This window comes from Mustela nivalis (genome assembly GCF_964662115.1).
Source record: "Mustela nivalis genome assembly, chromosome: 11".
NCBI lineage: Eukaryota > Metazoa > Chordata > Mammalia > Carnivora > Mustelidae > Mustela > Mustela nivalis.
Genome location: NC_139030.1, coordinates 60,262,259 through 60,406,437, shown reverse-complemented (window position 1 = coordinate 60,406,437; position 144,179 = coordinate 60,262,259). Strand labels below are relative to the sequence as shown.

The window sequence follows — 144,179 nt, the reverse complement described above, 5'->3', positions numbered from 1 at the left end:
CAGTTGGGAATCACAGAATCTTCAGCTATATATTGATTCTCTAACATGTGCCAGTACCCTGCTAACAGTCTGTATGACGACTAAGACTAGATCAAGGAACTGTACTTCTCTCCGTAGTTTATATATGCTAAGCCTTTTTACCACGCTATATTGTCTCCTCTAATTCCTTCCCAATCCAGTCCCTTCTCCCCATCACCATGACAACACATATCTTGTAAAGAGCGCCTTTATCAATAGTCATAAGGTGAGACCTTTGATGTTACTCTTCAGGGATCTCATCTACATCCATACTCTCTGTGGGCTGCTGATATTTCAATGTCTGAAATACTTGAATCCTATATAACTAATAAGAAAGGGAAAATAACCCCTCTACATTCTAATCACAAAGGAAGTTGCTCAAAGTCCTAAGCCAAAAAGAAATGTAAAATGTTTCCAGAACCTCATCATGGAAGATATTTAAATATTCATGAGAAGCATTATTTTTCATTAGAATATCTAAAAGGAAATCCAAAAGCTGCAGAAGAAGGCCAGTCAGAGGTAGATTTAAAATCCTCTGCCCATGAAGCCAGGTTAGTAGGTTCATACCACTTCCAATTGATTAGCTGCTTCTTTAAGCCTATATAATCCTCTCAACTAGTACTTGTTTTTCCTTTATTTCTGACTCTTGGTCTTAAGGCCCTTAATAAGAAAGTGACAGAGATGACTGCCAAAATAACATAATTGGCTAGAAGTCAAAATTCTGACATTTGTCTGGCATGCTAGATTGTTCATGGAGCCTCAGTTTCTGAATCCTCTGAACACTGGGCTGGCTGACTGCTCGCTGATAGCAAGCTTTCTAGCAGTCTCCATCTGCCCTCAAGTAGGAATCTGGTTTAACTACTTTGTGAAAGACCAAGCACCATTTTGCTTTTAAACAATTTCTCCCATCATCCTCCCAACAACCTAGTGAGGTAGTGTTGCTGGCTGCTTTATATGGAGTAAGAAACCTGAGCTTAGAAAGTTAAGTAAGTTATTCAAGGTTATGGAACTTGTGAAGGGCAGAGCAAGGTTAAAATCCAGGTCTGTCTGAATGCAAAATCCATTCTCTTTCTATTACACCAGCTAGCACCATAATAGTGTTATTCATAATGTCAATCTTAAGAATGTCTTAGAATATTAAAAGGAGTATTTCAATTGACTTGCATCCAATATTAGCTTATCATTTGCCTTGAAAAGCAACTATTCTTCTTCATCTGCCCAATCAGGAATTTAACTCTCAAAAGATATTTAGTATCCTCTCTGGCAACTTTTGATGGTGAAACAGCTCCTCTGTTAAAATGCTATTATTGTTAGTTCATATATACGTAGCTAAAATTAAAGATGGTTACTATGCTCTTGTCCCCTCTGCAGAAAACAGAAAATAAATGGACTTCCAAGTCTTACTAATGCTTACAACTGGACCATCATTCAGATTCCCAAGCTGCTTCTGTTCAAGTTCTATTATTCTACTTACCTGCTGTGTGGGCGTGTATTTGTGTTTACCATGAATAACTTTTGACCGCTTCTTTTTTGTCAAGATCAAGAAAGTCATACCTCTGGAGCTCATTGTCAGCATTTCTTTTTTTTTCTTTTTTTTTTTTTTTTAAGATTTTATTTATTTATCAGAGAGAGAGAGGGGGAGAGAGCGAGCACAGGCAGGCAGAATGGCAGGCAGAAGCAGAGGGAGAAGCAGGCTCCCTGCCGAGCAAGGAGCCCGATGTGGGACTCGATCCCAGGATGCTGAGATCATGACCTGAGCCGAAGGCAGCTGCTCAACCAACTGAGCCACCCAGGCGTCCCTCATTGTCAGCATTTCTAACACACCAATATCAGCACTTAGAATGAGCAGACTGCAAGTAATATTCCTCCTATGAATGTATATGAAGCCTTGGGAAATATTCTATACTCCCTTCAGCTTTCTCAAAGAAGACAAGATTTCAGCTAGAGAAGAACAAACTTGGGACAATTGGCTGTCTTCTGAAAGCTTCCATATATAAGTCTGTGACTCACAAATTCTGACCAGGAATGCAAGTTAGCACCTGTTTATTGCATATAGAGACAGCATGGAATATAGGGATTTTATATTTATATATATTTCTTCATGTTCCTAAATAGTGTTTTCTTCCTTTACCATATCCTTGGATCAAAACTCTATTTACTCTCTAAAACATACCCTCCTTCTACATTTAGGGTACCCTTCTCTGAATTCTTCTAAAAATACAATTGTTAAGTGAAACCCCAACATGACCTCTACACCAACAATGTTCTTATGAAGTTCTAGAAGTCCTTGGACTACAGTTTCCGGAAAGCCCACTATTACTATTTATTGGAACAGCTTATTATCACCACTCTTCAGTTCCCCATAAGAACAAACTGCCACATCTCTCTGAAGAGAAAACAATGTGTCCTAAGTCATAGGGAGCCTGCTATGTTCCCCACAGTGGTTTCTATTGTCTTGGTAAGACCCTGACTGATGCAGTGATGTAATTTAATAAGAAATGAGATTGAGAACTTAGGTTATCTGACTCTGAGTTCCATGTTGTTTCTACCAAGAAATAAATGGTATCCTTGTGGAATTAAGAAAATTTCCATCTCCTTGGGTACAAACTAAAGTTCAGCTTACAACTGGATAGCACCTAAGAGTCATTCTTATAGATGAAAAAAACGAAGGCCCAGAATTATTAAGAGACTTGCCAGAATCACCCAGATAGAAAGTGGCACAGTGATAACATGAACATAAGTCTTTCGAGTGACATAAAAGGAAACATATTGATTGACTCGTTAACTTCCGTGTCACCACACAGGAAGAAAAAGTCCTGTGACTAGAGACTAGATACAAGAGGGGGACAGATTGGGGTCTTGCTAAGAAAGGGAAGACAAATCAGGATGAGCCTTCACTTTACAGAGGAAATTAGGAATAGAAAGGTGTTAAAGATTAGCTGTCTTCTCCAAATGTTGCTCACATACTTCACACACACACACACACACACACACACACACACACACACACAATCCACTTATGTGTATGTATGGAAATGAAACTATGGTTCTAACACAGCTGCCTTCTGTAGGATTAAAGAAGAAAGTCTGCCCTGAAATAGTAAAGGAAACTGTGAGGTATGAAAAGGTAGGGATACTGATTTCCCATCTGTGCTTGAGAGGACCCAGATCCCCTGCATCCACTACCTGGCAGGTGAAGGGCTGAAGGGTAACGTGCATATATAAAATTCTCCAGAGCAGTGACACCCAGCCTGGAGACTACAGATTTCCGAAGAAAAGGAAAGGGTAGACTCAGAATAATTTCAAGAGTTCTGCCCAGGGTCGCCTCGGTAGCTCAGTCAGTTAAGCATCTGCCTTCAGCTCAGGTCATGATTCCAAGGTCCTGGGATGGAATCCCACATCAGCCTTCTTGCTCAGTGAAAAACCTGCTTCTCCCCCCTCCCTGCTGCTCCCCCTGCTTGTGCTCTCTCTCTTTCTCTGTTAAATAATAAAATCTTTTTTAAAAAGAGCTCTGGCCATACACATAGTTTCCTAACATAAAATTTTCTGTGGACAAATTATTACCAGAGGGAGGCAATGAGAATGTAAAGTAGAATGGGTTCTAATATTCCAAATGACAATGAAGACAATGAGTTGTATTTTAAAGCAAATATGCTAACTCAGCCACATCTTCTCCCTGCTCTGGCTTCCTTCCCTTCACTACCTCACTCTTTTCTGGTCTGCACACCACAGCTGAACGAGCAGCTGGGGCTTTTTCTCTGTGACTGCCCCAGACACCTGGGTGGGGAAATACAAGGGAAGCACTGTTACTTCTATATAAAGAGAGGATCCACCAAAACAGAGAAGTTGCAAATATGGTCCTAATCCTTGTCCGACTTTCATGTATTTCTTTCAATTTCTACCACAGGATAAACAGAAAGAGAAAAAAATCACAACAAAACAAAACCTGAAAAGTCTTTGCAAATATTGGCCAAGATCACATTGAGATTGGGTTCTTAATTAAAATAACTACTTTATTGCAACCAGTTATTCATCTCAATAAGCAAGAGCTGTGTGTCTGATTTAGAAGTTGGGTTGAGATAGTCAAAGAAAGTCTGCAAGTCCCTAGACCCAATGTGAACCCACTCTAGGAAGTGAGAAAGAGATGGAGAGGCACATGAGGACTCCACAAGGCACAGCAAAGAAGACCAGGTCAATATGCTTGGCAAGCATTGTCAGGAAACAGCTGTTGAATTGAACTGAAACAAAACTGCTAACAAAGTGGAATTTCAACTCGATATTTGAACACAAGATGAAAATAACTCTAGGTAAAAATGAATACTGTGAAGAATAGAGAAAGGATCATAGAGGAGTCTGGCAATTCCATTGGAAAACTGAAAACAAATGTCAACGTTTTTGTGGAATTATGTGACTAAATATAACAATATATGAAGAAAAATCATAGAGAGTGAGCTAAAAATCTTAGCAAAAGAATAAAAGAAGAGAAAATCTTGAACTCTCTATGGATCAAATACATCACTTTCTTTATATTCATAATAAACCTAGAAGATGAATATTATTATTTCTACTTTATGTATTAGGAGGTCATGATTCTAGAAGGCTCATAACATGCCTGAGGTCACAGAGATACTCATGTTCCTGCAAAAGTTGGTAAGTATTCTACAAAATGAGTTCCATGGTAAATAATTTTTTTTTAAAGATTTTATTTATTTATTTGACAGACAGAGATCCCAAGTAGGCAGAGAGGCAGGCAGAGAGAGGAGGAAGCAGGCTCCCTGCTGAGCAGAGAGCCTGATATGGGGCTCAATCCTAGGACCCTGGGATCATGACCTGAGCTGAAGGCAGAGGCTTTAACCCACTGAGCCACCCAGGTGCCCATAAATAATTTTTTTTGAAAAACAGCTCCCACTGTTTCTCTCTTCTAGAGATTAGGCTCTAAGAAGTCATGTAGAGCTCAATCTGTTTAACCTTTTTAATATCTCTTTAATGCAGAACTTTTCAAACTTATAACATGATGGGAAATGTGTTTGTGTGTCTGTATGTGTCTGTGTGCCTGTGTACTTAATCCCTTTGTGAGCACATGATTGTTTCACTGGAAGCATTTTGGAAAAGGCAGCCAAAGGCTATAAAAGAACTAAACCAATAAGACTAAATTTAATGCAGATAAATTTAAACTAGATATTAGATATTTTATAAGTCCAATGACAAACAAAACAAAACAAAACAACAACAACAACAAAATTCAGGCCAACAGTGCATTTTAAAATGTCCAGGAGAAGTGCTATTGTAAGTCTAAAGATGATGACAAAGCTAAAAGTCAATGGAATCCATCAGAATCCTAGAGGAGAACATAGGCAGTAACCTCTTCAATATCAGCCACAGCAACTTCTTTCAAGATATGTCTCCAAAGGCAAAGGAAACAAAAACGAAAATGAACTTTTGGGACTTCATCAAGATCAAAAGCTTCTGCATAGCAAAGGAAACAGTCAACAAAACAAAGAGGCAACCCATGGACTGGCAGAAGATATTTGCAAATGACAGTACAGACAAAAGGTTGATATCCAGGATCTATAAAGAACTTCTCAAACTCAACACACACAAAACAGATAATCATGTCAAAAAATGGGCAGAAGACATGAACAGACACTTCTCCAAAGAAGACATACAAATGGCTATCAGACACATGAAAAAATGTTCTTCATCTCTAGCCATCAGGGAGATTCAAATTAAAACCACATTGAGATGCCACCTTACACCAGTTAGAATGGCCAAAATTAGCAAGACAGGAAACAACATGTGTTGGAGAAGATGTGGAGAAAGGGGAACCCTCTTACACTGTTGGTGGGAATGCAAGTTGGTGCAGCCACTTTGGAGAACAGTGTGGAGAGATTCCTTAAGAAATTAAAAATAGAGCTTCCCTATGACCCTGCAATTGCACTACTGGGTATTTACCCCAAAGATACAGATGTAGTGAAAAGAAGGGCTATCTGTACCCCAATGTTTATAGCAGCAATGACCACAGTCGCCAAACTGTGGAGAGGACCAAGATGCCCTTCAACGGACAAATGGATAAGGAAGATGTGGTCCATATACACTATGGAGTATTGTGCCTCCATCAGAAAGGATGAATACCCAACTTTTGTATCAACATGGATGGTACTGGAAGAGATTATGCTGAGTGAAATAAGTCAAGGAGAGAGAGTCAATTATCATATGGTTTCACTTATTTGTGGAGCATAACAAATAACATGGAGGACATGGGGAGATAGAGAGGAGAAGGGAGTTGGGGGAAATGGAAGGGGAAATGAACCATGAGAGACTATGGACTCTGAAAAACAACCTGAGGGTTTTGAAGGGGCAGGGGGTGGGAGGTTGGGGGAGCCAGGTGGTGGGTATCATGGAGGGCACGTATTGCATGGAGCACTGGGTGCGGTGCATAAACAATGAATTCTGTTACACTGAAGAGAAAAAAAAGTCAATGAAATCTTAGACTACATTAATAAGAGTATGCTGTCTATGTCAAGGGAGATTAGGTGTGTATATCTAGCTCAAAATGAAATCTTACAATAGAATGTTGACAATTTAAAAGAAAATCAGACGTTGAGAGTGAAGTTGAAAGTTCTGGGAACTATATCACATGACTTTATTGGGGACTCTGGGAATATTTTAATTGATGTAAATTCTTGACTAGAGATATGAGGTTGCTAAGATGTGATAGTTCACATTCTTCCCATAGTTAAGACTGTGATAAGGATAGTAGTATAGACTTATTTGGTGTTTTCTTAAGAGTCCTGAACTAGGAGTAACAATTTATAGTTATAAGGGATTAAGTTGAGGTGTTATATAACAAAATGATTTAATAAGCTGTCTCAGAAGAAAACGGACTGTTGCAGGATTAGGCTTGTTAGATAATTTCTTGAAAGTCACCAAGGATCAGAGGTATTTTTCCAGTTACTTCACTTAATAGCAGTACATTCTGAAAATTCAGTAGTAGTGAAAAAGGAAATCTCAGAAATGCCATAGCCATGTTTAAAAAAGGAATAAAATTTGATTTACTGGTGGCCAGAATTGAATAACCCCCTTTGATTATCAAAGAACTGTTTTTGTTGGCCCAATGGTGACTTTAGTCATTGACAATGTTTGTAACAGTGCTTCTTCTCTTTGCTGCTCTAATTGCATTGACCTACCCCACAACCCACTGTCTTTCCCTCTGTGGCTTTCCATACTTCAAGGCAGGACTTGCCTCATGGCTTCTCCTCACTAGCTTCTCTGTTATTTGGTTTCTGACATCTGTTCTGAGGATTTTCTCTCCAACTTAATCTTAAAACCTCCTAGAAGATTATTTTATTGGATTGGCCTGTTAACATTCAGTAGAGTGCAGCACTGTTAGATTTCTCTTACCATGATCTTACAGATGGCATGCTCTAGTCAGCTGCCTTTGAGACAGCCATCCAGCCATGGTCTACTCAGCATGACCAGGGTGATGTGATCACAGGATAGCAAACACTGTAACCTATATGACTGATGTTCTCAGGAGGGGATTTAAATGGCAGACATTCTAAATGATCCATTTAATACCACCATTTCATAGGAATGCTCTAGAAAGTACTTCTGTTTTGTATGAGGGATTAAGTAATATCTCTTGTATAGTCCCTTCTGATACCAATATTCTATTATATACTCTAACCCATTAATTTGTTCATATTGGTAAACTAAATCTTTGGTCTTAAAGAAATAATGGATTACTGGTACTATATTTAATACAAAACACAACTGAACATAATATTACTTCTTCCAATAAAAGACTCTAATCCAGACCATTTATTAATGAGGGAGACAAAAGAGAAATGAGAGTAAAATGTGAATATACATGGACAAAAGAATCTATTTTCCATGTTCCACCTTGGCTCTTACTTGCTGAATTTAAGCAGATCTCAATATGTCCAAGATGTGGTTTCCTCATTTGAAAATAGAGAGACTCTGACCTGACTTTCAGGGTGTGAGAATCACATTTTATAACATAATTACGATGATTCCTTCATAATTTGGACAAATTTCTGTAATGCCTTAACCAATAATCCAGAAACAATTCACATCACGGGATCTTGTTTCCCTCGGTATCCAGTTAGCAAAATAAAGTCTTTCGGGCAACTGCAGTGTGCCTGTTTGATGCTCAGAAGAAAACTAGACATCTGCAATTTTCAAAGGAACTTGAGGCATCCTTCTAGATGATGAATTTACTATGCCAGCAGCTCTACCTTGATACTTACCTTTCTCTTCATGGTCTACCCTTTGCTTTTCCTCAATGATTCATAAGTATAGAACCACCAATTATTTTATATTTCATATTAATCTCTGCAAACCAAACTGCATTCCAATTTAGACAATAAATCCTAGAGGAAATACACAAGAGACTGTCATAACACATTTCTCTTTCAAAGAGAAGAAAATGGGTAACAATAAGGAGAAGCAACAGCGATGGGGATGAGGAAGAACATCTTCAGATGGGGTGATTATGGCGGGCCCTAAGAGGTGAGGAGCTGAGAAGCCTGCGGCCTGAACACTGGAGCACAAACTAGTCAAAGCACAGGGAACTACAGTGGCATGGCACATTTGGGGAAGAAAGGCCAGCACTGCTCATCACAGAAATAAGAATGAGGTTGGAGACGTGGTCAGCATGACAGACAACAGCCAGATTCTGCATAGGCATGTGCATGGTGATGAGGAGTTTGTACTGAATCTGAATTCAATGGGAAGCAATTAGAGTCTAAGCTATGAAGCAATGAGATCTAATTTACATTTTTAAGAGTTTACTCTGGTTATTTGGGGGAGAATGGAATTGGGGAAATCACTTCAGCTTTTGAAACATTTAGTAGCACAGACCAAAAACAAGCTAATGGCTTAGGCAGGTGGGGAGAAATGGTTATGGTGAGACATGGTCAGATTTAGGACACATCATAGAGACAAAGCCCATGTTTGCTTGTTTGTTTGTTTGTTTTTATTTTTTTTTTTTTAGTGTTCCAAAATTCATTGTTTATGCACCACATCCAGTGCTCCATGCAATATGAGCCCTCCCTAATACCCACCACCAAGGCCAATGGATTTTTTAATTGATGTGACATGTGAAGCCAAAATGAGGGATGAAGGCAGAAATTTCTGAACCTTGTCCCTCAGTTTATTTTATACTAGTCTGTGCATTGCATAGTCTTCTGTGATCACTGTAGGAAGACCAGAGATTCTGAATTTTCTTCTTCCTTCCTATGCAATAACAGATGAGTATACTTTGTCTTTGCATTTTACACAAGACTGTACCTTTTGCATGATGTTGCATTAAGCCCACAGCCTTATTACCTAACTTCAATGAAATTTTGTCAGCACAGACATGGATGATGAAAAGAGAACTCAAAATAAAAGTGAAAAAAATATTTAAAGGTGAAGAGGATGAAAGAAATATAGGGGAGAAGCCTGAAACATGTCTGGGGAATACAAAGAAAGTTCATTTCTGATCAGCTCCTGTGTATTTTGAACTTAGGAAGTTTTGAACTGAGCAAGTTCAAAAAGTGGCCAAGACAGATAAAGTGTCTTCGTTAATGAAAAAGTTTAAAACCGAATCTATTCAAGAGAAGAGATCAAGCAGTTCTCTACTGAATTTCCCAGTGGCAAAAAATAAAATAAAAATAAATAAATTTAAAAGTAAATAAAAATTAAAATCTGAACCTAATCTTTTAAGTTCAATATGTTAGTTTTCTTAGTGAAAGAGGAGTCTAATGAACCAACTTTCATGAAAAGCTGAAAGGGAAATGCTGCAGAAAATTAGGGCTGCAAACCATTGCATTTTAAGCCTTTCCCCTCTATGTTTCTTTTTTATCCTCTTTGTTGGCTCATCTAGGAACCATGGGTCAGGGCGCCAGGTCATGCAAAGGTCTGAACTCTTTGTAATGGGAGTTGGCAATAATCACATTATGTCTGTCAAAGCTTTGTATTTCTGGAGGTAAACTAACGATCAAGAGAAAAAGTCGGCAATCTGTATTGGTATTACAGAGATAATGACCAGGACCTGTTGTACTTAGTGGAAGAATAATGTGGGATCGCAAGCTAAGTCCTTGAGGTACAAATATGATTGCAAAGGCTTCCAAGAGAAAGCTTCTTCTTTGATCTTCATGGTTCTTGGTACTTGGTAAATCTAGTTTCATAGCCTTATAAGTCATGCAGGAGGAATTTCAATATGAATGTTATGAAAGTAGACCTGGGTTGTAGAAAATTTTATAAAGCTTTACTTCTGTAAGTCTTGAGGTAATTGTAAATATCTAACTTTTATCAGTTCATTACATTTGGGAAATAAGTAAGCTGCTTTTAGCCATGGAATAAAGAGCAGAAGAAATTTAAATAGTGAGAGCTCTAAACTCTTTTAACTCATTTTTTACACAGTTACAGAAAATATTTTGTCAACATGAATAAGTAAAACCAAGTGTGACTTGAGTTAAAATTGGAAGTATTGCTTCACTAAATAAGTATATAGAATTATTAGCAGTAAAATGGCCAAGGTAAATTGGATAATGGGGCTGGAGGTAGGGACTATTATTTTTGGTGACATAATAGTAGAGAACAAGTTTTCCTTTTTTTTTTTTTTTTTTTTTTTTTTTAGTTCCTGTGTGCTCCTCTAGAAGCAATATATTCCATCAATGGAGGGAAAAGAACTAGTATGTAGGAATAGTAAAAGAAAAATCTGTGAAAAAAATGTCAAAAACAAATGCTTAAGCAAGATTTTAGATTAAGATATGTATGTGGGCTACTTTATAGGAAGGCCATATGGTATTGCCAAAAAAAAAAAAAAAAGGGCAGAGTATCTAGTAAGAAGGACATGTTTGCATCCATACCCCAACATTTACCAGCCAGGTGATCTAGGTCCAGTTACTTCACCTTTCTGAGCCTCAATGTCCTTAACTGCAAAATTAATTAAAGTTCAAAAATTAATCTCATAGAGCTTTTGGAAGACATAAATGAAACATAACCTTAAAAACGCCTCATCCTTGGTATATAATACCTAAAACATATTCACATCTAATCCAGTGTCTTCACTAGTATAGGTAGCAAAATTAGATCAATTTGTATTTAAAGGAAATCTGCATTATTCAAGAAATAAGAAAACTAAAAGAATTCCATGTTTTCATTTCTCTTTAAAATATTGCATCCTCCACTGTAGTTATACTGAGGGATTTTATTAGTGGCAATGAATTAACTAACTCTTCACACAAGTATACTTCTTTCTGCTACCTTCGAGTCTCAATATAAAAGATAATGGGAAACTTGCCCTTTTTTACAGGCTTAGGGATCAAGGAAATAAGTTAAAGTAAGAGGCTAAAAAGATAGGCAATTTCTTCTCTTTCAATGGTATTTTTAGAAAGGGGATCAGAGCTTCTAGAGAAGAGCATCAAATGTGGAATTATTTAAGGTGAGTTTTATTAGTTGGAAAGTAATGACGTAAGTTATGGGTACTCAAGTAGGATTATCCAAAAATAAAGAGAAATTCTAGAACCAATGGAAAAACTTATCAATTTCACCTTTTTAAAAGAGTTGGGAAGATCGATACCAAAGCGTGGCAATTTTTAAGCATAATTAACATTTACTGAATCTTTTTTGTGGACCAGGCACTGTATTGAGAGCTTCTATTAACAATCACATTTAATTACCCAACAGTGTTGTGAAGTATGTAATATTTTGACATACATTTTAAAATTAACAAAAGAAGCCAAGATCATACAAGTTTTAGACAGAGGATACCAGCCTCTGATTCCAAAGTCCTAGCTCTCAACTACCCCACTGCACCATTTGGCAGTCCTGGAAAATGTCATGAGCCTCTGTTCAAACATTTCCATTTACACAGTCTCCTGGTATTTAGCCATGCTTTTGGGGATTGAATTCTTTAAACAGAGCAGTACGATATGAGATACAGTCTAACAATTTGTTGTTGTCATTTTCTTTAAGAGCCTGTGAAATTCTCCATATTGGGCTTCCTATTTTTAGTGAATTTATAAACACAGTGAGCCATTTTCTTTTCCTCTTGTAAGTGGCACTCAGTCCGAATCTCAGTAAACTCCCATTGTCAGATTGATATGCAGGAATTCCCTCCTGTGGTGTAATCTCTTGTTTTCAATGGAGGTAAGAGTTATTTATTGTTTCTGTAGCTAGCATTTATTGAGAGCTTAGTATGTGCTAGACATTGTGCTAAGCTCTCTGTATAACTTATCTCGTTTGATTTTCACAGCTTTCTCCAGTTAGATGCTGCTATTGTCTCCATGGTATGGCTAAGGAAATAGGCCTGGAAAAAATAAGTCATTGTCCTGCCCAACATTACAAAGCTAGCAAAAAGTAGTGGCAAGATTTTTTTATTCCAGAGCTATCTGATTACAAATCTGAACTCTTAATAATTGTAAAATTCATTTAAAGTCATATTTTACTAAGTGTATGTACCTTGGGCAAGACATATTGATGAGGGAACAGAAGGCTGGCTGAGGGCAAAGCAAAGGCTGGCTGAGGAAAAAGCAACCTTGCAACCTTCCCCCACTCCCACACCTGGGTAGGACATACTGCGACGTTCTTTAGGAATCTCCCAACTATCTTAATGTTAATACCTTGATAGAGGGGAAAACCTTGACAATGACAAGACTTCAAGGCATATGGTATCTTATAGGTCCTCTTCAGCGTTTGAAAGTTCTATTGAAGCCTCCCTTTTTCCTTACCTCCCCCAACCCCATCATACAAAACCTGCCACCCCTCACATCCCAGGACAGGGGCTCTCTCTGCCCACAGTTCCTGTCCTGTGCTTTAATAAACCACTATTTTGCATCAAAGATGTCTCAAGAATTCTTTCTTGGTCATGGGCTCCAGACTTGCCCCACTGAACCTCACCTATATTCTAAAACTTCATCATTATAACCTCAATGAGCCCCAATCTCCTCCTGTGAAAAATAGGAATAATAATATAACTGATGAAGTCCCAGAACCTAAGTAAGGTTCAGTGGGGTGAGGTTCGGAGCCGATGACTAAAGAAAGAATTCTTAAGACATCGTTGATGCAAAAGGTGATTTATTAGAGCACGGGGACAGGACCCGTGGGCAGACGGAGATGCGGCTGCCCCAGGTTGTGAGGGTAGGCAAGTTATATACCCTGCAGTTGGGGGAAGGTGAGGGGAAGGGATGGAAGGTTTCAACAGAGTTTTCACATGTTAAGGAGAGCCTTCAAGGTGCCAGGGGGAGGCCTTGCCCTTATGGCTTGATCAATGTCGTCTTTAGGTCAGGCATTAACATCAAAATAATTGGGAGATTCTTGGTGGGGTATTATGATCTGGCTATCATTTATATTCCCTTCTACCTCAGTCTCCTCTAGTTTATGGTGGGAGGGAGACATTAGGGCTTCAGGAACCGAGAGTTATTTGCCTCTGGAAATTTGTGCTATTGATAAGGTAACCTCCCTGTTTAGGTTTCTAGGACATCTGTAGAGCAAGGGAGATTCCTGTTCTGCAGGATTGTGATCCCTGCAAGTGAACTATTTATCGTTTTATGGCAGTCAGGGGTGCCTGAGGAATGCTACACATATGGAGGGGAGCGGGTGAAGAGGGGGTGCAAGGCACCAGCTTTTGCTTTGTCCTCAGCCAGCCTCCTGCTCCCTCATCATAACTAGCTCATAGAGTAAGATGAATAGATATGATATAACATACAGGTAAGAGTTTAGAGAGTGCTGGAGCATATAAGTACTAAGTAATAACTAAAATTTTAATTCTACCCAACAGTGTTTTTTTTTAATAGAATGCTAAACTCCATACAAATACCTTTGGGTATTTCTTGAGATCCTTGAAGCATCTGGTTGCAATAATAAGAGTGAGATTTCCTAGAAAGACCTCGACACAATCACATATTGCAGTTGCTTGTTGATGGTTACTTACTTGAACTTGTCTTTTGCATCCAACCCCACTCTTCACGTGAATTAGTGTCCAATTCCTATGAAAACGGGAGGCCATAAGTGAAAGCCCCCATACTATTTCTGTCATCCAAAATATTATAAGACTCTGGTGTAGAAACAGAAATGCAAGTTGCCACTTCTTTATGATCAAAGTAATATGGAGCAAAAAGATTCTCTTAAAAATGTTTTTCCAGGAAGAAGTTAATAGTGTATGCATTCTTTTGCTTTGTTGTTCAGGTTGGCCACCTTAGATGGCATCTCATAGTATACCACATGAAATGGTTACCCCCCAGGCTTACATTGAGAAAGAAACGGGTCTTGTATCTAGCCCTATCTTTCTAAAATTGTTTGATTTGGAGTTTCAGGGAAATAATGCAGATTAAAGACATTTTTCTGTATTTTTCATTGGAATCTACTAAAAGTTCCAAAAAAGTTTTAAAATGGGAAGAATATTGTAAGTTCAGAAAAGAGCTATACAGGGCACCTGGGTGGCTCAGTCAGTTAAGGGTCTGCCTTTGGCTTGGGTCATGATCCCAGTATACTGGGATCAAGGCTCACATTGGGTTCCCTGCTCATAGGGAGCCTACTTCTTGTTCTTCTTTTGTCGCTCCCCCTGCTTGTGCTCACTTGCTCCCTCTCCTTCTCTCTCTGTCAAATAAATAAAATCTTTAAAAAAGATAGAGAGAGAGAGAGCTATAAAACAGACAAACATAGAAAAAAAATTAATGGGAACATACTCACATCTAACAATTTCTGTAAAATATGAGCCAAAGTGAAGGAGAAAGCTATAAACTTAATACCTCTTAAAGTAAGTAAAAGGATTGTTAAAGACTTTCCCAATGGCATTTTATATAAAAGAAGAATAAAACAAGGGCATGGTAGTCCACAAAAGAGTTAGAAAATTGCCCTAAGAAAGTCAAAGTCAACACTATGCAAAGAGCATAGGAGAACCTGACACTAAGGCTGGGATATTTGACTTCAAAAAATCATCCGGAGGTAACATGAGGAGAAGAATAAAAAGAGATCAAAGATCAGAATTGTAGTAAAGATGAATGCGACTGAGCAGAAATAAATCCAGAATGATCACCTTTAAAACCATAGTAAGCCAAGAGGTTGTGCTGAAACCCAAGATGATCTTGGACAAGTTCACCTGCTCACCCTTAAAAGAAACGTGCTACAAGGTCAGTAAACAATGTTGAGTTGATGAGGATTAGTGAGGCAACCCTCCTGATCTGAAGACGTCCATGGCCCCAGCTCAGGCCACTGGTGCTTTTCCACATTGCTCTGAATCTAAGTGCCAGTAACATTAATTTAGTCATTCAAGAAGAATAAAAAAACATGAAGATTCCAGCACAAAACCCTCTACCAGAAGCTACAAAAAACCTTTTATTTAAAATGAAAAAAAAAAAGGACAAGCAAATAAAATTATACACTAAGAAGACAAGCTATCATGTTCTATGCTCTTATAAAATCAAAGAGATTATGAATTTTGAAAAAGGAGTCAATGAATAGCTACAGTGATCAAGAACACACTGTGAAGCAAGTAACCCTCAGCAAGAGTCACGAGAAGCAATAGATTGTATCATTATGGTCTTCAGGTATTGAAGCTATCAGATACAGAATATAAAATAACAGTGTGCTAGATATTTTTACAAATAAAAGAGTGACTTCTCTTTTAATGTACAAGGAATGAAAGAGTAATAAAATTTGAAAAAGAATCAGGTAGAACATTTAGAGTATAGAAGCATTGAACTTGAATATTTAGTGGATGGATTAAACAAGAGATAAGCACAGATGAAAGTACCATCTGAAAAAAAGATGTCAAGAATTAGGTGTCTTTGAAGAAAGCAAGATGAAACTTGGAAATGGAATATGCAAAAAAGACGTACAAACGCAGAATGGATTCTGTAGCATACATCTAATTTAATACAAGGAGGGGAAGAATAGAGAGAATGAAGGAGAGGTGATATTCAAGAGATATGGCTGAAAAATCCCAGATCTGATGAGAGCTAAGATGCCTTAGATACAGAAAATGATACAAATGGCATTCAGGATAAACCAAAGAATTGAACAGCTAAGCCCATTTCAAAAAATGTGAAATTTTTTATATTAAAAAATGGGAGTTTTTCATTAGACTTTCACTAAAAAAAATCAGTATTGGGAAGAAGGAAAATGATGTCAGAAGGACTGCCTAAGATATAAGAAGAAAAGGTAAGGAATTAATAAAGATAAGAGTAATAAAAGTTTACAAAATAATCTTTATTATTTAATTTGTATGGGTAGAAGATAGAACTGAAATCCTGAGAAACAATAGCATACAAGTCAAGAAAAGTGTGATCACAGTTAGTAGGTAATATCCTTGCTTTCTTCAAATGAGGAGGTTAACTCTGTGTGTTAACCTCAGACTTTGCTAGGTTATTAAGTACACATGGTACAAGTTCAAATGTGTCCATTGAAAGAACAAACTAGAAATGCATAACATTAAATCTAACCTAATAGAGTAGAAAACAAAAACAAAACCCATTCATTTAAAAAGTATTTTTATTTATTTTACTTAATTTTATGAATTTATTTATTAAAAGATTTTATTAGAGAGAGTGAGAGCATGAGCAGGGGGAGGGGCAAAGGGAGAAGCCAGGAGCTCCACATGGGACTCTATTCCAGGACCCCCAGATCATGACCTGAATTGAAGGCAGATGCTTTACCAATTGAGCCAACCAGGCATCCCTGTATTTATTTTTTTTAAAGGATAATTTTTAAAAGCATAGAAAAAGAAAATCAATAGTACAATATAAGATAGTGGGACACATACTAATAAAATAATTAATCAAAACAAATAAAACTAAATATTACAAACAAAAGATAGACTTTTTAAGGATGGACTTTTAAGAATCCAGCTATGTTCTATTTATAAGAGACACATGGGAAAAATAAAGATCTAACTATGTTGAAATTGTGGCAAAGGATCTGACAAATAAATAACAGCTATAAAAAAGTTCCATAATAGCTATTCTATATTAGAAATATGGATTTTATTCCAAAAAACATTAGAGACAAAGATATCTCTGCACAGTGATAGAAGTTTCCAGTAGTCAGAAAAATGTAATAGTTCTAGATACTTATATATCTATAAAATAACTTCAAAATATGTAAAGCAAAACTTTTTTAAACATGAGAAATTGACAAACCTAACACAAAGTGAAAAACTTCTAAGTATTTGCCTCCATTTAACAACCAAGCATAAAAAATTGAATTACAGGTAATTCTGCATCCAGAAATTAGAAATTACGCATCTGCTCAAATGCATATGGAGCAACAACAAAAAGGCAACCATGTAACAAGTTAAAAACAAATCACAGCTATTCCTAAATAGTAAGTATCATGAAAACTATATTATTTGCATTGTAATTAAAGGATGAAATAACACAAAAAAATAAAGTATCCCATGCATTTGGAAATATAAAACACAACTCTGTATAGCTCATTCACAAAATAAGTAATCATAATGCAAACTTAAGATGTTTAGAACTGAACAATAATAAAAATAATACATATCAAATATTTGTCAAAATCCATGGGATGCATCCAAACTAAGAATTAGAAAGACATCTGTAGCCTTAAATGATTACTTTATTCTTTTTAAGATTTTATTTATTTATTTGACAGACAAAGATCACAAGTAGGCAGAGAGGCAAGCAGAGAGAGTGGAGGAAGCTGGCTTCCTGCTGAGCAGAGAGCCCAATGTGGGGCTTGATCCCAGGGCCCTGGGATCATGACCTGAGCTGAAGGCAGAGGCTTTAACCCACTGGGCCACCCAGGCGCCCCTAAATGATTACTTTAAAAAACACAAGTCCATCCTAACAAATTGGAAATATATAAGTAGACTAAATTAAAAGTAAGTCGCAAAAAGGAGAACATTTTTTAAAAAGCAGAAATCCAGGGGAGCTTGGTGGAGCAGTCAGTTAAAAGTCTGTCTTATGCTCAGGTCATGATCCCAGAGGTCTGGGATTGAGTCCCATACTGGGCTCCTTGCTCAGCAGGGAACTTGCCTCCCCTCTCCCTATGCCCCTCCTCCTGCTTGTGCTTTTGTTCTCTCTCTGTGTCAATTAAATAAAAATAAAGCCTTAAAAAAAGCAAATTCAATAAAATAAAAGACAAAGTACAGTAAATACAACAAAGATAAAATGTGTACTTTAAAGACTACTGAAATAGGTAAACTTCATCCAAAATTGAAGGGGGAAATGAGAAGAGACAAATAAATATTAGGATAAAGATAACCAAATATTTAACAGAGATTAAAAAGCAAATAAAGTCAAACTGTGAAAACTATTATACTTAAAAGCTTTGGAAATTTATATGACATGAGCAGAGTCCCAGACGTATGTAAATTATTAAAAACATCTCAAGAAAAAACATAATTTTTTTAAAAATTAACATATAATGTGTTATTAGCCCCAGGGGTACAGGTCTGTGATTACCAGGTTTACACACTTCACAGCACTCATCATAGCACATACCCTCCCCAATGTCCATAACGCAACCACCCTCTCCCTCTCCTGCTCCCCCCCAACCCTCAGTTTGTTTTGTGAGATTAAGAGTCTCTTGTGGTTAGTCTCCCTCCTGATTCCATCTTGTTTCATCTATTCTTTTTCTACCCCCCTAGCCCCTCATGTTACTTCTCAACTTTTTCATATCGGGGAGATCATATGATAATTGCCTTGCTCCAATTGACTTATTTCACTAAGCATAATACCCTCCAGTTCCATCCATGTCATCACAAATGGCAAGATTTCATTTCTTTTGATGGCTCCATAGTATTCCATTGTATATATATATACCACCTCTTCTTTATCCATTCATCTGTTGATGGACATCTAGGTTCTTTCCATAGTTTGGCTACTGTGGACATTGCTGCTATAAACATTCGGGTGCACATACCTCTCTGGGTCACTACATTTGTATCTTAGGGTAAATACCCAATAGTGCAATTGATGGGTCATAGGGTAGCTCTATTTTCAACTTTTTAAGGAACCTCCATGCTGTTTTCCAGAGTGGTTGCACCAGCTTGCATTCCCACCAACAGTGTAGGAGGGTTCCCTTTTCTTTGCATCCTCACCAGCATCTGTCATTTCCTGACTTGTTAATTTTAGCCATTTTGACTGGTGTGAGGTGATATCTCATTGTGGTTTTGATTTGTATTTCCCTGATGCCAAGTGATGTGGTGCACTTTTCCATGTGTCTCTTGGCCATCTGGATGTCTTCTTTGCAGAAATGTCTGTTCATGTCCTCTGCCCATTTCTTGATTGGATTATTTTCTCTTTGGGTGTTGAATTTTATAAGTTCTTTATAGATTTTAGATACTAGCCCTTTATCTGATATGTCATTTGCAAATATCTTCTCCCATTCTGTCAGTTGTCTTTTGGTTTTATTAACTATTTCCTTTGCTGTACAAAAGCTTTTGATCTTGAAGAAGTCCCAATAGTTCATTTTTGCCCTTGCTTCCCTTGCCTTTGGCAATGTTTCTAGGAAGAAGTTGCTGCAGGTGAGGTTGAAGAGATCCCTGCCTGTGTTCTCCTCAAGGATTTTGATGGATTCCTTTGTCACATTGAGGTCCTTCATCCATTTTGAGTCTATTTTCCTGTGTGGTGTAAGGAAATGGACCAGTTTAACTTTTCTGCATGTGGCTGTCCAATTTTCCCAACACCATTTATTTATTTTTTTTTTAAATATGTGGGAAGAGCGAGATCATTTATTTTTTAAGATTTTTATTTATTTATTTGACAGACAGATCACAAGTAGGCAGAGAGGCAGGCAGAGAGAGAGGAGTAAGCAGGGCCCCCACTGAGCAGAGAGCCCAATGCGGGGCTTGATCCCAGGACCCTGGGATCATGACTTGAGCCAAAGGCAGAGGCTTTAACCCACTGAGCCACCCAGGTTCCCCTCCCAACACCATTTATTAAAGAAACTACTATATTTATTCTGTTGGACATTCTTTCCTGCTTTGTCAAAGATTAATTGACCATGAAGTTGAGCGTCTGTTTCTGGGCTCTCTATTCTGTTCCATTGGTCTATGTGTCTGTTTTTGTGCCAGTACCATACTGTCTTGATGATGAGAGCTTTGTAATAGAGCTTGAAGTCTGGAATTGTGATGCCACCAACTTTGGCTTTCTTTTTCAATATTCCTCTGGCTATTCAAGGTCTTTACTTGTTCCAAACAAATTTTAGGATTCTTTGTTCCATTTCTTTGAAAAAAAAAAAATGGATGGGACTTTGATAGAGATTGCATTAAATGTGTAGATTGCTTTAGGTAGCATAGACATTTTCACAATATTTGTTCTTCCAATCATAAGCTTGGAACATTTTTCCATTTCTTTGTGTCTTCCTCAATTTTTCATGAGTACGTCATAGTTTTCTGAGTACAGATTCTTTGCCTCTTTGGTTAGGTTTATTCCTGGGTATCTTATGGTTTGGGGTGTAATTGTAAATTGGATTGACTTCTTAATTTCTCTTTCTTCTGTCTTGTTGTTGGGGTATAGAAATGCAACTGATTTCTGTGCATTGATTTTATATCCTGACACTTTACTGGATTCCTGTATGAGTTCTAGCAGATCAGGAGTGGTGTCTTTTGGGTTTTCCACATATAGTATCATATCATCTGCAAAAAGTGATAGCTTGACTTCTTCTTTGCCAATTTGGATGCCTTTAGTTTCTTTTTGTTGTCTGATTGCTGAGGCTAGGACTTCTAGTACTATGTTGAATAGCAGTGATGATAACGGACATCCCTGCTGTGATTCCTGACTTTAGCGGAAAACCTCTCAGTTTTTCTCCATTGAGAATATTTGAAGTGGGTTTTTCATAGATGGCTTTGATGATATGATGATATCTATCCCTACACTTTGCAGAGTTTTGATCAGGAAAGTATGTTGTATTTTGTCAAATGCTTTTTCAGCATCTATTGAGAGTATCATATGGTTCTTGTTCTTTTATTAATGTATTGTATCACATTGATTGATTTGTGGATGTTGAGCCAAACTTGAAGCCCTGGAATAAATCCCACTTGATTGTGGTGAATAATCCTTTGAATGTACTGTTGGATCCTATTGGCTAGTATTTTGGTGAGAATTTTCACATCTGTGTTCATCAAGGATATTGGTCTCTAATTCTCTTTCTTGATGGGATCCTTGTCTGGTTTTGCGATCAAGGTAATGCTGGCCTCATAAAATGAGTTTGGAAGTTTTCTTTCCATTTCTATTTTTTGGGACAGTTTCAGAAGAATAGGAATTAATTCTTCTTTAAATGTTTGGTAGAATTCCCCTGGGAAGCTGTGTGGCCCTGGGCTCTTGTTAGTTGAGAGATTTTGATGACTGCTTCAATCTCCTTACTGGTTATGGGTCTGTTCAGGTTTTCTATTTCTTCCTGGTTCGGTTGTGGTAATTTATATGACTCTAGGAATGCATCCATTTCTTGCAGATTGTCAAATTTGCTGGTGTAGAGTTGTTCATAATATGTTCTTATAATTGTTTGTATTTCTTTGGTGTTGATTGTGATCTCTTCTCTTTCATTCATGATTTTATTTATTTGGGTCCTTTCTCTTTTCTTTTTGACAAGTCTGGCCAGGGGTTTATCAATCTTACTAATTCTTTCAAAGAACCTGCCCCTAGTTTTGTTGATTTGTTCTATTGTTTTTTTTTTTTTTCTATTTCATTGATTTCTATTCTGATTTTTATTATTTCTCTTCTCCTGCTGGGTTTAGGGTTTCTTGTTCTTTCTCCAGCTCCTTTAGGTGTAGGATTAGGTTGTGTATTTGAGACCTTTCTTGTTTCTTGTGAAAGGCTTGTACTACTATATATTTTCCTCTCATGACTGTCTTCACTGTGTCCCACAGATTTTGAGCTCTTGTGTTTTCATTATCATTTATTTCCATTAATTTTTTCAATTCTTCTTTAATTTCCTGGTTGACCCATTCATTCTTTAGAAGGATGTTGTTTAGTCTACATGTATTTGGGTTCTTTCCAAACTTCCTCTTGTCATTGAGTTCTAGCTTCAGAGCATTGTGGTCTGAAAATATGCAGGGAATGATTCCAATCTTTTGATACCGGTTGAGACCTGATTTATGACCCAGGATGTGATCTATTTTGGAGACTGTTCCATGTGCGCTAGAGAAGAATGTGTATTCTGTTGCTTTGGGATGGAATGTTCTGTATATATCTGTGATGTCCATCTGGCCCAGTGTGTTATTTAAGGCCTTTATTTTCCTGTTGATCTTTTGCTTGGATGATCTGTCCATTTCAGTGAGGGGAGTGTTAAAGTCCCCTATTATTATTGTATTATTGTCTGTGTGTTTCTTTGATTTTGTTGTTAATTGGTTTATGTAGTTGGCTGCTCCCATATTAGGGGCATAGATATTTAAAATTATTAGATCTTCTTGTCGGACAGACCCTTTGAGTATGATATAGTGTCTTTCCTCATCTCTTATTATAGTATTTAGCTTAAAATCTAATTAATCTGATATAAGGATTGCCACTCCAGCTTTCTTTTGATGTCCATTGGCATGGTAAATTGTTTTCCATCCCCTCACTTTAAATCTGGTGGTGTCTTTGGTCTAAAAAGAGTTTCTTATAGACAGCATATTGATGGGTTTTGGTTTTTTTAATCCATTCTAATACCCTGTGGTATTTTGATTGGGGCATTTAGCCCATTTACATTCAGGGTAACTATTGAGAGATATGAATTTAGTGACTTTTATTGCCTGTAAGGTAACTGTTACTGTATATTGTCTCTGTTCCATTCTGATCTACTACTTTTAAGCTCTCTCTTTGCTTAGAGGACCCCTTTCAATATTTCCTGTAGAGCTGGTTTGGTGTTTACAAATTCTTTTAGCTTTTGTTTGTCCTGGAAGTTTTTTTATCTCCCCTTCTATTTTCAATGATAGCCTAGCTGGCTATATTATTCTTGGCTGCATGTTTTTCTTGCTTAGTGCTCTGAATATATCATGCCAGTTCTTTCTGGCCTGCCAGGTCTCTGGATAAGTCTGTTGCCAATCAAATATTTTTATCATTGTATGTTACAGACTTCTTGTCCCTGGCTGCTTTAAGGATTTTCTCTTTGTTGCTAAGACTTGTAAATTTTACTATTAGATGACGGGATATGGACCTAGTCTTATTAATTTTGAGGGGGGTTCTCTGTGCCTCCTGGATTTTGATGCTTGTTCCCTTTGCCTTATTAGGGAAATTCTCTACAATAATTCTCTCCAATATACCTTCTACTCCCCTCTCTCTTTCTTCTTCTTCTGGAATCCCAATTATTCTGATGTTGTTTCATCTTATGGTATCACTTATTTCTCAGCTTTTCACCTCATGGTCCAGTAGTTGTTTGTCTCTCTTTTTCTCAGCTTCTTTATTCTCTATCATTTGGTCTTCCATATCACTAATTCTCTCTTCTGACTCATTTATCCTAGCAGTAAGAGCCTTCATTTTTTTATTGCACCTCATTAATAGCTTTTTTTATTTCAACTTGATTAGATTTTAGTTCTTTTATTTTTCCAGAAAGGGCTTTTATTTCTCCAGACAAGGTTTTTCTAATGTCTTCCATGCCTTTTTCGAGCCTGGCTAGAACCTTGAGAATCGTCATTCTGAACTCTAGACCTGACATGTTACCAATGCCCGTATTGATTAGGTCCATGGCCTTCGGTAACACCTCTTGTTCATTCGTTCTTTCTTTCTTTCTTTTTGTGATGAGTTTTTCTGCCTTGTCATTTTATCCAGATAAAAATATATGAAGGAGTGAATAAAATACTAAAAAGGTGGCAAAGACCCCAGTAAAATGTGCTTTAACCAAATCAGAAGAGATCCTAAATTGTGGAGGGAATAAAGAAAAAGAAAATAGAAAAAGAAAAACAAGTTCAGAAAAAAAAAGAAAAAAATTAAAAAGAGAAAAAAAATAAAGAAAAACTATAAAAAGAAATATATATATATTAGACTGGTGACTATAACAGGTTCAACCACTAAATTGGAGTATTTTGGTCTCCTAGAGGAAACTATCTTTCAAAATTTTAAACAATGAAAAACATATATAAAGGTAAACATGATGAAGGGATGGAATATGACTATAAAGATGAAAAAAAAATTTTTTTAATTCCTAAAAAAGGAGTTGATTAGATAAGTTGTTTGGAAGAATAAAGAAAAAGAAAGTGGGGAGAATTTGTTCAGGCTGGAGACTAGAACAAAGCCCTGTGCTAGATTTAGGGTATATTTTGATCTATTAGAAGAAGTTGTATCCCAAATTTTTTTAGAAAAAAAATACCCTATGTGTATACAAAAATATAAATTTAGATACAATGAAGGATAAAAGCTGACTATAATAATGAAGGTTCAAAAACTTTTTTTTTAAAGGTATTGTTAAGATATACTAGATTAAAAAACGTTAAAAGAAGAATGGGTAAAAGTTAAAAAAATAAAATAAAATAAAAATTAATTCACTTTGCAAGACTAAAGAATAATGGGGAGAAAGCCATGAGTTCCATGCTTTGCTTTCTCCTCCTCTGGAATTCCACTGTTCTCCTTGGTAAGTCAACTTGGTCATGGCTGGATTTCTTGCTGATCTTCTTGAGGAGAGGCCTGTTGTAATGATTCTCAAGTGTCTTTGCCCAAGGCGGAATTGCACCGCCCTTACCAGGGGCCAGGCTAAGTAATCCACTTGGGTTTGCTTTCGGGAGCTTTTGTTCCCTGAACGCTTTCCACTTTCCATAGAGTTCGGAGGACGGGATTGAAAATGGTGGCCTCGGGGCGCCTGGGTGGCTCAGTGGGTTAAGCCGCTGCCTTCGGCTCAGGTCATGATCTCAGGGTCCTGGGATCGAGTCCCGCATCGGGCTCTCTGCTCAGCAGGGAGCCTGCTTCCCTCTCTCTCTCTCTCTGCCTGCCTCTCTGCCTCCTTGTGATCTCTGCCTGTCAGATAAATAGATAAAATCTTAAAAAAAAAAAAAAAAAAAAAAAATGGTGGCCTCCCAATCTCCAGCCTGGAGCCTGGAGGAGCCGAGAGCTCTGGGCCCTACTCCTCAGTGCGTCCTCAGAGAAAAGCATTAAGTCACTCCCATCTCCCTGGCCTCAGGCTGCGCTCCAAGCTCACCCTACCTGTGACCAAGTGTCTTTGTCTCTGGCACACAGAGTCTTCAAACCCCACAGATCCCAGAGCTCTTGCAGGGGAGTCTCCCAGGTCTTGTGGGGCTCCTGCTCACAGAGCATTGACCTGTGCCATGGATCACGATAAGGTAACCCTGAGTTGAGAGCTCACCCCTCAGCTCTGTCTCTGTAGCCAGCTTCCCTGCTCTAATACCTGTGAGCTCTGTGACACTCAGACATCCCCGATCCTTCTGTGACCCCACAGGACCTGAGACCACGCTGTTCCCTTGTGGATTTCATCCCTGTTTAGCCTCTGGAGCAATGTCCCACAGTGGAGCAGACTTTTAAAAGTTATGATTTTGTGCTCCATTGCTCTGCCGCTTTGCCAGAAGCCGGCCCCTACCCCCATGGTCTATCTTCCCATTGCTTTGGATTCACTTCTCCACAGGTCCTACTTTTCATAAAGTGGTCAATTTTCTGTTTCTAGAATTGCTACTCTTCTTTTCTTTGATCCCCTGTTGGATTTGTAGGTGTTTGGAAAGGTTTGATAAGCTATCTAGCTGATCTCCTACTACCTGATGTCTCAGCCTGCTACTTCTCTGCCATCTTGACTCCTCCCAAATTTTTTTTTTAAGATTTTATTTTTTCAAGTAATCTCCCCCCAGTTCTGGGCTCAAACCCACAACCCCGAGACCAAGAGCTACATGCTCTACTGACTGAGCCAGCCAGGCAGCTCAAGAAGAAAGAGAATTCTTTTTTTTTTTTTAAATAGAATTTATTTATTCATTTGACAGACAGAGATCACAAGGAAGCAGAGAGGCAGGCGGAGTGGGGGGGGAACAGGCTCCCTGCTGAGCAGAGAGCCCAATGCGGGGCTCGATCCCAGGACCCTGGGATCATGACCTGAGCTGAAGACAGAGGCCTTAACCCACTGAGCCACCCAGGCACCCCAAGAAAGAGAATTCTTGAATAGTCCTATAATTAGAGGAAAAAATAAAATAAAAATTTAAAGATTTTTCAGAAAAGTAAATAGACCCAGATGACTTTATAGTTGAGTACTACCAAGCTTTCAAGGAATAGATCATGCCAATCTTTCAGAAAATCCTCAGGGGAAGAGAAAAAGAGGGAACACTCCTTAATTTAGTCATTACACTAGCATTATCTTGATAGTCCCCAAGGCTATCTTTCTCCAACAAAAATGAAGATGACTCAGAGAATAATTCATGGCAGATTCCAGGAAATTTAGGATAATCTTAAACCTCAGATGGGATGGGAAGGATGTGTGTGATTGAATATATGCAACATAGACAAGGAATAAGAAAATCAGGAATCATCAGCATGTGCAGGGATGATCACAGTGAACAAGACCTTTTATTAAGATCCAATTAATATACTAATTAGAATAGAATCTTTAGAAAAGTAATTAGTAATTAGTAAAAAGTAAAAGTAAATTGAATTTTAAAGGGTTCTAGATATTAAGAACTTGATTCTTAGTTTTACAAAAATAAGTCAATGTACCAAAAGGAAAAGTAAACTTTGATTTATGAAGAAACACCAACATAAATAAAGAAAAATGAAGAAAAACGATATCAATCCAGAGGGAAAAAAAGAAAAAAGACTTGGAGAACAGAATAATCAGATTTTTAAACTATAAAAAGTGGTAATTCAAGAAAAAGAGAAAATATAAACCAGAGCCAATAGACACAGAACAAAATAGGAGTAAACTATCAGTGAAGTGAAAAAGAAGATGAATTTTTTAGGTCAAAAGATCAATCTAAACAAGTTTAATACATACACACACACCACTCACGCTCCTTAGTCTGATTCATAGGTAAAATTTTTCCAGGAAAGTTTTCCAAGAATAAATATCCAAGAATTCCAAGAATAAGTATTACAAAATATACTTTGTAGGAGGGAAAAAAAAAAAAAGCTGGCTTTGATGAGAAAACAAAGGAACAACAATTTTCATTACCATCCTGAGAAAGGGCTGCCATCCTAAAGCATTATCCCACTAACAGAGCATGTGAGAAAGCAAACCAGAGACATTTTGGTGTATCAAAGGTTCAGAAAACATGCATCTGGTGAAATTCAAAAATAAAGTTGCAGAACATTATAATTGGTAAAATTCAGTTTATGTGACTATATTTAAATGTTTTATGGTTTTTAGATATTAAAAACTGCAATTTAACATATAAATTATAAATATTTCTAAGTGCCATTTAATTTGTAAATGTCCAAAGGTCTTTAGTGAGGAAAACTCACTAAAACATTAACAACAATACTTCTGAGGATGTGAGTTGAAGTTACCTGGAAACATTTTTAATTTGATTTAATAAAAGCATAAAAATTATTTGGTCACAGCCAAGCAACTATATTCGTGGACATTCTCATTGGAGGATGGTTTGATAATCCATGCTTGACTCCCGGTAAGTAAAACATGCTTGTTCTTTTCTTCTGACACCGCACAGGGGATTTTGCTCTTACAAACCTGATGTTTTGAATTCTTTTTTGTTTCTAAAATAAGCCCAAAGGGCACACATGTTTCTATTGCTTTCTAAATGACTGCCAAATCTTCATGTGTCCCATGTTTAGTGATGCATACACAACATTTAAAAATTTTTTTGCTTTTAAGGCAAAAATGCCAATAAATATCATTTGGATCATTTTGTGTATTAAAATTTTCCCTTAAAATAGCAACAATCAAAGCCTTTGAATTACACAAAGGTAAAGCATATGGATTTTTTTTTATAATCCCGCAAAGGGTCAAGTCATCCTAGATACTGCAAACATGATCGATCACACACTAAATCCAAAGATTTGGCTAAAAGCAATGAACTCAGCATTGGTCTGACAACATACTGTTTCTAATTTCAGTGTATCTTTTTACAAGAGGCTGGTTCATCTGTCATTACCAATGACAGAGGAAGGGGGAGACACTCATTTGTTATAACTGGCCTGCAAATTCTGAGAAAGATTCTAAGTCTCTTGAGTATTCAAATATAATCCATTCAAAACCTTCTGATTAACAATAGGTTTGAGCACCTATCTGAGGCCCAGATGAGACTTCCAGTCAGCATTATTTGATCCCAGTAAGATAGAGGTTTGAGGCACAAGAAACCAATATTTTCTACATGCATAGACAATGCTAGGTACTGTGGTAAACATGAAAATGAATAAGTAAACAAATCTACCTTTAAAAAAGATGGCATTTTTAGGGGCATAAGAACATGTATGGCTATATATTATACATTGTCATATATAACAAAGAAAAAAAAATTAGTGCTTTTAGGAAAATGAAGTGTAAAGACCAAGGAAAGCTAAAGGATGGAGAACTCACATCAGGGAGGAGAAATCAAAGGGAAAATTGTAGGTGTGTGTATGGATGTGTGTATATGTGTGTATTTGCACATCTGTAAGGTGGTGGGGAAGGTGGCATCTGAGGCCATTTGTAAACAATTTGCTGAATTTGAGAAAATTAGAAATGAAGAGAGGGGGTCCAATAGACTATTGGAACAGCATCAATAAGACAACAATGTCAAGAAAGCTTGGGGTAAAAGGAGAGTATAAAATACCACATTTAACCCAAGAGAATTTGACATCCATTTCATCAATCTACAAAGTTTGCTAAAGTAGGTAATCATAGGAACCTCAAGATTTTATCTAAAATACACAAGTGTTGATTCAGTCACCAACATTTTGACCTAAAACCAAGTTCTCTCCTTTGAGTATGGATTCACTAATTGAATGCCAACAGTATCATTCTCGTATAACGTATTATCCAGAATATCCAGCCCCAGTTTCTTTAAAGTGAGAGGAAAATTAAAAGACCCTCATGAAACAATCTAAGTGCAGAATTTTGGATTTTTACTCCTTTCTCCTTATGTTTTATATTGTTCTGTCCAATTTCAGCAAAAATTTTTAAATGACAAGTACAGTTGGGAGCACAACCAAACTTTGGAAAGTGTACACCCCCTCAACAAGAGAAAGCAGAAATCATATGAACACACCAAGTGTGAATTAACGTGGACGTAGAGAGCTTGTATTGGTCTGATGAGACACTTATGCAGAGATCTGTTTAAAAAGCCTCTACTTCACTCCAGATCCATGAGATGCATGTAGGGAAGCAGGGGGAAATAAAATTGTGATTATGTTGAAGGGGGCATTCTGATGTTTTGAGGTTTTGTGGTTAATCTGCTGGGCAGTGGAATATTCTACTTGGGAAATGACATGTTCTGCAGTTCACTTTAGCCTTGGAAAGATTAATCTAGCAATTGAGTAGGGTGAGCAGGAGTAGGCAGAGAATGCAGTAGGAGTGTGGATTGCATAAGGAGTTTCTTCAACAATCTAGATTTAGGTCAGAAATTGCAAACTGGTTTCCAGGAGGCTAAATACAGCTAACAAATATATTTTCTTTGGCTTACACCATGTTTTCTAAAATTCAGAACTGAGTTGTCAATGTTTAGAAACCATGTACAGCTAAGTTAAAAACAGAAAACCTGGAAAACAATTCAATGGAGCTGAGTAGCAACTGACCTTCTAGCCAGAAGCCCTGCTGTCCCCATCTCTCTCTGTTGTCCTGACACTGAGGCTGATTTGTCTTTTTCCTGCCCACACCACTCACTCATGTATTGTATTCACCCTAATCTTTGTAGTTACAGAAAAGTTTGTCCATTTGATATAATTGAAAAGATATCTAGGAGAGAGAAGGAGTCATGGGGTCAGATAGTTAGATTAGAAGCAAGGAATTTGGGGCACCTGGACAGTTCAGTCAGTTAAGTGTCTGCCTTTGGCTCATGTCATGATCCCTGGGTCCTGGGATCAATCCTTGCATTTGGCTCTCTGCTCAGTGGAAAGCGTGCTTCTCCTTCTCCCTCTGCATCTCTTCCTGCTTGTACTCTCTCTTTCTCTCTCTCTCTTTTGCTCACTCTTTCTCTCAAATTAAAAAAAAAAATCTTAAAAAAAAAATAGGAGCAAGGAATTCTGGCCTAGGAAAATGACTGAGGAATACAAGTGATATTTCACACTATGACAGAAGATGAGAACCCCAAAGAAAAGAACAGAGAGAAGGAACAGCAGAGAGCAGAGGATACAACCTAAGGACTGACTCTATTTAGATCTCTGAAAGAGGAATTAGAAAAGGAATAATCAAGAAGGGAGGAGTACAGCATTTTATAATGGAGAGAGTCTGATTGCAGACAGCAAATATTACTAAGAGATTGAGAAAGACCTAGATTAATTAAAAAAAAAATCTTAACATTGTTCTTTAGAAGGCAATCAGTGACAAGAATGAGTGATGACATTGAGCTGGACAGAAACTAGATCACAAAGGATGAGCCAACAGGTAACAGGGTTAGAAGGGTGTGAAGACAGTTAAGATGGGTTATGTTAAAGAAGGAAGAAGATACAGTAACAGATTCAAGTGGAAATCAGCCAAGAGAGGATTCTCATATACAGATATATACATATACATGCCTTTATGTGTATTTTTATTTACATACATCTCTAGATATACACACATATTTAAAACATATAAAATTATGACAGAATTCCCTAAGCCTAGGAGTGGAGACAAGTTATCTTCAACTATGATTTTGTTATTAAGGGAAGCTACGACAGTGGCTCTTTAATTACTAAATGTAACCTAATGTCCTAGATGTAAAGAAATAATAGGACTTTTTATCAGCTAACAACAGCTGTTCCTGATATGCAAAGTTGGATAATGTTGTTGTTGAGTCAAGAAATCGGGAAAGAATCACTGATCCCTTTCTTTAGGCTCTAAAATTAGTGATTTAAGAACTCTGATACAAGATTATCCTTAATGAGATCCACTCACAGGAAAATTATCCAAAGGTGATTTCACACAAGGAAAGGAGTAGTCTCAACAGATGGTCTTTGCTCAACACCAGAACCCTGGTAGGCTTTCAAAAAGGGTTGCTCCAGTATGAAAATTCAAGACCATAACTCCTTCAAATTCAGCCATTTTATCATGAAATAGGTCTTGAGGACAAAAGACCAAGCATACAAATTTAAGCTTAAAAGAACTGCCACCTTGGAAGCGCCAAGCTGAATTAAACACCAGATGACCTAAACTGGCCTCTTTCCAAAAAATCCCAAGATATTGAAGCCTTGGGATCAGAAATAATATTAGTGCCTTGAATTCTGGAAGGGAAGATGTCAGTAACAACATTTTGTGACACCAGAAGAAGCAACAGTAACTGAACCTGGGCTGCCTACTAACTTTTTACACTCTCCATTTCTCTTTTCAGGAAGTTTGGAAGCACGACCAACTAAGGCCCCAACATTCTCAGAGAATTTGGGGAAAAAGATGGAATAGGATCCATGAATGATAGTTTCCTTTTGCTAGGCTGAGAAAATTAGAGGCTCACAAAATGAATTACAATGTTAAGACATATGACCTTCTTTTTACTCTATGCTGGAAAAGCAGATTAAATTCAAACAAAGAAAAATGGCAAACATTTATAGGCCTATTGGAAGGAAACTGTGGGTAAGTAAAAAAATATGAAATGTGGGGGAAACATGGATTCACATCAATCAGTACATTTTTTCAGAAACAAGGGCAGAGGGAAAGGGAGACAGAAATCATAGGAAATAAAAGAATTGAGGGCATTCCTTTCAGATGCCTTCCATCTCAGTGAAGAAGGAGTCAGAATCACTCCTTGTTGAAAATTGAGGGGAAAATTGAGATTGGAAAGAGTAAAGGTTTCACACAACCATGTTGGGAAATCCAATAGGAAACTACTATTGGAGGGTAGTTGTGTTCTAAAGACATTTAATTTTTGACATTTTTCATAAATTTTTTATACTTTTTTCCTTTTTCACTCAGAGTCCAAAACTTATCAATAACAGAGCTGGCAGAGAATAATAAGCTTCTAGAGCAATGTTTCTCAAAGAATGGTTTCTTGGCTATCTGTGTTTAAAAAGAAGATTCCTAGACCCCACCCAGAACTATCTGATGGAATTTCTGGGCTCTAATGTCTCAGAATCTGCATTTTACAAATTTACCAGGTGGTTCTTATGCAACAAGGCAGTACTTGTCTGAAGACTGTTGTTTTAGAACCACTCTTGGTTCATGTCTAGTCCAGCATGTCTTATGCATGACTACTCACCCACATCCTGTTTTGAATCAGTGGCTGTCTATAGTTTTAAAACTAAAATAAACAGAGTCACACACTGTGGTGAGGAAATGACAACTGTGTCTTCAAGCTAGTTAGGATCAGACTCCTACCCATTATCATCTTCTGCGTTTTACCTATTTATTTAATAAAAACAGAGTAGAGAGCCTGCATATGGACTTAAAATTCTATGGTCAAATAATCTTTGACAAAGCAGGAAAATATATCCAGTGGAAAAGAGACAATCTCTTCAATAAATGGTGCTGGGAAAATTGGACATGTATAGAAGAATGAAACTCAACCATTCTCTTACACCATACATAAAGATAAACTCAAAATGGATGAAAGACCTCGACTTGAGACAGGAATCCATCAAAATCCTAGAGGAGAACATAGGCAGTAACCTCTTCAACACTGATCATAGCAACTTCTTTCAAGACATGTCTCCAAAGGCAAAGAAAGCAAAAGTGAAAATGAACTTTTGAGACTTCATCAAGATCAAAAGCTTCTGCACAGCAAAGGAATCAGTCAACAAAACAAAGAGGCAACCCACGGAATGGGAGATGATATTTGCAGATGACACTACAGACAAAGGGCTGATGTCCAAGATCTATAAAGAACTTCTCAAACTCAACACCCAAAAAACAGATAATCAGGTCAAAAAATGGGCAGAAGACATGAACAGATGCTTCTACAATGAAGACATACAAATGGCTAACAGACACATGAAAAAATGTTCATCATCATTAGCCATCAGGGAAACTCAAATAAAAACACTTTTAAAAAATTGACTAGACATCATCTACTGATGGTCAAGAATGACAGTTATCATAATTAAGCATAATTATGTAATTTGATAGCATTAAACTGCATTGTCTAGTCAATTAGTTTATTGTTCTCCAATCTTTTTTTTTTTAAGATTTTATTTATTTATTTGACAGACAGAGATTACAAGTAGGCAGAGAGGCAGGCAGAGAGAACAGGGGAAGCAGGCTTCCGGCTGAGCAGAGAGCCCGCTGTGGAATTTGATCCCAGGACTCTGGGACCATGACCTGAGCCGAAGGCAGAGGCTTTAACCCACTGAGCCACCCAGGCACCCCTTGTTCTCCACTCTTTAGTTGAGATAGTGTTGAGGTTGAAAGATACAATATCTCAATTCTGAACATTTGAGGAAAAAGCAATTAGATAATTCCACTCTCCAAACAGCATAAATACCGTTCATCTCATTTTCTTGCTGGCACTATAGGTTCATTAGCATTTGGAGATTCGGGTTATAAACAATTGTAGCAAGAATGGAAGACACTGTCTTCAAACATCCACGGAAAAGAGCAGTGGGTAATAGGCAGTATATTGTACTTTCATCACTTTGAGCATGGACATCAGTAAAGAATTTGTAATCCAGCCAGAATGTTCCCAAGTTATAACCATCAAACTGACACTATTGTAAAGTAAAGGGAAAGCTTACTTTAAATCCAGGTTATTTACTTGGATGAACAATTTTTTTAATTTTTATTTTTTATTAATATATATTGTATTATTAGCCCCAGGGGTAGGTCTGTGAATCCCCAGGTTTACACACTTCATAGCACATACCTCCCCTCCCCACCCCCACAACCCTCAGTTTGTTTTGTGAGATTAAGTTTCTTATGGTTTGTCTCCCTCCTGATCACATCTTGTTTCATTTATTCTTTTCCTATTCCCCAAATTCCCCACATTACATCTCACTTCCTCATATCAGGGAGATCATATGATAATTGTCTTTTTCTGATTGACTTATTTCAGACAGCATAATACCCTCTAGTTCCATTGGATGAACAATTTTATAATTTCCCTTATGATATATCTGACTTGATGTCATAGTTTAAGTGAAGTTCTTTGCACTCCTTTCTTAACTGATTAATGCACAAAAATGATCACATTTATAACTTCAAACTGAGTTAGGTGGCCCTTGAAAAGACTATTAAAATATATTATGTATCTTCTTTACTTTAGAATTTATCATACTCTAATATGTGTCTTCTGACACAACTCTAAGTATTGAAGTTAGAGACTTTCATTTTGAGTTTCTAACACAGTTCCCACTAATTAAAATTGGTCCATTGTTCATTGACTTCTTGACTGATTGAAGAAACAAAAGAAAATTGAACATAAACACTCTTGCTGGTCAAAATTCTTGTCCCTTTAATAAATGTTTCTTTAGCTAAGGGCTACTGAATTATAAGAAGGAAAATTGTACATGCCACCAAAGGTGAATTAAGTTGTGCACCTACAAAAGTCTAGCAGACAGCCTCATGAAAGATGTCACAAAGTGGCATTCTTTATCATGGGGGATTTAGTTAGTAGCTGGTATCCTTACTGCTGGAGATTTAGAAACTTGATTCTGCCAGGATCGTTATTGTTCCTTGTCATCTGCCTTTTCTCTTTGGTAGTTTTAAAGATTTTCTCATTGACTTAAGTGCTCCGTGGTTCCACTATAATGTGTGAGTGTGGGTTTATTTTATTTACCCTGTTCATCAAAATGCAGTCTTTCTCACTCTCATAATTCATGGTTTGTTTGTTTTTAATGGATTCTGTTAAATTTTCATCCATCAGCTTTTAAAATACAGCATCGCTCTCATTTCTCTGTTTCATTCAATGTATATTAGATGTTTACATTCTCTCTTTCTGGGGAGCCTGGGTGGCTCAGTGGGTTAAAGCTTCTGCCTTTGGCTCAGGTCATGATCCCAGGGTCCTGGGATTGAGCCCTGCATCGGGATCTTTGCTCAGCAAAGACTTAAATACTTCCTTAAATTCTGGCACTGTAAAATAATCCAGGTTCTTATATATTTCCTGCCCCAGTCCTAGAATCAATAATTTACCCAAGGAATCTTGGTTTCTTTTATTGGAAACAGTGTTAGATATCAAGATGTACTATGTGCTAGTTAACTGAACACAATTTAAAAAAAAAAAAAAAAAAAAAGAAGGAACCAAGATCTTGATAGTAAGTTCGCTCATTCCTTCTATGTTTTTTCTGCTGACAGCAAATTAGTATGTATATTAACCCTTGTATATAACATATCTATAAATATTTTTCTATGTAACCATCTGTATCTATATTAAGCTAATATTGAGTCATATTGATGTTCCTATCTCTAATAACCCAATTCTGCATGGATTATCCTAGCCTCTTCCCTTACTTACCTGTAAACTACTGTTCCAACAGAAAATACCCTGGCTTCTATCATCAGTCAGTCATTTATCAGTTGTTCAATTCCAATATATATGCACAGCGGTATCGATGGTTAACAGCCACCTCCATGGGAAACAATATTCTCAACTGGATGAAAATGTTTATGTATGGTTTCTTTTGCCTTTAAGTTAGAGACTCAAATCATTTCCAAAGTCCTTCTATTATCTTAAGTAGGTTTTTTCATACATTAGTTGTACATTCAGAGTGTCTTGTCCCATTCTGCTTTCAATCCAGGCGTAAACAGTAGTTTTCTAACAGTTCTGAAGGCTGCTTCCAGATCTAGTACAAGATTAAGGTTCCATGGTGTTTGGTTTCTGAGGAGATCTCTTTTCTGGCTTGCAGATGGCTGCTTTGTCCTCAAATGGCCATTCCTACCTGCCCCCTGCATGGTTCTCTCACAGTTCTCCAGAACTGTGAGAAAATAAATTTCTCTTATTTAATCTGCTCAGTGTGTAGTATTTTATCTCAGTAGACTAAGTAGACTTAAGCAACTCTATAAAACTCACCAGGGTTCCATCTATTCAACTTTCTCCATCCTACCCTATCCTACCCCCAGACCCCAGGAAACCACTGATTTATTTACTATTAAGTATGACCTCTTCCAGAATGTCATGTAAATGGAATCATATAATAATAAACCTTTCCAAATAGTTTCTTTAACTTACCAACATGCATTTAAGATTTATCATGTCTTTTCCTGTCTTGATAGATCATTTTTTTTAGACCTGATCATATTCCATTATATGGACATACCACAGTTTATCCATTAACCTATTGGAGGATATGTCAGTTGCTTCCAATTTTGGGTGATTATGAATAAAGCTGCTACAAACATCTGTGTGTGGGTTTTTGTGTGAACATAAGTTTTCAATCAGTTGGGTTAATACCTAGGAGCACAATTGCTGAACCATATGGTAAAGCTATCTTCAGATCTTCAGCTTTGTAAAAAAAAAAAAAAAAAGGAAGAAAGAAAGAAAAAATGCCAAACTCTCTTCCAAAGTAGCTATACTATTTTGCATTCCTACCAGCAATGCAAAAGCATTTCTGTTGCTCCACGTCCTTGCTAATGAATTGGCATTGTTAGTTTTTTGGATTTCAGTCATTCTAACAGCCATATAATGGTATCTCATTGTTGTTTTAATTTTCAAATCCCAAATGACAAATGATACTGTATTCTTTCAATGCATTTATTTGTCATCTATGTATTATCTTTGGAGATGTGTCTGTTCAGATGTTTGAACATGTTTTAATTACATTGCTTGTGTTCCTAGTTTTGAATTTTAAAAGTTCTTTTTATATTTTGCATACAAGTCCTTTTTCAAATATGTTTTTTGCAAACATTTTCTCTCAGTCTATGTCTTTTCTTTTGGTTTTCCTTACAGTATCTTTCCCAAAGCAGAAGTTTTTTGATTTTAATAAAGTACAATATATCAACATTTTCTTTCATAAATCATCCTTTTATTGTACCTAAAATTCATCACAAAACCCAATATTCAATAACCAAACTGATTTTGATTTTCCCTATGTTATCTTGTAGAAGTTTTTTACTTTTATGTTTTATATATAGGTCTATAATTTATGAAATGTATGAAATGTGTAAGGTCTTGCATATGGATGTCCAATTATTCAAGAGCCATTTGTTGAAAACTATTCTTTCTCCATTTAACTGCCTTTACTCCTTTGTCTAAGGTCAGTGGTTATATATGTATGGGTCAATTTCTGGGCACTCTATTCTGTTCTGCTGATCTATATGTTATTCTTTTGCCAATACCATGCTGTTTTAATTATTGCAGATTTATAGAAAGTCTAGAAGTTGAGTATTGTAATTCCTCCAACTTTCTCCTCCTCCTCTTTTTCTTACTCCTCCTCATTTTCCTTCTTCTTCCTCACTTTGGCTATTCTAAGTCTTTTGCCTTTCCATATAAACTTTAGAATCAGTTTGTCAAGTCCTATGAAACAGTTTACTAGAATGTTGATTGGGATTCATTAAATCTATAGATTAAGTTAAGAAGAAGTCACATCTTAACACTATTAAGTCTTCTAATCCATGAACACAGAATATCTCTCTACTTATTTATATTTTCTTAGACAGAGTTTTTGAGTTTTTCACACACAAATACTATATGTATTTTGTCAGGTTTATATTTAAGTATTTCATTTAGGAGATACTATTAGAAAGTTACTGTTTGTTTATTTTCAAACACCAGTTCTTTATTGCCTGTGTAGTAACTTGTATTCTGTGACCTTGCTATACTCACTTATTACTTCCAGGATTTTTTATTTGTTTATTATTCATCATTTTCCAGATAGACAATCGTTTCATCAGCAAACAAAAGTTTAGTTTCTTCCTTCTCACTTTGTATGCCTTTTGTTTCCTTTCCTTGAGTTAGTACACTGGCTAAAACTTTCAGCACCATGGGAAATAAAAGTGGTAAGAGGATATCCTGGGTTTGTACTCAATCTCAGGGGAAAAACAGCCAGTTTCTCACCATTATGATATTTACATATGTTCTTTATTGAATTGCATATGTTCTTTGCTTATGTTCTTTATTTGTCCTCTATTCCTAGGAAATATATGTCTATATTCTTTCAAACTTTATTTTCAAAGCTTTACTTTTTCTAGTTCTGATAATTCTGGTATTTGCATTACCTCCTGATTTTTTGTTCATGGTTGATTATTTCCTTTTGTGCTTTGTAGTTTTGATTATGAGAATTTCGTTTTTCCATAGAATTCCTGTCCTGTGCTCATAAAGATGTACCCGTATAGAGGCGATAAATTTCATCATGCCAATCACTGATTCACTTAAATACACTCAAATTCCCTGAGAAGAATTTTAAGACAAGTAACTAGCTCACACGTTAATATTCTTTTAAAATTTCCTATCATTTCATGCACATGAGGGACAAAGTCAGGAGATCAGACCTGACTTTGGGTTCAGTTTCCTACTCAGCATTTTGGCTAATTATACAATCTTGGCCAGGTTCTTTAATTTCAGAGATCTTACTACTTTTCTATTAAAAATTATAACATTTTTATATTTGCTTTATATTTGCTCAAAGGAGTTTAGAAAAGACTAAATATATTAAGTTTGTAAGCTCCTTGAATTATGTTGTGAACAGATCCTAAGTTACCTCCTTGATCCCTACCTCTTCATGTTCATGTCTTGCATAATCCCTGCTCCTTGAATGTGCTCAGATCCTATGACTTGTGTTTAACGAACATAACATGACATGGTTGGTAGGATGGTACTTATGTAAATATATTCTGCTATACGACAAAGTTGAGAAGATGTCACCCTGTGGTTACATTGCATTATTTAAGACTATCTTGTCTGCAGTTTCTCTTTCCACTGCTGGCTTTTACTAAACAAGCTGCCATGAATCCTATGGCACAAGGAAATGATTCTGACAACCTGAGAGAGCTCCGTAGTGTATCATTCCCCAGGCAAGCCTCTAGGAGACCCTGAGCAGACTGAGCTAAAATTTGCCCAGACACATGATCCACAAAGAAACTTTGAGGTAATAAATGTGTTTTAAACCTCTAAGTATGTAGCAATTTGTTAAACATCGGAAAGTTAATACAAATGCAAACCCTCAATTAAGTAGGTCATGCCTTTTAAAAACCTCAAAGAGGTAAGTATGAAGACATTGTCCTAGATTTTTTAAAAATCTGCCTTGAAAACAATCATCTCATTTATGGTAGGTAAGTAAAGAGATAGAGACTGAGATAGAGAGATGGGGCAAGGGACAGAAAGGGAGAGAAGAATGTTCTGACACTGAAAAATAGTATTCTTTATTTCAGGAAGGTATTGACATTTTTCACTGCCCATATTTCTGTAAGGAAATGTATGAAAAGTACCAATAATTTTGTGATCTGAAGGGTTCAATACAGTTTTTATGTATTATTTACTATGCTTAGATTATACACATCTATAAATACTTATACTATATGATCAGCACACACAAACTGTGCCCGTTTGATTTCTTTAGTTCAAAGTTGATTTTTAACACTGTTTACATGCAACTAAGATATAAAAGTACTATAAAATGGAAAGTGATAAATTAAAGTTCATTTTAAAAAATAGAGTACCAACCTGTTTGACATGGGGAGTGATGTGATGTTCCTTTAGCCACAGGACAGAGTAATTCTCAATATGTTTGATTCGAATTTAGTTTATCAATGCCATACTACAAAAATGCATTTTCATGACCAATTGTCAATTAATGAAATCCACCAATACCACATATTTAACAATTTCAGGTAAGCAAAACCCAAACACTTCACTTTTCAATTCTTTTCCCAGTAAGTTACATCAAAGTGAGTCATTGTGCACCAGAAGATTAGAGAAATGAAATCTTCTAAAGTCCCGCCAAGGTCAGATAGTCTGAAAAGCTATGCTGTGAGAAATTTACCCACATTTCCACTAAAAAATAGCTAGCTTTCTTATAACTTGTGAACACACAAAGCATGACATACCCTTCCTTCCTGTACTTTGGTTAAAAACTGCTTTTCTTTTTTTTCCAGAACATCTCAAACTCTTGACTCTAGTTCTTCTTAGTTCTAGTTCTAGTTCTTTGCTCTGTCCCTTCCCTGAACCTTTTTGGGTTTGGTATTTACCGTAAGGAGGAAGAATTACACTATATTTAACACTTAAAACCATGAGGAAAGCAAATAACCCATAATCTGCTTTCCCAGATACTTGTGCAAGTTCTCAAAACACTGATGTGTTGTGCAAGTATTTAAAGTCATCTTTCCCCAAATAAACAAGATTCTTTCTTTCCCCTGGATTTGGCAAAACGGGATTAACAAGATATGCTACATTCATGGAAGCAGATCTTTAACATGATAATTCTAGTCTACAGTGGGAAACAAGCAGTATCAGTCCAACCACAACTTGGACTTGCAAGACTTTGTTGCAATACATAAATGTATTGTTAACCATGAAGTTATTAATGAGACTTTATTTGAAAACTTGCTTGTGGAGGCCAAGGGAAAGAGTCATTCTAAAAGTCTGTTTGTTCTCTTATTTACCAAAGACAATCTTTATCCATGCAGTATCTACAATTGTATGCTCTAAGTATTCCATGAGGGGCAGGGGCTGGGAGGAAGTCCTGTGGAGATGACCACACAGAACCAGTAAAAGAGTAAACAGTATCTAGATAGACTGAGACTAGACCAGAGCCCAAAAGAACTGGCTTTCAATTTCAGTCCTGCCACTGGCCATGGGAACTTCTCTGAATTCCTCCTCCTTATCTGTATGGCTAACACCTGTCTAACAGAGTTGTTTCAGGGATCACATGGAAATCGTCTTTAACTTACTAGGTATTCAGTAAATTGTGGACAGCATTGTTATTTTTCCTGCAAAACAATGCACCCTGCTTTTCATATGAATGATTCCCTAGCTGAGCCCCCTGGATAACTCAGAGTTCAAATAATTAATAGAAAGTAGGGTCTTTTTTTTTTTTTTTTTAAGATTTTATTTATTTATTTAACAGAGAGATGGATCACAAGTAGGCAGAGAGGCAGGCAGAGAGAGGGGGGAAGCAGGCTTCCCACTGAGCAGAGAGCCCGATGTGGGGCTCGTTCCCAGGACCCTGAGTCAAAGGCAGAGGCTTACCCCACTGAGCCACCCAGGCGCCCCTAGAAAGTAGGTTCCAATTAGAAATCTTTTTATATTTTATTTAATATTCATTTCTTACCCTACAAGCTTCCTTACTTTCCCATTTCTTTCTTAAAATGACTCATTCTTTACTCAATTTATTTAAGTATGGTTACATTCAAAGTCACTTATCAAATGTCTCTATTTCTCCCAAACACACACACACACACACACACACACACACACACACAGCTTTAAATCAATAAGGACAATTTATTACATTGTTGGCATTATCTACTATAGAATATAGAGTAGTCATGAATATGGCCAGAATGTAGAGCAGTCACGAGCTGCTGTATTACCAGAACAGAGAAATCATGGACTTGAATGGGTCCTGAATAAAAATGTGATTGAAAGCCTGAAGTGATACCAACATAACCAATGGACAAAAGCATGCCAAGGCAATAACTGTTTGGAATATATAATATAAGGTGAGGAATAATGTGAAAAAATCTACAGGAGGAAAATCCATTTCCTGGCTCTAATTTTTCAAACTACAGACATTTATTAAAAAAAAAAAAAATACAAAGCTATATGCAGGATCTTGAGAATTCTAGACTCCCCATGAACGTTTAGGCAGAACAAAAATTAAATCGAGTAAGAATGACATTCTTACCCATTTTGTCTAGGCTGTCTATCTAAAAGCCCTTATCATAATCTGCTCAGCACCCATCTTAGACAACACGTTCCCATGGATCCCAAACCTTCATATTGAATCTTACACTTCCTGCTCTTTTTGTATCTTATACCTCCTGCTTTATTGTTGCTGTGGATGTGAAAAAAAGCTAATGATCCTCTGGTTTATGATCCTTCACAGATGTAAACAGAAACATTCAAAATGACCTATTGTTAAGCCTCCCTGGAGGCTACTGATCTTAAAGAAAGTTTTATGACCTACAATGAACGTATGGAAGGTAATCCAAATAATTATATTCCTTCACTCTTTTATTTACACTTGACTCTGAAAAGTTCTCAATTTTCCACATAATCTGGAAAATAAATATTTACCCTTGCCTTCCCAGGCAACATTAGAATGAGCAGGAATGTCCATTAATTTGTTATATTTTCCAATTTATTACTCAATTCCCTTACTTTCTGTTTATAACCTGAGATTTTCTGGTTAAAAAAAAAAAAAAGATTTAAGAAACAAAACTTATGGTACAAAAATTTAAATAAAGGTCACATCATCCTAGTATGGTGTTTCAGTTTTGCAATCCATCTGCAATTTTCCACCAGGCTGAGTGGATTTAGTCTAAACAAGTCTAAAGATATTTACGAAATAAGCTACTATGAAAGGTCAAGACAAGCCATCAAAAGCGACTCTCTTCCTCTTCCACTGCACGGTGAAGGCCAGGGATGAATTTTAAGAGTTGTTTCCGGACACTTCCCCTTCTGTTTTTCCGGGGCAGGGTCCCAAACATGTTTGAGAAGTTGCCCTCCCACAAGGGTGACATGGACCCACTGCTGGCAGAACTAAAACTTCGGTCCCTCCTGGAAACAGACCTCTTCAGGAAATCGTCCCCATCCTTGGGGACAAAGCACTCATCATCTGTGCTTGTCTGTCGACTGAAGCCTCCCTTGCTTGAATCCTCAGACACACACGTCTGGTAGCCGTCCTCGCTGTCCACTGTCATGGAGCTCAGACAGCTGCTCTCACTGGATAGTCGATTCCGATCCAGGAGGGTTGAGCCTGACCCCGGCAGCATTCCAAACAAAACCGACTCATCTATGTCTGTGTTTTCAAAACTTGGGCAGTTACCTGTGTCACCTAGAATGCAGAAAACAAAAGACTTCTGTGGAATGGATAGGAGAATCACTCCCTACCAGCAAATACACCAATATTTCTCTTGAAAGGGTGCAAGAAAGAGTAAAGGTGAAAAATATTTTTCACTGAGCTTCACCTGAATGAGTAAGTGACTCTTTATGAGGCCACTCGATGAACCTTAGAGTGGGGTTTCCCAAACCATTGTTCATGGACTAGCTTTCATGTAAAAGGGTTCCACAGTCACAGAATCAGTCATGCTGAATTAAATAAATGTAAATAGATTCTTCACATAAGAATAGTCATCTCCTCTGATAGTGTGCCAGTGAGACTTGTCAACCTCCAAAAGTATCATTTCTTAAATGGAAGTGATCCTGCAACCTTTCACTAAAGTCCTCACAGAAATGGCATTCTAAAGACTGTACTGGGAAAAATATAAAAAAATATAATATACTGAAGGGAATGCCATCTTATAAACTTCCTCCATTAAGTTCTTCTGATTTTCAGTTACTGAAATTTTTAAATAATTATATAATTATCATAACATCACTTGAAGTATATGGGAAACACAGTTATAAAACCTGCACCTGTATGCTGATTTATAGAGAACTCAAAGGTGTTTACAATAGAGAGGATATCTTCCAGTCTCAATATTCCATGCTTCTTCCTAGAATACTTTAATACTGAAATGCTCTGGAATGGTTCAGTACTCAGAAAACAGCCCTGTCTTCAAATAAGTAACAATTTATCTATAGAAGTTGACTTTTATCTGCTTAGCTGAATTTTTTTTTTTTTTTTTTTTTTTTTGGTCCAATCAACCTTTCATAACCTGTATCTGGGCTCTCCAAACTCAAATTTTAATTGCACCACCAACATCCTGTCCCTACCCCCACTTGCTTGGGCACTATCTGAGCTGGCTGGTTTGCTACTTAAAGGAAGTGGATTATTTGTTATACCACCCTGAGAACAACATAGTTAGAAGGTAACTCTACTTCAGGAAAAGTAATAGAACATTGCAAACTCAGAAATGGTTATACTTTGTGCTGATTATTTCTCTACTGTTGCTCTCCTTTGTCCTTGATTAACAATACGAAAAGAGACTGATTTTCCACTTAATCTGCAAGGTTGAATACAGCCAGCTCTGCACTGACTGGCCAGAATGCTTTTCTTTTTTACTAATAAAACCTACCTTACTTCAATGGGTAATGAGTTGATGAATTGCTTTTGATCAGAAAGCAATTGAGAATCTCAAGCCCTGTATATTTATTCTAGAAAAAGTAAACTACAGAAATCCTTCAATTTCTCAAAAAAAAAAATGTATACAACAATGGCTTTAATGAGGAGTCATTCCCCTTAATCTTGAACTAAAGACCTTCTCTATACAAGCTATTCCCATAGAACCCCAGGACTGCCTATACATATTAGGCCAAACCCCATCGCCACTCCAGAATGTTCCAGAAGTGGGGGCAAAGTTTTCCCAAACACCCTCAAGTCTACAAAAATCCAGGAGTAGCTGGATTTTATACCTCTATCCTGCTAGGAAGTTTCAGATTCCTCCCAAAAATCTACTAAGAATTTTTTAGCATATTAATTTTAAAACATACCAAAGAGAAGTAACTTACATAGAAGTTTCATTTAAAAAACAAAATTTCTACACAAACCTCTAAGCCATACATTAGTGCCTAATTATGAATTAAATGTATCTTTTTTTTCCTGTAAATAAATTATTACTTGAAACAAACATTCTAGGTTATAAATAAAGACTTTAGCTCAGTGGTATCTTGAGAAGGTAGAACCTACATTTCACACCCACATAGCTAGTGGTTTCAGTGAATTATTTGTACAAAAAAGTTCATTCCTCAGGTAACACCAGTCACATAGCAAATGTCAGATCAACAAAATTTTATTTTATTTTTTTAAGCAGGCTCCATTCCCAGTATGAGCCTGATGCAGGGCTCCAGCTTACGACCCTGAGATCAAGACCAGAGCCGAGATCAGGAGTCCAACACTCAACCGACTGACTGACCCAGATGCTCCCAAATCAACAACATCTGAATTCAACCTTTCCCTTCAGAATTCACACAGTGGCAAGAGCCATGCCTTTACTGTGAGAATGATCATTGGTATTTCTGATGGGTTTACAGGCCAAGAAGAAGCATTTCTCTGCATTCACATAACTTGTATAATATGAACAAATGATAGGAGCTCTACCCAAGAAGCATGCTACCATTCCAGCCTCAATAATTTCTGAGAACTACACAAGCCACACACATTCTCAGAAATTTAATTCATCTACAGCAGTAGTAGGAAAACCAGGCTATCATTCCTACCGCTCTTCTAAAATCCCAGGTACCTCTTGCACATATGTGCATATATACAAGTGTGTGCAAGTTTTTGTGTGCATATGTGTTATATGTATGGAGGAGAGGATGTGACTTGACCTACTCATCCTCCAAAAACATAGGTCACTCCAAAGGTCAGGCCAAAAAACACAGTCTAGATCCATTCTTGATCCATGCTAGACAATTTTTTCCTATAATCATGATAATCTTGCAATAACTTAGAGGCAGAAATACCAAAAAGATGAATGTTAGTGTGGTTTCTGAACAGGAAATTACATTTACCATGAAGCAGACGCTGTTCCTGTAACTGCAGAGATCTGAACTCCACCCATTTTTTCTTCAAGGTTTGCTGATAAAAAAGAAAAAAAAAAAAAGTGTTAATAACTGGGAATTCCCATTGAAGATAACAATTTACTTCTAGATGATGAGATTTATCATAATTTTTTTCCCTTTCTTTCTAACACTAATAACTCCTCCCATTCATTGGAAGATTATTTTCTACATAAAAGGGAGATACTGGGAATACTGCTTTCTCAGGAAATAATCTAGTAGCATCAAGTTAAAATACTAACATTGTTTCAATAGAAACAACAGACAAGAGAAACCATGACATTTATTTATTTGTATATTTTAAAAAATATTAGAGAACCAGATTGTTTGGATTTGTGTCCATTTACTAACTGTTGAGGCAAGGATCTACTCTCCAGGCTTCCCTCCCTCCTCCATATATAAGATGAAAGCAATAACAGAGCCGAAACCCTGGGACTGTCCTGAGAATTCGGAGAGTTAGTAGATGTAAATGTTCAGAACAGTGACTAGAGCTTAGTAAATTGTTCAGCAAATATCATCATACTGTAAGCCTGGGGCATTAAAGCTCTGTTTATTGCTACACACCTATGTATTTTTCACAGCAAAGAGGGGAAGCCAGCCTGTCTGAAAGGCTTCCTTAGTAGGCTAAACTTAGAACACTGATAAGCATTGTGACTTCTTAACTGCTTCCTTCCTCCGCTGCCCAGCACATGCGAGCAGTGGCCCAGGATGGTAATGAAGGGGCTGCTGTCACGGTCCAGACTGCTCACAAGGCCTGGCCCGGCCCATCAAAGGGGCTGAGTTGATGAGAGACAAAGCAACCAGGCAGAGGCCATCTGTCAAGGACACCTAGAGGCTCATTCTCCCTCCCACCTTTTGGCTTTTGCCCGGCCCCTTCCTTGCCAACTCAGATCCCCACAGCAAGCCCAGCAGGCAGGCACAGCTCAGCTTTGCCTATGGACACTTCATCACATGGAAAGATAGCCCATTGGGAACAAGTACTCCTTTGTAAAAAGCAGTCTGGGAAAGGTAGATGCAGGCTAAAAAGGAAAAGGGGGGAAAAGTATATTTGGAAAGGGAAGACCGAAAGAAAAGCAAATCATACAATTTTAAGAATGTCATCAAATGCTTAAGGGAAGAATGGCTGGTTCCTCAGTTCCAGAGGCTGAACAATCACAAGGCAGGATTCTCCAAGCCTTGATCACAGTAACATCTAGCATCAATCTTTACGGTTACCTATATAATCTGCAAGCACTAAATCAAAGCTGTAAGATGCCTGGCTTAGTTAATTGCTTGTTCTTTCTTCACTATAGCATAGTCAGTATGGCTATGAGACTGTTGGGCTCTCTGAGTCACAGCTCCTTTAATCTGTGCCAACTGTGGTCCTATGAAGGTCAGAGTTAAGGACCACAGAGAACAAACAGAACTAGCAAGGATCTAACCCCTTCCTTCTCTCTTAAAGGGGTCTTTCTCCTACAAGAGAATAGAGTCCAGGAGAAGAGCATAAAGATTGGTTGACAGTCAAAACTAAATATGGAGAAAGGAGGAAATTGTATTTTTGCACTAGCTATTCAGAAATACAAAGTCAGGCTTTGCCAGATAGCTATTTTTTTGTGAAAATAAAGGTTTTTAAATATCTAATCTGTTGACTTGGCCCAGTCATCTAAGTACGTCATCACTTAAACCAAGAAAACACCAGTGTAAAGAGCAGATGTGCCAAAGTGACTAAGAGTTTTTAGTCTCTATCTCAGCTTCCCCATTTTCCTCACAATCTGTTTCTGCTTGTTATTAACATTACATTTGTTATTTGGACAAATGAGACCTTTGACCATTAGAAGAAAAATTAAAGCATGTGGGAGATCTAATCATACCAGGCCCTATCACCTCATTATACTTAGCTCAGAGCTCAGAGCCTGGTATATAGCAACTGCTCAGTAAATATTGGTTGAATGAATATATCAAAGAATGGCTTCCTGAAATAAAACTCAACTATCACAGATGGATATTTTGAGTTGGATATATTTCCAATGTTTTCAATATACATGAGACATATAGCTACACATTTCCATCTTTATTACTTTTACACTGCTTTCGTGGATAACATGCTGTTTAATTTTCCTATCAGTCCTACAAAGTTCCAGATTAGAAAATAAAGGTGCGATGTAGGGCTATAAACTCAGTGAAAAGCAGAGCTAAATTGAAAAACAGCTCCTCTAGCTAGCACAGTGGATGTGCTGTTTTCATGTTAAACAACTGAATCATAGGATATAAGAAAGGGAATCCCTGAAAACATAGCTCAGAATGGACCCCCATTTCTAAAGAAGAGCTTGTGACCTCTGGAGTCTTTAAAAGATGAATTCATAATTACACAGGACACACAAACTAAATGTCATCTTGTGAAGGAGAAGCCAACTTGACCCTGGTTGCAGGTCAGATCCAGACATTTATGGTTCATGAGGTAAACTGGAAATCACATAATTTCAAGAATAGAAAAGGAAAAGAAATGCAAGAAGATAGGCAAGGATGAACCCAAAGATCTGCCAGACCTGGAGAAACAAAAACAGGTAACTAAGAATTTGGATCCTGCAGCAATCTATAATTTAAATGCACTTATTTATCAGGGCACAGGACAGAGACAAGTTTCCTGTTTGAACCTTGGCTAAGCTCTACTACCATGAAGGTGGGGTGAGAAAAACTGCTGCTGGTGGCCATGGCTCATGTAGAGCTCGTGTTTGGAAAGGCAGGAGTACATAAATGCAGCCTATGACTTGAGCCAAACAACACACGAATCCTCTAGAAAGACAGGCTAGCTGCCAGATCTGGCTCTGGGTTGGGAGCCTTGAAAATGCAGGGTAGAGGCAACCCAAGTACAATATGGAGTAGAAGGCAAAGACCACGATGCATGGGAAATAAGCAATATGAATTCCAAATTGTATGAAAGACAACAAAGTTGATAGTCAGTACATAGATTACCGCAAAAAAAGAAAGAAAGAAAGAAAGAAAGAAAGAAAGAAAACAGAACAGTGCCCAAAGAAGAGTTTAAAACAAAAATATTAATCCTTTGAGGAAGAAATGAGATTAATGTCAATCAGAACAAGAAACCTGAAACAAAGAAATAAAGCAAGAACAGATAGACATGAAAAAAGAATGATCTGAAGTTAAAAAATGAATTAACTCTTAAAATTCATGGGAACAACTCATTCTATACAGAATAAAGACATTACTGAAGAACTCAACAAGAACATAAGAAAAAAGATAAAGTCATACAAAATATGAAAAAATGGTGAGGAAACAAAGAAAATAAATCAAAAGACTCTAAAAATATGCCTAACAAGAATTCCAGAAGATAATTCAAGGAATGGTGAGGAATATATATTCAAAGAGATCAAGCTGATAGTTTTCCAAAGCTGAAGAAATTCACAAGTCCTTGGATTGAAAAGGTACTGTAATTTCTAAGCAGTATAAATTTAGAAGTGAATCTAGACCTAATCACATTTCAGTGTATTTTTTAGATCAGTAAGACAAAAGAACATCTTAAAAGTAACCAGAAACAGGCAAAAGAATGCCACAAATTGAAATACCAGTTTTTGAAAAGATTCAAAAATAGAAAATCCTCTAGTTGGACTTAACCAAGGGGGGAAAAGAAGAGAGAGATAGAAGGCATAAAAAAAAAAACACAAGAATAGAATTTTTTTTTATTAACACATAAAATAAATTTGAAAATTTTTAAAAATTTAACAAAAATATTAATTCAATAAAACTGGCCCAAATAAAACAAAACAAACAAAACAGAAAGCCTGAGATAGCTTATAATTAATAAAGAAACTGAAACAGTTTAGTATTCCCACCAAAAAAGAACCCTAACCCCAGATGATTCCAATAGTTACAAGAATTCTACCAGAGAAGAAAAAGGGGAAGATTCTCTCCAGCTCATGTTAAGAGTCCAGTAACCATGATACATCCAAAACTAAAGAAAGATAGTTTGAGAAAAGAAAATTGCAGGCCATTCTACGTATAAAATAAAGTTACCTTCAAAAATCCAAAAGAAAAGGGCGGAGTCAAGATGGCGGAGAAGTAGCAGGCTGAGACTACTTCAGCTAGCGGGAGATCAGCTAGATAGCTTATCTAAAGATTGCAAACACCTGAAAATCCATCGGCAGATCGAAAAGAAGAACAGCAATTCTGGAAATAGGAAAACAACCACTTTCTGAAAGGTAGGACCGGCGGAGAAGTGAATCCAAAGCCACGGGAAGATAGACCCCGGGGGGAGGGGCCGGCTCCCGGCAAGCGGCGGAGCAACGGTGCACAAAATCAGGACTTTTAAAAGTCTGTTCCGCTGAGGGACATCGCTCCAGAGGCTAAACCGGGGCGAAGCCCACGCAGGGTCAGCGTGGCCTCAGGTCCCGCAGGGTCACAGAAGGATCGGGAGTGTCTAAGTGTTGCAGAGCTTGCGGGTATTGGAACGGGAAAGCCGGCTACAGAGACAGAGCCGACAGTAAGCTCACAGCTCGATGTTACCTTGAACTGGGCGCAGGCTCCGTGAGCTCGGAGCGCGGCCGGAGGTCAGGCAGACGGGAGTAACGGGGCGCTGTTTCTGGGGGCGCTGTTTCTGAGGGCGCACTGAGGAGCGGGGCCCCAGGCTCTCGGCTCCTCCCCCGGAGACCAGGAGGCCGCCATTTGTATTCCCGTCCTCGGGAACTCTATGGAAAGCGCTCAGGGAACAAAAGCTCCTGAAAGAAACCCCGGCCCCTCTTAAGGGCGGTGCAATTCCGCCTGGGGCAAAGACACTAGAGAATCACTACAACAGGCCCCTCCCCCAGAAAATCAACAAGAAATCCAGCCCAGACCAAGTTCACCTACGAAGGAGTGCGGTTTCAATACCAAGGAGAGCAGCATAATTCCAGAGGAGGAGAAAGCAAAGCACGGAACTCATGGCTTTCTCCCTGTGATTTTTTTTAGTCTTGCAGTTAATTTGATTTTTTTCTTTTTCATTTTTTGTTTTTTTTTTTTTCTCGCCTTCTGGTAAATTTTTTTTTAACTTTTACCTTTTTCTTTTTTAACGTTTTTTAACTAGTTTATCCAATATATATTTTTTTTCTTTTTTATATTTTTCTTATTTGTTTTCTTTTTTTTAATTCTTTTCTTTTCTTTTTTTTTTTCTTTTTTTCTTTTTTTTTTCTTTCTTCCTTTTTGAACCTCTTTTTATCCCCTTTCTCCCCCCTCACGATTTGGGATCTCTTCTAATTTGGTTAAAGCATATTTTCCTGGGGTTGTTGCCACCCTTTTAGTATTTTACTTGCTCCTTCATATATCTTATCTGGACAAAATGACAAGACGGAAAAATTCAACACAAAAAAAAGAACAAGAGGCAGTACCGAAGGCTAGGGACCTAATCAATACAGACATTGGTAATATGTCAGATCTAGAGTTCAGAATGACAATTCTCAAGGTTCTAGCCGGGCTCGAAAAAGGCATGGAAGATATTAGAGAAACCCTCTCGAGAGATATAAAAGCCCTTTCTGGAGAAATAAAAGAACTAAAATCTAACCAAGTTGAAATCAAAAAAGCTATTAATGAGGTGCAATCAAAAATGGAGGCTCTCACTGCTAGGATAAATGAAGCAGAAGAAAGAATTAGTGATATAGAAGACCAAATGACAGAGAATAAAGAAGCTGAGCAAAAGAGAAACAAACAGCTACTGGACCACGAGGGGAGAATTCGAGAGATAAGTGACACCATAAGACGAAACAACATTAGAATAATTGGGATTCCAGAAGAAGAAGAAAGAGAGAGGGGAGCAGAAGGTATACTGGAGAGAATTATTGGGGAGAATTTCCCCAATATGGCAAAGGGAACGAGCATCAAAATTCAGGAGGTTCAGAGAATGCCCCTCAAAATCAATAAGAATAGGCCCACACCCCGTCACCTAATAGTAAAATTTACAAGTCTCAGTGACAAAGAGAAAATCCTGAAAGCAACCCGGGAAAAGAAGTCTGTAACATACAATGGTAAAAATATTAGATTGGCAGCTGACTTATCCACAGAGTCCTGGCAGGCCAGAAAGAGCTGGCATGATATTTTCAGAGCACTAAACGAGAAAAACATGCAGCCAAGAATACTATATCCAGCTAGGCTATCATTGAAAATAGAAGGAGAGATTAAAAGCTTCCAGGACAAACAAAAACTGAAAGAATTTGCAAACACCAAACCAGCTCTACAGGAAATATTGAAAGGGGTCCTCTAAGCAAAGAGAGAGCCTACAAGTGGTAGAACAGAAAGGAACAGAGACCATATACAGTAACAGTCACCTTACAGGCAATACAATGCACTAAATTCATATCTCTCAATAGTTACCCTGAATGTTAAGGGGCTAAATGCCCCTGTCAAAAGACACAGGGTATCAGAATGGATAAAAAAACAAAACCCATCTATATGTTGCCTCCAAGAAACTCATTTTAAGCCCGAAGATATGTCCAGATTTAAAGTGAGGGGGTGGAAAAGAATTTACCATGCTAATGGACATTAGAAGAAAGCAGGAGTGGCAATCCTTATATCAGATCAATTAGATTTTAAGCCAAAGACTACAATAAGAGATGAGGAAGGACACTATATCATACTCCAAGGGTCTGTCCAACAAGAAGATCTAACAATTTTAAATATCTATGCCCCCAACGTGGGAGCAGCCAACTATATAAACCAATTAATAACAAAATCAAAGAAACACATCAACAATAATACAATAATAATAGGGGACTTTAACACTCCCCTCACTGAAATGGACAGATCATCCAAGCAAAAGATCAGCAAGGAAATAAAGGCCTTAAACGACACACTGGACTAGATGGACATCACAGATATATTCAGAACATTTCATCCCAAAGCAACAGAATACACATCCTTCTCTAGTGCACATGGAACATTCTCCAGAATAGATCACATCCTCGGTCCTAAATCAGGACTCAACCGGTATCAAAAGATTGGGATCATTCCCTGCATATTTTCAGACAACAATGCTCTAAAGCTAGAACTCAACCACAAAAGGAAGTTTGAAAAGAACCCAAATACATGGAGACTAAACAGCATCCTTCTAAAGAATGAATGGGTCAACCGGGAAATTAAAGAAGAATTGAAAAAAATCATGGAAACAAATGATAATGAAAATACAACGGTTCAAAATCTGTGGGACACAACAAAGGCAGTCCTGAGAGGAAAATATATAGCAGTACAAACCTTTCTCAAGAAACAAGAAAGGTCTCAGGTACACAACCTAACCCTACACCTAAAGGAGCTGGAGAAAGAACAAGAAAGAAACCCTAAGCCCAGAAGTAGAAGAGAAATCATAAAGATCAGAGCAGAAATCAATGAAATAGAAACCAAAAAGACAATAGAGAAAATCAACGAAACTAGGAGCTGGTTCTTTGAAAGAATTAATAAAATTGATAAACCCCTGGCCAGACTTATCAAAAAGAAAAGAAAAAGGACCCAAATAAATAAAATCATGAATGAAAGAGGAGAGATCACAACTAACACCAAAGAAATAAAAACTATTATAAGAACATACTATGAGCAACTCTACGCCAACAAATTTGAAATCTGGAAGAAATGGATGCATTCCTAGAAACATATAAACTACCACAAGTGAACCAGGAAGAAGAAGAAAGCCTGAACAGACCCATAACCAGTAAGGAGATTGAAACAGTCATTAAAAATCTCCAAACAAACAAAAGCCCAGGGCCAGATGGCTTCCCAGAGGAATTCTACCAAACATTTAAAGAAGAACTAATTCCTATTCTCCTGAAACTGTTCCAAAAAATAGAAATGGAAAGAAAACTTCCAAACTCATTTTATGAGGCCAGCATCACCTTGATCCCAAAACCAGACAAGGATCCCATCAAAAAAGAGAGCTATAGACCAATATCCTTGATGAACACAGATGCGAAAATACTCAACAAAATACTAGCCAATAGGATTCAACAGTACATTAAAAGGATTATTCACCACGACCAAGTGGGATTTATTCCAGGGCTGCAAGGTTGGTTCAACATCCGCAAATCAGTCAATGTGATACAACACATCAATAAAAGAAAGAACAAGAACCATATGATACTCTCAATAGATGCTGAAAAAGCATTTGACAAAGTACAGCATCCCTTCCTGATCAAAACTCTTCAAAGTGTAGGAATAGAGGGCACATACCTAAATATCATCAAAGCCATCTATGAAAAACCCACCGCAAATATCATTCTCAATGGAGAAAAACTGAAAGCTTTTCTGCTAAGGTCAGGAACACGGCAGGGATGTCCATTATCACCACTGCTATTCAACATAGTACTAGAGGTCCTAGCCTCAGCAATCAGACAACAAAAGGAAATTAAAGGCATCCAAATAGGGAAAGAAGAAGTCAAATTATCACTCTTCGTAGATGATATGATACTATATGTGGAAAACCCAAAAGACTCCACTCCAAAACTGCTAGAACTTATACAGGAATTCAGTAAAGTGTCAGGATATATAATCAATGCACAGAAATCAGTTGCATTTCTCTACACCAACAACAAGACAGAAGAAAGAGAAATTAAGGAGTCAATCCCATTTACAATTGCACCCAAAACCATAAGATACCTAGGAATAAACCTAACCAAAGAGGCACAGAATCTATACTCAGAAAACTATTAAGTACTCATGAAAGAAATTGAGGAAGACACAGAGAAATGGAAAAATGTTCCATGCTCCTGGATTGGAAGAATAAATATTGTGAAAAATGTCTATGCTACCTAAAGCAATCTACACATTTAATGCAATTCCTATCAAAGTACCATCCATCTTTTTCAAAGAAATGGAACAAATAATGCTAAAATTTATATGGAACCAGAAAAGACCTCGAATAGCCAAAGGGATATTGAAAAAGAAAGCCAAAGTTGGTGGCATCACAATTCCGGACTTTAAGCTCTATTACAAAGCTGTCATCATCAAGACAGCATGGTACTGGCACAAAAACAGACACATAGATCAATGGAACAGAATAGAGAGCCCAGAAATAGACCCTCAACTCTACGGTCAACTAATCTTCGACAAAGCAGGAAAGAATGTCCAATGGAAAAAAGACAGCCTCTTCAATAAATGGTGCTGGGAAAATTGGACAGCCACATGCAGAAAAATGAAATTGGACCATTTCCTTACACCACACACAAAAATAGACTCAAAATGGATGAAGGACCTCAATGTGCGAAAGGAATCCATCAAAATCCTTGAGGAGAACACAGGCAGCAGTCTCTTCGACCTCAGCCGCAGCAACATCTTCTTAGGAACAACACCAAAGGCAAGGGAAGCAAGGGCAAAAATGAACTATTGGGATTTCATCAAGATCAAAAGCTTTTGCACAGCAAAGGAAACAGTTAACAAAATCAAAAGACAACTGACAGAATGGGAGAAGATATTTGCAAACGACATATCAGATAAAGGACTAGTGTCCAGAATCTATAAAGAACTTAGCAAACTCAACACCCAAAGAACAAATAATCCAATCAAGAAATAGGCAGAGGACATGAACAGACATTTCTGCAAAGAAGACATCCAGATGGCCAACAGACACATGAAAAAGTGCTCCATATCACTCGGCATCAGGGAAATACAAATCAAAACCACAATGAGATATCACCTCACACCAGTCAGAATGGCTAAAATCAACAAGTCAGGAAATGACAGATGCTGGCGAGGATGTGGAGAAAGGGGAACCCTCCTACACTGTTGGTGGGAATGCAAGCTGGTGCAGCCACTCTGGAAAACAGCATGGAGGTTCCTCAGAATGTTGAAAATAGAACTGCCCTATGACCCAGCAATTGCACTATTGGGTATTTACCCTAAAGATACAAATGTAGTGATCCAAAGGGGCACATGCACCCGAATGTTTATAGCAGCAATGTCCACAATAGCCAAACTATGGAAAGAACCTAGATGTCCATCCACAGATGAATGGATCAAGAAGATGTGGTATATATACACAATGGAATACTATGCAGCCATCAAAAGAAATGAAATCTTGCCATTTGCGACAACATGGATGGAACTAGAGCGTATCATGCTTAGCGAAATAAGTCAAGCAGCGAAAGACAACTATCATATGATCTCCCTGATATGAGGAAGTGGTGATGCAACATGGAGGCTTAAGTGGGTAGGAGAAGAATAAATGAAACAAGATGGGATTGGGAGGGAGACAAACCATAAGTGACTCTTAATCTCACAAAACAAACTGAGGGTTGCTGGGGGGAGGGGGTTTGGGAGAAGGGGGTGGGATTATGGACATTGGGGAGGGTATGTGCTTTGGTGAGTGCTGTGAAGTGTGTAAACTTGGTGATTCACAGACCTGTACCCCTGGGGATAAAAATATATGTTTATAAAAAATAAAAAGTTAAAAAAAAAAAAAAAGATCAAAAGCTTTTGCACAGCAAAGGAAACAGTTAACAAAATCAAAAGACAACTGACAGAATGGGAGAAGATATTTGCAAACGACATATCAGATAAAGGACTAGTGTCCAGAATCTATAAAGAACTTAGCAAACTCAACACCCAAAGAACAAATAATCCAATCAAGAAATAGGCAGAGGACATGAACAGACATTTCTGCAAAGAAGACATCCAGATGGCCAACAGACACATGAAAAAGTGCTCCATATCACTCGGCATCAGGGAAATACAAATCAAAACCACAATGAGATATCACCTCACACCAGTCAGAATGGCTAAAATAAACAAGTCAGAAAATGACAGATGCTGGCGAGGATGCGGAGAAAGGGGAACCCTCCTACACTGTTGGTGGGAATGCAAGCTGGTGCAGCCACTCTGGAAAACAGCATGGAGGTTCCTCAGAATGTTGAAAATAGAACTGCCCTATGACCCAGCAATTGCACTATTGGGTATTTACCCTAAAGATACAAACGTAATGATCCAAAGGTGCACATGCACCCGAATGTTTATAGCAGCAATGTCCACAATAGCCAAACTATGGAAAGAACCTAGATGTCCATCAACAGATGAATGGATCAAGAAGATGTGGTATATATACACAATGGAATACTATGTAGCCATCAAAAGAAATGAAATCTTGCCATTTGCGACAACATGGATGGAACTAGAACATATCATGCTTAGCGAAATAAGTCAAGCAGAGAAAGACAACTATCATATGATCTCCCTGATATGAGGAAGTGGTGATGCAACATGGAGGCTTAAGTGGGTAGGAGAAGAATCAATGAAACAAGATGGGATTGGGAGGGAGACAAACCATAAGTGACTCTTAATCTCACAAAACAAACTGAGGGTTGCTGGGGAGAGGGGGTTTGGGAGAAGGGTTGCAATTATGGACATTGGGGAGGGTATGTGCTTTGGTGAGTGCTGTGAAGTGTGTAAACCTGGTGATTCACAGACCTGTACCCCTGGGGATAAAAATATATGTTTATAAAAAATAAAAAAAATAAATAAAAATTCCAAAAGAAAATATTAGCAAATCAAATCTATAATTATATAAAAACAAGTATAAATTATGATCAGTTTGAATTGTTCTAGAAATGCAAAGGTGGTTTTACATTAGAAAATCTTTAAATGTCATTCACCATATTGACAGATATTTTTAAAATAAATAAACAAGAATAACACATGCACAAAAAAGTGTCTGATAAAATTCAATACACAAACACTATAAAAACTACCAGGAAATTTAGTATGGAAGAGAACATCTCAAATCTGAAAAGTATATTCATAGAGCTCATTCCTGATGGGAAAAAGTGGAAATTCCCTTTAAAATAATAACAAAACAAGGATGCCTATAATTATAGTTTCTATTCATCACTGTTTTGTAAGCCCTACCCAGTGGAGTGAAGAGAGAGAATTTTATGTCATCCTTAACAGTTATTATCTTCACAGAAAACCCCAAAGAATCTACAGATAATTTGTTAGAAATTATATAGTTTAGAAATAGTTTGCATCCTATAATTTGAATAACAGCATAAAATTGGTTTTACAAATCTATACATCAACCTCAATCAAATCTTTCATTGTTTTTATGAAGAAACTATAGTATGAACAAAAATCATGAGTAGAAAAGAATACATCTAGTGAGAAATGTATAGTATCTATTCGCATAAAAGTATAACACTTTATTGAAAGACATAAAAAATTAAAAATGGTTAAAATTATGAAAACTTTTCCTCTAAGATCAGGAAGAAGACAAGGATGTCCACTTTCACCACTTTTATTCAGCATAGTACTAGAAGTTCTAGCCACAGCAGTCAGCCAAGAAAAAGAAATAGAAGGAATCCAAATTGATTAAGGAGAAAGTAAAACTGTCAATTTTTTTAGATGATGTGATACTATATATAGAAAACCATAAATAATACAACCAAAAACCTAATAGAACTAATAAATAAACTTAGTAAATTTGCAGGATACAAAATTAAAGTACAGAAATCTATTGCATTTCTATACACTAATAATAAAGTAGCAGAAAGAGAAATTAAGAAGACAATCACATTTATAAGTGTGCCAAAAAATACAAAATATCTAGGAAAAACTTTAACCAAGGAGGTGAAAATATCTGTACTCTGAGAAATATAAGACACTGATGAAAGAAACTGAAGACAATACAAACAAATGGAAAGATATACCATGCCCATGGTCTGGAAGGATTAATATTATTAAAATGTCCATACTACCCAAAGAAATTTACAGAGTCAATGTAATCCCTGTCAAAATCCAAGTAGTATTTTTTACAGAACTAGAGCAATAATCCTAAAATTTGTATGAAACCACAAAAGACCCCAAAAAGACAAAACAGTCTTGAGAAAGAACAATGAAACTGAAGGTGTCACAATCTCAGATTTCAAGACATACTGCAAAGCCAAAGTAATCAAAACAGTTTGGTACTGGCACAAAAATTGATACATAGATCAATGAATAGGGATAGAGGGCCCAGAAACAAACCCACACTTAATGGATAATCAATCTATGACAAAGGAGTTAATAATATATAATGAAGGAAAAACAGTCTTTTCATTAATTGGAAATACTGTGCAGCTACATGCAAAAGTATGAAACTGGACTGCTTTCTTACACCATACACAAAAATAAATTCAAAATAGATTAAAGACCTAAATGTGAGACATGAAACCATACAACTCCTAAAATGGGAGAAGATATGTGCAAATAATATATCCAATAAAGGATTAATATCCAAACTATATACCACTCAACATCAAAAACCCCACATAATCTCATTTAAAATGGGCAAAGAACCTAAATAGGCATTTTTCCAAAGAAGGCATACAAATGGCTAATAGATACATGAAAAGACATTCAACATCACTAATCATCAGGGAAATGTAAATCACAACCACAATAAGATATCACCTTATACCTGTCAGAATGGCTAGCATCAAAAACAAGAAATATCAAGTGTTGGCAAGAATGTGGAAAAAAAATACTCATGCGCTATTGGTGGGAATGCAAATTGATGCAGCCACTGTGGAAAACAGTATGGAGTCTCCTCAAAAAATTGGGTGCCTGGGTGGCTCAGTGGGTTAAGCCACTGCCTTCGGCTCAGGTCATGATCTCAGGGTCCTGGGACCGAGTCCCGCATTGGGCTCTCTGCTCAGCAGGGAGCCTGCTTCCTTCTCTCTCTCTCTGCCTGCCTCTCAGTGTACTTGTAATTTCTCTCTGTCAAATAAATAAATAAAATCTTAAAAAAAAAAATTAAAAATAGAAATACCATATGATCTAATAATTTCACTACTGAGTTTTTATCCAAAGAAAACAGAAACACTAATTTAAAAAAATATATGCACTCCTAAGTTTATTGTAGCACTTAAAAATATAACCAAGGTATATAAGCAACCTAAGTGTCCATCAGTACAGGAAGGGATAAAGATGTGGTATACATACACAATGGAATATTCCCCAACCATAAATAGGAATAAAATCTTGCCATTTGTGACAACAGGAATGGGCCTCCAGGGTATTATACTAAGTGAAATAAGTCAGAGAAAGACAAATGCCATATGATTTCACTTTCATGTGGAATGCAAAAACAAAAAAACTACCCCCAGTCAAACAAACAAAAAAAGCAGAAACAGATTCATGAATAGAGAGAACTGGTGGTTGCTGGAAGGGGAAGGTAGTGGGGGCATGGGAAAAAAAAAAAAAAAAGATGGTGAGATCGTCCATCACTAAGAAAACACAATACTATAGAGATGTTAAGTCTTCAAATTGAGCTAGCTATACAAAATGTAGTATCAATCAAAATTCCAAAATTTATTTATAGAACTTGATAATCTGATTCTAAAATTTATATAGATGATCAAAAGAATTAAGAATAACCTGGAGGGTTTGTTCAACCAGATACCAACATTTATTACAAAGGTATAAGAACTGAGTTTAAGAGTAACAATGGATCAGAATATGGAGCCTATAACAAAATCCATGCATATATGAAACTTGCTTAAAAACAGAAACTTCTCTGCAAGTCATTTTGGAGGAAAAGAAGGACTAAAAGAAATGGTACTAGGAGAACTGAGTATTGATATGGAAATTAAAGAAAATCCTCTCATACCACACATACAAATCAATTTTGGACAAATCCAGGACTTAAGTGTAAAAAGGAAAACCCTAAAACTTTTGGAAGAAAATATAGAAAATGCAGATTACCTACAAAGGATAAACAATAAAAGCTCTTCCATAAGCAAAAATATCAAAGGCACAATACATTTAAAAGGCTAAGGAGGCAAAACATCAACTGAGAATTAAATCACCTAATAAAACTCTCCTTCAACATGAGCAGTGAAAGATTTGTTTGGATAAAGAAAGCCCTGCTTACCCTTCCTTGCAAGAAGTACTACAGCAAAAAAGAAAATAAACCCAGAGGGAAAAAACAGAAAACAGCAAGCACTTCAATTCAATTCATTACCATATGTGTTCACTACAAGCTACTCAGAACAAAAATACATAGTTTTCCATTCTAAAAATTGATAAAATTCTCCAAAGTAAAGCAATAATAGGAAAGATGGGGCCTTAAGATGCACATTTAAATATGTTAATGTCCTTATGATGTTCTGGGCAAGGATGGGTATATTGAAAAATGTATACTTCATTTGAAAAATTTGGTAGCTACGAATTTTAAAATTTCAAGAGAAAAGACCGAAGGAGCAGAAATTGCCTAGAAACATGAAATGTGTTTTTTGTAGAATGCTTTATTCCATGAAATGTAGACCTATTGCTCAGTTATGTTTTAAATAACACCCCCAGTTTATTTTGTACATTTCTTTCCTTTTTCCATGAGAAGGTGAAAAGGCCAGGTTTACTTAAAAAAAAAAAAAAAAAAAAAAAGATCCTCACTAATACTGTCCTTTTTTGTAAAAACAAATTCAGTTTTGACAGTTTTAAAACTTGCCTATAATACGAAGCCCTGTTTATTCCATACAAAAATTTAATGATAAAATGTTAGAGGCATTCCCTTTAAAGTCAAGAATAAGATTATCACTATTTGCAGGAATCCTGATCAATGTTGTAAGAGAAGAAAAATAAATTATAGAGTTGACCCTTCAATAATACAGGGGTTTGTGGTGTTGACCCCTGCACCATCAAAAATCCATGTATAACTTTGCCTCCCTAAAAACTTCATTAATATAGCCTAAGGTTGACTGGAAGCATTACTGATAACATAAATAGTTGATTAACACAGTTTTTTTTTTAGATTTTTTTATGTTATATTATGTACTGTATTCCTACAAGAAAGTAAGCTAATGAAAAGAAAATATTTTAAAACAAATCACAAGGGAGAGAAAATACATTTGCAATGTCAGACCTCATTTATAAAAGAGCAAAAACTTCATATAAGTGGACCCAAGCATTCAAACCTGTGCTGTTCAAGGATCAACTGTAGTTGAATAACCAGGGGTAAGGGGGCAAAACTTTCAGTATCTGCAGATATTATGCCTCTATGAAAAAATCTCTAAGGGAATCTACAAACACTGGAGTAGAATTCAGCAAGACTATAGGATTTAAAAATTTACACAAAAATTAATAGCGACAAATTAAGAGAGCTTTGAAAATTAAAAAACCATGTTTATTGTAGCAAGAAAAACTTAAAAGGCACCTAAGAATAAACATAATAAAAGCTACATAAAAGTGTATAAAGAAAAGATAAAATGTTTTTCAAGTACATAAAAGACCTAAATTAAGAGGTCAGGATCCTGTGTTTGAAGTAGGAAAGGTGAAACCATGAAGGCGTCGATTGATATTTATTCTATAAATGTCAATTCCTATCAAACTCTGAACAGAGGAAACTTTCAAGGAATTTTACAAATTAATTCAAAATATCCGAAGGACAAGTAAAATGACAAGAGTATAAAATCAGTATTGACGCAAAAGGAAACAGGGCTCATCGATGAACTAGGTATGAGGGGAAGAAGAATACAAGATAAAAGATGACGTAGTAACTCTACCCTCGTGGGCTCAATAATTAAGAAATGCATGCTTCATAAAGAAAATTCATAAATGCCAACTATTGCAAAACACAGTCCAACTGCGCAGCCTGCCTGTAAGCGCTGGGGCCTGGCTACCTCAGTGCCACGCAGGGGAGATGTCTGGGAAAAAGAGAGGTCATGGAGTCTACAGGATCATGACTCAAAGGCACACGAATGAGGGTCTGCACTTCACAGCCTGGCAGAGCCTCACCAGTCTAGCAAACCAAGATTTTCAAGACCCTCAAAAAGCCTTCCCAGGGAATTTTCTCTGAACTCTCTGCATTGTGTACTATCTCCTGGAAACTTCATTTTTTCCACTTCAAAGCTGATTGCGTGTTTGCCAATGAAAGTTGATTCGGGGACAGCCACAGGAGCAGAGGGACATGATTTTTGTAGGAAGAATGATGCAGGGCAGAAGGATCCAGAAGAGGACAATGGAAAAGCAAAGCTTCCGGGCCCTCAGGCACACTTGCAGCACGGAAAAAGCAAGGAAAAACCAGCAACTCCTCCTTTGTTCCCTGCCCCCCCAAATGTAAATCAAGAGAGATCACAGGTGCATTAGTGAAAAGTTCTTCAAGTGATGTGCCTTCCTGTTGCCTTCCTGAGCCTCCTAGAAACACAGAAGGAGGAAGGAAGAAAGTGATTTGCCCTGGTTTGTGGAATTGAATATTCCTGTAAAGGTAATTGCGTTGCTCTTGATAATTCAGCAGTTTAGACTCATCACGACATTTCATCTTCAAGGGCTATTTCAATCCGTCAAATACATTTTTATTCTACCACTCACACATTCAAGGGTGAAAAGTGTGTCTCACTGTGTTAAATTAAATTACCTTTAAAACTTGCAGCTTTGCTTCAAGCTCTGCTCTCTTGAGAATCATTGTTCCTTTAAGAGTCTCTATCCTGTTTTAAGAAAAAAAAGGGGGTAAGGGACAGGAGCAGCATGAGTGATCCTTTCAAACAAGTACCATCCTTATGAAGTACTATACTTGGAGAGCAGACTATACTTTAAAAAGCAACATAAATGTTATAATCCCCACGGCACTTCAAGTATCTGGACCTAGGCCGAATCTTCGGACAATATGCAGGGAAAGGAAATAACAAAACAAAACACAACAAAAAAGACAAAACAAAACAAAAATCCCCTAGAGAGGGTGGTTGAAAGAAAAGATGTTGGCTAACTTGTAAACTATAGCTTGTTTTATAGACGCCACTACATGGCAATGACTATTGTTCTCTACTGGAATTTATCCTTTTGGCTAACTTGTAAACTATAGCTTGTTTTATAGACGCCACTACATGGCAATGACTATTGTTCTCTACTGGAATTTATCCTTTTGGGCTCTGACTGAAATCACCTATTTTATTCAGTGACTACTTCCCGGGCATCTACCATGTGCCAGACTTTAGACCCCGTGCTAAGCATGAGGGATCCAGCAACGAAACAACAAATAATAGAGATCTGCAAACAGTATAATCATCATGCCATTTCTTGGAAAAGGGAAAAAGTTCCTTCTTTCCTAGGATTCTAAGAAACTGTACCTCTGTAAATTGTCTTAATTTGTCAACTAGAAGAAACATAGCCAGAACCACTATAGATAATAACCTTCGTATCATTCTCACATCTCAGAACCTTTCAAGTTTATAAACTTCAATCCCAGAATTATCAGTTTAAAGGTGTTCATTTCTTCCTACACCAAATGTCTTTCTAAAAATAAAAAGACTTGTTCTATCCTGACGGATTTGATTTATTTTGTGGGCTCATGCTGATGCCTTTATTTTGACTATTAAGTCAGCAATCTGAATAAGATAACAAATTTCATGTGTGAGTCACACACCTAGGCATTTTTAAAATAATGGTTCAAATTCCATCTGATAAGTAAGCTGTAAATATTATATTAAGATGCAGAAATTTTCAAGTCATGGTAAAACAATAGCATGAAACACCAAGACCTGTTTTTCTTTATTTCTAATAACATCATTCCCAAGATAATGAGATGATAATGCAAGCCAGGATTTTGTCAGCTTTCTCATGAGGGTGGTCTTGTCTCTGGGCACTGGTGAGGATCCTGTGAATCTGTTTGAGTAGGACTCCAACTGCCCATCTGACCGCCCAAGCAACAGAAGTCTATGCACAGAGCCACAGGCACATATCGGTTGTTCTCTTCAATATTTAGACAGATGTCTTTCACTTTCCTGATCTCTGTATCTCCTTTCGTCTCCCTCCATTATTTCTTAATTATATCCCTGCATTCTTCCCACTTCACCCATTTGGAACGTAGCTTTCTGACTCTAACTGCTACCTTTTCCCTTTGGATTCTACATGGCTCCAACCTCACAGATTCGTTTCTCTGGAGCAAAGGGCACACCCATCCTCTACCCTGAACTCATAAGATCCAGAGTTGGACTAAGTCCTCTACTATCATGAGTTATCTTTCAAAACTACTCCCACGCACACCCAGAGCATCTCTGAAGTTTTAGACTAGGATCACTGACGAGCATCCCACAGATTTTCTATGGGCAGCTTGCAAGGAGCAACTGTGGGGCAGCTGAAGAGAATGGATCCTGGCATCCAGAGCAGTTGGCCACATCCTAGCCCAGTCACTGACTAGATCACTGATCTCCACTCTACCTAACTTAAGCTTCAGTCGCTTTCTCTAGAAAGAGAAATAAAACTAACCTCACAAGGTGGCTGAGAAGAATGAAGAAGGTAATGCAAGACCCTTGGGCTGAATAAATCCTAAACTACTTGGCCCGACAAGACCCATCACACTGGTTGTCTCTCTCTCTTGGACATGCCAAGCCCATTTTGAGAGTTCAGAGACCTCCCTCTTGGCCTGAAACGCTTTCAGCAGGAGTTCACATGACTATTCTTTCTCTTTCTTTAGGTCTCAGTTCAGATTTCCTCTCCTCAGATAAGATCCCTTTCAACACCTAAACTACACAGCAGTCCTCTTACTCAGTATTCTATCCCATTCCTTATTTTACTTTTTTAACAGTGATTATCATAATTGAAATATCAAGATTACTTCTTCTAGAGGCTTTCCTTGTCCATCTCCTCCCACAATCAATAAAGCAGTACAAGAGTTTTGCCCATGTCTCTCCTAAGCCTATCGCAAAGCTGGGAACATAGTTTTTGTTCAATAAATATCATTTAAATGATTGAGCAAATTCCATCTTTCTACTAATTACTGAAGTCTTACTAGGTTCTAAGGATGGTATGGTGGAAAAGTCAGTCAAATCTCTAGTTGAGGAGGCCACTCTCCTATTAGTAAGTCTGGAATATTAGTAGGTGTGAATGTGTGTATTACAGGGCAGAAAGGATTGAGCAGACTTTTTCCTTCCTCCCAAATGGGACACTAGAAAAGAAAAACAATGGGCTTGTGGTATCAGAATAAAAACTTCAGCCCTTCTGACCTTTCATTTGTTCTAACCACAAGATTGTGGAACATGGAAATTGGACCAGTTCCACTCTGACCAAAGAGAATGTGTGCCAGTTTCATTGAATTTGACATAAAAAAATAAATTTTCTAAATGCTATCCCTCCCACACAGACGTTTGAGCTATTGATGTCCTCTGACTTCAGATGTTGACAGTATGTTCAAATTTGAGGAAACCTTGAGAAACAAAAGGAACTGATAAAGAATATCTGTACCCAGTCCCAAAGCTATGGTGCATGGCCTCCCTTCTTGTGATCCTGAACAAAAGCCTATTCATTCACTCAACAGGCATTATGAGAGATCATAACATTTTTGAAGCCCCTAAAGGAAGCAGATGTATAGTTACGTTAGCAGGTTTCCCGAAGATCTGATCAGGTCAACAACTTGTTTGTGGGTAAAGCCTTCTGTGTTCACGCCATTGATATTTGCAAGGACATCACCTGGGAGATGCCAAGAAAAGTGAGTTGTTAGAACAGTTGTTTAAATAACCCCTCCTGACATCCAAATAAAAGAAGCAAGCCCCAAACTCTAGCAACATGAAGGAGTGAAGAAAATTTGCAGCAGCAATCATATCACAACCTTTGACATCATAAAATTTTTCTTGCCATTTAAATAATTCCTAACACAAGCAAAATTACAAGTTACCAGTCTGCAGGCCCGCATAGTGTGCCGGGCTGTCCTCCTGGATTTTGCAAATCAGAGTGCACATCTCTGAGGAGCACGAGTTCTGGTTCTGGAGCCTGTAAGTCTGTAAAAATTAAAGTGATACATAATTACTATTCAAAACTCAAAATCTACGTGTCAAAAAATAAAATGGTATTGATTTCCTTAAGCAGTATAATAGGTAAGTACCAAGAACAATTTGGAAAGTCTTTCTTGAATATGAACTGAAACAAAAATACCAAACTTGAAATTCTATAGTGCAATCTGTAGCCAGCCCTATCCATTAAAGGGGGGGGGGGGGGAGATGGGCACCTGGGTGCCTCAGTCGGTTAAGCATCTGCCTTCAGCTTTGGTCCTGATCTCAGAATCCCAGGATCCAGCCCCATGGGGCTCCCTACTCCTCGGGGAGTGTGCTTCTGCCTCTTCTTCTGCCTGACACTCCTCCACGCCATTCATGGTCACTCTGATTCAAGATTATGTATGTTCAAGCCTAAAAGTCCACCTGGTGCTCTCATTATTATATATCTATTAACAAAAATGAGGTTTTGGGGAGCCTGGCTCAGTCATTAAGCGTCTACTTTTGGCTCAAGGGCTCAGGTCATGATCCCAGAGTTCTAGGATCGACCCCTGCAAGGAGCCTGTTTCTCCCTCTGCCTGCATCTCCCCCCTGCTTGTGCTCACACTCTCTGTCTGTCAAATAAATAAATAAAAATCTTAAAAAAAGAAAAATCAGGTTTTTTATTTCCCAATGGGATAAAACAATAGTAGCCAAAAGCAAAGAGAAAAATCTCTGTGTATTTCTCCCAAGCTAAAGCACTCATTACAGCAGCATATGGAACACTACACATCCAGGAAGGGAGATATGCCAACAATAATTATTTTAAATCAGAGCTCTGCAAATAATGACAATCTGCCCTGCATTTTTTCAAAAGTACTATAATTGACGTGATTACCTTCTTGTCTAAGTGCTTTCTGCTATGTTTGCCCTGAATACTCACCCGTTCATTAGCCCCCCAACCAGATTATAAAAACTTATTCTTCATCTCTTGCCTCAGTTTGGCAAAAGCACCTTGTTTTTGTTTTTGTTTTTGTTTTTGTGTGAAAGTGTACCAAGAATACTGCATAAATATTGCTAGACAGAGTGGCCCAATGACCTATAACAAACATATTTGCCTTTTTCACACATTTAAGTTATAAAACCTCGTTCCACTGAGAATCAAAATCAGCACCTGAGTGAAGTAATGTGATTCCTAAAATTAAACCACATTACAGCACCGCTTCCTTGTGGAGAAGTTAATGACTGATGTTCGTTCCTTCTTATTATACATACAGGCTCCAGAACCAGAAGTCAATCATATGCAAGCAACTCCTAGAAACTTGATTTTGTTAACATTGAAAGAATTTCTATTCTCTCTGCAAGGCATGTTGAATCCCCCATATCGTAAAGGTAGACAGAACCTTGTAAAGATCAGTTAATATACTTCCCATCTATAGCAGAGACCTCTTAAACAGCTTTGCTGCCAGGAAGTGTTCTTGCTAGAGCCTGGACACTTCCAGGAATGGAAAGGCAATCCGGTTCATGGGGTACATGGGCCAAAGCTCTAACAGTCACTCCTTTGGGAAACCACTGTTATAGCAAATCTTGTTAGCAGTGAGCATCTACCCTCTAGGTCCAGAGTAGAGGGCGGGCAAATGATTTGATTTACACAGTTGGCTCATATGTTTGCTATAAGGTTTTACAGGTGAGATAAACACAACACCAGGCGAGGTAGGCACAAGGCAAGATTTATTAAAGGTGCCCTCGGTCAAGGTTCCGCCAAAGAGGAGAGTTGGGGAAGTCGCACCGGGTGTCGAGTGGGTCTTTTATCTGGGTTAAGACAGGGAATAGGTTCTCACAACCATATAAGGTACGGTATTCGGGGATTGGAGGGTTGGGGGAGTCCTGATGTTCCAGTTTCTTGCGTAGGTATCGGGTTGTGGAGACTTGTGGAGTGTAGAGACTCCACACTTGTGGAGACGTGACCTGGGCATACATCCTTATGGCGGGAGAGTCAAGGGTTAGGAAAGTGGGGGAGGGGACCTGGAAGATGGCGGCCCTGCAGTCATTTCTATTGTTTCTCCTGCATTCCCGGAGCCACCGACCCAACATTTGCAAGCAGTGTAAAATGTGTGGGTTGGGGATGGAGAAGAAAAGGCAGAGCACCCAATGTTATGGGTAGAAATAATTTCCCTCTCTCTCACCCAGTCTTCTGGGTCCCATTTTTAGAAGCCAGTGACATAACAATCGCCTCTAATTTCTTAGAGGTACAAAAGTCACACTGCACTCCCTCAGACCCAGTGACCTTCATGCAATGCCTGCCATTGGCTGATCTACTGGTACCGGGCACATTACTCAGTAATTTCTAAGATGTGTTATTTCATTGAAACTCCTAAAAACCCCACAGGGCAGCACTGAGAGAATATGAACTTGATATGTGGGAATCTGATGTTTGTCTGCTACCATACCATGTGATTCTCATCAGCAGTATAAACCTACCACCCATGGAAATTCAAAGAGGAGGTGCACTTGTTTCTTTTCCAACATGCCCTTCACTTGGGAAACCAGAACCCAAATACATGTTAACAATGGGCACTCAATAGGAGTACTTATGGCTCTATCTGGTCTTCCAAAGGTTCTCAGGGCATTTCCCCCACTTGGTGGCAACTGCAAATCTGAGGACTGCTAAAGACTAGATTAGGGGGCAGAGCTGGCAATGGAAAGCACACTCTAAATGGGAATTGGCACAGGAGAGGGTTCCTGCTTCCCTGGCACATGCTGCAATTCTGAAGTGAAATCATCAGCTCAGCGTTGACCTACAAAGGTTCAAGGTGCTGCAGCCTGCTGTCCACTACGGATAGTTGTGACTCTTGCTTCATGTAGAGTCGGCATTTGTGGTTTGGGGGAGAAACACAGGGAAACAGTGACATATATCACAAAAGAATGAGAAAAAAGATCCCCATTTGTCACACTAAGTAGAATACGTGAGTGGTCATTGATCCTGTCTCCAGTAGCAACTGCTACACATCCTATGGATAATTCTCATTTAAAAAGAAGCAGTCACAAAGAGTGCTACATCTCTCCAATGGAAAAAGAGTGTTCCGTGCAAATGGGGAATAAGTGAGAGTACTATGCTTCTAAACCCTGAGAGAAAAATTACAGATTACACCAAATTTAAAAGTAGAATAGTTCAGAAAATAGAAAGTAGGGCGCCTAGGTGGCTCAGTGTCTTAAGCCTCTGCCTTCAACTCAGGTCATGATCTCAGGGTCCTGGGATCGGGCCCTGCATCGGGCTCTCTGCTCAGCAGGGAGCCTGCTTTCCCCTCTCTCTCTGCCTGCCTCTCTGCCTGCTTGAGATCTCTCTCTGTCTATCAAATAAATAAATAAAATCTTAAAAAAAAAAAAAAAAGAAAGTAGAAAGTATCTTTCTTCCTCTTGCAGCCTTCTCCCTCCTCATTCTGTTTCTTTATTCAGAACACATATTTTACTTCGCTGTTTCCTGTTCCTCATCTTCAAATACACACCGATTTTCCAATTTGGAGGTTGATATTCAGTCACAAAAATTTTCTGAAAGCAGCATCAAAGCTAAGACCTAAAAGCTGATATGCACTGTAAAAGTATGATTATGCAAAAGACACCTAAAAGAAATGCAAAAGATGGAAGAAGAAAAAAAATAATAATACTTAAGCTAATACTGTTGCACTTAATTGTATTAGGCTTCATTTGAACTGATTCACCATCTTTACACATATGGCCATGAAAGAGCAGAGAGCAAATGAGAAAATGAAAATGAAATTCTTAGGCTATTAGAAATAGAAACCTATAAAGACTCTTAGGAACATCCTAGAGCATGAGACAACATGCAAGTAAACCCAACTTTTCTAAATTGTTTCAAATAATAATTGTAAGGTGTTGTCATTAAGAAAAAAACTCCAGGGGCACATGGGTTGCTCAGTCGGTTAAGCCTCTGACTCTTGGTTTCAGCTTGGTCATGATCTCAGGGTTGTGAGACTAAGCCCCACATGGGGCTCCACACTCAGCATGGAGTCTGCTTGGGAGTCACACTCCCTCACCCTCTACCCTTCTTCCTGTTCACGCACACACATACTCTCTGTCTTTCTCTTTCTCAAAATAAATAAATCTTTAAAAAAAAAAGTCCAAATTTTTTTCTGTATATCTGAGATGAAAGCTTCAGTATTTCAAATGTAACAGGAGATAGATATGAATACATGCAGCCTCATACACACAAATTTACATGCTTTCAAGTATTTCTTGAATACGAAAGTATAGATTTAAAATCTCATATACAGTATAAAAATGATGATGCAAAACATATATGAAATGCAAATATATAAAAATGCACATCCGGGGGCACCTGGGTGGCTCAGTGGGTTAGGCCTCTGCCTTAAGCCTCGGGTCATGATCTCGGGGTACTGGGGTCGAGCACCGTGTTTGGCTCTGTGCTCAACAGGAAGCCTGCTTCCCCCTCTCTCTCTGCCTGCCTCTCTGCCTGCCTGTGGTCTCTCTCTTTCTCTCTTTCTCTCTCTCTGTCAAATAAATAAATAAAATCCTTTTTAAAAAAAAATGCACATTTGTAAAGAGTCCTTCACTTTCTCATTTGAGACCTGGTAGATACCAAGCATTTCCGATCAGTAGACTTACAGGAAAACTAAAGCAACTGAGAACAAGAAGGTGAGCATATCTCAGAGATTTTATTTCAACTGCTTCGAAGTTTTCCTTCCTTGATGATACCTAGCATCCTGAAAAACTACCCCAAACAAACCACAGCACATTGAATAAAAGTCACAGTGTTCATCACTCTCTAATCCTGACTTCACTATTTCTTTGCTAATATCAAACTATCAGAGCTACTTTCTTCATGAAAAGTCTGGAAAATTGAGTGGTGGCTGGGTGGCTCAGTTATTAAGAATCTGCCTTCAGCTCAGGTCATGATCCCAGGGTCCTGGAATCAAGTCCCACATCCAGCTCCCTGCTCAGCAGGGGGACTGCTTCTCCCTCTCCCACTCTCCCTGCTTGTGTTCCTTCTCTTGTTGTGTCTCTCTCTGTCAAATAAATAAATAAAATCTTAAAAAAAAATAAAGTAAAATCTGGAAAATAGAAAACTGCCCACCTGAATTTCAAATCCAAATGTTCCATTATCTTGTTTTTCCACAGTAATGAGCTTTCTGTAATAATAAAGTAGAAATACACATGAAGATCAAAGTTTCACACTTGGCACGTTCTTATCATGAAGTAACTGTCACAGTTACAGATGGCTGACATTCAGGTAAACTGTAGTATTTAAGACTATGTGTGTGTGCATGTGTGTGTGTGTGCGTGTGTGCGTGTGTGTGTGTGTGTGTGTGTGTGTGTGTGTGTGTTAGTGCATGCTGGTAAGAGAACAAAAAATACATGAATCTCTTTACCTTTGAGACCAGGAAAAGTCACCTAAAGAACTTGATCTCGTCAAAGCAAGCTGAAAAATATAACAAGCACACCGTTATCAAAAGGTCCTAAGACACATCTATAAAATGTTCGAAATCACAAAGGAATTTGTTCTTTATCACCTTCCTTGGCCCAGATTTGGGAAATGGTTATGTAAGGGTAGTAATTTCCATTCTCCACTGGGAGAAAAGGAGAGCCGAGAAAGGGAACGTTCAAGCATTAAAAGGCTAAAAGAGGCTCAGATAATAATATACCACGGCAAAAGAGTTTGTGTAATGTGGCAAAACTCTAAAGCTTCCAAAAAAATGTCATATCTAATCTGTATTTAAAATAGCCCCTGAAAAATTAATTAGTGCATTTTATAATCACACAGAAATCCGAAGAAAACAACACCCATAGAATGGCATATAAAACCCAAATACTTGATACTTTTTTGATACTGATGAAATGACTGTATTTATTGTAAAAATTCAATATGTTCCTGTTTTTAGAAGGCTATAATAATCTGTAAAGAATCAATACATATACAGAAATACAATTCAGGTGAAAACAGGGACTCAAAATCTCAGTTCTGCTTTATGACTTATTTTTGCAATAGTTTTGGAAAAGTCAATGAGATTTCCAGCCAAGAAAGGAAGGGAGCCTCAGAATGCTATAAACAGTATGAATACTGGCCCCTTACCCCCAGTGCATGCTATGGAAAAAAATTATATACACATAAACTTCCAGGATATATTCTACCCTTGTAAATAGAAAAAATAAGCAAAAGGAAGCATCTTGTTTCTCAGGTGATTGCTGTGAGTCTGTGTGTGTTTTTATTTTATTCCTTTAGGAATTAAAACAAGTTAATTAGCCATTTCTCAAGTCTTGGTCCAGGGGCCCAAAAATGTCGCCTTATGTTACTACCTAAGCCATAGTGTTTCACTGCCACTGTGATATGCTTGTTGTCTATCAGTGAATATATTACAAAATGCCAGAAGAGCAACACATTGTCCAAACAACTACAAATAAGACAAAAAGGAGATGAAAAATCAGAAAAAAAAACACATAAAAGAAATTAATGCACAAACAAAATCCTTATTAAGGCATTTGTTCGGAGAGAAGCCTCTATCACTGATAATGAGTTTGAATTACCTAGTACCAAATGTCAGCATTCTCACAAACTTTCTGAAATGGCTCGGTGTTCAGAATTTGCTTATTGATCAATAAAGCTACTGTAAAGAAGAGCTGATCTTCCCTTGTTGATTCGGTGTAAATTAATTACATTTTGTAATTCCTTGTCTTTTCAGTTCTAGGTCTCAAACCGTGTATATCATTCTGAAGACGGCACTAGGTTGGCCCAGATCCAAAAAATTTTCTAAATTTGGTAAAAAGTATTTGTTTTCCATTTGTAAGGACTCAGTGTACAAGGCCTCCAACAATGTATATGGTTTATTTCAGCCTGTTTGCCCTACCTAACACACACATGGGCAGGAACCGCTCAGCTATGCAATATGGTGCCTTCTTATGGAGGAGATGAACTTGACATTGGCCAGCATTCTCATCTCTCCCGAATACTGCACTCACATTGTCTTAATCTATTTTCATTATTTCTATCTGCTTGGCTTTTACCCTCATTTCTGATTTTAAGGTACTTAGGTAGGTCATACCTACTTATACTATCTGTTATCATAACTAGGGTTTCTATTCTAAAAATACTACTTTTGCTATCAATAGTCATCATATTATTCAAATATTCATATATAGAGAGACAAGTATGTGTGTTTATGTAAGGGGTACGCTGGATCAAATACCTCTCTTCTATACATAATTACCGATATCCTTTGGGCCTCTTGGGGAATGTACTTATTTTACTTTCTACCCCAGTGCCTAGAGCAGGGCCTGGAATAGAGTAGAAACTTAAAAATAGCTAAATAGACAAACAGAAGTAAAACTACTAGACACCAATATAAGTAAATAAGTAGTGGTGAAAGATCAAATTCTCAAATTCAGGAGGAATTTTTTTATTTTTTTTTATTATTTTTATTTTATTTTACTTTATTATTATTTTTTTTTTTGGTGTGACTGAGAAGCAGAACATTTCATTTTAAGTAGTGGATGGAGCTACACAATCTAGTGCTTTTTTCCCAGGGCGACTGAGAGGGTTTAATGAAACAGTTTTGCAAATGAGAATGAGCCTTTCTCATGTCAGGAGAGTATTGCCATTTGGAAGGTGGAAGGTAGTTCTGGGAGCCCCTATAAAGGGAAATTTTTTTTAAAGATATCCACTGAGTTAAAATACTTTTCAGTTTTGTCCTTCAGCAGATTTTAAATATTCACAAGAAAATCTCAAGGGCAATCATTAAAAATATAAAATTAAATTTAAAAAATCCATGGGCGCCTGGGTGGCTCAGTGGGTTAAGCCGCTGCCTTCGGCTCAGGTCATGGTCTCAGGGTCCTGGGATCGAGTCCCACATCGGGCTCTCTGCTCAGCAGGGAGCCTGCTTCCTTCTCTCACTATCTGCCTGCCTCTCTGCCTACTTGTGATCTCTGTCTGTCAAATAAATAAAATCTTTAAAAAAAAAAAATTTAAAAAATCCAAAACACAAGGCAACATTACAAATGAAAATTAAACAAACAAAAAAAAGAACAAAAAAAGAAAAACCTCAATCCCAAAACAATAAGAACCATAGAGAAAGGACTAAAAGAAAGCAAAGAAAGATAGCAATGCCTTAATACATAACTGCCAAACGAATAAATGATAGCAAGAATTAATGAGTTATTAAAATTTCCACTCTTTCCTCAGCAATTTTAAATGTCCTTTTGCCAGGCAAATAATCATAGCATTGATGGGAACCTCAAGATTCCATCTGGTCCACCTGCAAACTTGCCTTCTAAATTAAACAACAACAACAACAACAACAAAAAACACTCTATTTAAATTCAAATCTAAAGTCTGTAAGTCCAGAAGACAAATCCAAGACCTCCACACAGAAGGAAGCTGCCCCACCTTTCTCTTCCTAACCTTTCTATCTAATTGTCTGACTGAAAATATTTGCCTAGCACAATGTGAGATGCATGGCAGAGTCTCAGTTCCTGTGGACTGACTGATTTGGGTTATCAGTGACACACAAAAAAATCAGACTAAGTCGAATTATAAATTAGTTTCTACTCTGGATAAGCGATGAACCTCTTTTAGGCACCTAATATTTAAATAAAAAAGAATTTAAATAAATTAGGAACCATCAAATTCTCTGACACGTGCCTCATCTTGACACAAAGCCTCCTTGTCTTTGATCTGGGCTGTCAGACTCAGGCGATGTGGAAAGGAATGTTCTCAGGGTTCAACCTTGTTCACACACCAGACTACCTGCTAAAGTGGGAAGAAGTGTGCCTGCGGCCTTATGGAAGGTCTCAGCTTTGGAAGATGTTTTCCTGCAGCCTTTCTCCTAGAGTGCGCGGTCCGGCTCTGGGATCTAACCAGTGGAGGCGGTGCTCCCGAATGCCCTCAAAGCCAGAGTCTTTTCTCAGGGTTGCCGTGATGACACCGAGTCACACGAATGAGGAACCAGTGTGTGATGAACAGCATATGCTGGCAACAGCTGTCTTTTATTACACATTATCTAATATGAGAAATCTAGGTTGGGCAATCTGGCAGGCCTGCAAATTACACATTCAATTACCGCCTTTGATTAGACAAAGCTCCTTAACTCACTGCCACTGATAGAAAGATACCTGGGGGTGAGCTTATGATTCCTCTTCTTTTGTTTTTAGTGAGAGGACTTAAAAGTTCAGGCATTGATATTCAAAATGTAATTTTTGCTGCTGTGCAGTGATTCACAGTGCTCCTCTTCAGTAGGATGCCAAGACCAGATATTTCAGCTGTCAGTTTGCAAAAGATAGGGGTTAGGGCTAGCCAAAGAGCCGCAGGCGGGGAGGAGCTCCAAGTTCAATCCTGTAGCCACTTCTGCTGCTAAGTAACAGATTGTTACTTCCTGGTCCCCACTCAGTGTGCTCATTTCCTGAAAGTCCTGGGGTGGGGAGAGGTTCCTTATCAACAGAGACCGTGTTTCTTTTGTTTCCACTGTTTCAAAAACCTACAAGTTAGGTGCCTTGCTCACTTTCTAGTCCCTGCCTCCTTCTCACTGATGTCTTCCATGAATATAGCTTTTTTCCCTGTTCCCCTTTTAAGCCAGGAGCCTTGAGAGAGCAGGGTGCTGCAGACTATGCTAAGATACTTGCTTAATGGAATGGACTTCAGTTTCCTAACTCATAAGTGCCCTTAAGGAACTCAAAGATATGTCGCGGCTTCCCGCAGAAGTCTCATTGTGGACTCATGAGCGTCTTTTCTAAGAAAAACTGCGGGCTCTTGATTCCAGGTGTGTCACAATATTAGATTAGAGGACACTTTTCAAATTCTATTGGAGTGAAATTCCTACAGTTTTCTACCTGAAGTATTCATTGGATGCTTAAAATACTTTGCTGCAGTTAGGAACACTTGGGAGTTTTGGCTCCAGATGGGGCTGGAGCCAGAAATAAGGAGAAAGCTCCTGGAGGGCGGAGTCCACCCCAGAAATACACACTTAACAAAATTCTGTATCTGAGCTTTTACGTGAAATCACCCTTCAGAAGCTGCGTTGGAGCAATAATTAGATAACCCCAAGACTGGCAGGCAAAGGCAGCCTGTGGTACTACTGAGGCACATTCCAGCTTCTGGCCTGGTCCTCAGGCCCCTGGCTCTTGTGACAGCCTTTGGTGAACACTGCCTTCCTGATACAACCTACTATCCTCAGACGAGTGTCCCATCAGGCACAATCACTACGCCTTTGGCATCACCACATTTACAAAGCCTTTCCTCATTTCCTCTGGTCTCCTTCCCACTGTGTCTTCCATTGCACGGATTCCCCCCCCCCCCCCGAAATCATGTTCAGAAGTAGAAGCTGCACTGCGATGTCTATCACCTCCTCCAAATACAGGTATGGAGATAATATGCACACACAGAAGTCTATTTTTAAGCAATTCTGAGTGTAAACACCCAAATGCTTCTGAAGATTCATCTGAAACTAGAGGCTCACCAGATAAAGCTTTGCAGAAACCAAAGCCAACAATAACGAGAAGTATGAATTGTTGACGTCAGCCTGAAAGTGTCGAAAATAACAGTGGGCAGAGAAACACCTGCTCCTGGGATTGCCTCACAGGGATCTTGTTGCCTGCAATTCAATCGGTGCCAAATGGGTGATTATTGTCTCAAAACCACTTAAAAGAAATGAACATCCATTTGGAAAGTTCTGAAATGTTGGGATAAATTTGCATCGAGTCTCATTGATGATAATTGGACAGAATCAGAAGTATCATGTAGAAGAGGCTTGTTTTGCTTTCTTTTTTTCTTACAGTAATTCTCACAACAGGATGAAAAACCTGTTTGAGTAGGGTTTACTATGGGAAAGAATACATGAAAAGGGAGAAGAAAAGACCTAAAAAGAGGAGAACATCAGATAAATTCATCGGCGTGGGAATGTGTGCATGTATATGTTCACTTGTATGTGTTATATACGTATGCACAGTAAGTGTGTTTCATCTGTCTCAATCCCCCTCATTATCTCCTTCGATAACCTCCTCCTGTTTGCCCTCTCTTAGTCCGCGCGTCTTCACCCATGCTTAAAGCCAGATGTGACTCCTCCAACTTCACTGCCTTTCACACCCAAGTTTCTGGGTCTCCTCTCCATTTCATCCACTTCTTCTTTCACCAGTTACTGCAAAAGTTGCGCCCTCGCCACTCACCCCTACCCACTTACCGACACACCATGTTTCTCAAGTGAGGTTCCTAAAACCCTCTTCTGCTCAAACACACCCAGTGGCTCCCTGTGCTGGTCAAATGACGACTTCATCAGGGGAAGTGTTCAAGTGTTTCGTAAAGCAGCCCAGCTCTGAGGTCTCCTCTCCCCTCCCACAGACACTTACTGGGTCCTCTGGACACAGTAATGTGCTGTTACCTCAAGGTGCCCTGAAGGCCCCCAGATCTGTGCCTAGGCATTAATTATTGCCTTGTTCTGGAATACCTTTCAATCACTGGAATATGTATCCTTCAAGGTTATCTTAAAAGGCATGTCCTTGGCTTTGAGCATTTATGTTGTATAATGCCTATTGGTTCTGCCTACTGAATTTTTAACCCTACAAGACCAGGAAACGTGTTCTTCTCATCTCTGTACCTCCTACACTGCTCTATATCTGAAACCTGAATAAAGATCCTGGTACTTCCCACAGCTGCTTTATTTTCAGGCAAGTAGTAAATTGATAGAAATGTTCATCATTTGATTAGGCTTAATGTCATAAAAGCATTTGGGATTTAAAAAGATCAAAAATCCATGCCATGGCAAATTATGCCTTTATCTTCATTGTGAAAAATAATGAGGAATCAGCTATATACATCACTGAGAAAAGATCATGACTCTCCCTCTATGCCCTAACTCTCTAATCCTGAAATTAGGAGGCTTATGAGGAGCCCGTGATGCACAGTAGGATTTGAGGACAAAACTGCATGCTTTAAAGTAATTCTAATTCTAAAATCAGATATGTCCTTGCAGCATGATAACAAGTTACATAACCAAAAACTGAAGAGGTTAAAATATTGTTTGAAAAATTGGAAATTATAGAATGAAAGAAACAAACTCAACTGGACATGGTTTTTTCTAAATAAGTTTTCATCTCTAGGGAAATACCTTGCAATAAAAATGAAAAACAATAGCATAATTACTGAGTACATACCACACATCAGTCATGTGTTAAGCACTGCACACTTCCTCACTTAAGCCACAGAAGAACTCCTTGGGGTGGTTCTATTGTTATCAGCATTATAGAAAAAAGAAGACTAAATCTTAGAGGGGCAAATGACTTGCCCAAGGTCCCGCATCTAGGAAGTGACTGAGCTGGTATTCGATCAGCCATTCACACATCCAATAAAAGCCTTAATTCCCAATAACATTAGGAAAGTATCTGTGCTCCACCACTGAAAATAATGTAGTCAACAAAATTTGTCCTGAAGAAAAAGTACTCTCCTTGGATTGGAAATAACTATCAAGGAGTGCACCTGGGAGGAAAGGAATCAATGAGACACATCCAGGGGGAAAAGATCAATAATTCTCAAACTGGCCATGTCTAAATGCACTAAGTAAGTTCGATGTACTTAACGATTTTCATTTTACCTCGATACCTCTTCACACGAGAAAAACAATCTCCTTTCAAATTTTTGCCTGGAAAAAATTTTTTTTATTATGGTCTTAAATCTTTTGGACTAGTCCACGAGCTCTGGGGGCTCCCTGTCTCTTTCCTCACCCATACTCTTAGTGACTAATTCCAAAGCCTCTAAAATACAATTTCGGTGTGAAGCCAGACAAATATATCAACTCTGCGCTCAAGAGAACGTGAACACTTAGAAAATACAAAACAGTAATCATACCTGCTTTCTTCCCCGAGGCAAAGTAGCCACAGTGTCAGCCAGCATTTGAATCCGTCTATTATCATCCATTTGCAAGCTGCCCTTGAGCTGGGGGTAAGAACTAAACACTGGACCAGCACAGTAGTCCACCAAATTGCCATTGCTACCCTGTTGTGTGAGCCTTTGTAAAGACATTGTGAATAAAGATTACTCCAGCTCGCACATGGTTGAGTGGCCTTGCGGGCCAGGGGAAGCTAAAAGTCTAATTCTCTGACAAGCAGTCAAAAGTAGCAAAGCAGAAAGAGCCCATGTGACTTCTGTGGTTTTAGGTACTTGTTACACAAACCCTATCTTGCAGTTCACTCCCATTTCTCAAAGTTTTTTTTTTTTTTTTCTTTAAGCTCCTGGAAGAAACTAGTTTTACCATTAAAAAACAGCAACTTATTTTTTTTCTCTTTCAAACAGCCAGAACTCTCATGCTTTTATGTTCTACGGCAAGTTGTGTTCAAAACACCATCTGCCTTTTTTTTTTTTTAAAGGAAGAAAGAAAAATTTCCCCAAGTTCTGCCATGTGTTACCCACACTTTCTCCTACTCACTGTGGCAGTGCAGTGTCAAAGTCAGGGTATGCAGACACTGAGTTTTGTGGATAGAAGCAAGAAGCACAGGGTCCAGTCATAATGTCTCTCATGGAGTCCTTGTTATGTACTGTCCCTGAGGTACACCCTAGCTCATTAATGTTCATCAAAAACACATTATGTCTGCCACTTGGGCTGTAACCATTCAGAATTCTTCTGGTTGCCCTTCTACTACTTCGTCCTAACTAAAATGATCCATCATCTTTATAAGAAACAATGAGGGGGAAGACCAGCACACTCAGAGCTCAAATTTGGCCCTATCTTAGACAGCACTTTAATGCAGCATCAGCATGTGGTCCTGGGGGAAGAATGGAAAGGACAGGAAGATATCAGGCAAACCATGATGGCACAAGAATGTTGCCTCTTGGTCCCTGAAGGCTCAGATGGGCCAAGGGCACCATCATGAAGTACAGAAGATCACAGATACTCTTTCCAGTGGGGGATTGGAACACGTAGTTTCAAGAGGACTGGTTTCAGAGGAAGAGCAAGGGATGTAAGTAGAGGAAAGAATCAAAACAAAAATCAAAAAGAGAAGTTTTACATACGACAAAAAGTCAACTGCGCTTGTCAAAATAATTTTGAAGGTCAAAAGTAGAATGTAAAAGAGTAGAAAGTTGTGAACTAAAATGGAAGTCAGGGTGAATTCAGCTCAAGCAGAACCTGCCAACTATAAATGGTAAAGTCTTCTCAGTTAACAGTGCTTCAAGAGATAGAGCTACTTCAGGAATTTTTAAAACCTGATCACAGCATAATTCACTATAATTGGAATTAGATTATAACATGAACAAAATGATGTCTCTGAAAACACAAAAATATCTAAATCAAGGATTATAAATGTGTGTGCCTTCAGGGACAAGGTGAGTAAAATATTATAACATAAATGTATAAAACAAAAGAGAGTGATAGATACTTTGGCAACTAAATAATATGTCAATTATGAAAATATTTAGTGTGTGTGTGTATGAGAGAGAGATTTTCAAACATCTCTAGGCTCTGAGGTACAGGACTTAAATCAACACTGTTAATTGAGGACAGCAGTCCACCTGTCCCCTAGGGATTTATGAAGTTAGGTAAATATTTTAGCATTTCAAAATGTCAAATGGAGATTAAACATTTGCCTGATATAAGACCACATAGACCAACTGACAACCAAGTGTCATACATTAATGCTAAAATTGTATCAATTTAGTATGTTATAATGATCTTAAGCTAATATAAATTACAGAAGTATATTATTAAATTAAGAAATTGGAAAATGAATTTCTTTTACTTAATTTATGAAATGTGGTTTGTTTGTTTGTTTGTTTTTTAAAGATTTTTTATTTATTTATTTGACAGACAGAGAGATCACAAGTAGGCAGAGAGGCAGGCAGAGAGCAAGGTCCCTGCTGAGCAGAGAGCCTGATGTGGGGCTCAATCCCAGGATGCTGAGATCATGACCTGAGCCAAAGGTAGAGGCTTAACCCACTGAGCTACCGACGCGCCCCTGAAATGTGTTTAAGGAGTAAAATTTTTCAAATCATGAGATCCATGACTATACAACCAGAGACAAAAGCAGATCTGACATTCAACCAGCACATACCAGTATGGTCACATTTGTTAATTATAAATTTAGACTGAATCTATTTTGATTGGCCAGTTCCCTGTTCTGATTGTTAAAGTCCTGTGTCATACCAATTACTAAATATTTTGAACAACATCCTGTATAGTTTATGATAAAATGTGGGGAAACACTAAACTTTTTATACAAATATGACTTCAAGCCTCAAACACTAGACTCACAAATGTGTTCTACTATTTACAACTACTTTTTTCTATAGAATTTACCTCAGGACAATTACAGTGTTCTGAACTTTCTTCCTCTTCATCCTCCCCTTTATATTATAAAGGTGATTCTAAAAGTGATTCAGATAAAGCCATCTACCTACTCAAAAGATTTCAGAAATGCCTCAGTGTTCATAAAATAAAATAAAACTTTTGAAAATTGCAGTTCTATCTAAATGCATTCTCTGAAATGTCATATTACTTTTTCTTAGATCTTTCTCTGAGACTTAGCATGTTATACTTAAATTATACTTTGAAAGCAAGGGCCATTTTGTATCTTTAAATTTATATTCATGTCCTATGTATAGAAAGTGTTCAAGAAATGTTTGGGGTTTTGGTTGTTGTTGTTGTTTTTAAAGATTTTATTTATTTATTTGAGAGAGAAAATGAGAGAGAGAGAGAGCAAGCCTGTGAATGGGGGCAGAGGAAGAAGGAGAAGCAGACTCCCCTGCTGAGCAAGGTGCCCGATCTAGGTGCTAGAAATATTTGTTACTAAAAAGAAAAGGACAGGGAAGTAGATATTTAAAAGAATGAATTAAATAATATTCTTCTAAGGCAACAAAGAAGAAAAACTAAACTAGCCGAAAATGTTTGTATTACGCACTCATATTCCAAAGTGCCACAATCTTCTGTAAGGAGTAATCTGAGAGATTTGAAAAGAATCTCTTCTAAAATATGTTTCTCATCTATTCAGAAAGCTAACATCCCATTATTGGCAGGACGGGTATTCTTATTTGAGGCATTTTGTTCATAAATATGCAAATACTCTTGGAATGAATCAATCTTTAGTACAAATTAGATGAATCCTGAGGAGCTGGAACATGGAGATGTTGTACTAGAGCAGGTGAGAAGGGTATGACAAAAGTACAGAACACAGAAAGGCAGAGTTCTAGAAGACAAACTTGGCCAACTCTGTAACCTCTATGAGACTCACAGACAGTTATAGGAAGGTTGACAACAGGGGTTTCAGTGCCTAACTGCTCAAATCCAGGCTCTACTATTCAACAGTACTGTGACCTTGTGAAAGTCACTTAATCTTTCTGCTTTGGCCTGAATTGTGTCCCTCTACAGTCATGTATGGAAGCTCCAAACCCCAAGGTGACTGTATTTGGAGATAGGACCTATAATTAAGGAAGTAATTAAAATTAAATAAAATCATAGCATGGAGTCATGACCCCATAGGATTAATGTCTTTCTAAGAAAAGACATCAGAGGGCTAGTGCTTGCTAGCTTGCTCTCTGTCTCTTTGCCATGTGAGGAATAGAGAGGGGGTAGTTTTCTGCAAGCCAGAAAGAGGGCTCTCACAAGGAACTCAGATACTTTGACTTCCCAGCTATAATAAACCATAGTAACTCTAATAAAATTTAGTTGTTTAAGCTGCCTAGTCTGTGGTATTGGTCCAAGCTGACTAATATGCTCTCTAAACCTCAGTTTTTACATATCTAAAATAAAAATATGTAGGGAGAAACAAATCAAATAGTCCAAGCATAGCACTTGATACAAAGTAAAGTATTACTACTGAGTTCTAAGTAATAAGAATTCAAAGGAACAACTTCAGAGGAAATTGCTTGAATTCTCTACATAATTATCTACTACCAAATGCTCCTATATGCAGCAAGAATGCCCTCATCTATCTGAGAGCAGTCTAGAGGCTAGAATATATGTGAAAATCCTTACTGTCATATACCAGGCAGATTATGCTTGCAAAGCATTGCAGAGCCAATGTCTGAAATTTCTAGATTACCTTTAGCCCAATTCACCTCTTCATTAGTGTAGATATGGGAGAGAAGTAAGTTGTTCAAAAAATAAGAATTTCTTTGTGTCCTTCAGATTTAAGATAGTTGTTGAGTTTGGGCTTTTTTTTGGCCCTTTGCCTTTATTTGCACAGAAGGCCTTTATTGGGTTCCTGGAATACCATAGGGTTTTGTTTCGGTTAGGTTTTTCATTTTGTTTATTTTTTTTATTTATAATTTTGTCTTTCTTTGTACAGGAAGCCCATATTTGGTTACATGGACTGACAAAAGAGACAGGATAAAGTCCTCCAGACAATATTTGATTCTTTTATATTTGAATTTGCGTAAAGTAGATTTAGTTTGGTAAGGTTACTCTCCTATCTGAGAGCCAACCACCAGTGACCACTGTTTTGTCCTATTTCTCACCTTATTTGAATTACCGAACTGGGTAGATGGGGCTCTCTATCTTCCCCAAACACTCAGGGTGGGTCACTGGGATTCTGAGAGCATTCCTGAAAGAGGAGGGGAGCCTTTTTCAGAAAAGGGTAAATTACAATCCGGCCTAGTTCTGAAAAATAGCAAACTCAGGAAAGGGAAATAACAGAAAAAGAGGTCATGAAGTCCCTGTATGGGAAATCTTAATGTGGGTACAAACCAAATATTAGGTTAGAGTTGTGACATAAAACCACACATACATATGCATACAACTTTAAATCTAATATAAATAATAGCTAACACTAGATCATATCCATAATGGCTTTTTAAAAGATTTTATTTATTTATTTGACAGAGATCACAAGTGGGCAGAAAGGCAGGCAGAGACAGAGAAGCAGGTTCCCTGCTGAGCAGAGAGCCTGATGCTGGTCTTGATCACAGGACTTTGGGATCATGACCTCTGCTGAAGGCAGAGGCTTTAAGCTACTGAGCTATCCAGGTGCCCATATCTATTATGTTTTACTACAAGTGCAAGGAAACAATTTTCTGATCTTTTAATCAAATCATGAAGCTATGGGTAGATTATAGTATCAGCCAAGAGATTTAGCTACTGAATTCATCTGGGGCCTTAAACAGATTATCTAGATCAGTGTTTCATGAATCCACTCAGTAGGATAATTTTAAGCCTTCTTTTAAGTGTAAAAGTACATGATCTTGATACATTCATTTTGTGTATTTATCACATAGAAAAATCATTAACTGCATCTTTAATTTCTTTTTAAATTTTATTTATTTATTTATTTATTTTGCCTTAACCTCTTCAGGTTTAGGGCGAGTCATCTGAGTGTAGTGAAACATGCCAAACAAAGATCGATCTCTGGGAGGTTCCATGTTAAAGCTATAAAGTTATACGTGGGCCACTTGGAGATAATAGGTATGTGTATAGGGTTTTTATGGCATCTTTGCAGATGTGTCAATGTTTTCTATACAAAATGCTCTGTAGGTAAAGAAGACAAGTCTTTAGGAGACAGTCTCTACCATAATTTTACGAGTGTACTCCTCCAAATATAAGCAGATCCTTTTTGTAACCTGGAGAAAAGAAGAAAGTCGACGTGACAGCTTCTGCGATTTCCAGCCCTGATCTTAACCACAGTAGTTCTGCATTTATTTGCTTTAGACTGTGCTCCTGCTTGTACCACATGGTTTTCTTGGGTTAAAAGATTAAAATTGAACAAAAACAACAGGTTTAGAGAAGAGAGAAAAGAATCAACTCATACTGTGTGAACATCAGTAGCCTTTGAAGTCACTTTATAAGAATGTCTCAGTCCACAAATGAGTTTCCCAAAATCCAAACATGTCTCCCTTTTAGAGGGAAAAGCCCTAATAGTGAGACAGGGTCCATGGGAATGAGCCCCAAATGAAAAACATTGGGAACCTAGGTACTTTCTGTCTACCGCTGTTGTTAAACTGCTTCTGCTACAGAGCAGAACCAGGATGTGGCGGGAACATAGCCTCATATACAAGCCAGACTCAAAAACAGAAGACCCCGGCTCCAAAAAGCACCAATGAGCTTCCTGAGTTTCCTGCCAATATTGACCAATCAGGACAAGGTTCTTCCAACCAATCAGGAAGAGGCCCTTACAACCAATCAGGACAAGGCTTTTCTAACTGGTTAGAAAGAAGGCACTTTATCCACATAAGCGGGTCCTGCCTTGGGTTTGGGGATTTCTGCTTAGCTACTGCCTGTAGGTGCTCTTACTACTATAACAATAGTAAAAAAAAAAAAAACTCTAAGCATAAATGCAAAGTAACCAGCATAATCGGTAGTTAAAAGATTCCTAATTCAGGATTTGTTGAAAACAGTTTTTAAACAATCCTTTCTTCATGAATTTATTAAGACAGAGGTAGAGAAGGTTTAACCAAATTGAGGTACATTCGCATCCCAAAAATGTCATCCTATGAAATGAAGATGCCTTTCTGAGAAGTATTAAATCTCTAAGAGAAATAGAGTGGCCACCTATTATGAGTACTTTCCTTGCTTGAGAGGAGAGGTATTATCTTACCCACAACAACATACATGTATATGTATATCTCTATATATAGATATTATTGCTCTAATAACCATGAAATAAGTGGATAATATCAGCTAAACCTAATAAAAAATGGGTGGTTTCCATTTGTATATAGGAGTAATTCATTGAAATGAGTTTATTCAAATCCATTTCAAAGAGTAGGACCTTAAACATTTGGGCAAGAAGATAAAATATTTATAAATAGATTATATATACATAGGTGTGTATCCATATATATACGTGTGTGTGTGTGTGTGTGTGTGTGTGAGTGAGAAGGAGAGGGAGAGAGAGAGATGAGATAGAAATCATAAATAGACCAAAAATCATAGAAGAAATTGAGAAAGTAGCCAGAGGTCTAACCTTTAAAAAATATTGCGGTCCAGGGGCACCTGGGTGGCTCAATGAGTTAAGCCTCTGCCTTTGACTCAGGTCATGATCTCAGGGTCCTGGGATCCAGCCCTGCTTTGGGCTCTCTGCTCAGCAGGGAGCCTGCTTCCCCCTCTTCCTCTGCCTGCCTCTCTGCCTACTTGTGATCTCTCTCTCTGTCAAATAAATAAAATCTTTAAAAAAAAATATCGAGGTCCAGGTGATTGTCAGTGCTATGCCAGTTTTTCAAGATAGGGATAGTTTTATATTAATTGTCACAGAGCATAAAACAAGATGCATTCTATAAAGCTAACTAATCTGATCTTAAACTAGATACAGAGGGAGAAAAGTAAGGAAGGATGGAAGGAGGAAAGGACAGGATGGAAAAAGGAGAGGGAAGGGGGAAAAAACAGAAGGGGAGAAAGAGGAGAAAATTTAGTCAATCTCACTTATTAATTCTGACACAAATATCCTAATTAAAATATCTAATTATGGGGAGCCTGATTGGCTCAGTGGGTTAAAGCCTCTGCCTTCGGCTCAAGTCATGATCTCAGGATCCTGGGATCAAGCCCCGCATCAGGCTCTCTGCTCAACAGGGAGCCTGCTTCCTCCTCTCTCTCTCTGCCTGCCTCTCTGCCTACTTGTGATCTCTGTCTGTCATGTAAATAAATAAAATTGAAAAAAAATCAAATTGAGTCCACTAGTGAATTAAAAATAATGCCTCTCAACCAAGTAGGAAGTATTCCAGGAAAACAAGGATTGTTCAACATTAGGACATAAAATATTAACAGAAATCACTAAGTTTCTGGATGATAGAAGGTTTCAATGCAATAGATGGTAAATCTATCAAGATTCATCTTTGCTTTGGAAAATCCGAAGTAGGGATTTGAAAACTCCAAGTAGGAATAGGGGAGGAAAACTTTTTTAACACAATGAAGAGTATCTGCCAGAAACACCCACCAAATATCACCCTCAGTGTTGACATGTTTCCACTGGAGTGAGAAAGAAGACGGTGATGACAATAGCCTTCGTGCCTGTCACTGTCGTACCTTGCTTCACAGATAGGAGGTAGAAAATGTGTAAAAAGACAAAACTGTAAGCTTTAGTGATGATATGGTTGCATAACTAGAATATTTAAGACAAACCACAATCCACCGAAGAATAGACTTCGATGATTTTAAGTGTAGGATTCAAAGAACAACATATAAAAAGAAATGAATTTATCATACTGCAGCAATGGATGAAAAGAACTGTATTAATGGGGGGAAAGAAATATAATCAAAATAGCCAAAAGCTATAAAGTAGAAATAAACCTTGGGTGTTTAAGATTTGATGAAGTTTATAAAGTCTAACCTAAGAAAAAGGAATACCATGTTCTTATATGAGAAGAGTCCTTCTTATAAAGCTATTATCCCCGCTTCCTAAGGTAGCCAATGTACTGCAAATCAAACTCCCCACAGGTTTGGCTGGTTTCTTTTTCACATTTGACATACATTCGTAGCCTCATCTGAACAAGAAAGTGCACAAGACTAGCCAGGAAGAATTTGAAAATAATAGTGGTGGGTAAGAATGGGCATTGAGAAAACTGCCTTACTTGTATCAAAAGATATTATAAGAGTTAAAACTGTCACGTAGAATAGCTCAATAAAAAGAATGTTAACAAATATAACATTGGCAAATGAATAGAGATTCCCAAAACATATCCATGTATATTCAGAAATGTATCGTATCATCAAGGTAATTTATTTCATTAGGAGAAGAGTAGACCTTTCAATAAATGGAGTTGGTATCCACCTGGAAAAAATTAAGTCATAGTCTTTTATTACAATACAATAATAAATTCAAGATGGCTTAAACAGTTAAATATAAAATTAATTTTACATAGGTGAAATAATAACAGAAAATACAGAATATTTTAATAACATTAGGTTGGGAATGGTTTTTCTAACAGTACAAAAGTCCAGAGAGTGTTAGCAACATAAAGATTAAAAATCTGTGTTTACTAAAAGCTATAATTTACATAAGTTAAAGAGGGGCAGATAACAAGAAATTTTTTGTGATATACCATTAGATTAAGGCCATAATTTATAAAGAGTGCTTAAAGTTACACTTTACAAAAAAGTACTTGAATGAGCAAAAGCTGTGAACAGATAATCTGCAAGAGAAATACAAAGCATCGGCACATTTATTAAAGGATATTTAAACATGTTAGCAATGAGGAAACTAAACTTGAAATAATAGATGCAAATTTTTGCTCACCAGATGAACAAAAAATAAAAATGGGTCATGTCTAGTATTGGTAAAGTTACAATTAAGTGGGCTTTTCACACTTTGTAGGAATGTAAATCAATAAAGCTTTATTAGTAATGTGACAGTTTTGAAATTAAAACATGCATACCAGGAATCCTACTTCTAAGAATTTACCCCACAGAAGTACTCTTACACATGCAGAAAACAGTGCAAAAAGGTTTCTTGTGGCATTGCTTGTAATTTTGAAAAATTGGAGTTTTAAATGTATAGCAACTGAGAAATGTCTAAATAAGTAATGGTAATTCCATGTAATATTCTACACCCATTAGAAAATATAAAAGAGTCATCCTTATGCATAAATAGTGTTAAGGCAAATAAAGCAAGAGAAAAGAACAATGTGAGTAATAGAATCCCATGCTTTTTCCTTAAAGAAAGATCACATACATATGTGTACTCTAACATATATAAACCTAAAAAAAAATAAAACACCTCTGCACAGATACGTGCCAACCTGTGAGTAGTGGTTCCCTCTGGAGAAGGGGAGTGGAGGCAGGGAGGGAACAGTGTGAAGCAAGACTGACAAAATTTATTCTACATATGGTTTGAACCTTTTATAGTAAGTATGTGTTCATATATTAGTTGGTCAGGTTTAAAAATACCAATAATTCAGGGCTGCCTGGGTGGCTCAGTGGGGTAAGCCTCTGCCTTCAGCTCAGGTCATGATCTCAGGGTCCTGGGATTGAGTCCCACATCAGGCTCTCTGCTAGGCAGGGAGCCTGCTTTCTCCTCTCCCTCTCTACTTGTGATCTCTCTCTGTCAAAAAATAAAATCTTTTTTAAAACAATACCAATAATTAGGGACGCCTGGGTGGCTCAGTTGGTTAAGCGGCTGCCTTCGGCTCAGGTCATGATCCCAGCATCCTGGGATCGAGTCCCACATCAGGCTCCTGCTCGGCAGGGAGCCTGCTTCTCCCTCTGCCTCTAGCCTGCCATTCTGTCTGCCTGTGCTTGTGCTCCATCTCTCTCTCTCTCTCTCTCTCTCTCTAGCAAATAAAATAAAATCTTAAAAAAAAATAGCAATAATTCACAGAGAATTTTTAAAAGTCAATCATATTTTATTGATAATAATATCTTTGCATTTTCTGGGTCCTCGCAGTTGTTTGTCCATGAGAATTATTGGATGTTTGCTGTTTGTTGATGAGCTAACATTTTCGTTTGCTTAATGGGATTTTTTTCACCCATTTAGGAAATTCTTTCATATTTCCGTATCATTTTCTTTCCACCAAGTAGACTTCTTCTTCAGGAAGGACTACTGAAGTCCCCACAACGGTATAGCAAAGGAGACGAACACAATCATAGGCCACCAATTTTTATGCAGGTAAAGGGTATTTCTCAGCTGCCTAGTTCAGTTCTCGTTAGTCATTTAACACCCTTTCCCTTCCCCACAACACACGCAGAGTTCCATTTCAAAATCCAAATCTTTCATCAAAATTCAAGGTAAACAAGTAATAGTGTTCCTTCCTCTTTCCTTAGCTACACACCCTGCGTCACTCTTGGTGCTCGGTTTTTTCTTCACTTGCCCAGGGCCTGTGGGCAGTGCCAGCCCTACAGAACAGGGAAAGGTTGGGGGTGGTTAGAAAGTAGTTTCTTAGAAAACCAGAAGCATATTTGAGACTGGAATTTTGTGTACTACTGGGAAAAATAAAATACCTACCTAACAGGTAGGTAATTTCCTTCTGACCTTTGAATAAAATCCGAACTCCTTAGCCTGTCCTTTAAGATTGTGTATGTTTTAGTAGATCCTATGACCTCATATCACACCACATCCTGGTTACAGGGGTCTTTCCTCTGACCCTCCAACAGAAGGCAGTTTCTGCTCATGGCTTTTTGCATTCACTCTCCCCTCTGCCTGAAACAGTGCTCTCCTCATCAAATTTCAGGTGTCTTGTCCTTCTCTCTCTCTCTCTCCAAATGTCAGCACACATATTACGTACTGGAGAGGCCCCAACTATTCCCAACTGCATGGATAAAGAAGTTAAATAAGTCACATCCAAATGGAACAACTCTGTAGAGAGTGTTTGCCTAGGAGTTCTCCAAGTGGACAACTCTCCACTGTACTGAACATCCAGAGCTGTCTGGATCAACCCTGCCACCTGTAAGGGACTTGCCTTTGACAATACTAAGAGAGTCAGCAGAGAGACTAGAAGGGAACAACTTAATGGAATGTTCCTCACCTTCTCCATTTTTGTCTTTAGAGTCTTGAGAGGTGGGGTGTACATGTGCGTACGTGAGCAGCAGAGGGAACTACAGAAGAGTAATAAGGTAGCTTCTTGAAATATCAGAATCCTCTATCTTACTTCTATTCCTGTATACTTACAATAAGAAAAAGAGACATGAACTCAGAGATTCAAATTTCTCAGAGATTTACAATAAGAAAAAGAGACATGAACTCAGAGATTCAAATTTCTCAGAGATTCAAATGCAATACAGAGATGAATCATATATTTGTCCTTTCTTTCTATGTGCCCATAACTTAGCACAGAGCCTAACAATGGGCACCAATATATTTTTCCTAACTTTATTTAATTAAAATAATAAAGTCAAGTAGATACAGCATAGGTAGTGAGCATAGGAGACAAACCAATAACAATGCATCCCTCTTTGGTAAATCCATAGTATTTGTTAGAATCTTCACTATAGAATCGACTAAATATAGAACTGAAAAAAAAAAAAAATCCTTGAAGTCATAGGAAGACTGAGAGCCATCTCATCTAACTCCCTTAATTTTCAGGTTAAACAAACAAACAGACAAACAAAAAACTAAGGCCTAGGAAATGTAAGTCTCACTGAAGAGATAGAGTAATTTCATGGCAGAACTATAACTAGACTACTTGCTGTCCTTCAATTCTGTAAGCATTTACTGAATATATAATCATAGTAATAGCTAAGTGATGTCCTGAAGTGTTTACTCTCAGAAACCCATGAGAATGGTATCATATTTATCATCCTCTTTCATATGATACTGAAGCTAACAAAGTTGAATAATGTTATACCTAGGACAGCCAAAATTAAAATCCACACCATACACTTTGAATGACAACAAAGTAAACCACTGGTCAATATTGCTTCCACAAAATTGCTCTACCACTTTGGGGACATAAAGATGAACCAGGTATCACCTCTGCCCTCATGGAGATCAGAATCCAGGTAGATAATAGAAAAAAGTTTCAGTATGATAGCAAACAAAACAATAATTCTAAAAAATACCAGGGTTTATCAAAGAAGAGTCAAGTATTTCCTCTACTGTAGCTCAGCTCATTCGCCCAAGAAATTTGCAATCAGATAGTGATATGATTTGTATATATTAACCATAATAAAAGGAAGAGTGCCAATTGTTAGTTATTTGAATTGTGTCTCCCAAAAAGATATGTTGAAGTCTTAGGGCCTTGCAGATATAATCACGATAAGATGAAAAGTTGGGTGGGCCCTAACCCAGTGCAATGACTGGTGTCCTTATAAGAAGACAACATCCCGTTGAAGGGAGACACACAGGAATCAAACAAGGTGACAGAGGCAGATTTGAGATGGTAAGCTTTGTAGTTGCAAGTCAATGAATACCAGGAATGAATGGCCACCAACAGAAGCTGGGAAGAGGTAAGAAAGGGCTTAACCCAGAGTCTCAAAGGGTGCCTGGCCCTGATGTCACCTTGATTTCAGCCTTCTAGTTTCTGGATATATGAAAGAAAAAAATTCTAAGCTAAGCCACTAAGTTTGTGGTCATTTGTCATGGCAGCCCTAGGAAACTCCTACGCATCCATTCTTCCTGTATTTAGAGATTGTATAACAAGGTCAAAGGTGAATCGTGCTGTCAGTCTCAAGAGCAGGTGATCACTCATCACCTCTTTGGTCTGCATATTGACTCAGAACACAATGAAAGGGCTTGGAAGTCACAAGTATTGACATTTTATACGCAAATTCATGACAAAGAATCATGCTGAACTTGGAAACAATGACACTTTCTCTTTAGCCAAGCTCTGAACATTCTTTTTTTTTTTTTTTTTTTTTTGCTAATGACCTGGGTGGGGCTAGCAGGAAGGTCCTGTAAATGAATGATTTAATCTAAGATAGGTGGACAGCTGGACTGGTCACCAAAACAAAAGCCTTGGGAAATTGCCATGAAGGCTGGACACTAAGTCACCAGAGGCAGCCAGCTAGGGCTTTTCCCTCCTCACCAGTGGAAAAATACAGAACCTACTGCTTCTCTGGACAAGCACCTGATTACATGGTCTTGCCAGTGGCAGCCAGAAAGAAAGCAGACCACTTGTCTTGTTGGGCAAGGATGCGATCTATGTCAAAGAGTGCTGACTTCCAGTGTTGAGCAAGCTCATCTATTACTATTTGTACGCCCATTTACAACTCTGATTGTAAAGAGGAATTGTCAAGATAAAAGGAAGTTAATTAATTAAGATAATTATATCAATTTAAATTATTTATTTATGTAAATAATAATTTGAATTAATTTGAGTAATTTAGATAAATTAAATTAAAAGATAAAAGTATCTTAATTATTAAGATAAAAGTAAGCAAGGATTGAGTAAATACAGTAGCAGTGATCTAGGCTCCAGAAGATCTTGTTTCCTTTCCCAGTTCTACCACCTACCAGTTTTAGGGCTTTGGCAAAGTCAGTGCCAGTTGGGGGTATGTTTCTCCATTGACCCAAGGCAGGGAGGAATGCCACATCATTATCAGGATCAAAATAAATGACATAGGAAATGGAAAAGTTCTATGAGATTATAGTCTTACAGGAATTTGAGGGTCTTAAAGTTCCCTGGAAGGTACTGGCATTTGACACACAACCTATACTCTTCTAGTACAATATTTCTAAAAACGATTTTGGTCCAATACCATTACACACACCAGTGTGGAAGTTGTATGAATGCCATCACATCAGCTACAGACTAAACTTCAGAGGACTTCAAATAGTTTTCAGCACCTTCCCTGGCCTGTGCCCAGCACCCTTTCACAGCTGTGTGTCCCTGTGTGTGACCTTACACGTACACTGCTATCTATGAAAGGAGTAAGGTCACCCTGTTCAGCTTGAGCTCTTAGGCCCCTGGACAGATATGTGCTTTGTTTTCCTCACCTATAAAACAGGACCAAGTATACCACATATCACCTAGTAAAACACAAGAGTACTCAGGCAATAGTATTGTTCAATAAATGCCTCCCACAATCATCATTATTGGTACTCCTATTTGCTTTACCGCTACCCTGTGTTGCTGTTTTTATTTCATACAAACGTTTTTTGTCCACCTTCTTACCTTTTTCTTCTTTTTAAAGATTTCATTTATTTATTTGGCAGAGATAGACACAGTGAGAGAAGGCACACAAGCAAGGGGAGTGGGAAAGGGAGAAGCAGGCTTCCCACCAAGCAGGGGGCCTGACACGGGGTTGGATCCCAGGACCCTGGGGTCATGACCTTAGCTGAAGGCAGATGCTTAATGACTGAGCCACCCAGGCACTCTGTCCACCCTCTCACCTTTGTTCACTATTCATTGTTCACCTGAATTTACCTACTCTAACTCTATCTGGAGGATAGAATCCTACGCATTTTCCCAGGTCTGACTTAAATGCCATGTCCTTCATGAAGCCTTGCCTGATATCCCCAAGCAAATATGAACATCACCTCCTTAGGGCATCCAAAACCCAACTTGGAGATCTCTCTTATGATGAATTACATTTTCTCTTCTCCCTTAATAAGTTGTGAGTTCACCTCCCCACCCCCACCCCAAGACAGTTTTTTCCTCATTCATCTTTGTAACCTTCTAGCACTTGGAAGAGTGACTTTCTCATAAGAGCTGCTCAGTAAGCATTTGATGAATACATTCATAACCTGCCCAAAGCTCTGGCAGTTGATTTATTCTCCTGGTGATTCTTTACTGTGGGCAATGTAGGTATTTGATGAATAATATTTACTGTGTTTTTAATACTCAAATGTAATTTAGGTTTTCTGGATTGTTTGGCTTAATTGTAATGAGTATGAAATAATTTGGCAGTTTGAAAGGGAAATGTAATACAGCACTAATATACATATTCTACTTTTTTTCTATGATGGTAAGGCACCATCAACTGCAAGATGTACCATGGACTTACTATATTTTTCAAGGAACACTTCTACCTTAAATGTACCCATAGCTTGTAGGAAGCATCCTAATATCAGAATTGTAAACTGTGGAAAAGATATGCCTTAAAACGGAAGGAGTGCAGCCAGGGTGCTTTTTACACAACATAGGCCCTCAGTGCTCCACGCTACACACATTAAACTAGATTCCCCTAGCCTAGATGCTATGGAACACAGCTTCTCATTTCATTTCATTTGTCTCAGACTTCTCTGTTTCTATTTGATTGAACCTCATGTTTTTGTCACTCTGCCTCTTGAATGTCTAACATCTGACCCCCTACCTGCCTCTTCCAAGCTCGGGCCCTGGGTTCAGCCTTCAACACAACAAAATGGCAGGCAACAGGTCTCCCTATGTACAGTCTTGTCAATGTAACTATTCCTATCCAAATGTGGCAAAGCACAGGCCTACTAAATTTAAGTTTAGACTTCTTAGACTTGCATTAAAAATTCACTCACTATCTAGTTCTCACCTAATCTTCCTCTCTTAACTTTTAATTTAAATAAATTTAGAGGCCCCAAGACATATAAGCCTTACTCCTGAGAATACATCTAGCACTGCCATACCTCTGCATCTTTGTTTAAACTGTCCTTTCTTCCTAAAACCCAATCCCCATTTCTATTCATTGAAATTTCCCTCACTGCTAAGAGCTAAGTCCAAATACCATATCCTCTGTGAAATATTCCTGATGGTGGCCACAAGCATATCTCACTGGTACTACTGAACTGCTATAAAATTTAGTATCTGCCCCATTCTCACAGCCCTTGACACAACACCATATATTCTAGATGCTTATTTGAATAGCCATCCTCCTATTAGGATGAGAACCCCATTATATATATATATATATTTGTCACCTTCATAGGCTTAAACAACATGTTAGTTTAGTAAAATTTAAATAAATATAAATAAATAAATAAAAATTAAATAAAATATGAAAAAATACGATTTTTAGAACAGAGAGTTCAGTTGATTAGATGTCACATGGAGGTTTCGGAGGTGACATGGAGGGAGACGGAGCAGATAAAAATTATTCAAAATAAGAATTTTATTTCAAGCTATCTCATAAGTTCATTTGGTGAGGCACTCAGAAGTGTGGTAGAGGAACAGTCGAATACTTAAGGATGCACTAGATGGTAAAATAGCCGTTGTTCCTGACCAATTTCTTTTGTTCAGACCAAGAAGAAAATACACAAAGTAGAAGGGGTAAAATATTAAAAATTCTTGGGATCATGGAGGGGGAACACTAAAGTGTAGGTAATCACTAAAATATCTGCTTTAGGTTAGCAGTGTCTGAAAAAAAGTTTCCACCATTTTACAGAAAAGAGAAAAGGAAGGGAAAATATACCATTTTATGGAAAAAACAAAAGAAGCATTTTATGTTTTCCCTGCTGGTAGTTCAACTTCAGCCGACAAACCCTATAACAAGGAGAATTTCAGCACCACCCTCTTCTGTAATACTGGAGAAGAATAAAAATGAAGTCTGTATATGAGATGCATCTGCAGAGAGACAGTAATTACTGGCCAGGACTGATTAAAATTCTCACTAGGACCTCAGAGAAGCACTGATCATGGCTCGGCAAAGAAAGGAAAGCATCGCTACTGCCTTCCAGAGCACGTGTGGAGTGAGGAACAAAGACAGCAGAATATTTCACTGGCTCCAAGCCACAAGCTAAGAAAGTGAATGAAGGAAAAGCCAGATTGTATCGATCTGTCACTCCTATCTATGATATGATATTCAACTCATAATCAGTGTGTAGGACAACACTTTCCCTCTCTGTAAGCAGATTGTTAATATTCCTTAGGTCTTTCTCATGCTACTGCATTTCATTTCCCTATATAACAGCAATCATAGGGGCAAAGTTGGTTTGTGTTACATATCTGTCTCACTCATACACCTGGTAAAAAAGTTCTGTACATATTACACAACTGATACATAGCCAAAAATGGGATGTTTCCTTCCCTCTTCACTCCAGAAAACAGACTCGGAGTTTTACTCCCTGAACCAGGGATTGCAAGGTGTTTTTTTTGCCAGGCTGTTCACTCCCACCTTCCCCTGGCCTAGAAAGCTGGTTTACTAGTTGGCTTCTCTAGTAAATTTTTTTTTAGAATAAATGCTTTTGAAATATTCTTTCCAAAATGCAGGGATCACATGAGCAATGGTATTCGCTCCAATTAACTTTGATTTGTTTTCCAGTAATTGCTAACTGATGACTTTATTAAACTTATGTCTCTGAATTTTTCTAAGGGTAAAAATTCCCTTCAAGAGTAAATGGTTCACAAGTGCACACCATTATAGATTTGTTACTCTCTACTGTATCACTTACTGTTTGCTCTCCTTTGCTTAATGGTTTAGCTTTTGGAACATGGTTCACTCTCCCAAGGAACAAATGGAAAATCAAACCACCTAAATCAGTGAACTCCCCAGGAAAAACAATGTACTTGAAAATGCTTGGAATGTTTAGGGACACACTGAGAGGTAATACAGCTCTAGTCATTTTCAAATGAACCACCTGGCTTAGTGTAAATTTCCCTTTTCCACATCACATTTGAAATGTGATTTCCTTGTGAGCGAGAATCAAGTCATGGAAACCATGAACTAAATCGGATTTTGAAGATCATCTAATCCTTGCTTACCAAACTCTAATTCCATGGGTGCCTGACAGATTTAGGCTTAGATAGGAATGTAATTCTGTGTTACATTCTTCTTAAGTACTGGTAGTCTGTTAGTTTTATTTAATTTTCTAATGGTCTTTTCCTTTTGCCTCCACTTTTTTTGCAAAAACTATAACAAGGTTTGCAAAGAAACATAAAATTGGCATGCAAACAAGATTTGAGAAGAAGTGGGGCAGGCTGAAAGGAAACCAGTGAACTCCCCAGAAGAAATTATACTTGGCATTAATTTTTCTATTTACATACTTTTTTATCTTTTTTTTTTTTTACAGCTGGTATTTGAAAAACGCAAAGAATAAGCAAGACACAATGGGCATTGCAAAGGAAAGGAAAAGAAGATAAGCATTGCACCCAAATGCCAACATCATAGACTGAATAAAATTTTCACAAATTTTATGACTATTTCTTCCCTAGCTTTAAAAATGTTGTACATTTCTCTGTTACTAAAGCTTACTTCATACACTGTGCATTCTATCTGTATTCCTGGTAGATGAAAAGCCATTAGAAAGTTTGACCTGGGGGTATCTTAAAAGTAACTCAATACAATGCCTTCGTTTTACTGCTATGGACAATTTGAACAAAGAGGTGAAGCCACTTGCCTAGAGACACGTGGACCCCTGGGAGTTACTGCAGAGTAAGCCACAGGACTTCCACTTCCCAGATCAGTGTTCTTTCTGTCAAATTGCACCATCATCATTAAAACCTACTTTGCCTCTTTCTCTTCTTTCCGCATAAATCCAGCCTTCTAAACCCTCCACCATTTTTATGGTCTTTCAATTAACCTCTAAGACTCTGAATGGCATAAGATAGCAGGTAACTTTTCAATAAACTATAAAACAATCAGTTCATTTGCTTATAATGGTATCTAATGTTCCAGCTGCCTAACCTTACTATTTTTCTGTTCCTCTTAATAAAAATAGTTCTTCACTGCTATTTTCTGACTTAAAACTAAATTCTCATACGTATTTCTGCTTTTGCTCTTTTCCTACTTCTCATGTGCTACAGATCAGACTGCTACAATTTCTGAAGCCTGACACAAAAGTCGTTCAGTACTCAATCCTGCTGCCTACTGCCTGTCAGCCGTCCATCAATTCAAAAATGAATATGTAGGAATGTATTTCACAGTCTTGGCAGGACAAATTTTTTGAAGACTCTGACTGATTTACAACTTTTAACCAAATTGCTAGAAATATACTCTGACAAAAAATAACCCTCAATACTAAAACATAATTATAGGAAAGCAAAAAAAAAAAAATTTACTCTTTGGTACCTGCAAGAAGTCTGAGATAAAACAACACTACCTGAGAAATAAACTCGGGGTTTTGGAGGGGCAGGGGTTGGAAGTTTGGGTGAGCTTGGTGGTGGGTATTATGGAGGGCGCATATTATTACATGGAGCACTGGGTGTGGTACATAAACAATGAATGCTGGAAGACTGAAAAGAAATAAATAAAATGAAGAAAAAACAATAACAAAAAACAACATTACCCAAAATGCTGATTTTCTTTTGCCTGTTCTTTCAAATTAAATAAACTAAAATACTACCTTGTACTTGATTATTTGATGTGGGGTAGGAAAGGAGATAGATTCAACCATGGTAACTGGAATTTCATTAGAAAATAAGATTAATATAATTGAAGCAATAAAAATCCATTAAACTAAAAGTGCACACCAGGGGCGCCTGGGTGGCTCAGTGGGTTAAGCCGCTGCTTTCGGCTCAGGTCATGATCTCAGGGTCCTGGGATCGAGCCCCGCATCGGGCTCTCTGCTCAGCAGGGAGCCTGCTTCCTCCTCTCTCTCTCTCTGCCTGCCTCTCTGCCTACTTGTGATCTCTCTCTGTCTAATAAATAAATAAAATCTTTAAAAAAATTATTAAAAAAAAAAAAGTGCACACCAAATTAACATGCCCTTTTTTCATGAGAAGGAAAAAAGTTATGAGTACGGAAGGGGTCTTGTACTTTAATAAATATTCCCTCTCCTAAGACTTTGTTGTCTCAAGTGGAAAACTAGGGAAATGCAAACTCAATTTAATATATTAGTAATAAAGTGTAAAAACTACACCTGGACACTGCCACAGTCTTTTTGTTCAATATGAGTCTACACAAGACTAAGAACTCGGGATGGTCATTCCCAAAACGTTCCAAGTGTGCTGCTTAGAAAATTATGTGTATTTGCCTCTTGAAGAATAAAATGAAAAGAAAGAAAAAGAAAGCAGAACACAATGGGAAAGAGAAGGAAAATAAGAAATAAAGAAGAATAAGAAGGAAAGTAGTGGGAAGAGAAAAAGTCATAGACTTCCTGAGTTAGGGAAAGACTCTTTCAGAGGGAGGAAGATGGTTCTACTTAACACTCAAATCATTTTTAGCTTTATGATTATTGTCTGTCTACCCTGCTGTCCTTTTCAATCACCTTTCTATCCGCACTACAGTTCACCTAGAGTCATGAAATCAAAAAAATATATATTAGTAAAGCAAAAAAGTCCTCAGGACATCCCCTTCCTCTGCTACATTTGACAGACAAGGAAATTTGTCTGTGAAAGAGCTGAGGAGAATTAAGGCCTAAGATATGTACATAGACCAAAATATTTAAGGACTTCCCATGTCAGCATATCTGGTATTAGATTTGCCCAAGAACACAGAAAATTCTTCTAAACAAATTAGAAGAAATAAATTAAGCCGAAACAAAATTACTCAGGGTAAGGGAGTGATGGCCCTGGTTTAAAAAACCAGTTTTACAATAATTTACAGCTGAATATGTAGAAATTATGTATTGCCAGACGTCAAGTGCTTAATCCCATGTACCTGAAAACACTCAAGTTGTAGGACTAAGAATGTCCTTTATTATTCTTAACCAGAAAAGCCAGAGTTGAACTGATTGGTGAAAAGCAAACTTCCCCCACTTGGTTTATTTCATATAGAAGACACTTAAATACAGAGACTAACTTTAGAGTAAAGAAAGCCCCAAGTTTAGCCTGTCATAAGTTGTGGATATTTAAAAGAAGTTGAGAAGAAATCAGGAAGAAGCAAAGACCTGAATTACATGGTTTGGATAAAGGATGAGAGCTGACCTGGTATTAGCTTTTTCATGGACTAAAAGAGGACAAGACTTAACATCCTCAGATGTCCAGACAAAAGCAATCAGTTATTACTACTATTTATTTATTTATTTATTTGACAGAGAGAAATCACAAGTAGACGGAGAGGCAGGCAGAGAGAGAGGAAGGGAAGCAGGCTCCCTGCTGAGCAGAGAGCCCGATGCGGAACTCGATCCCAGGACCCCGGGATCATGACCTGAGCCGAAGGCAGCGGCTTAACCCACTGAGCCACCCAGGTACCCCAGTTATTACTACTCTTAAATGATAACTTGAGGTGACATTTTCTGGAAAGGGAAGACCACACAACATTAGCATATACTGTCAAAAAATCTGTAAAGTCTCTTTTCCTGAAATTTTATAAAATTAGGCAAGACATCTAGGGAAGGGGGGGGGGTGGATGAAACCCAGTGATTACGTAGAAGAATGGGGTATCATCAAGTACCCTTCTCACACTAACTAGTCAAGCAAAAGATCAAGAATGCAAAATTTAAGAAAATTTAAATTTTATTCTCTTAAAAAAAAATTTTTTTTAAGCGGTAAAAAAAGAAATTCCCTTCGTCTGTCTCCTAGCATTTACAGAAGAGAGCCCATTGTTTGTCTCTGTAAGGACTGAAGGATACTGCCAAAAATTATCAGTTTGTGGCATGACTAGAGTAACCTAATTGTCTTTGACTCATTTTTAATCTGGGTGGATGTGGTGAGAATGGGCTGATGTTGCTTAACAGCATTTAGTGTTGGTGTTAAATATAGAAAATTCACCAAAAAGATTCTTATCTACAGAGGAGTGGAAAACATTGTTATACATGATGAAAGAGTCAGAGAGAGCGAGAGAGGAAGGTGGGAAATGACCCCCTTCCTGCCACATATTTCATCCGTGAACAAAGCTCCCACTGGCTTCAAAAAAAAAAAAAGAGATCTGTGCCCAAGAGAAATAGTTCAATGTGTGGTGGGGACTGAAAAAGCAAGTCCATTATGAATAACATTACCCCCAAGAAAGTATACATTACCTGAAGGTAGGGATGGAAAAACGATGCACTATTCAAAACTGAAAACAGGATAACTAAATATTGTTACAAAGTACAAAAAGAATCAGTTCTGAAAGTGATCGTTCTTAATGCAAGGGAAGAAAGATTCAGAACAACACATCAGAAAAGCAGTTTTTCTTTAAAAACAGCAATGTTGTGCAATTTCATTTTGCAATTTTCTGTGACCCTAATTCTCAGGCTAGCTCACATATGGGTTGGATCTTGATAATATAGTTGAAAATTGACATTGTGGTCTCACATCTCAGAAGCACACCATACAATGGAATCACCTCTAAAAAGAGATGAGGAAAATAAAAATATTAGATATGTATATATACCGAAAATATTCAAGGGCTTCCAATGTCAGCATATCCAGTGAGCAACTAACAGTGTTACTACATATTAGGTATTTTTAACCTACAAGAGTTGATAAATTCTAACACATAAGTGCAGTCACTGTACATCCAGTGTTTGAGCAAACAGTTTTATCATCATTCAACAATTATATCCCTTAAGTATTCTTTATTCAATCATATGTAAAATGTCTGACTTGGAACATAAAACCATAGTAGTAAGAAAACAAACCAATCATACATTTTCCACACTTGCTTTACACACTTCATATAAAGAAAAACTTGAGTTGATAATCTGGATTAAATTTAACTTTTACCCCTAGAAAGAATCTGTAAAAATTCAATCTAACATAACAATGTTTAGCAAAGGCCTACTGTATATCCGGCTCTAAGCTAAGGAAAAGAAATGCTGAAGTTTTTAAAACATCATCTTTACCCAGAATGAGCCTATAATCTAGTAGGAGATCAATATACCTACTTCCACAGAATAAAAGACAGAATGGTACAAAGAATTTCAAGAAGACAAAACCAAGAGATTAATTTCTCCTTGGGATGGGATAGGAGTTGTCTTTGAAGAAGAAGACAAGTTTAGAGATATTAGTATAATTTCAAAAGTTAGATATGGTAGTCATGGAAGAATCAACATTCTGGATGAGAGTACAGAGAGAGTCGTCAGGAGGAGAAAATGCAAAGAATTGATCAGAAATGGTAACAAGGCTGGTGTTTCAGAAGTGTGGGCCGCTGAATAAGAGAGAGCTACCAAACACCTTACCAGGACTGGATGGATGGAGGCTCTATCAACTATGCTAACTACTTCGGAATTGATTCAATAGTCAAAAGGGGAATCACTATTTTTTGAGCAGAAGCATAAGTCAACCAGATGGAGATTTTAGGAGGATTGACTTGATTATAAGATAATTGGAAGGGAGAAAGCTAAAGTCCAGTTTGACTAATGCCATAATCTTAGAAATAGACAATAAGGGGTGAACTAGAGCAGTGTCATGGAGAAAAAAAGGGAAAGAATAGAAGCATAGGAGAAGGATAGGAATAGGACTTACAGAGTGACTCTTAGATGTAAGGTGCAATAGGAGTGGGAGTTGGATTCTGATACATTCTGGGTGATAGGAAGGATGATGATACCATGGACAGTGATGGCAAGGAGCCTAATGATCTTATGCCACTGTCTGACTCCAACTTCACTGCCACCTCTGGAGCTAAACTCTAGTAAACAACAAATTCTAGGTCAAACTCTGAGGTCCAACAATTAAATCACATTGGGAAATCTAATTCTCTCTTTAACCAGTACTACAGAAGCCATTTCTGGAGGTCAAAAGTATTAAGATTCTGTAGTTTTCTAAAAAGCCATAGTTCTGAAAGGTACACTAAATATATGTCTGAACCTTAACTAGATAATTCCAGTCTGACCATCCCTTCAGACTAATGTCCAACCAGAGAATCTGAGTTGAGCATCCAAAGATTGTTATCGAATTTGTTTCAGTTGTTTCCTTTTTCTATATGAGACAATTCCTAATGGTTACCAAGAAGTAACACTCTCCTAGTGAATCTTATCAGTAGAAGAAGAATGTGGAGTGATTGGCAAGCAACTGAAGGTTGGCCTTTAATGACCTATTCAAAAGTAATGTCTTATTAAAGTAGTTTGAATGTTAAAAATAATAATAAACTAAAGGGGAAATGGAATCAAACAAGACAACGGGTACCCATATGGGGGGAGAAGTCAATGTAGACGATATGACAGGAAGCTCCTACAGGGAGCCAGAAACAGTTGGCCAAAGATAGTGCCCTTGTCTCTGATAGAATTTTTTCCAAAGGCACTTAAATATGAGTACAAACTCTTTTAAAGTTATATTTTGGGGTCTAAGCTCTTATAAGCACATTGTCTCAGAACCTTAGTGATTCCATGTTCTCACACTACCAAGGCCAAACTAGGAGGAAGAACAGAACACTTGGAGCTCGAATGCCCCAGTTAAAACCCCAATGAGGGAGACTACAACTCTGTTTATTGCAGGTGTACATGAGAATGTTGGGGGGAGATGGGTGAAAGATTATTGCCAGGGGTCAGCCTGGTCTGATTTGGGATTTTCGCTTTGAGTGATATGACACCAAAGGACAACAAATGTGCCAATGTCTAGTGAGCAGAGGAGGTAAAGAGCTGAGTGAGAAAGCCACATGTGAGAGGATGAAGGGCAGGAGGAGAGGAGAAGATAGAGAAACAAGAAAGACAAAATAAGACATACTGGGAATGGGTTTTGAAACAAATTCTGTGAGTAAAGACTTTGCTCTGTGTTCACATCTTCCTATATGTAGCTTGCTCTGCTTTGCTTCATCAAGAGATATGTTCTCGATGCCAGACCTTGTGGGTGTTATAGACCTTGTGTTGGTACCAGAAGGCCAACAGAGATACCATCATGTCCAGGCTTTTCTCTCATAGACACCTATTATAACTATTTTTACAAAGTCTAGGAGCCAATAGGACACAGCCTGGACCTTGGGCCACATCTTTTTTACCTGGGCTTTCACTTCCATCCTCATTAGCCACTGCCAAACCACTGTTCAGGCTTTTGAGGAATTCATGTGAGCTTCATGAGAAAAGGGCAGACCTTTATGCTCTGCCTGTGGTCCCTAGAGGATGCAGGTTTGGTGCACCTGCTCACATGAAACTCAGCACAGCACTAGTCCCAGTTTCTCCTGCACAGTCAAATGACAATTTTCACACACATTTGGGGCAAAGAAGACAGCTCAGAGACATCTGCCAGCTACCATAAGGAAGTCATTTTATAAGCACCTTCTCAGCAACACCTAGCAATTGTCTCTGGTGAGATTTTATACTTCAATCATCCTTTTGAGGTAATGGGGAATATCTTAACGAGCACCAGCCACCACCTCTCCATCCTTGGTAGCCCAACACAGTACAGAAAACTTCTTCCTTTTCCTCCTCCTAACTGGGATTCAACAATTCGATTTTGTGGACATTAACTGAGCATCTGCTATATACAAAGCTATGAGATAAATCAGGACAGTAGAGGGATGAGCTTAATATGAAAAGCTTCTTGAGGCAAGTTGTATTTTTTTAAAGGTGGATTCATAGACATAGTCTAACCACACACTTTCCTTACCATGTGATTTTGGAAAGGCAGAATATACATTCCATCCTCTTGAGTCTGTAGAAGGCTATAGCCACTACAGAAACAATGCTCTGTGACATCCAAAGATATGTTATAAAAAAGTATATATATATATAGTTTCTGCCCTGTTTTCTTGGGATGCATGCAACCCAGCCACCATATTCTGAGGAAGCCAAGCAGCTCCACAGAAAGACCAGGTGTGGGAATCCCAGCCACCATCTCACTTGAGGTCCCAGCTGGAAGGGAACACAAACACCCACATATAAGCAAGCAAGTGAGCCTTCACATGACTCCAGCCCCGGCGTCTGAGCCATCCCTAGTGATGATGAGTGGAGGAAAGATGATTTTACTCCCAAGCCTTGCTGCAATTGCAGATCCATGAGAAATTAAAAAAAAAAAAGGAAAAAAAAAGCTGTGATTAGTTTTACCTCTGAATCTTGGGATCACTTGTTACTTAATAATGGATAACCAGGACAGACTGCATAGCATGAACTCAAGTGCTCACAGTCAATTTAGAGAAATAAGCACGTTCACAAACGACTATCATATGTCAAGGTATAACACAAGGACCTTAAGAGATCCACACATGAAAATGAATGTGCACACATATGTGTGTACATCCTGGTTTATGCAGAGGCAATTTCTGAATCCACTAAAATTAATGGTAGTTACCTCTGTGGAGCAGCCCTTGGGTTGAAGGGCTATCTCCTCGTATGTTTTAAGCCTTGCCTTATTTATACACATACTTACTTCTATAACTTCAAAAACAGTTTAAATGTCTAAAATAATAATTTAAAAAGTTGGGGGGGGGGATGAACTAGTGCTTCAAGCACTTTATGGGGCCAGAATGCCGTGAAGCAATGAGAGCTACTGGGAAGGGCTGCATCTCCTCTCCATGCCTCAGCACTCACCTCTGTAGGAAACAGTGCCAGCCTTGTCAGGCTCTGTGAACATTCAAGTGCTGCACAAGTGCCTGACCTGAGGAAGGACTCAACCAACATGAATACAAAACTTTAAGCACCTCTGAACTGCTGAGTGTTGTTGTGGCATGTGGACAGAGGGTCCCAGGTTACAGAATCAGACTGTTGCTTTAGGAAGAGAGACAGTCTCTCTCCTCTGAAGATGAGAGTAAAAAGAACCAGTGTTCTTAGGTATATTTCAAAAGAGAGTGTATGACAGCAGTGACTACAAAGTTGTTAAACTTCTGCCAATGCCACATTGACTAAATCCTTTTCCAAAATGTGAAGAGACCACTAACTTAAAACTTTCCATACCAATTCCCCATTCTGCTTCCCTTTCATGGTTTTCATTGGGTGTAATAAGTTGCCTGCCTCTTACAGACGACTGCCATCCACAGGAGGAGGCCAAGATTAGTGTTTACAGTATGTTTGCATCTAGCGTTCAGTTTTTCCCTGTATTTTGAGAAGCTGGGCATTGTTTCAGTCATACCAGAGGAACACTGATCTTTCCATTTGTTCTCATGTGTAGTTTCCCCACTGGAGTTATATAGGATGGTGTAGGTCACCCAAAAGATAGAAAGGGTTAGGTTAATGTCTCCTTCCTTAGAATGCCCCATGTTCTAAAATGTTTGTGAAAATGGTCTAGTTCTAAGGGTATGAAGGGTTGGAGTACTCTAAAAGAAATGGAGAAGGTGAAGTTGCCCATGAGATAACATGATGCGAGAGTATTATCATAGTATTTTGATAACTGACAATAAGTTATCTAAAGTGCTGTATGTTTCAGAGCAATGGCATCATCACTATGCTTGCAAAGTCAAATGAGTAATGAGCAGTTCCTCTCTGACTCAGAAACTTCTGTTGTTTCCTGTTTGATTTAACTTCCCCAAGTATCTTAGAAACAGATGAACTATTATTTCAGCTCCTTAAGGGCGACTGGGCTTGATGTCTTTTCTAATGAATCAGGTATTTGATCTCTTCCAAATTTCTGGCATTTCAGGCACAGTTTCAAAGCTCCATTTTCCTTTCCTTACTTAGAGATGATACCAGCTTCTCAAATACAAGAGAACTGTCTACGCTCACAATGAAATAAGCAACAACAAAAATAGTAAAAGAAAGAAATCATGCTAAATGTGGTCAAGAGCCAACTTATTCAATTTTACTAAAATGTAGCCACTTTAAATCCCTTTTGGTATCACAGGGATAAAATTAAATAAGCCAAGAGAATGACTATGTAACAAACAAATCTTGCTGATTCCATCACTGGGTAGTGAGTATGAACAAATGTCCGTGTGAATTGTAATGAATATACAAACTGTACAAGCTGCATACTCCGAGTTCTCCCTGACACATAGGGTGGGATTGGGTAGGGACACAAAGCATCCCTAATTAGCTCTTTATGAAGTTCTTGAAGGGGAAAAGCATTATCTACAATGATTCAGTGACAACACTTAGCAGGGACTTCTGAAATTGGTTCAGAAACCACCAGCAAAATAATAATAATAATAATAATAATAATCATTGTACACAGGATTGATGTGATTCTCTACTCATAGCCAGCCCTCCTCCAGACCATTTTCCCCTGCTTTCCGTTGTCTCTTTCTATGGAAACATGCTGGAAAAGGAAGTAAAAGGAAGGTTTGTGTTCAGATAGCAAAGAGTCAATGAATCTCTTTCATATATCTTAAGTACCCTTTTATCACAAGTCTTTAGCACAAAGTCTGCATGAACAAGAAGGCTCTCCGTCTAAGATAAATAAGGTCTGAGGATCTCATGTAGAAAATGGAACTGTAGTTGCTAACATTATATTATATAATTGAAATTTGATGTGAGAGTAGAACTTCAATGTTCTCCTACAACAAAGAAAGGGATAAATAGGGGCGGCAATAGGATGATTTAGCTCAAGGAGCGAAACACTTTCACAGTGTGTGTATATGTCAAATCATCCTGTTATACACTTTAAATATCTTACAATTTTGTGAATTATACCTCATTAAAGTCGGGGAGAAAGATGTCTATTGAAGTTGACATTACTTCAAAACAACAAGAGATAGAGCCCCACTAACTCATGGCTTGAGGTTGAATACATGTTCTATTCTTAGCCACACAGTCCATACCTCTTTCCCCACCACTAAAATTGCCTCTTCAGTGATCTGACTAGGACCATTTTAACACCTGCTCTATCTTCATCCCCTCTAGGTAAGGAATTTCTACACTTTCTAATCCATTTGTCAAAGTGCACACATGCACACAGCCCCTCACCTAGCATAGGCAGAAACTTTTTATTTAGTTAGTGTTCTTTATTTTATATATTCTTAAAGTAAGTAAAATTTTTTTCCATAAAAAGTGGTTTCTAAAAAGTAATAAAACTTTTAGAGTGTGTCAAAGAGTCCCAATACTTACAAGGCTACATGGAAATTGCCTGTGCTAACAATGTTGGTCTGATAATCCAGGTACCTCTTTCCCTGTCCCCAAGAGCTGTGGTTTCAATGACAGTACCTCAGATTACCTTTTTGGCCAAGAAATAACATCTCTAAGCCCATGACAACCAACACTCAGCAGACAATACAAACAAAAACAAAAAGAAAACAAAACAGAAAATGAACGCCTTAGTGACACTCCTGCCCCAGGAAGGACTATTCAGGGCTCCCCACTGACCGCTGACTCTGAAGTCTTCCAGACTGTGTTTCTTCTCTAACGAGGCCCACTTGCCCCCAAGAAGATCCTTTGTTAGGCTTGTATTATGAACTGCATGTTGACATCCCCATCCCCGCAAATTTATATATTGAAACCCTAATACCCAATGTGCTGGTATTTAACACCGAGGCATTTGGGAGGTAATTGGGTCATAAGGGTGGAGCTCTAATGATGGAATTAGTGCCTTTATAGGAAAAGACAAGTGAGCTTGCCTCTCTCTCTCGTATTTTCAGCATATGACACAGAGCAAGAAGAAAACGGGCTCTCAGCAGAACCCAACCATGCTGCCCCTGTGATCTTGGGCTTCCTAGTCCCGTGAACTGCATGAACTGGGAGAAATAAATGTTTGCCAATGAAGTCAACAAGTCTGTAGTATTTCTTATAGCAGCCCAAGACTAAAATACTTGAAACTTATGAGAACTGTCCAATACACCAGGCCATTCTAGTCATGTTGCTGCTGCTGGTAGGTCACAGACCAGAAAGCATTGCGAGGACCCGTGGGGCTTCTAATTCACAGGGATTATATACCGAGCCCAATAGCACTTTGCTGCTACATATTGTATATTAACTTCTAATATGTTCCATAAACTGAGAATAATAATCCATGAACCAAAAAATTTTAAGCTCTCTGTGTCTTGGTAACCTCACCTGCAAAATGAAGATAATATATTTGTGTTTGCAGGATTGTTCTGCAGATATGAAAAAATGCTTCGGACTGTGCCTGGAATATAGTCACTTAACAATAACAACAACAACAAAATGCTTTAGTAGTAGTGGTAAGAAGAGGAAGGGCAGAAGTAGTTGTAGTAGTAGTATCAGCAGTACCAATAGTAGTAGAAGTACAGAAGATGCCTGGTTGGGCGTCTACCTTTGCCAGCTCAGGTCATGAACCCAGGGTCCTAGGTTCAAGTCCCATAGCAGGTTCCATGCTCGGTAGGGAGTCTGCTTCTCCCTCTCCCCTTGGTCCTCCCTGTTCATGTTTGCTCTCTCTCTCTCTGTTTCAAATGAATAAATTTTAAAAATCTTTAAGAAGTACAAATAGTAGTAATAGTACAAATAGCAGTGGCACTAGCTGTAGTAGGAGACATAGAAGTAGAAGTAGTAGGACTCTGAGCAGTAGTGGAAGTAGTGGCTGTTGATATAACAGCTGTGGTAGTAGAAGTAGTAGTAGAGGTTGTAGTACAAGTAGTAGTTTACTAGCAGTAGCAGCAGTGGGAGGAATAGAAGTACAAATAACAGGAGTAGTAAAAACCGTAGTAGTGATTGTAGTAGTTGTGCAAGTAATAGCAGGGGGTGGGTAATCGTAACACGAACGAGGATATTTGGACACTACAAGAAGAATGCTGAGAAGGGAAGAGTTAAGTGGAGACCCTGGACATTACAGGCAGATCAAGTTGAAGAGCAATCATGGCAAGCATTAGGAGAGGAAGATTCAAAGAATCTGAGGAGAACAAAAAGAAGGCATCCTGGGGAACTGCCCACACAGATCCTCTCAGATGGGGTTATTCATGAGGTGGGTCCATTCTCAGAGGTCAGTCTGGGCCTCACACTAAGTTCCAAAAAAGTGAGATCTGTAGTCCGACACCAGAAGAAAGCCAGGATCCAGCAAGACACATTCAGAACTTTTGTTCACAAAAGAAAAAAAAAAATCACCATTTATATATAGTTTTTGTTCAACATGTATTTAGTAACACTTAGAAAATGCTCCCAAATTTTAACAAAGCCAAACACCCCCAAAACCAGCTGATTAAGGTTGTTGTTTTCCCAGAGCCTGGCCAATTTCAGTTTGCATGATTTACTGCCCTCGCACCCTGGTGCTTCTGGAATCCCTGTGTGTGCTCTGGTCACCTACATTGTGCAAGTATGTGCCTCCCATGGAGGAAGGACCTGAAAGTGTCAGACCCACACAGTTTTGCCTCTCTCCTTCAGGTTCTAGACTGCCTCTCCAGGAAACGTTCCCTGACCAATCCTTTCTAAAGCCATTCTGAGCATTCCTCTTTTCAACATGTTTCCACAGCATGAGGGATTTTTCTTACCACACCATATTATTAACTGGCTCTTTCTTTTCCATATTTTCTAGTAGGTTGTAAGCTCCCTCAGGGCAGGGTCTCAACTCTTTTTTACTTGTGTCTCTCGCACCTACCAGAATGCCTGGCGATTGGCACTCTCTTCAGATTTGCTAAACAAATTACTGAATGCTAGAGGTAGACGCAGCGACAGGGTTACCTGACAGGTCCATTGCACCAGGATTTCTAACAGGGCACAAAGGGGTTTATATGACATGGAGTACAACCCCAGGCTAAACTAGCCCCACACCTCTGAAGAGACTGAGTGACTGCACAGGCATTTGAACCCACCTATAGACATTCTGATTTTTAAATTAGCATTTTACAATTCTGTTCGTGACTTCTATATTCACAAAAACAGTAGCTAAAATCACAGCTCTACTACCCGTAGGCATGTGTTCACTGAAAGTCGAACTGGCCCAAGTGACAAGACGGTCCTATAAATAGGCACAACACCATTTGAAAATTTGGCGCTTGGGAGACAGTGTTTGGTGACAGCCAAAAGTGCCCTTAGAGAGAAAATAGAGATGAAGAGGAAAGAAAGAGAGCATGGCGGAGTGTGAATTCACACGCACCATCTCCTAGGAGCCACAGAGCAAAGCCGTGAAACAATGCTCACGCCACGATGACTCGTGCTTTGGCACCGACGACATCACCTTTTCAGATCCAACAGCCAGAATCGCCTATCCTGGGCTGATGTAGAAGCCCACGGGATGTTACTAAGGGAGGAGAAAGAAAATGTTCTTCTCTATATAAAACAGCTCAGCGATGACTCAATGGAAATTTCAGCTTTAGATACACCTTTTTTCTGTTCAAGTTTATTAGAAATGATTACAGTCATGCTTGAACAAAATACATCAATACCTCCCAAAAAGGAATAGAAAGACAACACTCTTTTCTACCATGCCTACATACATGTCCACTCACTACGGATACTTGGGATTAGGTACCAGTAGGCAGGCTAGCGCAAGGGAACATAGCAAGAGATCCCAGAGTAACTTAAGGAGAAATAAACTGAGAACATAAACTTGAGTGTGGACCAGGGATCCAGTATGTTGAAAACAAGCATGTTAGCGTCCAACTCTGGAAGGGTTTGAGATGAGAACTAAAAATGCAGGGAAATAAATCCTCCTGAATACGGAGCAGAGACTACAGGAGACAAATATATCCAACTTCCCGGGGTTGGGGGTGGGGAGTCGGGGGGACAAGAATTTGTAAAATGTAATTAGACCTTCAAATTTCTCTAAGACATTTTAGAAAATCCAGTTGAAATGACAGGGGGAAAAGCTGTCCAATTCTGCGTGTGTTTATAGAAAAATGAAGGCAACAGCTAATAGACCAATTACGTCTACCTTTGTTGCAGCCTCCTCCCCAATTTTCAATATAATGTGAATTAGAGAGTTCACAGACTTAATCAAAGAGAAATGTTAGAGACCGAATTCCAAGATTCATTTCTCTGAAAACATCTTAGCCAGACATTTTAGAGGTAACACTGAAAATCTATGTGACACCTGTAAAAACAACAGAGTTTGAACAGAACTGGTCTGTTTTAGAGAAACACTAGCTTCTATCAACGTATCCCAGGGGATGGATTGGCAGCTCTGACCAAAGTTAAGAGAGAGAAGCAACTAACTGTCCTTGCATTTTTTCTATCGACTATTGTTTTTAAATGAAACAAGATGGGATCGGGAGGGAGACAAACCATAAGAGACTCTTAATCTCACAAAACAAACTGAGGGTTGTCAGGGGGAGGATGTAGGGAGAGGGTGGTTGGGTTATGGACCTCGGGGAAAGGTATGTGCTATGGTGAAGGCTGTGAAGTGTTTTTAATCTGGCGATTCACAGACCTGTGCCCCTGGGGTTAATAGTACATTATATGTTTATTAAAAATTAAAAAAAAATTATTTTAAAAAGACTATTGTTTTGAAGGGGCTGACCAAGAGCGTTAATGGTTTCATTATTTTTATTCACTCTAGACTTCTTCCTGCTCTGTCATCATCTCTAATTTGAGATCATACTTGGATGCCTCTCACCATTTTCAGTGATCTGCCCTTTTTCCTTTGTCCCTGTATTGCCCCTCTACTTCTTATTTTTTTATTGGAAAAAAATTTCCCCCATTATTATCTCAGTTTTAGGCAGCTTCTGAGACATAGAAATCCCTACCACTACTTATAACCATGGTGAACACTTTTCACAATCCTTCAAGTCCTTTCTTATTGTTACTATTTTTGACTGGATGCGTAAATAATTCTGTATCCTCTTTTGTTACACTTAAAGCACTATCTAACGGCCATGTTGTCTTCTCACTAAGAACTACTCAAGATATGATTTTAATTGTGGTGGGATAGCACATTCTATAGCTATGCTATATTTTCCAGTTATTACCAACTAATCCAATTTTATTAAATATTAAGTAGTTTCTAACATTTCACTATTAGAAATGATAATGTGATGAAAACTTGAACATAAATATATGCCCACATGACCATTTTCTTAGGATAAATCTTTATATAAAAATACTGATCTGAAAAATATGGCTGTTTTAGGTGCCTGGGTGGCTCAGTGGATTAAGCTGCTGCCTTGGGCTCAGGTCATGATCTCAGGGTCCTGGGGTGGAGCCCCGCATCTGCCTCAGCATCCCTGCTGAGCAGAGAGCCTGCTTCTCCCTCTCTCTCTGCCTGACTCTCTGCCTACTTGTGATCTCCTTTCTGTCAAATAAATAAATAAAATCTTTAAAAAAAAAAAAAGGAAAAATATGGCTTTTTTCAAACTTCTGATGGCTATTGGTAAATTATTTTTAGGCAGGTTGTACATTGTACATTGAGATGAACCATGAGAGACTATGGACTCCAGGAAACAAACCGAGGGTTGTAGAGGGGAAGGGGATGGAAGGATGGGTGAGCCCGCTGATGGGTGAGCCCGCTTATGGGTATCAAGGAGGGTACATACTGCATGGAGCACTGGGTGTTATACACAAACAAAGAATTGTGGAACACCACACAAAAAACTAATGATGTACTGTATGGTGATTAACATGACATAGTAAAAAAATTAAAATAATAACAACAATTATGGGAAAAATACTGGGAAAACTGAGGAAATCTAAATGAAGTCTGTAATTTTGTTATTAAAAAAAAAAGAAAGGTTGTACTTGAAACCATCCATCCACCCTGCAGAGCTCCTGACAACCTTGATTATTACCAGTTAAAACTTGCTCTGTGAAAAATGCTACATAATTTTTGTTGTAATTTGAATTTTTGAAAATTTGCTTTTCTTGTATTATTAGAGGGTGAGTATGTTTCATATTTTGTTAGCCACTTCCATTCCTCCTTTGTGGTTTCCTTACAGGTGTGTATGGCAAATTACGATTTCTTAAATATGTTTGCTGTTTATCTTTTCTTCCAGTCTTAGGAAATGCAGAAAATTTTTATCTTTTCCATCAGTATTTTCCTCTGTGATTTTCATAATTCCTTTTAAGTTTAGAAAATCCTTTTTCGTCCAGAGATCAGATGATACTCATCTATATTTCTTCCAAGTTATTTTGGTTTAACTATTTAGATTTAACTCCTGAATTTATTTGGGATAAAATGGATAATTATTTTTATGGAGGGGGGGGTACACTTAACTGAATTTTTAAAGTCTAAATAACTACTTTCCCCAAGTAATGTTGTAAAATTACCACCTTCTCTTTCACTGATTTATGGTGCTTCATTTTTCCTATTAAGATTTTCTACATTCTATTTCCAGTCTATTTATTTTTATTATATTAAGAGTTCCAATCTTTAGCTAATGCAATGTTGTTCTTACTATTTTGTTTTTTGTAACCTAGTAGAGTGATAAAGAACTCTGCTCTGGAGCTAAGTGCTTGTTCTCTGATTTTAATTCTACCCCTTACTAGCTAACTGACGATGGGCTGGTTATGGCCTTGCTGTGATTCAGTTTCCTTCTCTGTAAAGTGGGCATACCAATATTTGTCTCCTCACGAGGTTGTGAAGATTACATTAGTTTGTAAAATAATGAGCTCAGACCAGTGCTGGAAACGTAGAGTGCACCACAAAAGTGCAGGCTAGTTGTTGTCCTGTTAACAGGGCAAGCCCATGTAACCTTCATCTTTCAAAATTTTCATAACTACTTTAGCTATTTTTCCTGGCATTAAGTTTTCAAATGGAAATAGATTTATTTATTTTCTGATGATAAACAATACATAGTCACTATAGGAACAACTTTCACAAAAGGCATGGATGTAATTTAAAATCACTTATATTAGTTGTGTGCCACATCTCATGTTGATAGTGGGTGTCTGAGAGACCGAGGCACAGAATGGATGTCCACACTAAATGTGAAATAAAATTGCAGTAGCGAAATGCCAGTTTGGGACAAGTGACTAAATACCTCAGAGCTATACCATGTCTGACTTGACAGTTCAGTTCTGTCTTTCTCGGCTTCTTGTACGGACTAAAGACCAACTGAAGTCGTGAACAGAGAAAAGAGTGTTCTAAGAAAACAGAATCCCAGCTGTCGTTTTTTTAGGTAACAATGACTCACTGTAGAGTTACATCATTCAGAACTGTAACTGATGCAGAGTTCTCTGCAGCCTTGAGGCTGGCTGGCTGTACTATCGAGGAGAAGGCTTCCAGGAAGAGGTGTCTGCACCCCTCCACCTGGGCTGCTGCCTAGTCATCTCAGGATCAGCATCCCCGAGCATACAATACAGAGAGGAGGTAGAAGACTAAACTGCATCTATCATTTGCTAGGCGTTCTCTGTCCAAGGGATAGCCAAACATAGAACAGATTACTTGGTCCCATACAAATGTGAAGAAATCTGTTATGCATTTGGAAAGCAGATTTCTCTTTTTTGGCTACCTGTGACTCTTTATTAGAATAGTTTTAATATAAGTTAATTTTCAATAGACTTTATTTTTTAGAGCCAAAAAAAAAAAAAAAACTGTACAGGAGGTATAGAGTTCTCCTTTACCCCTTACCCCTGCACCTGGGCAGTCTCTCCCACTATCAATGTCCCACAATAGGGCATCTGTTACAATTACTGAACCTACACTGGTGCATCATTATCACCGAAAGTCCATAGTTTACATTGGGGTTCACACTTTCTGTTATACATTCTATGAGTTGGAAAAAATACCTAATGACGTGTATCCACCTTTGTAATATGTACAGATTAGTTTCATTGCCCTAAATATCCTCTGCACTCTACCTAGTCATCCCTCCCTCCTCCTAAATCACTTATCTCTTTATGGTCCCCATAGCCTTTTTGAGATTATATAGTTGGAATCACACAGTATGTAGCCTCTCAGATTGGCTTTTTTTTTTTTTCTTTAAGATTTTATTTATTTACTTGACAGACAGAGTTCACAAGTAGGCAGAGGCAGGCAGGGGGGTGGGAAGCAGGCTCCCCACTGAGCAGAGAGCCATATGCAGGGCTTGATCCCAGGACCCTGGGACCAGGACCTGAGCTGAAGGCAGAGGCCTTAACCCACTGAGCTACCCAGGTGCCCCTCTTAGATTGGCTTCTTTCACTTAGTATTATGCATTTATTATTCCTCCATTTCTTTTCATGGTTTGATAGCTAATGAGCTATTTTAGCTATTTTTAGAGCTATTTTTAGCTAATGAGTATTTTTAGTACTGAATAATATTATTTTATTATTATTATTATTAGAGATATCACATAGGCGGAGGGAGAGGGAGAAGCAGACTCGCCACTGAGTGGAGAAGCTTCTGTGGGGTTCGATCTCAGGACTCTGAAATCAAGGACAGAGTCAAAGGCAGAAGCTTAACCCACTGAGCCACCCAGGTTCCCCTTAGTACTGAATAATACTCTATTGTGTGGACATACCACAGTTTATCTATTCACCCACTGAAGGACACCTTAGTTGTATCCAAGCTTTGGAAATTATGAATAAAACTGTTATAAACATCTTTATGCATATTTTTATGGACATTAAGGTTTTTTTTGTTTTTTTAAAAGATTTTATTTATTAATTTGACAGAGAGAAATTACAAGTAGACGGAGAGGCAGCCAGAGAGAGAGAGAGGGAAGCAGGCTCTCTGCTGAGCAGAGAGCCCGATGCGGGACTCGATCCCAGGACTCTGAGATCATGACCTGAGCCGAAGGCAGCGGCTTAACCCACTGAGCCACCCAGGCGCCCCAAGTTATTTTGTTTTTTTAACTCACTTAAGTAAATATCAAGGAGAGCAATCATTGCATTTGAGGGTAAGAGTATTGTTAATTTTGTAAAAAACTGCCAAACTGTCTTCCATAGTGGCTGTACTGTTTTGCATTCCTACAAGCAATGAATGAGAGTTCCTGTTGCTCCATATGTTGGCCAGCATTCGGTGTTGTCAATGTTTTAGATTTCATTGTACTAATGGGTATGTAGTGGTATTTCATTTTTGTTTAAATTTGCTATTCCCTAATGACATTTGATACTAGGCATCATACAAAGGCTTATTCACCATCTGTATATCCTCTTTGAAGAGGAGTCTGTTCAAATCTTTTGCACATTTATTTCATCAGTTTGTTCATTTTCTTATCATTGAGTTTTAAGTGTTCTCGGTATTTGGGGGATAACAGTCTTACAAGAGATATGTCTTTCGGAAGTATTTTCTACCAGTCTTTGGCTTGCCTTTTCATTGTCTTGACAGTGTCTTCTATAAAGAAGACATTTTTCATTTTATATCAATTAATTTTTGCCCCAAGAAGTATACACATGTAACAAAGCTGTTAAGTGTAAGTCTTTCTGCCACCCTGCAATGAGTCATTAGGACTCCAATATTGGGATGAAGAAGCTGGAGAACAGCTGCGGCTTCCATCTCCTTCCAGGCTCCCCGCAGGAAAGGGTAAATGGCTCTGCTGTTCTCGATTGCCGCCTCAGACTGTGCCCTCCCCTTCCCCAGGGAAGTCTAAAAGCATGGCTGGAGCCAGAAAAGAGAAGTAGCAAGTCTTCAAGGCTGTGTGGGCCCCTTGACGAGGGTGGAAGAGAGTGCTGGTATTTGATCCACTCCCTGAAGACACACTCTTACTGCTAAGCCCAGTTCAGGAGGCACCAAGAGAACTATTCTTCAATCCAGGGAGGGAGGTTGTGGGAAGGGGATGCCAGTGTGCCCTGGCTAACTTTGACATCTGCATAAGCTGTGGCCTCGTCAATTTACTTACTGTATCTATTTAAACTGAGGGTAAAAAGAGCTGTGGAGAGAGGACAGAGCCCTGGGGAAACTTGCAACCTTTTTCTGTGGACCAAGCAGACTCAGGGGAAGATGCTAGTTGGTCCTGTCTTCCCATATTCCATGAGCAAGCATGGGCTGCTGACCAAGAAGACCTAGCAGGAGGAGGCTGGGTGGTAGTGTTGAGGAAGTGAGGTGTTATGTGGATAAGATCATACTGGAGGTGGATCTCCCAGCTCAGTAATTTGGAGAGACCCCAAAGAGCACTCTGAAAACTGTCATAGGGATGCCTACCTTACACAGGACCACAACCCGCTACCCAACATTAACCAGAGATAGAGTCAAAATTCTGAACAGAAGAAGGACGAAAACTTCACCATGAAATGTAAGAAAACTGTCCTTTTCTTCTCTTTCCTCCCTGTCCCAAATCTCCTCAAATTATAGTAGCCTGGGAGAGGGAGAGAGAGCCTTGTATCCCAGAGGCATACCACAGCCCATCCTTCCATGTTAAGACCTATACTAACAGATGATGTCAAAGGACATACTTTTAAATTGGACTGAGATTGAATTTTTTTTAAAGATTTTACTTATTTATTTGATAGAGAGATCACAAGTAGGCAGGCAGAGAGAGAGAGGGAAGCAGGCTCTCCACTGAGCAGAGAGCCCAATGCAGGGCTCGATCCCAGGACCCTGAGATCATGACCTGAGCAGAAGGCAGAGGCTTAAGTCACTGAGCCACCCAGGTGCCCCGAAACTGAATTTTTATAACACAGAATCAGTGTGTTTTGTTTTCTTTTTTTTTTTATAGAAAAAACAAAGATAATGGTATCTGCCCAAGGAAAAGGGAAATTTGACCAGGCTTAAGTAACTGGAGAAGAAAAAATTGTCACTTTCATGTATATGCCAGCAAGCAAGTTCAGACTAGTCAGTAACTCATGTCTCAAATTAATAAATAAGTAAGTAAGTAAATAAATTTCATATATATTTGCTGTTAGGAAAAGAGCTCCCTTAACGTGCTCACAAGTGAAAAATGAATGAGGGGACAATACACACACTTCGCATTGTATTTTTGAACAATAGAACACCCTGAATCCACAAGCAAACTCTACAGGCTTACTACAAATGCACTTAGTAGACAGATATACGGTATTTTACAGGACTAGAAACATGGATTTTAGAGTTAGAAAGACCTGGATCCGAACCTCAGTTTTACCATTTGCTATTTCTGTGGCTTCTTAAAATGTTCACAATGATGCCTCCTAACAGGGTCAGTATAAGGATCAAGGAGGAAATCAAACCAGCCTAATACCTAGGAGAGCATGAGAGCCCTAAAAATGGTGACTCCAACTAACATTTCTTTCTTCATCACTTATTTGTCATTGCCATGCATTATCATGGTTATTTACTGAGAAGCTATCAGTAGCATCCAGAGAAGTAACAGCACTGGTTAAAATACATTTAAGTTGAAACTTGAGTTTATGGAAAATCACTGAAAAATTTCTATTTCAGAATAAACAAAATTCTTCAAAAGAGGTAGTCTTTGGCAATACCTTAGGTACCCCAGTTTAGGGACTATCTCCCAGGTGAAAATATGAAGCTACTGGGATTTGTCTCACCATCTATGCCTTATCACAGTGCATCAGGATCAGAAGGGCATTCGGGGTAGCAAGGAAGTTCTAGGGACAGTCTGGTTGCATCACACTCCCACCGGTTCCTCTTTTCCCCCATCCATTAATTTGTTGGCTGTTTCAGTCATAGAGTGCACTTAAGTGCCTCTAAATTTTATCTTTGTCTTTGAAGAAAGGCACCTAACTAAGGTATCAGCCTGTTTCCTCTACCCTTTGTGCTTCATCTTGGGAGAGTACCTTGGCAACAGTCACAAGCAAGCGAGCCAGCCAGTTCAGTACGACCCGACATCACACTGAATTACCAGAAAAGGATTTCATTTCATTACAGCCTTATGATTTGTAGTCCCTGTTCCTTTCCATTTTTCTCCTCATTCATTACTCCTTCCATGTAGGGTGAATGGCAGATAAGAACAAATCACTGCATTTGATGCATTTCACTTTGTTCCCTTCTAGAAGTTCTTATAAAGGTTTTCCTGAGAAAAATCAATGAACTATTGACTTAAATACTATTTGGGGATCAATTCCAATTCCAATTAACTGTGCATCTGGGTTCCTTATTACCACTCCCGGGAAACATTTGAGAAAGTGTTTCTCCCACCCTCATGTTTATGCATCTTCTGGTCTATGGTCTATCTTCAGAACTTGCCCCTGGACCTCCAAGATCTAAGAGCTAGCCTTCTGGTTGGTCACACCTTAGCTCTGTCTGCCCCAGACCATTTTCCTGGCCACAGAGGGCTTATCACTGATATTCCCCTTTCTCTCCTTACCGCAGGTGGTAGTATTTACTAATTGCATTATTTTGTGCCACTCTTCTAAGTGCTTCACGTCCATTATTTCTGTAAATCCCAGAGGTAGACGATATGGTTGCCCTTTTTTAAAAAGGAGAAACCTGAATTTCAGCCAAGAAAAGCACATTGTGCAAAGCCACAGGGGATTCAAAGCCAGGTCTGTGTGACAAAGACTCTACCTCTTCAACTCACCTGCCGTGAGTGTCTCTCCGAGCCAGGCTCCTTCCTGATGGTCTCTGAACCAAGGGTCCTCTGATAAGATTAACAAGCTAGAGAAAGCCCACATATCTATCTGGAACGGGACGTCCTTCAAGACCTGCCTCTTTTACAAGCTGAAGATTCCCGGGGATATTCCCCCACTTCCCACCCTCACTTCCCACCCCAGCTTCCTGAATCAGGATCACCACAGGCAAGACCCCGGCACTTAAACACTTGTCATTCTTAAAAGTGTGAGAAATAAAATATTAAAAAAAAAAAAAAAAAAGTGTGAGATCCCCTGTCCTGTGCCTTTGACACCCTATGTCCTTTAAAAAAGCTTTCCTGACGACAATGCCCTGACCCCTGGTGGTGTAACCCAGAAGTGTGACTGCCCTCATGAGGGTCTGAGGGAGCACTGGGTGATCTGCTCCCTGCTCCCTCACTTTTGGGCTGCAACTTCTATTGGGTTTCAGCTGCCTCTGTCTGAGTTCTGCTTACCTTCTTAAGGCCCATCACACAGAAAGGACCCGAGAGAAACTAGCTTGCTAAACTTTTTATTTCTTGCAGCAGCTACAAAAAGAGATAGCTTTTTTGTTCAATAAATTTTTTTTTAACGATTTTATTTCTTTATTTGATAGAGATCACAAGTAGTCAGAGAGGCAGGCAGGGAGAGAGGAGGAAGCAGGCTCCCTGCTGAGCAGAGAGCCCGATGCGGGACTCGATCCCAGGACCCTGAGACCATGACCTGAGCTGAAGGCAGAGGCTTTAACCCACTGAGCCACCCAGGTGGCCCTGTTCAATAAGTATTTGTTTGTTTATTCTTTGTAGATGATACAAAGTTAAGGACACACACACACACACACACACAGTGGATTTCCATGAACACACACACACACACACAGTGGATTTCCATGAGTGGCCTTACACAGTCTTCATCACTAGTGTTTGAGTGCAGTGCTTAGCCAACTTAAACTTGGCTCCTCACCATCTTTCTTTTCTCTAAATAAGAACTTCCACCTTTCTAGTCTATTCTCTTCTCTTTTCCCTTTTCCTTGCTGTAATTTCGCACTTCCATATCTATTGGACCTTCTGGCTATGACCAAAAATGGTCAGGTTGTCACAAACTTAACATCTGCTTTTACAGAAGACATTCCCACCACCAAGGGAATTCACTGACCCTCTTAGCAAATTCACCTACCCTATTAGTAAAGAAAAAGTGGAAGAATTCTAGTAACAAGAATAACAAGAACAAAAAAGAGAGACTGAGTAACAAAGAGTAGAAGTCCAAAATATTTAGGAAAGAAACCTTAAATGAGGAATTCCCAGCAATACTTCCTCCAATATTTTATTTATCTTAGTATATTACACTTCATTAAAACGTGTTCACTTCCTCCTCTCCCGACCACAAGAAAATAACACAAAATGAGAATCAACCCACACATTCCAAACTCAAACTTACCATAGAACTTTGGGTGGCAAATCTCAGACAGTGATTCCTCCTGGTCTCTGAGCCGGGGCTCCCAAGATTTCCTGCTGTCTTCTCTCCGAGAACTTACAGTCCCCTGCAATACCACAGGACACTAACATTCTGAAAAAGAAATTTGATCTCTCCCTAATTCATACTGCCGCCTCCTCTTTCCTTGAAGGGGGATCCCATCTGTTTATTTTAAGATGTGGGCAAACTGCCTAGAATCAAATACCTCACAAATAAAGAGGAAAAAAAACAAGAAGTCAATAATGCCCATGCGATTCTCAAGCCCCAAACAAATGGAAAACCAGGGTCCTTCATTTGATAATGAATCAGGTGGAGAAGGAAAGCACTTCTTATCTGGAGTCGCTCCCAAATAAATGTTTCACATGTGGCTTTAATGAGGACATTAAGCTCTCAGAGTTTCAAATGCTGCTTATATAACTATACAATAAACTCTGCTTGTGTTTGTTTTCAGATTATTGAGCCCAATTTAATTGGAGAAAAGTTCCCTTCTGTAATTTTTTTAAACAAAATATAAGACTTTTGGTTAACTTCATGCTGTCAACTAAAGCCAGACTTACCTGAGATTTTTTTGGAAACAAACAGGCATTGTTTATGTGGCTTTTTTAACAGGAAACCAGGTTCGTTTTTGTCCACATGACATCCATTTCCAGTCCCTAGGAACAATATGTAGAGAGAACACATTTGGTACATGTACAGCAACAAGCATACAAATGTGTATCGTGGAAAAATAAATATATGTAATAAAAAATTTTCCACACACAGAGGAAACTTCATGAGTTGGTTTGGAAAACAAGTCACTTCAAAGTTGTGGAAAATGGAACTGTTCCTGCCTTTAAGGCAAACCCTGTCACTGATAGTCAATTTGGTTATTCTGCCTGTAACCAGCACTCCCTGCATTCCTTTGAGATATTTGTTGTGTGTGATCAGCTGAAAGTCAATATATGATAACCTGAAAAAAAACAAAAAACAACACAAACCTCTTTTTCTCGAATTTGTTCATAAGGGACAGCTGTTCTTACTAAAACAAAACAAAGCAAAAACAAAAACTCTTGTTTCCCAAGTCACACTTGAACTGCTTAATTATTGAGTTCCTAAAAATAAATGCGATTTTTGTAGTCATAAGTACATTGGAAAACACTGAAGCCAGTATCTGTTGTGAAATAGAACCCCTTTATTTGTCACTATCAAATATTTAAGAATTACAGAGAAAGTAGTCCTAACAGTTGAAAGTTCTACCCATATAAAAGCAATCGGCTTGTCTTAGGAGTTCCTTGTAATGAAACTGTGTTTTCTGCCAGTTACTAGTCAAAGGTTCGTATTATGTATTTAAAACTATATACACAAAAGAAACCACTTGTGCTGGCTCTTACTCCCAGTTGCCCGTATGATGGCTTCTAGTTCACCTTCAGAATCTAGTCCTCACAGATCGGCCTGTCTAACCTAACAGCTTCTTCCATGGCGGGACAAGAACCTACATCCCTCTCTACTCCTGCTGCTCTAAGAGTCCTTAGGATTGACCCGAATTCCATTACCCCGGAGTCTCTTAGGAGGCCTGAGAGAAATCTTTGCTCTGTCCCTACCTCTCCTGGAGTACTGGAGGTGGCTGGAGGAAGGCAGGAAAAGGAGTGCAGCTGTCCTCTGTGAGATCCTAGCCTGGCATAGGGCTGGGGGAGGGCACAGTGCGAGCAGCTGGAGGAAGAGAAGGAGGAGTAATTCATGAGCCACTGCAAACATGACACGGCGCCAACAAAAACACCATTCTTTTTCCCAAGAAGTTCAAAGCTCTTTGCAAACATTAACTCATGAGCCCAAGTAGTCATGGAGCAAGTATTACTTTCTTTTGCCCTTGGATAACCATGGCAAGCCAAGTCACAAGGAAAGGGAGTATATGCATTGTCTCGTTAGTCCTCAGGTGTTTACTGAGCACCTGCTATGTGCCGGGGACTAGAGACAGAGGCACAAACGAGACAGACACGGTCTGTGCTCCTACAGCTGCAGCGGGGGCGCTAAGCACGAAGCTATGCCACTTATACTTATTTACACTTTACTTTTGTTCAAATTGTTTAATGGAATGTGCTCCATTCTTCAGAATGTCTATAATGAGCTAAGTGCTGAGCAAACATACAAAAGAAAAATTTTTTAAGCTACTGGTAAATTTCATTATGAGGATAGGGATTGGGAATATCAATTCAAAGTGCTTTCCCTTAAGATGCCATAAACGAAGCTTTATTGGAAGCAATCTTGTCTCTCATGATGCTTATGGAATGACTATAGTCAGACAAGTAGAGTTAGGATCAGTAATGCCATGCCAAGCAGTTTGTATAAATAATCTGGCTTTTTAAAAATGATTGGTCAGGTGAGCAAGCTTGTTTGGCAAAGCAGAAAGCTTTTATCCACAGGTCCTTTCTTGATCTCCTTTTTATTTTACGTGAAAAAAAATGGCAGGTCGGATATAGGAAAATGACATATGCTGTTTGCAAACCCTTCTCTTCAGGCATTGGATTCCAGATATTTTAGAGTATATGGTTATCTAAGAGTAAAAAGACATAACTACTTTTAAAAAATGCATGACTATCTGATGCATCAGAAGGGATTTAAGCTGTTGTGTTTTAAAGATGCTAAGGATTCTAGTCTGTTCTGGGAGTCACTAATTCAACCCAGTTTGCATGGAACATAGAGGCTAGTACAGTTCCCACTCAGCAAGTCACACGTATTTTTAAAGACTAGGGAATTATAATACCACCCTAAACCCAACTATCCTCCCTAGTAAACACTTCCCTAACAGATTATAGAGGCATCGTATCGATCCATTACTCAAGTTTATTGGTTAACACAGATATATAGAGGCATAGTATCGATCCATCACTCAAGTGTATTGGTTAACACACATACCCAGTGAGATTGAAGGTCCATATCTTAGCATTTAAATAGGGTTTTCATTTGGTTCCAAACTACCTTTCTAGCTTCAAGCTCACCAGCCCTGTTATTCTAGCGACAGCACAGATTTCCATAATACTATATCATCCTTATCTGGTACACTCTGCCTTGAAGGCTGCTCCCCTGCCTACTATTCCAAACACACACACACACACACACACACACACTCACACACACACTCACACACACACACACACACACACACACACGCTTTGCCACCTGGAAAATTTTTCGTTCTTCAAGATTAAATGACTTCTTCTGGTTATTTCTTCCTCAATTTCCACATCACTACCTTATCACATATTTATTTATATAGGTATCTAAAGCCTGAATATCTCACGTATCAAGATTATATCTTATTCCTTTGTGTCTTCAACAACTACTGTTAAATTTCTCTTAAAGTTAAATTCTCTATAAAACATCAGTATAGCATTTATTGAGGCTGGCAAGTAGATAAATTACTTGGGTTTGCTTCTTCCACTGCAAGCACAAATGGGAGGTTTAAAACCCTTTATGAAGCAGATATGTTAATGAAGAGGATAAAATCAGTTAAACAAATTTTCAGTTAAAATCTGGATTTTTAATTAAAGTGCTACTACATTAATATCAACACCTTTGTCATTCAACTTTTCACCTGTTGGATGACCAATGATTTAGGAGCCGGGACCATATTCTACTCCAATAGTAACAATAGCACCGAAGAGAAAAGGGTAAGTTTGCTTATAGAATTGCTATAGGGGACAAGAAATGGCTCAGCCTCGCCAGCGATGACAATGCTAGTGGAAATAACTTACTTATGCTTTCAGCTCAAACAGGAAAAGAACAGGACAGTAAGGAATAGAGAAGGACTCAGAACAAAAGAGGAAAGGGAGGAAGGGAGGGATTGGATACCTGTACGAAATTCTCCTTAGACTTCATTTTGGCCATTTTTCTGTCTATGAAAGCGAGAAATACATATGTTCTTATGGATTATACAGAACATGATGACAGGCACTCGAAGGTAAATACTACTTAGCAAAAAGTTGCTCTGTCTCCAGGCCGTCTTACAAAAATTATGTTAAGGGCATCCTGCTTTCTTTCATCATGTTTAAGAAGGCTCCTTTCACTCTCTAGATTTGAAATATTGGTGTCTGTTTTCTAGTTTTACTCAGAATCAATTTCAGGAAGTCAATAAAAGTCAATAATCAAACAACATTGCTTGACGCTTTTGTGTGAACCTTGTGTGTGTGTGTCTGCATGAGTGTGTGCGTGTGTATGAGCTTGTGCATGCCTACTCTCATGTAAATCTGTACACAGTGCATATGTATAAAATGCCGCAGTGTTAGTGGACACACTCAAGTCCTTTCACATATGTGATTAGCTCACTCGATCCTCACGACAACCTTTGAAAGTGGGTTTGATCCCCGACACATGAAGAGACTCAGTTTCAGGGAGATTCAGTATCTTGCAGAATTAAACCCAAGCAGTCTGTCCGACCATACCCCAAAGTTCTATCACATCAGACTATACAAATGCATTAAAAATTACTAGAAATGTGGCTTTGAGACTTTACATTTCTTTAAAAATGGCTGCACTGTATATTTTATACCTCTGCTTTCTAAGCAGGAAGTAGACATATGAAAAGGATTTTTTTTTTTCCTGGATACCTGGAAATCTCCTAGGAAACTATGTCGTTTAAAGGCTGTGCTCCCCGATTAATTAAACCTCACCAACATGCAAGCAAATATTTGTTTTCAGAGAAAATAAAAAAACTTTCCATCTAATTAATTCCTTAGCAGGCAATGCAACCGCATTCTTCTTGCCAAATCCAGCAGAGGGCAGGATGCTCCCACCAACAGCCAGCGAGCCTTGCCACCCATCAAGCCAGCACAACTCCCTAGTGGAGAGTGCTCCAGCGTTCCAGCCGGTCCAGCCATGGTCATTTTCTCATCTGGATCTGGGTGTCTCCTCTAGATTTGAAAAGGAACTCAGGCTTGAGCCGAGAATAGGGGCTGGGAGATGAGGACTGGGGAATGTCCGGGAAAGTTTTGCTTTGGAGCCTCCCCATGTTCTGTTGGAATTTGATCTTTAAGGTACCTGGAATCTAGCCAGTTCCAACTACCTTGGAATCCAAATAACTTGCTGAGGAGGTCACCGTGGGGTGACCACTTCCGTTTCTAGATTTAGGCCATCTTGGGTAGCAGTAGGCTATTACACTCATGGACCTCATCAGACCCCATCCTCAGTCCATCCTGCACCTGTGAGATCTCCTGGTGTCCTCCAAAACTCCTAACTGTTTCTTGTTCCATGACCTCCTCTGACATTACTACTGCACAGTCCTCATTGATAAGAGATAATGACCTCTGCCCACTAATTCAAATCCTCTCTCTGTCCCCAGGCCCAATTTGGGGGCCATCTCGGGAAAATTTCTGGAAATCCTGGTCCTGTGCTCATCATCAAGAAACTTTCATCAAGTGAACCAAGAGGTGAAGGCTTTGTACTAGGTCTTGGGTCTAAAAAGATGCACTCCATTTTTTCTAGTCAAGATTGTAGCATGGAAAATACAAAATAGAAGGGAGCAGGATGAGTGCCATAGTTCTCAGGAGATACCAACCAGTCCTTCTAAAGATGGTGGCAAAATTGTAGCAATCCCAGAATTTCAAACTATGGACCAAAGGTTTGTCTCCGGTACCTCAAAGGCTCCCAGAGAGGAGTGGTGGTTGGGAATGGGGTGGTCAGTTGAGAAGGTTCTGCATTATTCCCCAACTCACTCCCCTCCGCTCCCCTCCTCCAAGCAGACGGGAGTAGTTCCATTTTACCTGTATTATTTATGTACACATCTGGGTATCATACAATGAATTTTTTTAAGAAACAGAGCCTTTAAACATAAGTAAACAATCTACTCACCAATAATTACAAAACAAATTTTTTTTAAAGATTTTATTTATTTATTTGACAGAGAGATCACAAGGAGGCAGAGAGACAGGCAGAGAGATAGGAGGAAGCAGGCTTCCTGTGGGGAGCTCCCGATGTGGGGCTCGATCCCAGGACCCAGAGATCATGACCTGAGCGGGAGGCAGCGGCCCAACCCACAAAACAACAAATTTTTAAAACAGTTTGATAAGTACTGCTCAAAAATACAAAGACCTTTCTTTACTGTTGAAGTAGCCACGCCTGGAAAGAAGGAGAGTCCTGAGGTGGATTGTAGGCTATAGTACGAAAAAACAGGCACCTGAATATGTATATCTACTCTCCAAAGCCCAAGATGCTGCCTAATAAAAATGGGGCTTGCTTTGAATCCAAAGGAAGGAGAGGCGTTAAATAAAGGGATAGAGCCCCCAGTTACCTGTGAACAGAGCATTCCTACTAGTAGAGGTACTTAGAGTAAAGGTGAGAGACAAACGTGCTTGCAGGGGCCTGACCAGCAAACGAAGACTGAGGCTATGTTTTTCTGCACATATTTTGAATAATGGATTCAGCACCGGGACAGAGTGGTGAATGAAATAGATGGGTACCTATCTGTGTTAATGGAGCTTATATTCTTGTAGCAGAAACGGATATGTGTTTATAATTTGACAAATGCTACACTGGAAAATACAGGGTGCCACAAGACCGTTCTTCAACTCTATGACTCACACCGCATTCCGGATTACACATTCGGCCCTACCTCTTCAATTACTCACGCAATCACCTATTCTAAAAGCACCGAGTCCTGCCTGGCCCTCCAGAGAGCCTTGCCCAAGCCCCAAACAAGATGTAATTGAAGCTCCCACATTGCATTTGGCTGTTATGTTTTCTCAGTCTCCTCCACTCTGGGACTGGCCCTCAGTCTCTTTTCCTTCATCTCTTACGACCTTAACACTGTTGAAGGATACTGTTCTTCAGTTTGAGTTTGTCTGATGTCTCTTCATGATTAAATAAAAGGTATGTACTTTTGACAAGAAACCGCAGAAATGGTGTCGTGCCCTTCCCAGGCCATCCTATTAGGAAGTCCGGGATGTCCGTGTGTCATGCTATTGGTGATGTTACTTTGGATTACTTGGTGAAGTTAGTGTCTGCCAAGTTTCTCCACTGCAAGGATACTACTTTTTTTCTTTGTAATTCATATCTTGTGGTGAGATATTCTGAGATTATGCAAATATCTTGTTTCTAATTTTATGTTTGCCCACTAATTTTAGCATCCATTGAGGTTTCCCTAAAACAATTATTACAGTGGCATTTGCCAAATGTCGGTTTTATATTTCCACTGTTCTTATTACATTTACTCATTGGAATTTCACTGTAAGGAAAAACAGCCCTTTCTTCTATATGTATTTAGTTATTTGTTCAATTATGTGTTTTATCAGTGCAGACTTGGATATTTGTTTTATCCTATGAATTATAATCCAATATTCCCAGCTTTGACAGTTGGGAACTACTTCAGGTTGGTATCTGACCTTTTCAATATGCTTCCATCATGTTTTGAACATTTGCTTTGTGATACCACATGCCAGGCTAGCCTTGGACTATGCTATTTTATTTAAAAATAGTGCTTAGAAACCAAGTTTTGGGCATTAAATATACTCACTGCTGCAGGGGTGTTATTGTTTTTAGGTCCTCTAAGTGAAGAGATCAAAGAAATATATACAGGAAGACACAAATACATGCACATCTGTGTCTATCCCTGTATCTCCCTCTCCACTAGTTAAAACTCATCCCTATGACCTTAATCCACAGGGTTCATTCTAGCCTTCCCTCTTTCTTCATTTGTTACTCCTTTCTCTGACAGTAATAAGTTGGCTCTCACTATCCACAATTTATTTACTTGTTTACTCAATTTTAGAAGATATGTAGTTTCAGAATTACTAATACAAACCTCTGTGAAAAACAAATTTACTAAAAAAAAGTGCCACATTTGTGTGTCTTTGGCCTTGTAGGCCAAATATTTCCATATTATGCTTGTTCTTTTCTTTTTTTTTTCCCATTTGTTATGGCAGTGGTATTCGTGTGGGTGCACCCCAGTTTTATTTGACTTTCCTCTTATGTATGGGTATTTAGATGGTTTTCCATATTTTATATTTTCAAACAGTGCTCCAGTAAATAACATTGTGCATGTTATTTGTATTGCTGTCTTCAGAACAACTTTCTAGAAACAAGATTAAATCAAAAGGTGCAAAAATAATGAATACTGTTATGCTAAAAATAAATTTAAAAAATTTAAAAAAGGTAATGCATGTAAACCTTTGTTAGATATTGCTTAATTTTTTAGCAGCTGGATTCATAGGGAAACATGTGTATTCTGTTGTGATTCTCCATATATCCTAGTTAACACTAACTACCTATTTTTTAATGTGTGCCACACTGCTTGGTCCTAACAGAACCATACAAGAAGGTGGGCTTAGAGATATGCCCCCACTCATGCCTTCCAACTATTCCCACTCCCACATTCTTCCCACTCTATTACCACTGACCTCTTAGATAATCACTTGAGTGTCTAATCTGTTCTTTCCGTATTTCTTTATGCTCAAATGAGAGCAGATATGTGTGTGTGTGTGTGTGTGTGTGTGTGTGTATTCTTCTATCTCTTTCATTTGTACTTAAAAGGGTACCCTACCCTACTATTGATACCGTGTATACCACTGTATATTGGTTTGGAAAGCTCTTTTTCATTCTTTTTTTTTTTTTAATATAATTTTTTATTTTTTATATAAACATATATTTTTATCCCCAGGGGTACAGGTCTGTGAATCACCAGGTTTACACACTTCACAGCACTCACCAAAACACATACCCTCCCCAATGTCCATAATACCACCCCCTTCTCCCAAACCATATGATCTCCCTGATATGAGGAAGTGGCTCTTTTTCATTCTTTTTTATAGCTGCATAATATTCTCTATTGTGTGGATGCACCACGGTTTATTTGACTATCCTCTTGTGTATGGGTATTTAGATGGTTTTCCATATTTTAAATTTTCAAAGGGTGCTCCAGTGAATAACATTGTGCATGCTATTTGTATTGCTGTCTTCAGAACAAGTTTCTAGAAACAAGATTAAATCAAAAGGTAAATGCATGTAAACCTTTGTTAAATATTGCTTAATTTTCCTGGGGAGATTTTAACCTAAGATATCCAAGCCTTAGCCCCAGATATTCTGATATAATTGACTTAAGAATAGGACCAAGGACTGGTATCATTATTTAATACATTTTTATCACTTTATTGAGGTATAATTTATACCATAAATTCACACACTGTATGTGCACAATTCAATAATTTTTAAAGTATATTTATAGAGTTGTGCAAACATCACCAGTATTGGTATGTTTTCAAAGCTAATGAAAATGAAGTTTCAGACCACTAGTTGCTACATTATTGTTGGTACCACATGGTACCACATGGTGTCATTATTAAAGGCCCATGCTGCTACTTGGAGGCACTGGGTATTTCCTTTATTGCAGTGCCCCTTCTAGTTTAGATTAGCGGAAACTGTTACACTTCGAGCAAAAGCATGTGGCTCAATGTCAGTCTTTATTCTTCAGTGTGGAATTAGAATCACTGGGCTATAAAAATGGCATTGGAGTGAGATCCCAGCAAAAGTTACATACTTGGGGCACGTGGGTGGCTCAGTTGTTTAAGCCTCTGCCTTTGGCTCAGGTCATGATCCCAGAGTCCTGAGATCAAGCCCCACATCGGGTTCTCTGCTCAGCGGGTAGCCTGTTTCCTCCCCTCTCTCTCTGCCTGCTTGTGAACTCTCTCTCTCTCTCTGTCAAATAAATAAGAAATAAGTAATATTTTTTTAAAAGTTACACACCAGTTCTCCTCCACTAGACTCTTGTACTGTGAAACCATTACACCAGACTTCATTTGTGACTTCTTTAAAGGTGTTCTCCTATTCATGTCTGGTCTTTACTGTCCCAGCAACCAGCTGAGCATAACCCTAAACAAAGGAGAAGCCAACATAAATTTTAAATATTTTCCATATGAGATAGCCCTTTGGATGTCATCCTTAAGAAACACTCATATAGTTCCATATATATAGGGTCTCGCCAGCACTGACCCAGTCTGGGAAATATTGAGAATGATTTTCTTAGGTAAGTAATATTTGAACAGAGCTTCAGCTGATGACTTCTAATTAATCTGGTGAAACAGAGGGAGGTAAAGGAGTGCACATTCCACTCAAAGCAAGCGGCATCTGCAAAGAGCCAGTTGGACGACAGAACAGCAAAGTTGCTGTGACTGGTGCACAGAGAGGTGATAAGGCAATATGTCATTGGATAAGTCTAGATGGATAAATCTGAGGCCAGCTCATTCAGACCCTTTTAGACCTGAAGGATTTTGCCCCTAACCTTAAAATTAGCAGAGACCCAACAAAAAAATTTAAATGTTGGATCAGAGGAAGATAAAGGGGAACTGCACAATCGTATTTACTGAAAAAAGTTCACTGTGATAGCAGCAAAAAAAACAAACCTGCAAGAGTAGGCACTGGAAGACCAATTAGAAAACAAGTGTTCTGAAACAGAGAGAAATGATTTTTTTAAAAAATTTGGCTGGTGACTAGAGTAGTGCAATATTGAGAAAAGCAATAGATTGACAGGACTTAATGATTGGTTAACTCTGGGGCTGAGAAAGAGTAGGTATCAAGGATGACTCAAGTTAACAGACTATACCACCCACTTCTCCTCCTGATTGCAGTCATCTCTGGTTCTGCTCTCATTACTTCTCATCATTCTTTTAAACTCTTAGCTCCTCGCTCTCTGTTGCTCTCACCATCCTGCGATAACTCTTGATGATTTCAAGATATATGCAAACAATTCTTCCATTACCCTGATTGGTTCCTTGATTTCCTCTTCTACAATCATTTTGTATTCTATGCTACCTTACCCCCTGCTTCCCATGGACATATACTTGATTTTTGCTACTATTAATTGAAATCCCTCCATAGTTTTATTCACAACATCCCCTTCTAGTACTCCAACTCCAATAATCCTGTGACCCTACCAGACTTTATATTCCACTGATACTACCAGGATCACACTCTCTCATCCCATCATGTATTCATATCCATTACTAAACAGCTTAAATTTACAACCAATCATTCCAATCACTCTTTCTTATAGCCTCAACTCACTTACCAGCCCTCGCCACCCAATCTATAGAATCTCTTGGCCAAGCCACCATTATGACAATTAAATGAGGCCCTTTAAATTTGAGTAAAAATAAGGTGAATGCAGATATCTTCTGTTTTCTTCTTAAGATCAAATCTCCTTCCTTCTTTTCTCTACACTATAGCTGACCAAAAGGGACTACATACTACGCAGCAACCATGCCCCCTTGGCTTTCAAATGGTTCGAGCAATGGAAAGGCCTGGCAGGAAATGGAAAGGATAGAGGATAATCGAGTTCTATCTGGTTCCATCCCTGCAAATTCACCAAAGGTTGTCTGTGTCTCTAAGTGAACTCAGTTCACTGGTTTTCTGTAGGGATTTCACTCTCCTGAATTTTGGAAATCTCCGGACCCACCCAGGTCTTCCCATCCAGACATGTTAGTAGGTCTACTTCCAGTCAACCTGACTTTCTGCCTGTCCCTGTAGTTCAAGTGCACCCTGCCTACATCTTTTGTATTACATTTATTATTAAGGTGTAACTGACACAATGAAATGCACATGAGCCAATCAACTTTGACAAACATAGACACCTAGAAAACCCACATTCCAATCAAGATATAGAACATTTCCATCTCACCAGAAAGTTTTCTCGTGAACCTTCCCAGTCAGTGTACTGTCTGCCAAGGCAAGATATATTCTGATTTCTATCCCTATAGGTCATGTTACTTATTTTGAACTTGTATAAATTGAATCATAAAGGTTTTATTCTTTTGTGTCTTGCATTTTCTATCAACAACATGCCTATGAGATTGATCATATAGTTGAATCACATCTCTTTTCACTCTTACTTCATTGTATTAGTAGACTACAATTTATCTCTTCTCCTAAACATGGACATTTGAGTTGTTTCTAGTAATTGGCTTTTATACCTAAAAATGTTACCAGTTATACTTGTGCAATCTTTTTGTGAACATATGTTTTCATTTTTCAGTTAAAGAGGAGTGAAATTGATGATTCATATGGAAAATCTATTGTTTATCTTTTTAAAAAAATTGCCAAGAAGTTTTTCAAAGTGACTGAATGATTTTATATTCCATAACCAATGCATGATAGCTCCAATCACTCATAGTCTTACCACATTTGAGGTTGTTATATTATCTTCATATTTTTAGACATTTTACTGAGTGTATAGCAGTCTCACTGTAGCTTTAACTCGCATTTCTAATACTGAGTACCTCCTCATGCACTTATTAACGGGAGCATTTATCTTCTTATAGTTGAATTATAACAGTTCTTTTAATAGTTGCAATACAAGGCCTTTGCACATGTATATTTTGCCAATATTTTCTTCTACTTAATGTCTTGCCTTTTCATTTTCTGTTGATTAGAGGATAGTATTGTACAATGCTAATTTCCTATTTTGTTCACTGTACCATAGTTATCTAGGAGAATGCCCTTGTGTTCAAGAGATACATAATTGAGTAGGTAAGAGTAAAAAAGCATCATGTCCACCATATATATGAAAGAGAGAGAGAATGACATAACAAATGTGGTACAATGTTAACATGAGGAATCTGAATAAAGGATAATCAGGAATTCTTTATACTAGTACTTTCCTGTAAACCTGAAGTTTTTTCATCACAAAATTTGAAAAATGTTGTCAAAAAGCTCGTGGGAAGAAAACCTTTTAAAAGGAAAGATAGTACTATGGACTGAATGTTTGTGTCTTTCCCACATGCATATATAGAAGCTCTAACCTCAACGCAGTGATGTGAGAAGGCAAGGCCTTTGGGAGGTAATTCAGTTTAGATTAAGTCATGAGGGTACAGGCCACATGCTGGGATTCGTGTCCTTGTAAGAAGAGAAAAGGAAACCAGTGCTTCCAAATAGAAAAGCAGCTGTCTGCAAACCAGGAAACAGGTCCTCATCAGACACTGAATCTACTAGCACCTTATTGTGGGACTTCCCAGCATTCAGAACTATGAGAAAAAAGTTTTGATTTTAAGGTACTCACTTTATGGTATTTAGTCATAGCAACCCAAACTAAGACAAAAAGATTCATCAAGCTTACATGCTAGAGAGAACCCAAGTCAGTGAAAAACTGACATATTTTGGAAAGGTACGTAGAAGACAAGTGGTAGAAGCCTTAAATGTCAGACTAAAGGTAATTGTATTCCTGAGAGCAACTGGAATAAATTAACAGTTGTTGAACACAGGAACAAAATGTGTGATATATTCTTTTAGGAATATTAGTCTGGCAAAAGCATTCTTGGGAAGATAGGAGATGAGCTGGAGACACAGCTTTATGGATAATTGCCAACCCAGCAAGTGAAAATGTGGATTAGGTAGTAAGGAGAATAGAAAGGAAGGGACAGATGTAAAAAGAATTATGGTACACTAGCTTTTGGAGGGACCTTAGAAAGCCAGAATTTCTCCAGAAAATTCTGAAACACAGCCATCCATGGGAACTTTGAGACTAGAACACATATTGGCACTATAAAGTGACATTATTGAGAGACATGAGCCCTGGATGGGGAAATCTGTGGTCAAAGGGAACCAAATTGAGACTAAAGAAAATGGAAAGTTACTATAAGAAAATTATGGGTTTAGGGGCGCCTGGGTGGCTCAATTGGTTAAGCCGCTGCCTTCGGGTCAGGTCATGATCTCAGGGTCCTGGGATGGAGTCCCGCATCGGGCTCTCTGCTCAGCAGGGAGCCTGCTTCCCCCTCTCTCTCTGCCTGCCTCTCCATCTACTTGTGATTTCTGTCAAATAAAAAAAAATAAAAAAAAAAAAAAAGAAAAGAGAAAATTATGGGTTTAATTATTTTAATACAGAGCACTTAAACAAAATAAAAATTCAAAGTAATAAATCCAAAGCAAATGCAATGAAATTAACAACTTTATATTGACTGGAAATGGAACCAGAGATTTGGATGGGATTATTCAATATTGTTTAGGCCAAACTAATGCCATATCTTGATTCAATCATAATGTCTTTTAAGTTTTGGGCTTTATTTTTTTTTTTGTTTTGTTTTTCTTTTTTTTTTTTGTATTTAGAGAACACTATCAGTGAATAAAAATATGTGTGGTATGATACAAGCTCTATCTAGTCCTATTCCCTTTCTTCATCTCCCTCATTATCCTGAGCTGTTTAAACCTTTCTTGCATATTTCCTAAGTAGTGAATCAAATGGCTGTTCAACAGAACTTCCAGTTATACACTTCATTCTCTGTAATTTCTACCTCATGAGCCTCTACAGCTGAGCAAAGAGAAATGCCTTTGTCAAACAAAATGGAGTAAAGTCCCCCTGCCATAGTCAAAAGGAAAAACACAATTACCTTTTTCTTTCTCTCTCTCTCTTTCTCTCTCTTTCTTTCTTTCTTTCTTTCTTTCTTTGAGTGAGTGTCTCATAGGGCTTGAGTGTCTCATAGGGCTCAAATAATTACTAATAGTGAATATACTTCTAAGAGAAGAAAGTTTAGCTAAACCAGAAAGTAAATACACAAGCAGATGATGACTTTAAATGAGAGCTACATAATAAAGCACTTGCTATGTCAAGGCGATCAATAAATAGTAGCCTCCTCCCCTGCCCAACTCCATCCATTATTTGTGGAGAATAAGAAATAGAAAAAAAATTGTCACAATTAAAAATCAAGTTCATTTGTGTTTTGCTGCCAATCTCGGTTATCTCCCCAGGCAACAATTGATTTCTTCTGGGCCCTGTTGGGTTATGAAGTGTTTTCCAAAAGGGGTGCAGAGAGGTTACAAAGTAGATTTCAGGAGTATTTTTTCTTATTGTGGGTGGAAAGAGAGAGTAGGCAAAGAACTCTGGGAACAAAATTGTCTCTCCCACTACTTCTAACAATTAAAGATTCATAGTACTTAATGAGCTGTTCTTTTAAAGAGCAAAGGTCTCATGGGGTTAGGCCTCATTTGCACCTGAATGTCATTAAACAAATAATTGATTTTAGCTAAAATTCCAGGCGGAAATTTTGTGGTAAGGGAAGGGGATAGGAAGAACCTCTTTGTGGAGTAGGGGAAGTGCAGACTCCTATAACTAGAGGCTCTGAGGGCAGCGAGTATCTGAAACTAGGGGAAGAGATGGCAAGTGGCAGCAGGATTCCAGAAGAAAAAGAGGTAATAGCCAAGTTCAATGCTGACACTTTAATTGGAAGTCAGAGAGCAATGGATGTGTGCCACCCATATTCCAGCAGGATTTTCAAATGACTACATTCAGACATCTAGACTCATAATAATAGTTTCTCTTATTTCCATACAACAATCGTAAACTTTACAACAATTTTGCAAGATAGATATTATATCATCGTTTCTCAACTCAGGAAATTTGAACTCAGAGAAATTATATATAGCTTTCTCGAGGTCACACCGAAGCTCGTAAATATAAGGGCAGAATTTGACCATAAATTTTCTTGAGTGCAAAGTGTGCCTTGTTTTCAAGGAAAGCCTGACCCTTGGCAGGTTACCTTTCTACTGGATTCAATCTTTTCAGGCTAGAGCTTAACAAACATTTTAGTTCAGCTCAATGTCCTTCTGATCAACCTCTACCTTCTCAAAGGCATGAGTCAAAGAGTGGAAAGAAGTCAAACTGTGGCTTCAGGCACCCTGGAATCCACAACTCAGCTTGCCACTTACATGCTATGTGGCTGTTAGCATATTTCTTCATCTGTAAAATAGCTGATCATACTCAGCTTACAGTACTCTTGGTGTTCATTTGAGTTCCCTATTGCTGCATAACAATCATCTCATAATCTAGTGGCTTAAATTTTTTAATATATATTTGGCCTGTAATTCTTTAAGCTGATCAAAGTCTGATAGGGATAACTCATCTCTGCTTCACACAATGTCGGCTGGGGCAGCTTGAAGGCTGGGAGCAGAATCATGTAAAGGCTCAGTTACTCACAAGTCTTGCAATTGATTCTGGGTGCTGTCTGATATATTAGCTGATGCCATCAGCAAGAACATCTACACACAGCCTCTGCCTATGACTTGGCCTTCCTCATAGCATGGGATTACAAAAGTCACCATTCCAAGAGAAAGAAGTTAGGTGGAAGCTCCATTTTTTTTCCCATGCTCTAGCCTCAGAAGCCACACAGCATCACTTTTGCAGCATTTTACTCTCCAACGTAGTCACTAAAGTCTACTCAAGTTTCAGAGGATGGGATATGCATTCCATTAGTGGGCGAATGGCAGATCCTGGAAGAGCATTAGGGACCAGAAATATTGTGGAGACTGTTTTTAGGAACTAAAATCTGCCACAATCCACTTTTGGCCACACTGATTCACATCTCTATATGCAAAATAAACTCATTTCTCTGCCATGATCCCTCTATCAAGTTCATCAGGATTGAGTTTAAGATCCAGGATCTTGACATCTAAATCAGATGAAGATTTTTGGATGTGGTTTCTTGGGTTTAGCCTTGAATGACATTCCTCTTGATCTACAGATGTGTGAACTAAAGAGATTATTCTTCTATTCCACACACACTTGACATCCAATAATGATGTGATATATGGAAGAAACCCATTAAATATATGCACATTCAAATGGGAAAAATAGATAGAACAGAGCTGTCACTGGTTTACTCTAAAATAAAACCAGAAACGGTTTCCAGTTCCTTGACCAGGGCTCAGTCTTACCACCTAAGAGGTCTCCAGGGCTCTTTGCTCTGCCTTTGGGCTCTTTCAACCCACTACCATATCTTTTCTATTCCACAAAATGTAGATCATCTTTGCAGTTGGGTTATTTTCTTAATCTGCTTCCTGGTCACAGATTTTGGGGATACAAATGCCTCTTAATTTTGTACTGTCTCTATCCTTTTTAGTAGAAGAAAACAAAATTCCTTTAAACAATTTGTGGGTTTCTTATGAATCACTTTATAACCCACCCCATTACACAAAAGTAATATGTCCAAATCTTATTGAGATAAGCCTTTTTTCCTAACTTGGGTTCCCTTTAAAGACATCTACCTTAATATTCTTAGAAACCCTATTGTTTTATGGAAGGAGTCTATAAGGCACCCCTTAAGATCCTTGGAGGTACTTTTGTTTATTTGAAGTAGTCTATAAGGCACTATCTGAAAATTTTATGAGGCTTTCTCAAAAGATTTTATATTTAGACCATGTTTTCCTGACAGCACCCTGGATTTGATCTCTGCTCAGAAGCCACATCTTAATTTTAGTATCATTTGCCATCTGGAGAGGCTGGGAATGAGAAACAGTTTTCTTTTCCAACCCAGCAAGTCCTGGAGACTTTATATATAACAGTTCTTTCTTTAGCTCATCTCTTTTCCTTACATTCTACTACAGGCGGTTAGAAACAGACAGGTGGCAAAGCATTCTCAACCCTCTTTCTGCAAATCTTCTTAGCTAGAAAATAGGTATGTTTCTTATTTTCCACCTTACTGCAGGAGACATTGTTGCTAAACTTTCTATCACTATGTAACAAGAGTCCCCTTTCCTCCAGCTTCTCCAGCTTCCAATGCCATTTTCGTCTCTTTCTTTTGAGTCCTTACCAACAGCCTTTCCAGGTCAATGAGGCTTCCTTTATTGGTCTCTTTGACCTCTTTAGGATTTTACTAACACTTTTAAAGATGTTTCTTATTTCTGCCTGCCTCCTGGTCTTAAAGCTGCTACCACATATATTAAGTTTAATTTTGGCCACACTTTACTGCCTGAAATTAAAATGTGTTCCAGCTATCTACTGCTATCTATAAAAACACCATAAAACTTAATGGCCTAAAAGACTGATATTTATTTTGATCAAAAAACTGCAGTTTGAGGAAGGCTCTGTGGCTTGTTCATCTCTGCTCAACTCAGCCTTAGTAGGGACATCTCAAAGACTAAGGATTGAAGTAAACATTTTACTTTGCTCCATGATGGGTTTGGTACCTCAGCTGGTAGACCTAAAACCTGTGTGGATGACTCTCAGAGTGGATCCTAGAATCATCTGAGCATTTGTTTTGTTTTGTTTTGTTTTTGTTTGTTTGTTTGTTTGTTTGTTTTTCCCCCAGAGAGAGAGAGAGAGCATGCAGAAGCAGGAACAGCTGGAAGAGTGAGAAGCAGTCTCCCCACTGAGCAAGAAGCCCAATACAGGATTAAATCCCAGGAAGCTGAGATCACTACCTGAGTCTTAGTCAGATGCTTAACTGACTGAGCCACCCAGGCATCCCTGGGGGCTTCTTAATTCACATGTCTGGTGGTTGATACTGGCTATTAGCTGTTTTACTGGGGCTGTTGGCCAGAACACCTATGCGTGATCTTTCCATGTGTCCATGCTTCCACCATGTGGCTGAATTCCAAGAGTGAAAATTTTGAGAAAAATAGTAATTCAGAAAGAATATGTATTGCCTTTCATGACTTAGCCTCAAATGTCATGAATGTCACTTCTGCTGCTGTTTTTTCATTGGGATAGTGACGTAAGCTCTAAGTTCAAGTGACAGAAAAATAGGTTCCATAGATGGGACAATGACAAGTTTCTGGAAGGGCATGTGAGACCAAAAAATATCCCACTAGTTTTGGAAAATACAGTCTGCCTCCAAAGAGTTAAAATAATTTACACACACACCAAAAAAATAAATATGCAACACATGTCAGTTCCTGTCTCAAGGAAAATGCACATTTCTCTTCTATCTTCACTCAAAATATGGCCTTAACATGGCATATATTCATGATTTTTAAAGATAACTTGGATTGAATGTAAAATCTGTTTAGTATGCATCTGTGTACATATATCTTTTAATATGGAGAGAACCCATTAAAGTCTTAAAATATCAATGACCGGGAAAAACATGAATTAAAACTATTACTACAGTCTGCATCATAGAGTACACTATTTAAAAAATATATTTTTTTTGGAAAAGGAACCTATCTCCTACAGTACTGAAAGCCAATTTTACAGATGTTTCCTATGGAGAAATTAGCAGAAGGAGAAAGGAGTTCTGGTAAAACAAAAGTTAAATTATATATCATTTTATGGTCAATCAGTTTGCACTGTATCTTCTTAAGCAAACACATATTGTCTCTTTGTTCCATCTTGCCCCTAAATAAGCTCTTGCAACTGAAAACAAAATCAATTTGCAGTAATTCAGCATTTCTATTTCATTAGAGTGACATGAAAGAAGGTATATTATGATAGTTTCAAAAGCCACTGGAGACTGGGTCAACCTGCTCCTAGAGTTGTTTTTTTCTCAAATTTCAATAAACAAGATTCAGGAATCTATTTATATGGATTCATTTATATGGATCATGATTCAGAGGTGACCAAGGGACACAAAGGAAGAACTAATGAATCAAAACCCTTTTCCTCTTCTATACCAATTCTTACCACTGTAATTCCCAATATCCACTTCTACTTGAGTAACAAAGGGTAGGAAATGAAAGAATACACACAATCAGGAAGGAGAAGAAGAAAAAGTGGAAGCGATAAAGAGGAACATAAGTGTCACATTCAGAACCATGTCAGGCACCTGCCAATCCAACCCCCACCATTACAGAGGAGAAAAAAAAATAAAAGGAAAAGAAAAGAAAACTGTCAGAAATAAGGTAGAGGTGTCAAAATTATATATAATTACCTACATTCATTTAGAATAATAATCAATGGCTTTGTTCTAGAATTCTGTTAAAAATTGCAAATTTATAGAGAATGAATACTAAAGACCCAAGTAATATAGATACCGTACAAAATATTATGCTCATCATAATTTCATTATGATGAAATTGAACATCAGAGGTACAATTCTGGACATGTTTTCACTGTAGACAAGTATCCCATTCCTCAAAAGCTGGTATCATTCACTGCCTTCTATCATCTGTTTATACCAACCCCTCAGCATGAACCAATGATCATGAAGCTCTTGTGATCTTTCTCTCATCTCTTGTCCTCCAGTCACTCTTTATATTACAAACACATTTTAATCAACTGAACGTGTCCAAAATTTTACGTTAGATATTTATTCCATTGCACTTGACCTAATTTAGTCTTAAGAATCTGAATCCGTAGAATGATAAGCTTTTAGATAAATAATTGGGAAAAATATATAATGCATTAAAAACTTTAAAATTAAAGACGTCTGCTTCCATCCATAACAGATTGTCAGTACTGTAATTGTCCTCCTGCCATAAACAGTTAAAAATCTCAAATAGAGGGAGGAGTTAAGATGGCAGAGTAGTAGGGGGACCCTGGGCTTGCCTCATCCCTCAAACACAACTAGATCAACACCAAATTATTTTGAACAACTAGGAAGTTGATCAGAGGATTAAGAAAACAATCTGCACAATTAGAGGGAGAGAACAGATGTGAGGCTCAGAGCTGTCTACTGGGGGAGAGAAAAATCCACAAGGCCATAAAGGGGAGGGAGCCCTTTTCACAGACAGAAGCCAGAGAGAAAGGGAAAAAGTAGGATAGAGAGTGGAGCATAGGTTTTACACAATATACTGTGGTGAGGGGATCCCCTCAGTCATACTGGAAGAGCTCTCTCCCCCTCCTGGAGTACATTTGGAAGGGTATTTTGCCTCTCCAAAGACAAAGAGCTCACCAGGAGTGATTGATAGCTGTTCAGCAGCAGGGGACAGAGGTGCTCACAGAGCACAGGTAATCTGGTTGCAGTTTTTTTGCTGTGAGTCACAGTAGAATCCTTTTCTGGGACAGAATTGTGCCATACCAGGAGGCTCTCCTCTGGGGGAGGAGAGTGGGTCTGTGCCTTATGGGGTCCCTTGAAGATTTGGAGTTCTGAATCCTTGTCATGGGCCAGAGATAGAACACAGGAGAGCTCCAGTGCCAGTATGCTGACGGCCTATACACAGACAGGTTGAAGTCAGGAATCTGACTAAAGCCTGGAACACATGAGAGGACTTTTCACTTTTCAGTGAAGTCCTCCTGAGCAGCAGCAGTTGTGAGTTCTCCTCCTCAGGGATGAGAAAGCTGGGTGAAGCCTTCTTCTGCCCTCCGCTCCAGCAGCATGGTTAGAATTCAGAAAGCCTCCAGTGGAGGCTGGTGTCACTTACATCAAACCCCACACCCCTCTGCTCTTCAGGATAATCCTTACTAGGCCAGTCCAGCCAGCCTCTCCTTCAGAAGACCAACAGAGGACCCCTCTGCCTCATCCCTCAACATCTACCAGGTCTGCTGATGATGCTCCAAAGATCATCTTTAGTTCTGGTGGAAATAGGAACAGGTTTGCTTGCTTGCTTTTTAATTTTTATATTCATTTCATTTCTTTTATTTTTTCCTTTTTTTTTTCTTCCTTGCTATCAGATTTATAGTTTTATAGGTTTTTTGTTTGTTTGTTTGTTTGTTTGTTTACTTTTCTCCTTTTTTTGGATCAGACTTCTTTTTCTTTCTTCTTTTCTTTTTTCCTTCTTTTTTATTCTTTGGAATCAGGCTTAGATTTTTGTTTGTCTGCTTGTTTGCCTTTTTTTGTCCTTTTTCTTTTCTCTTTTCTTGGATCAGGATATTTTTTGTTTTTTAGTCAGGCCTAACAAACAAATTAAAGCATGTCTGGTTAAGGTCCAAACATTGCCCCCTGCAAACAAGGAGGAACTCTGGGGAGGACTGACCTGTGGAAAGAGCAGCCAAAACACAGCAGCAGAGGGTACACAGAGTATAGCAGAAACACTTCCTGAAGAACCAGGCCCTGAACAGTGTAGGACACCTTGTTAATATAGTATTACTCTCAAGAGCAGGAAACATAACATGTTTTCATAATATGCAAAAGATAAAAACCTAGGGTAAATGACAGGATTGATGAATTCTCCCAAAAGAAAAGCCAAGAAGAAATCACAGCCAGGTATAAGCAATATATCTGAACAAGAAGTTGAAATAACAGACATAAGAATACTAGCTGGGTTTGAAAGAAACATAGAAGACACCAGAGAAACCTGGCTGGAGAGATTTAAAAAGAACAAAAACAAAACAAAACAAAACCAATACAAACAAACAAACAAAAACAAATAAAAAACAACCTAAAAATTCATTAGACAAAATAAAAAAATGCTATAACTGAGATGCACAACTGATTGGATGTAATCATGATGAGGATGGAAGAAGCAGAAGATTGAATAGGTTATATAGAAGATAAAATTATGGAAAATAATGAAGCTGAAAATAAGAGAGGAAAAAAGCTATTAGATCAGAAATATAGAATTAGGGAACTCAGTGATTCCACAAAGTGCAGTTATATCTGTATCATAGAAGACCCCGAAAAAGAGGGGGAAAAGGGGGGAGAAGTTTTATTTGAACAAATAGCTGAGAAGTTACCTAATCTGGGGAAGGAAACAGGCATTTAAGTCCAAGAGGCCCAGAGAATTCCCCTCACATTCAACAGAACAGGTCA

The 144,179-nt window shown here is 38.2% G+C and overlaps 1 protein-coding gene and 1 long non-coding RNA gene across 4 annotated transcripts; one reads left to right on the top strand and one right to left on the bottom strand.

The window, feature by feature from the left end:
* Positions 1–39,227: 39,227 nt before the first annotated feature.
* CYTIP (cytohesin 1 interacting protein) lies at positions 39,228–123,510 on the bottom strand. 3 transcript variants are annotated; one of them, XM_082690278.1, is made up of 11 exons: positions 123,408–123,496; positions 122,385–122,480; positions 121,792–121,894; positions 111,113–111,256; positions 71,604–71,653; positions 71,309–71,363; positions 66,123–66,225; positions 65,824–65,917; positions 62,871–62,940; positions 45,503–45,569; positions 39,228–42,884 (listed from the first exon to the last, which is right to left on the bottom strand). In XM_082690278.1, the coding sequence occupies exons 4-11, from the start codon at positions 111,113–111,115 to the stop codon at positions 42,427–42,429; spliced, it is 900 nt and encodes a 299-aa protein (XP_082546404.1). In that variant the 5' UTR covers positions 111,116–111,256; positions 121,792–121,894; positions 122,385–122,480; positions 123,408–123,496; the 3' UTR covers positions 39,228–42,426. The 3 variants fall into 3 exon arrangements, with proteins under 3 accessions (XP_082546404.1, XP_082546403.1, XP_082546402.1); XM_082690277.1 differs by lacking the exon at positions 111,113–111,256 and having other exon boundaries at positions 123,408–123,510; XM_082690276.1 differs by lacking the exons at positions 111,113–111,256; positions 121,792–121,894; positions 122,385–122,480; positions 123,408–123,496 and adding an exon at positions 79,058–79,378.
* Positions 123,511–128,476: 4,966 nt separating this feature from the next.
* On the top strand, positions 128,477–141,067 carry LOC309843699. Its single transcript, XR_014300291.1, has 2 exons — positions 128,477–128,667; positions 139,862–141,067. It is a non-coding gene; the product is annotated as an uncharacterized lncRNA (long non-coding RNA).
* The last annotated feature ends 3,112 nt before the right edge of the window (positions 141,068–144,179 follow it).

Bases quoted from the DNA above. Each gene is read 5' to 3' on its own strand.
- CYTIP (XM_082690276.1), bottom strand. From the start codon at position 79,231: ATGTCTTTACAAAGGCTCACACAACAGGGTAGCAATGGCAATTTGGTG. The intron at 71,654-79,057 runs GTATGATTACTG...TATATTTTTCAG, and splicing joins TGCCTCGGGGAAGAAAGCAG to CTTGCTTTGACGAGATCAAG. The intron at 45,570-62,870 runs GTAATTTAATTT...CTTTTTTATCAG, and splicing joins CAAAGCTGCAAGTTTTAAAG to CAAACCTTGAAGAAAAAATG.